The 144,179-nt window shown below is 41.6% G+C and overlaps 2 protein-coding genes, 1 long non-coding RNA gene and 1 pseudogene across 3 annotated transcripts in view; 1 reads left to right on the top strand and 3 right to left on the bottom strand.

Moving 5' to 3' along the window:
- The window catches only part of HSPA13 (heat shock protein family A (Hsp70) member 13), a 5,248-nt gene extending 3,022 nt beyond the window's left edge, over positions 1-2,226 (bottom strand). Inside the window, exons 1-2 of the mRNA XM_009899210.2 lie at positions 2,101-2,226; positions 658-998 (exon numbers count right to left, since the gene is read on the bottom strand). Coding sequence (XP_009897512.2) covers positions 658-998; positions 2,101-2,125 — 366 coding nt within the window. The 5' untranslated portion in view covers positions 2,126-2,226. The remainder of the gene's footprint in view (positions 1-657; positions 999-2,100) is intronic.
- Positions 2,227-39,902: 37,676 nt separating this feature from the next.
- SAMSN1 (SAM domain, SH3 domain and nuclear localization signals 1) lies at positions 39,903-106,054 on the bottom strand. Its single transcript, XM_054165886.1, has 11 exons — positions 106,031-106,054; positions 105,419-105,487; positions 99,223-99,346; positions 97,743-98,119; positions 60,758-60,829; positions 59,303-59,458; positions 56,150-56,270; positions 54,574-54,725; positions 52,530-52,736; positions 51,357-51,507; positions 39,903-40,256 (listed from the first exon to the last, which is right to left on the bottom strand). The coding sequence occupies exons 1-11, from the start codon at positions 106,052-106,054 to the stop codon at positions 40,051-40,053; spliced, it is 1,659 nt and encodes a 552-aa protein (XP_054021861.1). The 3' UTR covers positions 39,903-40,050.
- A 3,522-nt stretch (positions 106,055-109,576) lies between these two features.
- On the bottom strand, positions 109,577-117,986 carry LOC128897627 (uncharacterized). Its single transcript, XR_008462500.1, has 4 exons — positions 117,945-117,986; positions 115,448-115,485; positions 113,883-113,969; positions 109,577-109,685 (listed from the first exon to the last, which is right to left on the bottom strand). It is a non-coding gene; the product is annotated as an uncharacterized LOC128897627 (long non-coding RNA).
- Positions 117,987-118,462: 476 nt separating this feature from the next.
- On the top strand, positions 118,463-118,581 carry LOC128897635 (5S ribosomal RNA; annotated as a pseudogene).
- Positions 118,582-144,179: the final 25,598 nt, after the last annotated feature.

Here is a 144,179-nt window from a genome sequence, read left to right as displayed (position 1 = left end):
ATAAGATAGTGTTGGGTGACAGGTTGGACTCGATCTCAAAGGTCTTTTCCAACCACCATGCTGGGCAGCACATTCCAATGGCCAATCACTCTTTCTGTGAAGAACATCTTCCTTACATCCAGCCTAAGCCTCCCCTGGCACAGCTTGAGACTGTGTCCTCTTGTTCTTGTGCTAGTTGCCTGGGAGAAGAGACCAACCCCCAGCTAGCTACAACCTCCCTTCAGGTAGTTGTAGACAGCTATAAGGTGTCCTCTGAGCCTCCTCTTCTCCAGGCTAAACAACCCCAGCTCTCTCAGCCTCTCCTCACAGGGCTGCGCTCCAAACCCCTACCCAGCTTTGTTGCTCTTCTCTGGACACCTTCCAGCAACTCAGCATCTTTCTTAAACTCAGTGATTCAGAACTGGACACAGTACTCAAGGTGTGGCCTGACCAGTGTTGAGTACAGGGGCAGAATGGCTTCCCTGCTCCTGCTGGCCACACTATTCCTGATCCAGGCCAGGATGCCATTGGCCTTTTTGGCCACCTGGGCACACTGCTGGCTCTTGTTCAGCCTACTATCAACCAGTACCCCCCGGTCCCTTTCTGCCTGGTTGGCTACTCTGTTTCAAGCATCCCATAGCATACTGCTCAAAAAGAGCTCAGGAAGATGGCCCTTACCTTAAAGGGATACCTGCTACTTTCACTCTTGAGTTCTTCTGAAGAAAAGATTTTCCCAATAAATCTTTTTGCGTCATATATGGTGTTCTGCGGATTGGAATCAGCCAGTTCTAGGCCATCATAACCTACATACACATCTGTGTCTGTGAAAGAGACTATACTTGGAATGCTGTTGTGCCCATTTTCATCTGCAATAACCTTCACCTGCCCCGTTCCAGGAAGGAAGACGCCAACGGAGCAGTACGTTGTGCCAAGGTCAATCCCAATTACTTTTGGTGTAGGCATAGGTAAATATTGCTGTGCTAGATAGCCAGCTAACAAAAGAGCCAGAATAGCTGAACCTGAAACAAACATTTAAAGAAAAAAAAAGGTTAAATTATGCACTGCTACAAACCTAGAAGTCAATGCAAATTACACAGCATTATACATTACAACTCATGCAGTTTTATTTCATGCTCTGATGCCTGTTCAGCTACCAAATTCATTTTCAGTTTCTTCAAAGGCCACCACGAGCAAGTGTAGGTCTCTTAATTCAACAGAAAGCAGCTAGAAGATTTTTATCTTGGGCATTAAATCTGATTTTAAAAAAGGCCCAAGAGATACAGCAACCCCAAAACATCACCAACCTGTAATAATTCTTTTTCTCTCTACAAGGTATTTGAAATAAATGAAATGCAAAATCACACTTCCTGCCCCCATTTAAGCCATAGCTCCAGAACGAGCATCTTCCCACACCACTGAAGCTTTTCTATGCCTTGAAATCAAGGGATAGACTAGCTTAAGTGCAAAGTAGTTTGGGGGCAGGGGGGGAAAGGGGCTGAGTATTTTTTGTTGTTTTGGGTTTTTTTTATTTTCTATGTAGTTAACAGACATAGCGAGAATCCCAAAAAATCCAATTTCAGGCAATGCCTCTGAAAAGGGGAGAAAAGGAAGAAACAAGCAAGCAAACAACCCGAAACAAAAAGAACAACGATGCACCATAAATAAAACCTCAACAGATTTAACTTCAAGTAAGGGATAAGGTCTTTTTTCGCAGCAGGTAAGGCTAGTCAAGAGCGTGCTTCAAACGGAGTAGTGAGAAAAAAAACACCAGCTTTATTTTTCTGTCCGTGAATCTTCTCAGCAATATGCCAGCGCACAGCGCGACTTTCTAAAGACAGAAACACACCGAACCCATGACAGGAAGCTGTGACATCCTGAAAAGCCTCCCCGCGACGATAACGCTGGCGAAAGGCCCAGCAAACCTGGCCACTGTGGCCAGCGCCCATCGTCTGAAGCAGGGTAACAAGCCGCGCTTGGGCCCTACTAGACAGAAGCTGCCACAGGGGAGGCTGGGCAAGGGATCCTCAGCGCTCTGCCTGCCCCACCGCCTCCCGCTTAACCCCAGGGCACAGTCCCCTCGGCAGCCCGAGAGACGGCCTAGCTTCCTGTACCCCTGCTCACCCAGCACTGCCATTTGCCCGGCCATCGCTGCTCGCCGGCTCCCGCAGCGCCTGCCGCCACCGCCGACTGATGACGGCTCCTTCCGGGCCGCGGGGCACGCCGGGACGAGTGTTCGGCGCCGCGCAACCACCCCGTGCACATTGGCCTGCTGCAGGGGCGAGAAAACTACAGCGGCCGGAGGGGGCGAGGGTGGGAGCCGTTTCCGGCAGACACCAGCCAATGGGCTGAGAGTACCAGGGGCTAGGAGGAACAGGTAGCGAGGCAGGATGCGCACTGCCCGTCAAGGCGCACGCGTAGGCCGGGGCCGGCTGGGCCGCGGTGCCCACTGGAAGCGGTAGTTCGGGTCCTGCTGGCGCGGCGCCAGCTGAGCGCTGTGGCCGTCGCTGTGTGGGGAGCGCTGGGCGCCGATGGCAACGGCTTGGTACCTACGGCGGTAACTTGCCCAGCTTCTCGCCGGCTCCGAGCATCCTTCTTCCCTGGGGCCGGGGCAGGGTCGTGGCGCGGGGTCCCTGCTCGAGCTGCCGCCACCCCGCACCGTCCTGCCGGCGTGAGGCGTTAGCGACCGGGGATACGACGCTGGCAGTTTTACACCCGTTGAAACTGTTAGGCCTTGAAAAAATTAATTTTAAGAATTATTATATCGCTTAAGTTGTTATTGTTGGCATTCGGGTTTCACAGCCTTTCGCGAAGGGGAGGTGGGCAGCTGCCTTGTCAGCCCCGGGGCGGAATCTCCCGATGGGTAAAGCTGTGGGCCGGGTCATTGCACAACAAGGGCTTCTCTTTGGAGAAGCGCCGGGTTCTGTGGTGACATGACCTGGCTGTGGATCCGGAAGCCTGCTTAGTGCCTGTGCTGGAAGCAGACCAAGACCTGCAGTGTGAGTTTGAGCCAACACATGAAGCTGAAGCGGAGCATTTGTGTTTCATCTGCTCTCTCGTGCTGTATCTGGATAAAACACCAGGTTCTCCTGCACTGAGATTGTACTTTAGCTTTTAGAAACACTTAATTTTCTCATCCCTGAAGTGCTCTGATGCCTTTTTGCAACTTAACAATGCAGAAGTAGCAATTCGTGCAAGAAATACAATGTGAAATACAGTGTGGATTTGCTTCTTGTCATCTGTTCCTCTGATAAGGTCCTCTGTCATAAGGAGTAACAGACTTGCAGGTTCTTGCGAATCAGGTTTCTGCTTCAGGCAAAAACTGGTTGTGAGAATGCAAAGTTTCCTTAATGCAGTTTAAGTGAGCTGTTTTTGATATTCATAAACGAATAGCCAGTAGCAAATAGCATAGTGGAGGAAAACTTAGTAGGTTCAATTGCAGTTACCATCTCTAGCACCTCTATTGCTCATAAGTGATGGAAAGACACGTAACTGAAAAGTAATTCCCAGGAGCTTCTTCTATGCTGCTTTAGGCAAAAAGTAGAAGGCACCACTTTATCTTAACAGTAAAAAACATGCATCCTCCATTTACTGTTAATGTAGTGATGTGATTTATTCTCTGCACAAGAAGGTGGCAAGAAGATTAAAACATTTGCCTTTCTTAGTGACTCATGATCTGACTATTTTCTAATCACATATCTAAATAGTTTCTTTTCCATGCATCAGAGTTCAATAGATTAATTATGTTTCTGGACGTGGCACTGTTGTAATTGTTGTCACTCTTATTTAAGTTGGGGAAAACTTGTAATCATTGTTTACTGTATTCCTTCACTTGTGTAACTCAAGTGTAAACTGTTTTGTTCAAGTGCCAGTGGATAGTGAACAGAAGACATTTATTGAAAACCAGGCATAAAATTAGAGCTGGATCATAATTTTGATATTTGATAGCAACCAGATGCTTTAATACGTGGAGGAAATCCGTAATGTGGCACAGTGGGACATAGATATGGAAGGAAGTTTTAAAAAATACCGATACAAAACCTCATTTCAGAGATTTCCTCTTTATCTAAAGCATAGGCCAGGCTTAGCTTTTCATCTTACAGGTTAAAACTCTGAAAGACATCGGAATCACTTGATAACGTGCTTGCTGAAGGACAGAATCCAAGTGTGCTTTCCTATATAGTTTCCATTCTATTTCTTCAAAACAAAGCTGCATAATGAATTCAGCATATCAGTCAATGCCTCCCCACCTGACTGACTGCCCAGAACCCTGGCTGTTCCCTGTAGCATTACACAGCGCAGGTCACCTGCCTGGGAGTCAAATCAGGATCATCTCAGCAGGCTTTCTGTCCTGCAGCAAAGGCATATCATGCAAGAAGCTCTTTCAGAAGCTGTCTTGCTCCTTGTAACTGTTATTGGCTTTTGTGTATTTTGAAGGCTGGATGAACTCTTAAGTCCTCTGTAGTCCCTTGAAGGCAACATTTGGTCTTCAGCACCCATGCTCAGATGAAGTCCAAAATGCCTGTTTCCCCACACACACATATTTTCTTCATGACGTATTGGGACCTGCTTATGGATACTCCTGGATTTTGCACAGAGATGCCTGACTTTTCTTGGATCTGCAAAACTGACAGAGCTAAGGGTTGGTTACCCTTGACTGTCCTTGTTTTTCTGGCCATTACCAGGCTGTCTTCTGGATAAGCTTCTTTTACCTACCCTTGCAGATCTCTTGTTTAGGACAGTGAGACTTGTTTCCAGATAAGAAAATATATCTGAGAGGGTGCTACAACCAGGAGAGGGTAGTTCAGGAGCACCTGCTCACTGCAGTGGGGTTGGGCTAGATGACCTTTGGAGAGCTCTTCCAACCCAAACCATTCTATTTCTAGAGAAAATTCTTTGATTTTGCACAGAATAATTAAATATTCATCAGTCACTGGAGGGAGAGAGGCTTGTTTGGCTGAGAGGTCCTCATGTGAAAGGTTTGTCTGGAGCAGAGTGGTTGTCTCAGGAAGATTGTTGTCTGTTACCACACAAAATTCGCTCCTTATGTCCCTGAGAGGTCCTCACTTAGAAGGTTTGACTGGAGGTAACAGCACTCTCACCTTTGAGTGAATCCTGTCCATGATGGCAATATAAAATGTCCTGTTCCCATTGCTCAGAGGACCATTTGTGATTCACCCACAATGAGATCAAGACACAGACAAGTCGGACATTGCCCAGCAGTTTAGTGCTTTCATAGAAGTATCATAGGAGAAGCAAGAGCTAAGAAAGGAGGAGCAATAGAAAAGGTATCAAAATGTAGGCAGAGCTGTCTTATAGATTGCAAAGATAGTCACTACCGTGGATCCGGCAGTGTCCTGCTGGTCTGTTCTCAACGGTTCAGCAGGGAGGGTCCCCCCATGTCTTGAAAAGGCCCTGGTGCCCCTTTGTGGTTCTGTCTTTAGCCAGACTCGCTGCATGTGCTCCTGCCAGACTGTGCAAGACATGTAGCACTCACACAGCTGTCGTGTGGGCTCTGCCACATCATTGCACATGTGCCAACACACCTGGGCATCTGCCCTCTTAGAAGCTCTGACTGGTCCTTGCCAGCTGCCCAACCACTACACCCTCCGTTCCCCTTTGATAGCAAAGCTTAGGTGGGTTTTGTTGCTAAATGATAATGCAGCATTACAGTGTTTGAGACAAAGCACAAATGCTGTCTTCCACAGCAGGCAAGGCACATACCACTGTGTTGAGCAGCCCATCTGTGGGTGGGCTATGCAAGTTTGGACCCACAGAGCTGCTTTTAAGAAGCCCATCACTATAATAAGGTTGGATATAGCTGAATGAGGTTAAGTGAGGTGCTGTGGTGACATGGAATTCTAGGACTGAACAGCTTGCGGTATCTTTGCTGATTTGACAGCATCAGCCAGCCCCTGCAACAGCCCACTGGGCCCTCAGTAGTCACCTGCTGCTGACTCAAGTGGAAGGTGAGCACGCAGCTAAGTCTCTCTAAGGGTCTCAGCCAAGTGCTTGTTTATCCTTATTAGTGCATCTATTCACTCTGTTAGTAAGCTGTTTATAATATTTCAAAAGCTTTTCAGGGATTAATTTCCTTCAAGGGGCTGTTGTTTTCCCTAGGTGCTTTGATAGGTGGAAGTAAACAGGTTTTTGTCTGCAAGTAGCTTTAGGGGGAGAGTTGTTCTTACAATGTAAGAGCAGAGGTTGGTTTTAAAGTGGTCTCCCATCAGATGTGAACTGGCATCTTCAGGAAAAAAACTACTACACTAGGGAGTATTGCTCAAACCGCAGACCTGTGACGTGCTAAACACAGTTCAAACATTTGGTATGCATGGAATGAAATACAGCTCGTTTTCATTTGTAGGATGCTCTGCATCAGCTGTATCCCCACACTTGGAGAAAAGGGAACTGAATTTGCAAAGTATCCTCTTTTCTGCTGTTGTATAAAACAGAGCTTCCTCTTTCTAGGGTGGACTCAGTGAATGCTTTCTGTATTCTCTCAATCATTTTCAAGCCAGTATCCAAACCCAAAACACGGGATGCTAGGGTATAGTCAAAACACAGCGTGACCCTAGCAACACAGTATTATCAAACTGTGTTTTCCCACTCCGAAGGAGAAAGGAATTTGGATCTACTTTGTAGATGGCGAGTGTGTGAGAAGGAAGGCTGTTTAGATGTTAAAATATCAAACCTCAATTTCTGGTTTTAACCTAAGTAAAAGTAGGTTCTTAGAATACACAGAATACATAGAATAAACCAGGTTGGAAGAGACCTTCAAGGTCATCGCGTCCAACCCGTCAACCAATCCAACACCCCCTAAACAACTAACCCATGGCACGAAAACTAACCCAGCCTTAGTGTAATCACGCTGTCAAAACTGCAGAGAACTTTACTGACAGTTCCTTTCCCTGATTAAAATGTTGATCTCCTCCTGCAGCGTATGGTTGGGAAAGGGAAGCATTTCATCAGTGCTCAGTTTTCCTCTGACAGACAGTTCAATGTCAGGCAGCTGTAAGAGAAGTGTAATTTTAAATTTAGATGCACAAGTTTCCATTTAAATTCCAGCTTATAGCGTTAAGATTTCCAGCTCACGTTAGAGGTGGCTTCTGGCCACTGCCACTCAGGTATATGCTGAATTCTTCTTTAGCTAGAAACCTGCTCCCCAGCCAGAGGCAGCAAGAGCGGCTTGGGGCTGCTTGAAGGATTCCTAGCCCCAGAGGTGGGAGACAAGTGCGAGAAGCTTCCAGCAGATGTCTCTGTCATGCAGTGTTGCTTCTCTGGACCACTTTTGGTGTTTGACACATACGTGCAGATTCATATAAAGCATATTAACCTTTTGAAATTGTTATCCAAATTCTTATCAATGTCTAATTCATTAAAACAGTGCCTCAGTTTCCATTATGCTGTATTTAATTCCTAACAAAATTACAGTTTTCCCTTTCACAAATACAGATGCAGTGATAACAGTAGAACATAACCCTGTAGATGTCCAGGCAAAACATTCTGGAAGAGAAATGAGATTTTCACAGGTCTCTTCCACTTCTCCACTTGAATTTCAGTGGGTCTACATGCTGACAGGTCTTGCTGTCATGTGAAAGAAAACAAACAAACAAAAAAAGGCAGAAACTTTTTATGGAAGAGACAAAGCAGGTTTGATGCTTGCTGGTCTGGTAAGTGAGAGTTTGTCTTCCTGCCTCACCATAGTGCCATTTTGGGTTGGTGTTGCAAGGACAGCTGCTGTGTGGCAACTGTGAGACTGGCTGAATTATGCTCAGACATCAGCAGCCTGAGTTAGTGGGGCACAATTGTGTCTTGGCTTGGATTTGTGTTAAAGCCTGGAGGACATCATCCACCTTCTTCTTGGCTTGCATGTCCAGTGTGGAAGCAGGGAGGATGATACCCCAGAAACTCTGGGGATGACAGGAAAGCTGATGGCTTCTACAACTGTTTGATGAAAACGTGCTGCAGAGCACAACCTAGAGCACAAGGAGGAGGATATGGCTGCGAGTCTCATCATCTGCATGAATCATGATAGCGATAATGATAATGAACAAGAGTGCCAGCAGTCTCCCAGGAGGCCATTTTCTCATTCTCATTGTTGCAATGTGTATGAAATCCATACAGATGTCAGTCAGGCTTGTCAGTTTTGTCTGTTATAAATGGCAACAAAAGGATAAACAGAGGAATGCACTCAAATATAGTTTGTATGAATAAAGTTCTGCTTTTGTTCTTGTGGGGTGCTGAGGCTAAAGTCTCAGAGTGTCTATTTTGTGATTGTTCCTTTCCTGAAGGTACCACTTAGAGTACATCAGTGGGGTTGTACACTGAATAAGAACTTTGGGGCCTTTTACAGTGATTTTTTTCCACTGACACAGAAGGTCTGTTTCAATTATCCTTATAGATAGTGTTACATTACTCCATGAGTGACTATGCTGTGCCTGTTTTCATTGAAGTGCTAGTCCCTGATTCTAATTATTACCAGTCCAAATATATAGGAGAAATAACAGTTAAGACAATCTAATACTCCTCTTTACACAGTATTAAGCAGAGCAATACAGAAATTCAGTGACTCAATAGCAAGCAAGGAGGCCAAAACCTTTTAGAAGCAAGATTTCTCAAACACTGTTCCAGAAAGCTCACAACATCAGCTGCCTTTCATTCTTTCAAGGAAAGGAATCTGTGTAAAGGAGGGTCAGGAAAGTTTTGATGAGAGAGGATTGTCCTCATTTGTAATTGCTGTTTGGGCAGACTGGTCATGGCATTTTCCTTATAATCTTTATAGCATATACCTGTCCTGCAGGAACCAGAGTTGTCATTGTTGTATGAATATCCAATACATTTCAGATTAGTGGATGTGTAGTTCAAATATGACTAAGATGCGAGTACCTCATCTAGTGTTACACAAACTCAGTTTGGTTTTATATCTGAGTGCTATATGTGAAACCAATAGCACTTGACAGCATATCCCACAATGCTCTTATCTACTCTAGTTCATCTGAAACAGGGGAAGAAATGTTGAGAACACAGAAGAAAACTCAGGCTCATCAGCCTAAGTCAAGGTCCTTTGTGTTGCTTCGTACCTTCCTAGAACCTCTGGTCAGTTGGCATCCACTTTGCATTAGTTGTTGCTGTGCCAAGGCTTGCAACGTACCTGGAGGGCTCTTAAACCTATTTCTGCCAATATTGATGGAATCATTCCGACATTAGTCAGATCACTCCTACAAGACAAGCAAAGATGTCAGCCACAGCATGTCTTCTTTTCTCAGCATCACTCCCCCTTGCACTGTCATGTGAGTAGCAAGTGTCTGTTTAGCCTGGAGAGAAGTTTGTTGGAAGCAGATACTGTAAAGTTAGAGCCATTCTAGAAGTGCATGCTGCTACAGAAAATGATCCATCCACAGAAGCAGAAATTACTTTCTGTGCAATCTCAATAAAATAGAAGTCCTATGCCAGCTTCCTCTCTCTTTCTTGAATGATTGTGCTGTGTATAGGTCTGCTGGACTGCATCAATACCTTCTTGCACGCCAATAATTCCTTGCCACGCTTTTGGCTCAGTCCTGCTGCTCAGATATGCAAGTGCATGCTTTTGCCTATTTGAAAAATCAGCTACTGCATATGCACACTTTACAGTAGCAGACTTTACAAGATATGTGAAAGCTGTGTGCCAGCATTATTTGTGGGCACTGAGCCCTTAAGCTTCAGAATATTTTTATCAGATACAAAATACTGATAAAAATGCAGCAGTATGTTTCTGTCTTGGGTCTAAGAAACATTTGTGACTATGTGCAAACAGTCTCATTGGGCAGGACTGCCCTTTTTTTTTTTTTCCCTTCCCTCCTGTTCTTAGCACATAGCAGAAAGGGGGCTGGGGCCATCAGCATGCTGAGGTGCTCCCACATTACCAATAATTACCATTAAAGAGCTGTGAAAGGAATGGATTTTTTCATCTCAGAAAGATGTGCTAGAAGTATGTTAATTTCTGTTGAATTTTTGGGACAGTGAATGCATGTCTTCGTGTGTTTTGGAGAAGCCCCAGATGTTTCCAGTCTGAGTGTAATAGCTCTTTTTTTTGCTGTCAGTCAGTCCCAAAGTGAGCAGAGCTGACAGATGTCGATTCTTTCAGATTTTCCCTTTCCTAAGAACCTTGACAGCTTCAGCTGCAGGAACAACAAACTTGTTCCTTCCACCCCTCAAGCCCCCCTTACCTATTTACTCCCACTGTAGCTGCCTTCTCTCTCACAAGCAGAGAGATTCAGTCCATATCATGCAGCATCAATACTTTACCCTTGCTTGGCTGAAAAGGATCCAAGAAACAATACATGCTACCTGTCCTTCTCTGTCTGCCATATGCTGTGGTAACTATCTTTTATGCTTTCATTTCAGAAGCAGTTAAGTGTGACAGAAGAACTGTAGGATAGCTACAGCTATATAATGATGTGCTACTCAAAAAGAATATATTTAGGGAACTGCTATACATCTACAATACTTGCAATATGCTTATCAACAAAACAAATTGTGAAGAAATTGAGAAGAAAGGCTTTGCATTTTCAGTGGTAATGAATAATCCAAACTGCAAGATCTGTGGCAGTCTCCTTGTTGGTATTACCTTCATTTAAAGCAAAACAATAGTTGTATATCATGCTGTGTATATACACGGTTAGTAATAAGCAGCTGTTTGAAGCTGGATTACACATTTGGGCTCAATAGGGAAAATATGACATCTCTGAATAGTTCCAGAGGGTGTTTATGTGATTGAGAGTCAAATAGTTAAACCTCTTTGGTAATTTGGTTTTGTGCAGTAGATCTTCCATAAAATAACACTGAATTGACTGTTACCTGCAGTCACTGAGGGCTAGGAATTCATTGCCATTTTATTTCTTCGTTCAATTTCTGTGTGTGGGGGTGAGAACGCTATAGATAAACCTGCTTCTGTGTGACTGGTTTGTATATTTCTCTTTTGAACTGTGCAATCCTAAAATCTGATCAGGACAAGCAATTCATTATTTATTATTTTTTTTCTGGAAAGTTCATTAGCCAGAAAGCTTTACTAGCTGAAACCTTTCCCCAGTTCTCAGAACTCTTTACTTTTTTTAATGCAGATTACTAGGTTTCAGCTCAAGTGTGTAATAAAGAGGAGCAGGGCTCTTCTTGTAGCAGGCAGTCCTAGGAAAAATCAGTTTAGTTTGCAGCCTACAAAAAACTTAATGGGATAATTAATTGAGGGTGTGTCAGAAAATATCAGCTCACCATCTCTATACCATTTTTAATCACATATCTTTATCTTTCCTTTTTTCCTCTGTTGACAGGAACATGAAGCGCTCTCTCTCCTATACTGCTTGTCCTCTGGGACAGCAAAAGGAATTGAGGGACACACACACACACACACACACACACACACACACACAAGTATTCTTTTAAAGCACAAACATTTTAAATGACTTAGGAGAAGTGATTGCTGATGGGAAACTGATCCACCTCCCAGCGCCTTCTGCTGCTGATCTGTGTCCAGCTGGGTGCTTTGCAGTCCCCCTTGCATGGCACTGTGTGGCACCTGCTGGCTTTTTCCAGCCGATGGAGAATCAGGAGAGCCCTGCATGGAAATATGGTGAACCACAAGCTTGCCCCTCTTGAGGGACTGCACAGTCCAGTAATGCTGCCCAATCACATAGCCTTCCTGGCTCATTTTCAGCAGTTACTTAAAAAGTCCATTGCAAACCTATCTATGCAACAATATTTAGTGCTAAACAAAATTGAGGAAATCAGAACTGGGGAGAAAACTGTCCATGGTGAAAGAAAAAGATTGCATTTGTTGGATAGTGCTTTAACTAGACAAACAGCCTAGTTCAGCCTGCTCTCACCACTGTTGTGCCTTTCCATGCTTGTTATTCAGATGGTTTTTGGTTATTTTTATGTGTGCATGTATGCATGCATTTGTTTATCAATATAGAATAAATATTCTGTCATCACAGTTAAGTTATTCTATGTGACTATAACATTCTGCTTTTCTGTCTGAGCAGGATCTGCTCCATGTGAACAGCAAAATGGATATAGGTTGCAGTAGTTAGAGGAAGAAAAGTCATATTAGACTAGAGTCCATCATCCTGTAAGGTACAATACTGTGGCAGAAGCTGTATCAGGTATCAAAATCATGTAACACAGAAGTGTTTTAGACTATCTGAAGAGATGAGACTGAACAGCCTAGGAGTGGATTTCTTACTGATGCAATAGCTGGACTACCCTAGGAACAAAAGGCATGTACAGACTACTACAAGAAACAGACCATCGAGTTAGTTTGTGCATGATAAGTCTTCTCCAGCATCAGCCCTGTGCCTTTGGGACTATAAGGTCCTGAGTGACATGCTCTTGCACCACCGGGTGGCATGCGGTGATCCTGTTGGCTCTCACTAGCCAAGTGGCAAAGGGCTAACACAGTTCTTAGGGCTTGAAACAAGATCCGTCAAAGTTAAGGGGATATTTGTCTGTGGTTTCAAAGCAAACTGATTTCACGCTCTGCACAGCCCCGGAGGGAAGGACTGGGCTCGGTGCTGCGGTAGGTGGCACTCTGTCCCCAGTCAGCCCAGACTGTGTCCCTGCACCCTCCCAGGAGGCACTGTGCAGCTGGAGGTGGTAAATTTCTGCTTAGCATCTGAAGGCAAACCTCATGTCTTGCTGGGAGGATGAGAAATCTCATGTCATATTTGCAGAAGAAGGGGTATAAACCTTTTGTCATCCTGGCTCTACCCAAAATTAAACAGATCTATTTTGCTCAATTTCTCCTGCATTTCAACTGTGCTGCAGTAACTGATGCTTTACTTCTCCCAGAGTGAAGTAGGCTTTGAAGTAGCCTTTTAAATGTATATTCCTTCCCCCTGTCCCACCAAATGTCAGATGAAACAGTATTTAACAGTGCTTATTAACTGTGTACTTGCATATTAATACAGATGTGGAAACTGGCACTAGAAATGTCCTCTTTCATAACTGTTTTCTGTAGATTTTTTCATCAGAATATGAAACCATGGACTAGAAATGCTTTCACACTATTCTGCTGCTCGAGGTGTAATTGTGAGACAAGGAATATCTTTAGTGCAGTGCTTTAAACTCTCACAACAGTTTTGTCTCTCAAAATACTTTTTACATAAATACATTGCACCAGGTGCCCTGGTTTCATTTCTGCATGCTCTCTTCTCAGAGGTTTCACATAACTCAGAAATGGAAAGTCAAGCTACACAGCATGATTTTGCTGCTGCTGGCCAAGTACTCAGGAGCAGACTAATAAAAATACTGCATTTATTCTCTATACAGTGTGCATTTCCAGTGCTGAGTAAATACTAAACACAATGGCTGAAAGATCCTGTTACTAAGGCAACCAACTCCTGTGTTATCTTTAAATATATATACATACTCCCTATGCTACTTGACAAAAAAACCCTGAATTTTTGCTGAGATTTGTCTTATAAAAGGCTAAATGTTGTCTTTATCTCAGATTGGGTATTCAGGTCGACAAAAAGAGTAATAACAGAAGCTTACAGAAAAGATAATTGTTTTCAAGCTGCAGAGTTGTACAAAATAGGTGTTAGGACAAAACTTTTCTAAGGTTTATGTATGCAGTGAGTGCTGTCTCAGAATTAATGTATGTAAATATTTCATAGTGCCTCCTTCTGAGACAGCTCTTTTTGCTTGCTGTGTTAGGCAGACCACTGTATTTCTCTATCATAGTAACTCTAAGCCTCAGCAAAGGAATGGCCAGCAGCATGGAACATGGCATGTAGCCTCTCTACACCTTGCTCTTAGTATTTATTTCTATGTGCATATTTTCAATATTAGAACTCAGTGTTGCTCCAGAGGAGTGAAGAGTGTAGTCTGAGGCACTGCTTGCACGGTGGTTCTCATCCAGCTGTCACAGCCACAACTGACAGTTTGTTTTTCTGTAAACGTTTATTTTGAGGGCCACCCAGCTGTATTTATACCCAGTGAAAAAAGAATAGGTCTTTCAGAGGGAGTTTAATGCTCATGCTTATGCTTGTGCAGTGTCAGTTTAATTCAGGGCTGAAAACTCAGTAACAACACCCCAGCAGGAAGGGTGTCTGAAAGCCAAGAATTCCATGGGCTGACCTAAACCATCCTTGGAAGCAATCTTTGATTTTGTGACATGTGGCCTGGGGAGTACATGTACATGAGTAGACCTTGGACTGGACATGTTTGCAGCTTCTTACAACTCACTGTGCTTTCAGCAAAGTACTGCAAGTCTATACAGGTTTATTTTCAAGCTTTTAGGAGTGACTTTAAAAATCAATAAATATTAACAAACTCTTGGCTTAATTTTCTCACAAGTTGTGAAGGGCCACACCTAGCATAGCCAGCTGAACCAACCAGTGGGATATTCAATATCATGTGTCATCGAGTGAGTGGGCATGTTTTATATCACTCACTTTATATATTCATTAGTATTATTGTTATTCCTGTTGTTTCTTCATTCTTTGTAATGTTTTATTAACCTCTCCTTATGTCAGCCCATGGGGTTGTGCATTTTGTTCTTGATTTTCCTTCCCATCCCACTGCAGGGGGTGGGGGCACCATGTGAGCAGCTGAGTGGGGCTGAGCTGCCAGCTGGCCCTAAGCCACAACACTCCATCTTAATGCACTATCCCAGCAGCTTGGGACACTAAATAAAGTGGACTCTGAAGGCGTTATTCAGCTCCACGTATTCACTGACAGTGTCTGTGAAGAGTCCACTATAAGCAGGTATAAAAGGGGTCACAGAATAAGCTTGAGAATCAGTGAAATGGTATTAGATGAGACTTTTCCAAATGAAGTCTTAATCCCAGTCTGTCTCTCACAGATGTAAGTGTTGAGGCAATTTGCAAATGCTTTTGTCGTCTTCTCTGTTATGTCTAAAAAACTGTTGTCCAGAATTGGGGAAATTCACCTGTGGGGCACAGAGATCTCTCACTCTTTTGTTTGTATGTTTTTTCCTTTTTTGTGTTCTTTTGTAACCCCTTCTCTCAGATCATACAGTAAGGAGGTCCTTATCCATGTCCCTTGGTTTACTCGCTCTCCATGGCTTGAGTCCAAGCACTTTCAGCTCTTTTTGACATCTTAGAAGTGACATCATTCTGTTTGCATTTTAAGAAAATCTCAGTGATACACTGAGGCTGAGAAAAATCCTTGCTCCTAAATAAACTGCTCTAGAAGAAACTTTTGTCTCATTTCTTTCCAAGCCTTTTCAGAAGTTCCCCTTGTGTGGCCTTAAAGGCGATGCTTGCAATTAGAGAAATTCCTTGTTCCAAACACAACTGATAGAGTCCTTTTTGCCAATTATCCCCCAACAGGGATAACAGGATTTTATTATCCTTCAATCCAAAGGTCAAATATAGTTTAACTAAAGTGCCCAAATCCAATGCTTAAATGCAATGTAAATGAGGTCTGTCCCATACAGTTTTCCTGGCTCACTAGCAGATGCTGAAGAAACGTACCCTCCCCTTGGAGGCCTCTGTCCATCTGGAGTTCCCTAGAAGCCCTTAGGCTTCGCTTCTCCTTTTTCATCAACAATAAGCTTCTTGCTCTCAAAACCTTCAGGGAATATGGATTACAGATGCATGGAAACAGGATTTTTAGTAACAAGTGTCCAAATGTTCATCAGACTGTATGTCCTGTAAAGACATTTGTGCTCCTAGTGGAAAAAAGAGCCTGATCCTAATAAGGAATCTATTTCTAAATTAATAATGATTTCAAAAACTCCTCAGGTCTGAAATACACTAAAATACAAGGTGACATTTGAGTATGCACTGTGGGTCAGACTCTGGTGCTGTAAGGCACATTGAGTACAGTTTCACTTGGAAGTAGTTCCATTAATTTCAGTGACCCAGTTATGGAGTAAGACACCACGCAGCAAGAGAAAAGATGTTCAAAATCTGCCCACAGTATCTGATGATAATTTGATTTCTGTGCTGCTTCCCAGACCCAGTCACCCCGTTCTGCTTTCACCACAGTGGAGCATCGTTTCATAGATGCTGACATCTCTAGACGGCTGTCAGCCTTTGTGATGAAGACTCTTAGAGTAAGATTGTAGCTGTGTCAATAAAACAGATATGCATCTATTCATGAGGATGATGGATTATTTTTTTTTCAGTGATTCTTGTAAAATTATTTGGATTTCTTTTTTTTCCCCTTTGAATTTGATATTCAGGTTTCTGTGATTATGGTAGCTTCTGTGCATTTGCATATGGTAGGCTGTGCAGCTACGAAACGGCATTGGAGAGAATTGATTTTCTCCCTGAAGTAATTTGGTGCTCTTCACTTCAGAGATCATCCTTTGGATTATTGACACCTTATTATTAGTCATTTGCAAAATTATTGCTATGGCTATGAGGTTCACAGCCTGTCAGACTTTTGGCTTCTTTTCCTCAGGGTTTACTTCCCAACCAGGAAGATTTTAATCCTCTTCTACTTGGGGGAGGGGAAAAAAATAGAAAAGAAAAATAAGAGCTAATTCTGCTGGCACCTTTCTCCATAAGGCTGACATTTCAAATCAGTGCTTCTTGCTTGCCTTTATGATAGCCTTGAAAAATGTTACAAAGAGCTTGGTCAGTGCTGATAACCTCTGCAGAGCACTGACCTACAGCTAGGAGAGGAGTGTTTCCAGATGACTACAGTATATTAGCAAAGAAGAAGTCTGTCCTTGCACTTGACTATGCTCTCACAAGTGTTTCACAGCCGGACTAACACTTTATGATAGCTCCACCCCATTTCCTTCCCCCCCACCCCCGTTTCCAATGAAATTGTAACTTCAGCATAAAACTTTGCTCTACCCCAAAATGGTAATAAACTGTCTGCCTGCAATTATTTAGTCCAAATTTTTTTTGTCAATTATCAGAATAGCCTTTGAATCATAGAATCATAGAATCAGTCAGGGTTGGAAGGGACCACAAGGATCATCTAGTTCCAACCCCCCTGCCATGGGCAGGGACACCCCACACTAGATCAGGCTGGCCAGAGCCTCATCCAGCCTGGGCTTAAACACCTCCAGGGATGGGGCCTCAACCACCTCCCTGGACAACCCATTCCAGGGCTTCACCACTCTCATGGTGAAGAACTTCCTCCTCACCTCCAGCCTGAATCTCCCCACCTCCAGCTTCATTCCATTCCCCCTAGTCCTATCACTACCTGAGATCCTGAAAGATTCAGAGTGTGAGCCTTTTTGGTTTGGGTTAGTGAAAACCATGGTTTAGAAAAATGTCACCAAGTGTATTGATAGGCACAGTGGTTGGTTATGTTGATTTTCAAAGCATTTAGGACTTTATGGAAGTGACAGTGATAATCTAAATACAAGGGAATATTGAAGTCTCAGATACTGCTGTTTCTCAGTTTGCATTCTGTTTTCATAGGAAGAAAATGGTATTTACCAGGCCTTGCAGTGTTCAAATACTGCACATAGTAGGAAGAGTGACTCAGTTCTCCCATTACCATCTGTGGTTCCCTGCTTGCACCTTTGATGATTTCTGGCTTGCATTTAAGGTAATCACTGAGTAGGTAGGACCTAATTTTAGTTACATGCTTGTAGCTATAGCTGTAGGGGTGAAAATGATGGAGCTGTTGCAGCAGCATCCATGGTAGTAGCATGGTAACTTCTGCACTGTGTGTTCATTTCATTGTAAATCAAGCTTTGTAAGCTTCCTACCAAGATCATCATACTGTGGGGGAAAAAAAAATGCAGAATTGGGACCCATAAATTTGTATACATTTTTTCTGATGTCCCAGTCATAGTTTCCATAGTGCTGGAGGAAGACTGATGTAAAGGCTTGGTGTTGGTGGACAGAATATGAGATAACAATAAGGGCTGTGACTACTGATAACGTTCCTTCCATCGTGTTAATTTCAGCTGTGTTCAAATACATGCCTGTGCATGTGTATATACACAAACATCTCTTGTTCTCTGAATTGATGGCTTTCTTTTTCTTAGGAGCTCTTGTCATTTACCCATGAGGGCCTCAGGAATATTCCTGTGCACTGAAGAAGGATTCTGAGTTTCATTAATCTTACTCTAGCCCTGACAGATGAGCCTCTAATCTCAGACTCACATTTCCCTGGTAAGGGAGATTCTGCAACATGTTCTGTAAACTTGTTTCTTTGCCTGACTTTTCCCATAGTTATAACATTTACCTAATATTAAATCTAAATTCCCCCTTGCTCAATCTTAAACCCATTATTTCTTGTTCTGTCCTTGCTCTCTAATGAGAATAATTGGTCTACATCCTCTCTGTAACAGCCCTTTGCATTTCTGTAGACAGTAATGCTTCCCCTTAGTCCTCTTTCCTCCAAACCCAGCAAGGCCTGCTCTCGTAACCTTTTCTCAGAGGTCTTATTTACTAACTCTTTAATCATTTTTGTTGCTCTCATCTGAACTCTATCCAGTTTCTCTCTCTGTTTTAAAATGTGGTGCCCCAAACTGAATGCTGTTCTCTGAGCGAGGCCTAGCTGATGCTAAGTAGAGCAGAATAATTATCTTGCTTGTTTAACATGAGGTATTCCTCAGAGTAGCTTTTGCCTTGTCTGCCAGAGCTTGGTCCTCTGGCCTCTCCATCCATTTGTTATCCTTTATAACCCAATAGAAAACAGAAACTTTCTAATGCAACATTTTAGGGCAAAGACAAATAAATTAAGTTCTGATGCCTTAATTAGTCCCCTTTCCAAAGGACAGGTACTTCCTTCCCCATCTACTTATAAAATGGAGAAGCACCTAACAGCCAAGCTTTCCTGCCTTGGGGGGATCCAGGAGGCACCAAGGTCACTCACCCCACAGATGCTTCTTTCCACAAGCCATTGCACTTTGGTGTTGTGTTCCTCTTCCTCATGCCTGCTTCCCATGCCTTCCCCTTACCTGTGCTCCACATGTCAATCATACTGGCCCCTGCAGCTGGCACACTTTCCCTGTGTGCTGTTGATGGAGATGAGTGCTGCCATGACCAGGGACTGCCAGAGTGCCCAGTCTCCACATGCTGCTCAGTTTCAGCTTGTCTGTCCTCCTGAAGGTATGAGGCTGGCTCCACTGTCCCACCATGCCACCACACAGTTCAAAGTTACTTCTCAGGCAAACCCAAGTGCTGAGGCTTGGATGGTACAAGCCCTGAGTGGTGTGTGGGCAGCACTGCTGAGTGCCCAGCTTTGGGATGGATGCCCCACACTATTTTTAGTCAGGATTCCCCACTGCCCTTTTGGTCTGCCAGGAGGCAAGATTTGAGGTTTGGTCATTGAGTTTCCCAGTCCACTACACCCCTGGAGAGACCTGCAGTGGGAGCAGAATGAGCAGGATGGGTCTGGGGTGTTGTGTATGGCTGCCTGCAGTATGCTGGTGAAAGAAATAGTGGGGTCAGAGGAGGAAGAGCACATAAGTTTTTGCAGTCACACACTGCGAGCAGAGGATGTATTCATCGTAGTTCAGAAACAGTTATCAGGGCAAGGGGTTTTGTTTTATTTTCATGCTTATACCATGAATGGTTTGCTTGAGCATGATTCCAAATACTTGTCTGGGCACTTGGTGTGGGAGATTTGAGGGACGAGGCCACGCTGCACGGGCTGCCCGGCAGCATGGGAACTTCTTGGGCCGCATGGCCTCGCATGCACTCTTTCAAAGCTCTCTCACAAATGGCAGCTAAGAGGTTATTTCCAAGTTCTGTGCCAGCTCACACCTCAGAAGTACATGATCCAGGAAGAACACAAGAAACAGGATATCACTTGTAATAGCAGCCATCACTGCTTTGCATAGGAGCCTTTTGCAAAACTTGGACCTCTTTACATTACAGTTTTCATTCATAATACAGAGATAAATACACTTTCCAAGTGCCATGTGGTGGTTTGGCCCTGGCTAGGGGCCACATGCCAACCAAAGCCTCTTTATCACTCTGATTCTCAGATGGTCAGGGGGGAGGGAAAATATAACAAAAGTGCAGGAGTCCAGGTAGAAGCAATTTAATAGGATGCAAAAGCCAAAGCAAAGGCTAATGCAGAAGCAAAAGCAAACAAAGATGTTAACCTTCTACTTCCCATCAAGCAGATGATGTTTTGGTCACTCCTTGGGAAGTAAGGCTTCAATGCACATAGTGGTTGCTCCAGAGGACAGATGCCATCAATGAATGTCCCCACACTTCCTTCTTTCATGTAACTTTTGTATCTGAGCTGACATCATATGGCATGAAATACAACTTTGGTCAGTTTGGGTCAGCTGGCCTGGCTGTGTCCCCTCCCAAGATCCTGCCCATCCCTCAGCCTGCTGTTGGGGGGAAATGCTGGAAAAGCACAGCCTTGGTGCTTGGCCTAGCAGCAGCCACTGATGCATTACCAACACCCAGCTACATCACTGCAAAACACAGCACTAGAAAGATGCTCTGGGGAGAATTAACTCCAGCCTAGCCAAACCCAATACATATACTTAAAATGTCTGACAGGCTTTGAAGCTGAATCATCAGACCTCTCTGTGGCAGTTTAGGGTGGGTGCCTCCTGTTACTGCCATATAAGCTATACCTCCAGTGTCCCAAGGGTCCAGCCCAGTAGGTGGACACAGTAAACAGCCTATTTCACACCCATAAATCCTGCACCCTATAAATCCATCTGCAAAGTCATTCTCTTTATTTTTCTTCCCTCTGTTCTCATTGGAGATGCTCCCTGTTGGGTAATGGTGGGGGAGTATCTCATGGCCTCTTAGACCTGGCTAGGCCTAATGCCAGGAGCGGGGAGGGGCAGGGGGCAGTCTCAGATCCGGCCAGCCTGAGACCAGTCTAGCAGTGGGGGGGGTGGGGGGGGAGAGGGAGGGCAGGGAAAGAGCTCTGGGGGTTTGGGGTGTACCCTCAGGTTGGGAGATAGGAAGTGTTGGGGACCTTTGGGTGTACTGGAAGGGACTCTGTACACTTTGGGGTATCTTTGTCACCGTGCTTGTAGTTTCTGTAAAACACTAATTGCTTTTCCATTTAAACTTTCCATCACTTCTGCAATCCATTTGTGTTGAGTGTCATTCTTTTGCCCCTCTCAGGGGCAAGAGAGAGTATTTGCCTGGTCTCAAACCAGGACACTCTTTCAAGCATCCCCTTTGACCTGCAGAATTTGGCCTGTAGACCTTCTGACTGGAAGCGCTGCTGAAAATGATTACTTCTTTCAGAGATCAAGACAATAGCTGCTGACACACTATTTTACCTGAAAAAAAAAAACCCTAAAGGCTCAGTAAATGAATTCTGCATAAATGTTCCAGTCTCAGACTTTGAGGGAGAATGCAAGTGGTAAAAATACAATGACATCCCAGGCTCCACATTCAGCAAAGGCGCTGGGCCAAAGCTTCAGCTTTGCTGAATCCACATTTGTTGAAGCAGAGTGAGGAAATGGTTATGGCTTCCTAAATCCTTGCCTGGCTTCTGGCCCACAGCCAGACTGGGGGGGACCCAGGGGGCTAGCAACATCTCCAAAGCTTTAGTCACAATGAATACAGACAGACAGTGGTATAACCTGGGCAAATCCCCTGAGCCCTTCTTTCTCCTTCTCTTCTCGCTCCCCTGCTGGCATGCCCCTTGGAGCAAAGGTGGCAAAGGCGCATCAGCACACTCTGAGGGAAGGTTTCAGTGCTTGCAATCAATCATGCATGCAGGTAGCACAGCTTCTCTCTTTTATCTCAGCACTTCTTAAGCAATGCAGAGAACGTGCCCACAATTTACGAGGCTCACGCTGAATGCAGCCAGCATCATTGACTGCTACATTTTTCCAGATCAGTGCACCAGTATGCTGCTTAATAGACCCCTGGCATAATGTGCAACAGAACTGAGCTCCATGCTTTAGAGCTAAAAATGAGCAGACAGGAAGAGACGAGCAGCACAGTTGTTTTTCATGCTGCATGAAGTGAAATTACACAGGAAGCAAGTCACCTCGTGAAGACACAAGAGGAGTTACCTTTCTCAGTTAAATGAAGAAAAATGATTAAACACCAGATAGTTAGAGCACATATGGCAGATACTGCACAAGCACTTTTCTTGCTAAGAAAGTGACCACTTAAGTCACCAACTGACTTTAAAATGACTGAGAAAGTGTAGTTTTAAAATCACTATTGTTAATTTACCTTTTGGCAGAAAGAAGAAGCTAGCTTTTGCTGGGCATCTTACTTCACAGAATCACAGAACATTAGGAGTTGGAAGGAACCTCAAAAGATCATCTAGCCCAATCCCCTTGTCAGAGCAGGATCACCTAGAGTAGGTCATACAGGAATGTGTCCAGCTGGGTTTTGAATGTCTGCATAGAAGGACACTACACAACCTCTCTGGGCAGCCTGTTCCAGTGTTCTGCCGCCCTCACAGGGAAAAAGTTTTTCCTTATATTTAGGTGGAACGTCCCATGCTCCAGCTTGTCCTTGTCCTATCATTGGATATCACTAAGAAGAGCCTGGCTCTGTCCTCCCTACACTCACCCTTCTCAGTATTAAAATGCTACAGCATGTAACGAATGCCTGAACATGTGAAGCCATGATATCTGACTTGCTCCATGCTTTACTGATGAACTTTCACAGCCCTTGAAACAGCTTTCTGCGTTGATCAAAGACCTGTGAAACCCAAACCCAGCTGACTGCAGTCTACTGTCTCTTTCGGCTTTGCAAAGGTATGAGACACTGGAGTCACATAAGCTAACTGAAGATGGGGACACTGTAGCAAAGTCTCCTGAAATTTCTTCTCAAATCCAGCATCTCTGTGGTACTTCTTATTAGCCAGGGTCAATACACCTGTCAGAGTAAATTTTTTTCTCAGGGAATTTCTCTTGCTGTCCCATCACTAACCTTTTCTGCCTCAATCACAGTGGGTAAGCAGGACTAGAAATGTCCCTCCAAAGGTTTAGAGGGATTTAAGTACAGCCTACATAGCAAATATCTCTGTATCAGATCTTGTACCCAATGCAAGACATTTTTTTTTCACCTCTTTTAACCTTTCACTTCTCTCCAGCTAGCACATTACTCATTTTTAAAGGAAAGGCACAATCAATTTTAAAGTCTGTCCCACTCTGTATCAAATTTTTTCCATTCATCATAGGAAATCTCGGTGGTAAACCAAACTACTAAGGTACAGTTCTACAGGGAGAGCGACCTGTCCCTTCTCTAAACTCTGTGATTCTGGAGTTCAGCAATTTTATCTTTGTGAAGATTTAACTCTTTCAAGAACATATTCACGAATGTTGTAATAGTTTTGGACTTAATTGAAACTTATCTCATGTACAAAACCTTCCCCTACAAGCCTAGTTTCTTCATAAAGAGGAAAGGATTACAGGATCACACAGGGTCACAGGATGTTAGAGGTTGGAAGGGACCTCTGGAGATCTTCGAGTCCACCCCCCCTGCCAGAGCAGGGCCATAGAATCTAGAGCAGGTTGCACAGGAATGCATCCAGACAGAATTGCTGTATTACAGCAGAGTAACATTGTCTTCATGGAGACCTGGTGCAGTATTACTGCCCAACATGGACTATGCCATGCAATCAAGCATTATGTTAGATCCTAATGCCTATGGTCCTTTCACTTCCCCAGTGAGTGGAAAGTTTGGGGGAATTTCTTCATAGACTCCTACTCTTTCAAGCTCCCAACATTACCACAAATTCTCTGACTCAGTGGAATAGTAGTTAAAAATAAAGGAGAGTATGAACTCACCTCTCTTGTGTCCTAGGCCAGAGAGACAAAAGCAGAAAAACTTTATTATTCAGCTGAACAGTGTATAAACTCAGTTGTTCACTGCTTGTCTTCAGTTATTTCTGTCTGAGGGCAATAGGGGAAGGAGAACACAACAGCCTAACATTTCCACTTCACATAGCATCTTTTGCTACCACCCTTATGAAGGATTAGTGATAACTTGGATAGGGTAGTATAGGATAGGGTAGGATAGGGTAGGATAGGATAGGATAGGATAGGATAGGATAGGATAGGATAGGATAGGATAGGATAGGATAGGGTAGGGTGAGATCAAAATGTTGTTATTATTATTGCTTGCTCATTTGAAATATATAATTCCATTTGTCCATATCTACTTTGCTACTGAGCTCTTAGCAACATGATAGGCTGTCTATAATGTGGTTGTTTGGGGGTTTTCTGTAATGTTTAAGGGATGAGTAGGACATGAAGCACCTGTATCTTTTAGAGACCAACTCTAAAATAAAGTTGCCTTTTCGATCCAGCCATCTCAGTTAGTAGGGCTTGGCACAGCCACCATGTCTGCTATCCCAGACCTTAGAAGATAATTTATAACAGAACTTTGAATGTTTCCTGGCTCAATGCATTTTTTAATACACTGGATCATTTGCATCAGTGTCTCTGTTCACCTTATATTTCATGAGTAAGTAAGTTGTGGAAGGTTAACAGTTTCTATAAAAAAATAGGACTTTATGTGGAAGTCAATATTGGCACAATCTGTAGAAGTACTGTGGTCAGCTGTCTGGGTGAATGTTTTGTCTGCCCTCTCTTGCAGTTCTTTTGGGTTTGCTGTCCTTCTTTTCTTCTTCTTCTTTGTTTTTCTTCTTTTTTTTTTTCCCCCCTAAAGCTAAAAAAGAAAAAAAGACATTTAATAAGCTAACATTAGCATCAATTCCTTTAAACTGTCAAGTCATACTCTGGCTAGCTTTCCCCCCTGTATTGTGCTCTGTGCCATGGTGAACATTTATGCTTATGGCACATCCCTTCTTGCGTAATTTACAGCGTTTAAAAGCTTAGATGATCTTGTGGGCTTCTTGATTCCTTGGTGCTTAAGTGAACTCTTGGCTCTGTAGCAGCAATTCCAGATCTAGCAGGCAGCAGTGTACCGCCACAGTGCTTGATTGCTACCATACTCATCCAAGGACATAACCAGCAGTATGAAGAATTTCTCTGAAGAGTGATGCAAGCAATTAACTGAATTACTCCAACAGCATGTAGATAGGATGGATTTAAATTAGAACCCGTTACTGTGCCTGTGGCTGGATGAGGAGCCTGCTGTACCAGCCAAGGGGGAAGAAAATTCTTCTCTGCCAGTTCTCAATGAAGAAGTTCTTGCTGTGACAGCAGATCTAGCTTACACGCTTGATTTAATGCCCTCAATTACCATATCTTTGTAATTATCATCCATGTCTGATAAGTCTTGTGGAAACTATCAGGTCTTGAGTAGAGGATCTAGGAGTCTTGTAAGAATATAATGTCTTGAATTGATCTTTCTGTTTAATGTTTCATCACTCTGCTACCAATTGATCATTCTTTGAATAAAATGATTACATAGACGTATGCCAACACTTGTGATTCATTTTCACTTAGCTAATCAAAATGTTGTTTCACAAGACCCTGATGATGTTCAGGATACCTTTTAGGAGGTATTACCTTACTCCATGCTGGCTGACTCAGATGCTCTATTTCTTATAACATTACCAGACCAACCCCCATGCTTTATGAGGCACACTTTTGTCTAGCAAACACTTCTTATGGGGGTACAAAACTGTTTCATTGCAAAGTTTTCCAACTAGTGAGAAATAGTAGTTCTTTCTATCTATCTATCTATCTATCTATCTATCTATCTATCTATCTATCTATCTATCTATCTTACTCTTTTTGAAAGAGCTGCAGCCCTGAGGAGAGAGACTTGGGGATGCTGGTGGACGAGAAGCTCAACATGAGCTCTCAATGTGCACTTGCAGCCCAGAAAGCCAATCGGATCCTGAGCTGCATCAAGAGAAGTGTGGCCAGCAGGTCAAGGGAGGTGATTCTCCCCCTCTGCTCAGCTCTGGTGAGACCCCACCTGGAGTACTGCGTCCAGTTCTGGAGCCCCTATTGCAAGAGGGATAAGGACATGCTGGAAGGTGTCCAGAGAAGGGCCACAAGGATGATCAGAGGGCTGGAGCACCTCTCCTATGAGGACAGACTGAAAGAGTTGGGGCTGTTCAGTCTGGAGAAGAGAAGGCGCTGAGGTGACCTAATTGTGGCCTTCCAGGATCTGAAGGGGGCTACAAGAAAGCTGGGGAGGGACTTCTCAGGATCTCAGGTAGTGATAGGACTAGGGGGAATGGAATGAAGCTGGAGGTGGGGAGATTCAGGCTGGAGGTGAGGAAGAAGTTCTTCCCCATGAGAGTGGTGAAGCCCTGGAATGGGTTGTCCAGGGAGGTGGTTGAGGTCCCATCCCTGGAGGTGTTTAAGCCCAGGCTGGACGAGGCTCTGGCCAGCCTGATCTAGTGTGGGGTGTCCCTGCCCCATGGCAGGGGTGTTGGAACTAGATGATCCTTGTGGTCCCTTCCAACCCTGACTGATACTATGATCTCAGCATATCCTGCATCAATAACTACATGTTTTCTATTTTCACATGAAATGTAGGTTTTAGCAGAAGATTTCTATTGTGGTCCATACAGATCAACCCTGTTCATCCTTTGCTAGCCAGGTCAAGCATCTGGTTTCGCTCTATTTCATGCTGAAACTCTAATGTTTTTAGGAGTTGGTTTTGGTTTGTTTGGTTTGGATTTTTTTTGTTTTGTTTCTTTTTCAATATGAATAAATTAAAATAAAATTTTCTCCTTCTCCTGTATTCATGAACTCCGTCATTCCATCTTTGTAGCTGAATTTTGACAGTACATACCCATCAGTCAGGGATATTACTCTTATTTTTGATGAATTCTACTTGCTCTTTTTACTGTTGTAATCACAGAATCACAGAATTAACCAGGTTGGAAAAGACCTTCAGATCATCAAGTCCAACCTACCACCCAACACCATCTAAGCAACTAAACAATGGCACTAAGTGCTTCATCCAGTCTTATGTTAAACACTTCCAAGGATGGTGACTCCACCACCTCCCTGGGCATCACATTCCAATGGCCAAAAACTCTTTCTGTGAAGAATTTCTTCCTAACCTCCAGCCTAAACCTCCCCTGGCACAGCTTGAGACTGTGTCCTCTTGTTCTGTTGGTGGTTATGTGAGAGAAGAGACCAACCCCCATCTGGCTACAGGTAGTTGTAGAAGCAATAAGGACTCCCCTGAGCCTCCTCTTCTCCAGGCTAAGCAACCCCAGCTCCCTCAGTCTCTCCTCATAGGGCTTGTGCTCCAGATCCCTCACCAGCTTTGTTGCCCTAATAAGTTAAACAGTGTAATGGAGTTTGATGTTTGCTATAGCAATAAAGTGGTAAGTAAAGTTCACCTTTAGGAAGACTTAAGCAGCGAAGCAGGATGAGCCAGCAAGTCAGGATACTCTAATGTGGTTAAAAGACTTGAGTTTTCAGACTGCAATAGTAAATGAGTGTTTCATGGGCTTTAGGGACACAGGTGAACTTTACCCACAAAGCTAAGCAATTTTCTGTAGTTTTGTGTCTGGTATAATTATGTTCTCAATTTTAGTATACATTTTTATATTCCATGAGCCTCAGTAGCAGCTGCACTGGGAAAATTGAACTCTAGCACTGAACATTGCCTGCCTACAGCGAAGATGAAGATCAGAAAGGACACAGAAAGCACAGAACCTCTGTTAACCTTCTGTGAATGGTTTGTTAGTACACTCCAAGAAAGCAATCTTTTTCCCTCCCTAGGTCTGTGTACAGTCTTGTATGCATTCTAAAGAGAAAGGAAACCACTGTAGCCATTTTACAACTACTGTCAGCTTCAGAAAGACTCTAGAAGCACCTGGTTGGGCCAGAATTGTGATTCATGATGTCAGCCACTGCCTTTCATGTTATTCTTTTAAGAAGTGAGTTAAATGGCCTCTCAAACACTGACAGACTGGCTATAAACCTGACTCAAAGGTTGGTGTGGTTAGCAGCTGCAATGGCCACTGGATGGTGTCAAGCAAAGCCATCAATAACCCAGAGTGTCTTTTCTTTTGTTTGTTTTGTTTGTAATTAATATCTGAGAAAACAAATGTTGCTCTAAGCCCAGTGATTCACTTATATTTTCCTGAGTGTGATTAAAAGATTCTCACTTAGTGTCTTGCGTATGCCTCTTTCTGACCACTTGCCTTTGCTTTACACAACATTGATGGCCCTTTGAGTTAGTGATGCTTGTGCAATTCCAGATGAGAGCTCCCAGTGCCCACGTGGTACCATTTCTTCCTGATTAAGCAGAATAAGTGAGCACCTGATTGACTTTTACCATAAATGCTGACATTCTGCAGCCAAAGGGGAGGGTGTGTGTGTGTGTGTGTGTGTGGAAAATCTTTGATAGTGTTTAAAGGACAGAGGGTACTTTCAGCAAGGATTTCCATTTCAGGGGATTTGCGAGTGTAGCCTTGGATTAGTGTACATATTGGAAGCTTTTCTTAGGAAGATTTTCATCCTTTAAGGCACATACACAGAATCACGGAATCACCAAGGTTGGAAGAGACTTCAAAGCTCATCAAGTCCAACCTGTCACCCAACACCTCATGACTAAACCATGGCACCAAGTGCCACGTCCAGTCCTCTCTTGAACACCTCCAGGCATGGTGACTCCACCACCTCCCTGGGCAGCACATTCCAATGGCTAACAACTCTCTCTGAAGAACTTTCTCCTCATCTTGAACCTAAACTTCCCCTGGTGCAGTTTGAGACTGTGTCCTCTTGTTCTGGTGCTGCTTGCCTGGGAGAAGAGACCAACCCCCTCCTGGCTACAACCTCCCTTCAGGTAGTTGTAGAGAGCAATAAGGTCTCCCCTGAGCCTCCTCTTCTCCAGGCTAAACAATCCCAGCTCCCTCAGCCTCTCCTCATAGGGCTTGTGCTCAAGGCCTCTCCCCAGCCTCCTTGCCCTTCTGTGGACACTTCAAGTGTCTCAATGTCCTTCTTAAAGCTCTTTGTTGTTCCCAATCTGGGTGAATATATACTGAACAATGAGTTTGTTTTCCAAAGCTTTGTGCAGCCACACTGTGACACCTCACCAATTTCACCCAATCTCACTCTTCTTCTTTTTTTGTCAGTTTGATTTTCCTTTTCTGACATTTCCTAATGTAAAACTTTCAGCAAAGACTTTCAGCAATGCAGAAGCTCTTTGGTGCCAGGCAATTGAATTGCTGAGATGCTGATTTAAAAAAAAAAAAAAGTATCTTGTGCTGATTTTGTTTTAGAACAAGCTGACTAGCTGCAATTGAGGTTAATTGACCTTTATAATGGATACACAGGACAGTACTAAAGCTGTATACATAAACTGCAAGTTTATTTGAAAGCAAATTGTGTTAATTGACATTCATTGTGCAGCTTTCTGTTGTTTATTGCTAGCTGCTCATGTGAATAGTTTGTTGATATTATATATATAGGACGAGCATTTGTTTCAGATAAATAGGATTTTCACTTGAATAGGTTTTAATTAAATGATTCCCTGTACTTGATTTCGAAACTGTGAAGTACTACTGTACAGTAGAGAGCTAATCCTGTTATCTAGGCTCTCAAACTGTTGAATCACATCTCATGCAAATTTGTTTATTTTGGGCAAATAATGTCTAAATTCTCTGCAAGCTGTGCAAGATTTAGGTCCTTTTCTGGAGTGAAACATGAAATTATGGTGCTGTAGAGACTGATGCAGAATGCATGTGTAATAGGTGGTTGATCTGTCTTACAGGGCAAACCAATGTTATAGGAAACATATATTTGCTGCTATATTAAAAGTGAATAGAATAGAATAGAATAGAATAGAATAGAATAGAATAGGGTAGGGTAGGATAGGGTAGGATAGGGTAGGATAGGATAGGATAGGATAGGATAGGATAGGATAGGATAGGATAGGATAGGATAGGATAGGATAGAATTAACCAGGTTGGAAAAGACCTCCGAGATCATCCAGTCCAACCTGTCACCCAACACCATCTAATCAACTAAACCGTGGCACCAAGCACCCCATCCAGTCTCTTTCTAAACACCTCCAGGGATGGTGACTCCACCACCTCCCTGGGCAGCACATTCCAATGGCCAATCACTCTTTTTATGAAGAACTTCTTCCTAACATCCAGCCTAAACCTAAACTGAGGGGCCCAGGACTGGACACAGTACTCAAAGTGTGACCTAACCAATGCTGAGTACAGGGGCAGAATGACCTCCCTGCTCCTGCTGGCCACACTGTTCCTGATGCAGGCCGGGATGCCATTGGCCTTCTTGGCCACCTGGGCACACTGATGGCTCACATTCAGCCTACTGTCAACCAGTACCCCTAGGTCCCTTTCTGCCTGGCTGCTCTCCAGCCACTCTGACCCCAGCCTGTAGTGCTGCATGGAGTTGTTGTGCCCAATGTGTAGAACCCAGCACTGTGATGTGTTAAATCTCATGCCCTTGGACTCCACCCGAATGCAACGTTAGAGGATGTTAGAGTCCAGTGTTACAGGATGTACACAGTCCCTCTCTTTTTTTTTTTCATAGACCTCACCAGCCATCTGTAGGGCTTGGACAATGTAGCCACAGTCTTAATGCTTTTCACAACATACAGTATTTTGGGTTCCTTAGCTAAATTCTGCAATATATCCCCACATTTAGTACATGCCAGTATATTTCCCTGCTGGTTTTTGGTTTGGTTTGGTTTGGTTTGGTTTGTGGTTTGGTGGTGGTGGTTTTTGTTGTTGGTTGGTTGGTTTGTTTGCTTTAATGAAGGGAAACCATTGCTGACAAAGTCACTGGTCATACAAACATTTCAACTAATGATGGTTTTCCCTTCATTCTGACTAATCTGATAGCCTCCTGTGATGTTGTAACTAGCTGGGTAGATGAGGGAAGAGCTGCAGATGTTGTTTACCTTGATTTTAGCAAGGCTTTTGACACTTTCTCCCATAACATCCCCACCGGTAATCTTAGGATGTGTAGTTAGATGAGTGGACAGTGAAGTGGACTGAGAAAAGACTGAGTGACAGAGCTCAAAGGGACAGAGTTTAGTTGGAGATCTATAGCTAGCAGAATTCCATAAGAGTCAGTACTGGGTCCAGTCTTGTTCAATGTCTTTGCCAACAACCTGGATGAAGGGGCAGAGTGTACTCTCAGCAGGTTTGCTGATGGTACAAAACTGGAAGGAGTGGCTGACACACCAGATGGTTGTGCTGCCATTCAGCAAGACCTGAATAGACTGAAGAGCCAGGAAGATGGAAACTTATTGAAGTTCAACAACAGCAAGAGTAAAGTCCTGCCTCTGGAGAGGAATAACTCCACCAGTACAGGTTAGGGGTTGAAAAGCAGTTCTTTGGAGAAGGACCTGGGAGTCCTGGTGGACAAGAAGTTAACCATGAGTGAAAACTGTGCTTTTGTAGCCAAGAAGGCAAATGGTGTCATTAAGAAGAGTGTGACCAACAGGTTGAGGCAGGTTTTCCTCCTATACTCTGCCACATCTGAAGTACTGTGTCCAGTTCAGGACTCATTAATTCAAGAGAGACAGGGAACTACTAGAAAGAATTCAACAAACAGCTACAAATATGATTGCAGGACTGGAGCATCTCTCTGACAAGAGGCTGAGAGATCTAGGGCACTTTAGCCTGCAAAAGATTGGCAGGAGATCTTATCAATGCTTGTAAATATCTAAGGAGCAGATGGCAAGAGGATGGGGCCAGTCTCTTTTCACTAATAGGACAAGGGGCAACAGGCACATACTCTAACACAGGAAGTTCCACCTAAGCATAAGGAAAAACTTCTTTACTTTGAGGATGATGGAGCACTGTATCAGGCTGCCCAGAGAGGTTGTGGACTCTCCCCTGGAGATATTCAAAACCCATCCGGATGCATTCTTGTGCAGCCTGATCTAGGTGAATGTGCTCTAGCAGGAGGGTTGGACTAGATGATAGTTACGTCCCTTCCAACCCCTACCTTTTTGTGATTCTGTGAAAATGGGAAAGCAACTCCTCCAAAGCCCCTGATGGAAGCCTTTTCTAGGTTCCGAAGCACATTTTGCTTATCAAAAGTAAAATGACCAAAAATTGCCAATACATTTTGTCTACAAATAAAGCAGAACTAAGACATGTAGATGTCCCCTAAGCCTGTTCATAGCATTTATTGAGTGCTACAGAGCTATCAGTTATTCTAGTAATCTTCTAGTTCCTTCTGATACTTCATTGCTGTCATTAAGTAGCCATGCAGCTAGACAGATAAGCAAGGAAGTAAAGTAAGTATTTACTGTGTATTTTTAACACAAAGGTATTTAAAGAGAAATAGCTGTTCTTCTAGGAAGCTGCATTTCATTTTCATATGCTGGTGTAGAGAATGGTGTGTTATTTACCTCAATGTCAGAGATGAGAGCAAAGTTAGGAAGCAAAGTAGTTAGGCAATATGCAGAGATTTGTGTGAAAGCATGCAAGTTCCCCAGTTTTGCTGTATTCATTTTCCCCACATGAGTGGCCTTCTCTCTCCATTTCTTCTACATTTGCACTCTGCAAAGCATAAGGTTATTGCTGATACTATTTTAAGAAGTGCTTTTCCTGGAGGATGCTTTTATGATAGCCAGCAAGGGATTGCTCTCCAATGTGATGGTGAATATTTTAGAGAGATTTGTGATACAATGTTTGTCACAGGCCCAACTCAAAAGCACCCTGTTTCTTTTCACAGAAAAGTGGCAAAAAGCTGGGGCCTGATTTTCAGCTCTGTCTGAGCTAATGAGCTCCAGAAGCAGTGACTGAGACTTGCAGTGAATAGCAGGCATCCAAGCAAAGCAGAGCAGTAGTATCCAGGTGAAGGTGCTTTGAGAACTGAGAAAGTCGAAGCAGCAGAGGCTGTCTGCCACAATGGTGGGGTATATACTGCTCTATTCAAACTCAGTCCCAATTCACTGAGTAACTCTTAACACTTGTATGTTAGCTTGTAGTAAAGGTAGCTACAATTCACACAATTTAGCTCTGTCTGCAGGAAAGTTAAGACTTGAGAATGATTCAGATTGAAGTCCCTCCATGTCTTCCCTCAGCCATATGGCCATGACTGGTAGCCAAACAGTGTCAAGCAGCTTGCCCACAGTCTGTCAATACTACACTGCGGGCCCACACACTCTTGACCTGTTTCCATGGCCCAGTTCTGAGTCACACAACATGCCTATTTTACTGTTATTCCAGCCTAAAAAGCCCACATATGACACACAACAAGAGAGCTTTTCTGTATGTGGAGAACATCTCCAGCAACCATGACTGAGGAAGGGCAGACATGGAAAACCAAATCTGGGCTGCACAGCTTCTGTAATGGGAAAGTAATGGAACAGTAGTAAGGATGCATCTAACCCTCACTCACTGTGAGCACAGAGGAGCCATGAAGAATCAGACTTTGAAATCTGCTATCAACAAGAGTCATTTGAGAAAGCCCCACAACAGAGCACCAGTCAGGGGAACGTTAATGCAGTTGGTTGGCATGGGGAATAAGCCTTTGGAGGTGAGGACACATGGGCTCTGCCCAGGAAACACATGCATTGTGGGATGCTGGCCAAGTTTAAATTAAGCAACACCACTTCCCCTCCATCCTGCTTGACTCTTATTTGTGCATGACTTTTTGGCACAGGCAGATTTTCTGTCCTCTTGCTGTCAGCAGACAGAATGTCTAGCAGAGACTGCTGGGCATGTCAGAGCAAATTCTGCCTAGCCACAACAAATGAAATGACCACCTGAGATCCCCATAGCCTAACATGGACCTCCTCCCACCTCTTTCCTCCTTCTAGAGAATGTGTATTTTCCAAGAAATCCAGGTTCATTGCAATGACTGCAGTTTGTGTTTGTTATACATACATGGTGTGACTCTGTAGCTGTGTTTCCCTGGACTAATTACTATTCCCCAGTCCCTTTTGCCATGTGCTTGTAGTGTCATTTCTTGGCCTTTCCTAGCAGGAGGAAATAGAAGATTTGACACCACTTTTGTTGATCTTCCAATAAGCAGACAAGCCCTTCTTCTTGGGCCAGGTGAAATGCAGAGCCTGACAGAATCACTGGCTGGTTGTCAACCTGTGGCAAGGGTGCTAGCTAGTGCCAGCCCTCTGGCCAGCCCTTGGGGATTCAGAGGCAGATAAGGAGCTACAGACCAGTGTGTTCATCAGGTAAGACAAACACTGGAGACATGCAGACTGAATACACAGTCATAACATAGCCCCTTTCACATTCTCCCCTGAACTGTAAGGAAAAATCTGCTCATTGTCTGGCAAGATTAAAAGATCAGGGATGCAAGTGAACACCTCATACACAAGGTCTTGGACAAAAAAAAAAGATGTTTATACCATCCTATACACAAATCCCTGGAAGCAACCAAAGAGCATCATTGTACAAATCAGCAGTACAACACTGCACAGCCAGCAGACATCAGAGCATGATGCAAAGAACCTCTTCAATGGCTAACCTAACCCAGAACCTCAACTGCAAGCTGTGCAAAAGAGGCAGAGGGTTTGCCACACTGTTACAAGATGTGATGGAGCTCCTTCACTCAGACTTGAAGGAGGACTCAGCCATGTGACTTAGTTAACTGCAATTGAGGTTTTCTTAGGGCAGAAGAATGTGCTGCTAGTGTGGCTTAAAGCGCTGAAAGGGTCTGCAGCATGTCTTCCTTTAACTGTTGAGACACAGTGTGTGTAGACATGTTTGTATCTGTGGACAGAAAGAGTTGTACTGACCTTGGCTTGATCACAGAATCACACAGAATCACCAAGGTTGGAAGAGACCTCAAAGATCATCAAGTCCAACCTGTCACCACAGACCTCATGACTAAACCATGGCACCAAGTGCCACATCCAATTCCCTCTTGAACACCTCCAGGGACGGTGACTTCACCACCTCCCTGGGCAGCACATTCCAATGGCTAACAACTCTTTCAGTGAAGAACTTTCTCCTCACCTCAAGTCTAAACTTCCCCTGGCACAGCTTGAGACTGTGTCCTCTTGTTCTAATTTCCAGAGAAAGAGTCAGATTGTTCTCATTCTGTGAACCTAGTGACACCTAGGAACTGGCCTGTATGGTTCACAGCAAGGTATCCTTTTTTTTCTTTCTTGTGCTCTCTGCCTCAGCCTTCTTCTCTAATGGCTCCACCAGTGTGATGCAGATTCCCTGACAATGCCAGAAATAATTCTAATTGCCACTACCTGGGAGAAAAGGCTATGGTGTAAAGGCCCTTTTTATATCACAGCTTGTGAGCTGTAGGCTTTCTCACATGAGAGGAGTGTCTGGCCACTCAATAAGATTGGTGAAGTATGGGCTGGATATCCAGACAGTCAGATGGCAGGAAAATCATCTGGACCCCTGGGTTCAGAGGTTGGTGTGAGGGCTGCAATGTCCAGCTGGCAGTCAGTAGTTGAGTCCCTCAGAGATCAGCCTTCTCCAGAATTTTCACAGATATGTCCCTGTTTACCTTATACTTTTTGTGTTCATTCACACCTCAGCAAAATGAATGCAAAAGTGGCTTTGTTGCTAGCTTCTATACTGCTGCATTTATGCACATTGACTTCCAGAATTTTTGCTATAAAAGCTGGAGAGCAGAGTGCTGACTCTTGGGACCTGCAGGCCAGTCTTTAAGGATGGCAGGGTAGCTGTCTGACCCTCTTCTTTCTTGTTCTGTGGTACAGCAGCACTCTAACATGGTGCTAGATGTGAAAGGCAGTCAGACAGGGCTGAGCATGAGGCAACACTACCAAAGCAACATTAGCTTTGACCAAAGGGAGTTTTTCCCTGAGTATGAAGCTGCTCACTAGCACCTGAATTTTTCTTTAGGTCATCTAAGCCTTTGCATGTCACTGGTTTTCTCTCATGGGCAGGTGGCAGTGTACATGCCAGCAGCCAGTTTAGGGCTGCAGCCCTGGGAGGAAATCCGCTGCACCTGCACTGTGGAAGGGGAAATCCCCACTGGCTGAAGGCTAGTCGGTCTGACCTTGTTAGCTTCGCCTCTATTATTACAAACTGGTTTTGCATCTTTTTGCATGCTTTTGTAACCACAAGAAACAACAGGCTCTCAATTATCTTTGAATAAGGAATTTACCACCATTACAGTCCTCCTTAACTCTAGAGGAAGGTTAAGAAAAAAAAAAAGGGACACGACACCATCAAGCAAGTGACAGAGAGGAACAAAACCTCTGCTCCTTGCTTGTCTTTCATTTCTCAAAAAGGTATCTCAGATTCCTCAAAACTATCTCAGTTCTCCACTAGACTGTTCCCAGAGTTCATAAAATTATCACTTCTCTTTTTTAGAATAGAATAGAATAGAATAGAATAGAATAGAATAGAATAGAATAGAATAGAATAGAATTAACCAGGTGGGAAAAGGCCTTTGAGATCATCGAGTCCAATCTATCACCCAACACCATCCAATCAACTAAACCATGCAACCAAGCACCCCATATAGTATCTTCCTAAACACCTCCAGTGATGGTGACTCCACTACCTCCCTGGGCAGCACATTCCAATGGGCAATCACTCTTTCTAAAAATAACTTCTTCCTAACATCCATCCTAAACCTCCCCTGGCACAGCTTGAGACTGTGTCCTCTTGTTCTGGTGCTGGTTGCCTGGGAGAAGAGACCAACCCCCACCTGGCTACAACCTCCCTTCAGGGAGTTATAGACAGCAATAAGGTCTCCTCTGAGCCTCCTCTTCTCCAGGCTAAGCAACCCCAGCTCCCTCAGCCTCTCCTCCCAGGGCTGTGCTCCAAACCCCTCCCCAGCTTTGTTGCCCTTCTCTGGACACCTTCCAGTAACTCAACATCTTTCCTAAACTGAGTGGCCCCAAACTGGACACAGGACTCAAGGTGTGGCCCAACCAATGCTGAGCACAGGTCACAATGACTTCCCTTCTCCTGCTGGCCGCACTGTTCCTGATACAGGCCAGGATGCCATTGGCCTTCTTGGCCACCTGGGCACACTGCTGGCTCATGTTCAGCCTACTGTCAATCAGTACCCCCAGGTCCCTTTCTGCCTGGCTGCTCTCCAGCCACTCTGACCCCAGCCTGTAGCACTGCATGGAGTTGTTGTGGCCAATGTGTAGAACCTGGCACTTAGATGTGTTAAATTTCATGCCCTTGCACTCTGCCCATCTGTCCAGCCTGTCAAGGTCCGTCTGCAGAGCTCTCCTACCCTCTAACAGATCAACTCCGGCTCCCAGCTTGGTGTCATCTGCAAATTTACTGATGATGGACTCAATCCCCTCATCCAGATCATCAGTAAAAATATCAAAGAGCATGTGGCCAGCACTGATCCTTGGGGCACACCACTAGTGCCTGGCTGCCAGCTGGATGTGGCACCATTCACCATCACTCTCTGGGCTCAGCCCTCCAGCCAGTTCCTAACCCAGCTCAGAGAGCTGCTGTCCAAGCCATGGGCTGACAGCTTGGCCAGGAGTTTGCTATGGGGAACGGTGTCAAAGGCCTTGCTGAAGTCCAGGTAGACTACATCCACAGCCTGCCCCACAACCACCAGACTGCTGAGTGATAAAGCTGATGAGAGAATGGTTTGTGCTATTACAGAAAGTTCAATCGGTGATCAGTGTGATTAATGAGATCAGTGAAAAACAAAAGAAGGTTGGGTATACTTCTTGCAGGAGATATGTTGCTGGTTTTGCCTTTCTTTTTCTTTTTTCTTTTTTTTTTCATTTGTGGTACAAAATTTCCTCATTCTTTTTCTCAGAATAGCTGGAGATGACGGAACCATCTCAGTTTGAGATCTAATCTGCTCTGCCTCTGCAGGAAGTTACAAATGTCTTGAGCAAGCTTTCAGTTGACACATTTCTCTGAGCAAGAGGCCCCTTGGACAAAGCCCTGCTGATTAGAGCAGGAGTGTTTAAACCAAAGCTCATGCCCATAGTTGCCAGCTAGTTAACCCTTCACCTTTATCCCCTTGCCTTCAGCCCAAGTGAAGCAGGATTTCATTCCTGTAAAATAATAGGAGCTGTTGGGTATTTTGCTCTGTTGAAAGCCTTGCCTGTCTCACTGTAAGGGTGGCCTATTTATTTGCAAAGCTATGCAAGTAAATATTTCTCAGAGTATTTATGTCATGGTACAACTCTGGTCTCTATGGTTGTTAGTCCTTGACCCAGCTACCTTAGCTGTTTCTTGATAATGATATTTAAACTCACCTCAACATAGTTTTACAGGTTCAGCATTTTCACAGATGTTTAGACAGAAGCAGCCTGAAGACTAAGTGCCTCTGCCTCAAAAGCCTTTCTTAGAGGAAGTCAGACTGTCTTTAGTCCTTCTCTAAAAAGAGAAGATGGTAGAACCCAATCTGAATACATTATTTCAGAAGTAATTAAAGCCATGTTAAGTAAGATCAGTATTGCATGTGATGGCACACTGCTGGTTACAGAAATCTTCAAGAAACAAATATAGCTGTTTGATACAAGCTCTCACTCCATCTCACAAAGGGATTCTGCATTCTCACTATTCCTTACAGGGCCATTGCTGCTTAAGGATCATGATTGTTGCCAGCCTAAAAAGTAAGCTGAAACCAGAAACAAATCTTAGCATCTCCAATTCCTATTTAATTTTCTAACCAGAATTTGTTTGCTTAAAATCCTTGAAATCCTTCTAAAATTGCCATTTTTTCTACTATAGCCTTCAAAACAGATCTCTGTGTTAGGAGTCTGGCAGCAGTAACCATTTGAGGGGTCATAAAAGCTAAAGAAAGCATTTACATTGGAAAACAAACCAAAAGAAAGAGAAAAGATTTCCATTTCTTTGTAGCTTCTTCAGAACTCTCCGTGTTTTGTGGCTAATTATTGAGCCAAAGGTTTCCCTACTGATTGGATAAAAAGATTATAATGTATGATAAAAGTGCCCAGTGAAGTTGCCACCTTCTATGTTAATCTTAGAGCAGAGTTTGATGTGTAATGATGTGCAGTGATGTGGGATTGTTTAGCCTGCAGAAGAGGAGGCTCAGGGGAGACCTTATTGCTCTCTACAACTACCTGAAGGGAGGTTGTAGCCAGGTGGGGGTTGGTCTCTTCTCCCAGGCAACCAGCACCAGAACAAGAGGACACAATCTCAAGCTGCACCAGGGGAGGTTTAGGCTGGATGTTAGGAAGATGTACTTCACAGAAAGAGTGATTGGCCACTGGAATGTGTGCCCAGGGAGGTGATGGAGTCACTATCCCTGGAGGTGTTCAAAAAGGGATTGGATGGGGCACTTAAAGCCATGGTCTGTGGTGACAGGTTGGACTTGATGATCTTTGAGGTCTTTTCCAACCTTATTGATTCTATGATTCTATGACCACATTAAAAATCAAGTAGTTTGTAAAGGGCTCAATCACATGATTCTGTTTATTAATGAAGGAAGTACCCTAAAAGAGTTAAAATGTGTATTCCAGTGCAAACTATAGTGGGCACATGACAACAAAATCTCATGTGAAAGACACTAGTGCACAATGACCATGCTAGCTTCCGAGATTTGTATACAAACATAATTAACAAAGTTCACACCATACACAACAGGCAAGAGCTTCACAAAAAGAAATGATCATAAAAACATAGCTCTGGTAGTGATTTATTTTTTTTTTTCCCTCCAAGCTTGCATTCTTTGTATAATGCTTGGGAAGAATGAGAACAGGAGTGGAAACAGCACTAAAGAAATGCCAATACATAAGGCATTCAGACAGCTATGTTCTCTAAAAGACAATGAACAAAGAGAGATTGATTCAGATCCTTACATACCTCCACAACAAAGTGTGGGAGAGGATAGTCTACTTTAGAGCCCATTTTGGAGAAGAATGGTGTGAAACAGCTTTAATATTAATGAGCATTAGCTTGGTCCTTTTCCAAATAGGATGTGAATGTATTCACCTTTTTTCTTTTTAATGACAATATATCAATGAAAATGCATTCTGTATAAATATCAGCAAAACACATCTGAAAATAGAGAGAGTGTGATTAATCTGTGTATTTTCACAATAAATATGTACAGTATTTACATGTGGGACAGTTCAAGAATTGAACATGTCCAGAGTGTGTCCCACGACCTCGACCGATTTTCTGTTGCTATAGAAAATACATTTGCTGTACAAATATTCATAAATACATATGTGTCAACTTTTCCAGCATGAGATATCATCAGGTAATGTATAGCTATCAAGTCTCCATGTATTAAACAGTCCAGAGTGTCACACATCATCAGACAGAAGTAGGTTTCCGGTGTTGAGAATGCTTTGTGTACTGCTTCTGTGCTGTCACACCAGCAAGGCTGCAGAAAAGCAGCAGGACTCAGTTTGATTCAGTGATCGATACTGACTGTACCATGTCAGACAGTGTTTCTGGGTCTACTTCTTCTTTACCATTATCTGAATTTTCTGATGAGATGTAACAGCCAGAATCTCTTGGGCAGTCTTTTAACTGTGATTTGTCAAAGCCGTGGTGAGGACTTAAGTTCTGCATCTCCTGCCCGTCCTCACTTTGCTGCTGTTGTTCAACTGGAAGGATCAGAAAAAAAGAAAGACAAAAATTGTCAAAATAAGTATCCTGGCAAAGAGATTGAGATAACAACATGACTGATCTTGAAGAACTGTAGGAACAGATCTGGTAATATACACAAGGCCAGATCAGTATCTTTTGTCTATTAGAAACAGAAACCTCAGTATCAAAGAACGGAAAATATGATTACGTGAGTATCACAACATCTAAGCTAATGCTGAGGTTGGCCTTGATTCTGCAGGATGTTGCTCAGACATGAATGCCAGAGACTTTGGCTTCACCCTGTAGATGGAGATCCTGTAGGATGTTCCAACAGTCACTATGCATGGTCACCTTGCCCACACCAGAGATGACAGCATTCCCCTTCCCACATTCATGAATTTCAGAGCCTGGTCATTCAATTAATCATATAGCCTGCTCAAGTTGCACCAGGGGAGGTTTAGGCTGGATGTGAGGAAGAAGTTCTTCATAGAGAGAGTGACTGGCCATTGGAAAGGGCTGCCCAGGGAGGTGGTGGAGTCGCCATCATTGGAGGTGTTTAGAAGGAGACTTGATGGGGTGCTTGCTGCCATGGTTTAGTTGATTAGATGGTGTTGGATGATGGGTTGGAAGCGATGATCTTGAAGGTCTCTTCCAACCTGGTTAATTTTATCCTATCCTATTCTAAATTACAAAATTTCCACAAGGAGAGTCCATACTGATTTTTCTTTCAGCTGTTGGAAATGAGAGGCTTTGGCAGCATGGGAAAGATTTACAGTTTGGATTATTCTTTTAAAATACAAAAATATGATTCAGTTATAGTGTATAACAAAGAATAGATGAGAAGTTAAACATTGCAATACTCCACTCTGGAAATACTGAAATGGAACAGAAGGCACAGGAACTGTCTTCACTGTGACAGATTTCAACAAACTGATTTCACAAAGCATTTTGGTTTATTGACAAATATTTCTGGGTCCTGATGGAACCTTGTAGAGGTCTTTGGGTTGATTAATGCTGTTTAACATTTTATTTCAGTTGCCTGATAATCTGATTTTGAAGAAAAGAATCCAAACTCTTGATTTAGTAATTTTTGCACTCATAGGTTTTGGGCATAAGATTATGTATGAAAAATTAAGTAAATAGGTAATACATTTCTGATTACCTTAAATGCTTTCCAAAGAACAGAAATCCCACCTCGTTCCCAAATAAATGAATGGCTAATTGCACTTTTGTGAAAGAGTACACCTTTCATCAGATTTAATTGATAACTGCAACTGTTTGATCTCTTCCTCACCTTACAGAGCATAGTTTGGCATGTCAAGTGCTATCTCCCTTTCCAGAGGAAATATTTGATCTCATAGGGTCCAATTGATTTCTGATTTAAGGCAAGATGGAATTACAAAAGGCGTTACAGCAGGGAAGGTATTACTGCTGCTTTTAGCAACAGAAGCAGTTTAGCACAAATAACAGCAGATGCCCCAGTAAAGCCTCGTCTAACCTGTGTCATTAACTCCTTGCACCCATCCCACCATCACCAAGATGATCCAGGTCTTGGTCACTGTGGCTCAGCCCATCCCTGAGCGCAGTCCTCCTGTGCAGCTATAGGCAGGACTCCCCTGCCCTCCACCGTAATCCCCTCATCAGCCTAATGCTGCTTGCTGGTACTTCCATCAGCTTCTCTAGCATCATCTGCTGCCCTGGAAAGCAGTGACCTAAAAAGTGTTAATCCTGTTTACGTTTTCAAGGTCAGAGAGGAAACCTCGCTCCACTTTGTTTGTTTTACAATGTAAAGAAGACCAAGTAACTAGTGGATTAAAAAGAAAATGCAGGTCCAATCAGCGTATTAGTGCCATGTAACTAGTTGTGATAACCTGAGCACTTCCTAGGTGAAAAGCAGATCCTCAGTTCTTTTGTAGCAACGTCTTTCCCTTGTGTGTTTCAGGGGAAAAGACATAGGGAAGCCTGGAACTGAGTTTTGTTTTGTGGCTTTTCTTTTGTTTTGTTTTTGGGTTTGGGTTCTTGTTTATTTGTTTTAATTCAAATTCAGAGGAAGAAGAAATTTCTCTTCAAAGAACATACAGAAGAGTAAAAGTTCTATCTCTTCCAGTAACATTATATGTTTTCTTTTTATGTGAAAACCTGAAAACCAAAAGTGTTTGAGGCAGTGAAAATACTATTTCTATTTTTCATTCTGAGCAGAAAAAGGTAAGAACACTCTCCCTGCCCCCTGTTTGAGAAGAAAAGACTGAAAGCAAACTTGAGTGGGTGTTTTTCCTCTCCTTAAGGCAGCCTTAAATATCAAGCACTAGCTACTAAACCACTAGAACAGGATGCTGAGTACTATAAATATATGTAGCACGCAACATTAGATGCTGCTTCACAAGAAAAAGAAGCTATGCTTTTCTTTTAGGTTTTTTCCTTCTTAGCTTTTGGTCTTACATTCAGTTCTGCTTAATTCCTTCCTCTAACACCTCCATGCTGAAGTTCCACATTAGTAAAAGTAACTTTGCTGTCTTAATCTTTGGACATCAGAAGAAAGATACAATGCCCAGGAAATGGGAAATGATAAAATTAAACTGCTGATAGATGCTGCAGAGTCATCAGAAAGAACTGTCTTATCAACAAATGGAAGTCCTATCATTTTTCTTCAGTAAAGCAGTTTCATGTAAGATAAATAGTTTACAGTCATTGTTGTCTATGATATGGCCAGAGGAGTCCAAGATATGCATCATTTTGACACATATTCTAACACTACTTTAGACTGTAGGATTATATTCAGACTTCTGAACAAAATGTGAGGCTTTTAGCCTTAGTAATATATGTGTGATGCACACTTTTCTTCCTTGCTGTTTAGATCCTTGAAACGAACATTTGTTATTCAGTGACATAGATGTGCATGACACATGCAGAGATAGACTGCTTTTTTCCCTTCACCAGCTTTTTTCCCCTTTTTTAATGAGTTTAAAATCCTGATTAGGAAAGCACTTTAAGCTTAGGTTTAAGGCAATTCAGCTCAAGAGTGTACAGAGGTCACGCTGACTCCTGTGTGGTTATGGCAGTTTAAACCAGATGAATGGCAGGAGGCTTGGATTTTATCCTGGAAAAAAGGTCACAGAACAGCAAGCCACACTTCTTGAGTGTGCCTTCTGAGAGCTTGCCTTCATGAGTTTTGCCCAGAAGAAGAACTGGGCTAGGACCACAATGCATTAGGCTGAGTCACTTGTGTGCCTTCCTGCAAGGTGCAGCAGTGACATGCTGAGCAGCACCATACAACGACTGAATAAAACAACGTGTGTCTTCAAGGCTGATGTTAGACCTCCTAAGTACACTATGCAGACCGTGTATCAACCTGTAGTGCCTGCATGGGTTAGACCACCTAAGTGTTAAAGTGAAATGAAACTCATCAGACTCAGACAGGATCATTCAGAAGCAGCAAATGGCAATACTTATTGAAAAAGCAGCAGAGAAACCTCGAGTGGTTCTGGACTGGCAGTGTCTTGGGGACTCACAGGAGGAACTCTTTTGAGGATATTTACAAATACTGAAGTCAGTGGCATAGCTTTTCTGGGAAGGATGCTGAACTGGTGTGAGAGGAGAGTCTGTGGTGACATCAGAGATTAAAATCTTTTTTTCTTTAAAATTTGGAAGCAAACATGTGCCTGAAAAAAAAAGATGACTACTAATACTCATGCAAAGATTAAGTTCCTTGAGAAAGCTGGAAATATTATGCCCAGGTCAATAAGCTGTGCCAGAATACAGAAGGGGAGTTGAGCATTGTTTGGCTTTGACATGATACTGTGCAATCCCAGGTACTTAAAGGGACTGCAGAGGAGATTGGACGTGGCACTTGGTGCCATGGTCTAGTCGTGAGGTCTACCAAGACAGGTTGGACTTGATGATCCTTGGGGTCTCTTCCAACCTCAGTTATACTGTGATACTGTGTAAAATGTTACCCTTGGTGCTATGTTTTCATGTAAGAAATGCAACTAAGAACTGAAAGTCATGTCCTTAGCTATCTACTGTCTTGCTGTCAAGGTTCAATAAATAAGGAACAAGCCTTATCTGGTACAGACAGTGGAATTTAGACTATGAGCTGGCACTTAAATATGAAAAGTAAGCTAAGGAAGTGGATTTGGGGAGACAAGCATAAAATATTATCCCTCCCAAATTGCACATAGGCACCTTTTTTGGTTTTTTTTTTCCTTAGAAAATAAACTATATGCACACATTCAATGAAATCTAGTTCTTCTTTAACTCAGAACAGCTCCAGACTACTGCAACTGACTTTAGGACTTTAGGAATGGACCTCTTGATTTCCGTCACCTAAGGGAGAAGATGATCAAGGCTACTTTGCACACATGAAAACATGTGTCCTGGGATGCAGGCAGGGAAAAAAAGTTCCAAACTTCTTTTATTACTTTATTCATTAACCATCCAGCAACTGCCTCAGTTTAAAAATAGCATCCTACAAAAGCACATCCATCCATCTCCTGTCTAGGAGTCATCTGGGAGTAGAATGGGAAGCTATTAAGAAATACTTTATGAACAAGAACCCTTTTTTTTTTCCTCTGCAGCCATGAATTCATGAAAACCAATCACTTTGTCTCATATATATATAGGGCTGATCAACTTGTAGAAAATCTAAAAAGAGATCTAGGAAGGAGGAAAGGGTCACTTACAAGACTCTACAGTTCTAGGAGAGCCTTGCCACCTAAAGTTCTTGAAGATGATGAATTTGGAATAGAATGGAATAGAATGGAATAGAATAGAATAGAAGAATAGAATAGAATAGAATAGAATAGAATAGAATAGAATAGAATAGAATAGAATAGAATAGAATAGAATAGAATAGAACCAGACTTCAAGGAAAGATCAAAAGAAGATACTGCAGTATCAGGAAGCAAAATGTGCTTAAAAAAACCACTATGTGGCAGCTTCTGCTAAATAAAACCTACTTTTTAATTCCCAGTATAAGATGGGTAAGGTTTTTCTTTTCAAATTCATTCAAGTCTAAATCATATATAAGATGAAAAAAATTCTAGCTGCCAGAAGGTCCTGCATTTTGGACAGGTTTGAGAAGCATATAAAGTGGAAACTATTGCTGCAGGTCTTTTGGTTAGAAAACTCAATAACCCAATATTCTGCAGCATGAATTGTACAGTGACAAGTATGCAGCATGAAGAAATCGTTCAGTGTAGCATACAACAAATGTCAAGAAAAAGCAAGAAAAGAAAAAGAAATTAACCCCCCTGTAAAAACATCTGGTATCAGGTATCACATTTGTGAAGCAATAAAGCTAGGGTTACTATATTTTTATAGTAGAATCTAGGAACATGAGGCTCTGTCCTAGCATGCTTGGCTGTTCTAAATAATAGCAGAGTCACAAAAACTCAGAAATCCTTTAATTTCAACTCTGGACCATACCTAAGACTCCATCCATTAACCAAAGACTAACTTCATGAAAGCACAAATATAATACAAAGACCTGGAATTCTTTCAAGCTCTGTGAGACAGATGGGCTTAGAATAGTAAGATATCATCTATGGCCTTGGTATATTTTTTCACCAAGCTTATAAAAAGAGTGGACTTTTACCTGGAAAAATGCTGAACTTATCATAGAACCATAGAATCAATAAGGTTGGAAATTACCTCAAAGATCATCAAGTCCAACCTGTCACCCAACACCTCATGACTACTAGATCATGGCACCAAATGCCATGTCCAATCCCCTCTTGAACACCTCCAGGGACAGGGACTCCACCATCTCCATGGGCAGCACATTCCAATGGCCAATCACACTTTCTGTGAAGAACTTCTTCCTAACATCCAGCCCAAACTTCCCCTGGTGCAGCTTGAGACTGTGTCCTCTTGTTCTTGTGCTGCTTGCCTGGGAGAAGAGACCAGCCCCCACCTGGCTACAACCTCCCTTCAGGTAGTTGTAGAGAGCAATCAGGTCTCTCCTGAGCCTGCTCTTACATTTAGAATACTTTTGGCCAGTAAAAACAGATTACTTTGTAGCTGTGGGTAATTATGCTGCTCACTTCTAAGCAATGCAGAAAATCAATTTTAATTAAAAAATCATTTCTGCTGGACTGAGTTGTGCCCATTTAGGAAAAAAATAAAATATTGACCTATAAAAGTTCGGTTCAGATGCAGAATTCTCTTTCACAGTAGCACCCACTCCTTTCAACACAATTTTCCAATTGGATTGACAGAAGGACAAAGAGGTCAAATGATTCAGACGAAGTCAGACTCATGCTGAGCTTATCCCCAAGATCATCTTGACTCCTCATCTTTCATTATAACGACTTAACAGATAGCTTCTATCAATTTTAGTCTTGAGTATCATTCTTTTTAGAACAGTTGTTAAATTCTGTTCTGTCTCTAGCAGTCACATGACAAATGCTGTGAACTTTTGGCAACCAGACAAGGCAAGGATTTGATTCAGTCCTGATTCAAGACAGTGTTCCAAACCAGGAGAGTATATATACATGGCTTGACTTAAAATATACCTAAGTATATAAATAAATGTGCACAGACACTGTCTTGGTGAGTAGGGATGCAATCTGGAAGGCCAAGGTGCAGCAGGAGCTTGACTGGGCAAGGGATGCAAAGAATAACTAAAAGGGCTTCCACAGGTATGTCAACCAGAAAAGGAAAGCCAAAGGAAGTGTATCCCCTCAACAAGGAAGACTAATAAGCTGGTAACAGCAGACAAGGAGAAGGCTGACATGCTTAACAAGCTTTGTCTCAGTCTTCACCAGCAACATCTCTTCTTACACATCATGAGTTGATAGGCCACAACATGGAGACCAGGTCCTTCCCACTGTAAGAGATCAGGTTTGGGATCACCCAAGAAAACTGAACATGCATAACTTTATGCGACCTGATAAGATGCATCTGGACTGAAAGCAATTGGCTGAAGTGGTTGACAATCCATCCTTGTCATGGCAGTCAGCTGAAGCCCCTGGTGACTGAAAAAGGGAAATATTAGACCCATTTTTTAAAGGGTAGAAAGGAGGACCTCAGGAACTGCTGGCCTCTCAGCCTAACCACCATGCCTGGGAAGATGATGAAAGAGGTCCTTCATGAAGCTATGGTAAGGCGCATGAACAACAGGGAGATGATTTGAGACAGCCAGCATGGCAAGTCCTACTGACCAACCTAATGGCCTTCTATGAGGGAGTGAGTACATCAATGGACAAGAGAAGAGATGAGGTTGTTCTCTATCTGGATTTCTGCAGATGTCAGCCCCCTACAACATCCTTCTCTCCAAATTGGAGAGGTATGGATTTGATGGATGGACCACTTGGCAGATAAGGAATTAGTTGGATGGTCACATCCAGAGGGTAGTGGTCAAGAACTCGATGTCCAGATGGAGACTGGTAACAAGTGGGGGTCCTCAGGGGTCCATATTGGGACATAGTGGGATCAAGTGCACCCTCAGCAAGTCTGCAGATGACACCAAGCTGAGTGGTGCAGTTGACAAGCCAGAGGGATGGGATGCCAACCAGAGGGACCTGGGCAAGCTGGAGAAGTGGGTCTGTGTGAACCTCATGAGGTTCAACAAAGCCAAGTTCAAGGTCCTACACATGGGTCAGAGGAATTCTTGGTGTCAATACAGGCTAGGAGATGATGGGATTGCAAGCAGCCCTGCAGAGAAGGGCTTGGGGGTACTGGTGGATGAAAAGCTGGCAACATGCACTCACAGCCCAGAAGGCAAATCATATCCTGGACTGCACAAAAGAAGCGTGGCCAGTAGGTCAAAGGAGGTGATTCTATTGCCTCACTGCACTCTAGTGGGATCTCACCTGGAATACTGCTTTCAGTTCTGAAGTCCACAGCACAAGAATAATATGAACCTATTCGAACAGGTCTAAGGAAGGACCATAAAAATTATTATAGACCTGGAGAACTCTCTCCAGAATGAGAGAGTTGGGGTTGTTCAGTCTGGAGAAGACTCCAGGGAAAGCTTGTTTGTGACCTTTCAGTACTTAAAGGGAGACTATAAGAAAGATGGGGACAGGTGGTTTTAGAAGAGCCTGTTGTGGCAGGACAAAGGGCAATGGTTTTAAATTGAAAGAGGGTAGATCTAGTCTATACATATGGAAGAACAATGAGAATGGTGAAACACTCCACAAATGACTGCCCAGAGAGGTGATAAATGTCCCATCTCTGGAAACATTCAAGGTCAGGTTGGATGGGGCTCTGAGCAACCTGATCTAGCTAACAGCATCCCTACTCACTGCAGGGGGGGGTTGGGCTAGATGAACTTTCAAGGTCACTTCTAACTCAAACCATTCTATGATTCTATGAATGCTTATATCAGGCATGGTACATAAAGATGCCTTGCTTCTGGTCCCTGTTAGTATTCATAAATTCTGGCAATGTTAATATATTTATTTGAATACTAGGAAGATTGGCTATACCTATCTAAAGTGAATGTGAAACAAATATCCATTTCATCTCTTGTTCTAAGACTACAGTGTCATCTGATTTTGAAGCATGGGCCACTTTGTAAGATTTAATGTTATTATTTCCAGAAGCATTACAGGAATTTAAACTATTAGACTACCAAACAGATAACATCATGGGTATTGTTTTGCCTGGAGAAGTGACTTAATCCCATGCTGCCAGTTAGGAAGAACCTTATTTGGATAATTAAGGTAAATTTATTAATTCTCAGGGCATGGCTCATGTAAGGACATTGCTAGGTTTGCTCCTTGCACAGGAGAATATTAAGTGTTGCAGAATATTAAGTGTTAAGACACCTTCAAAAGAAAAGAAAAAGGTTTATGTCATCTCCTAGAAAGGTTAGAGGTCTAAGGCTGTTTCCTGTGCTTCCTATGCTTTTTGTTACACAGGGAGTAGAAATATAAACCATATCCTCACTACTCCAGGACAGTTTCCCATTCACATGGTCTGTTAAAAACCATTATGTTTGGGTTTTGTTTTTCACACTGATGCAAACCTGCAAAAATATAATCTAGCATTTTTCTTGCCTTTTGTGGTAGTGTGAAGGTTTAGTCCTCCCACCACATAAAGCACAGCTAAACTCAGTTGGGGAAGTGAACACAAAGCTGTATTTTACATACCAAATATACAGGATTTACAACATATACAAAATTCACAGGAAAAATTCACTGAAGACAGACTGCAAGTTCTTAAAGCTACATTCTGCTGATCTAGCAATGAAATTCGTTTAGAATGATCTTTGTTTTCCTTTTTACACCTAAACATTCAGCTAGAGAATTCTGTAGCTGTCCCATTCTTAAAGGCACAGCCTAAAACTGTCACACCTTTTGTGTGTGTGTCTGTGTTAAATGCTGATATAAAAACACCCCAACATACACAAGTAGGCTAGCTGCTGAGAAGCACACACAAATATATGTGTGCTCAGTTTAAGGGCAGGCAAGAGTAACAAATTTATTTCCAGCTAAATCCCTACAATACAATTACTGGAAAATGTAACCCTGTTTTTCCCTGGATTCACTCTTTCAATCACTGTTTCTACATAGACACTCCTTCAAGAGTCCTTTTCTAGCCTGTAATTTCATGAAGTCATAGACCAGAAAGAACTATTGAACCCGCTGAGAAAAAAATAAAACACAGCCTCTCCAGTGGATTTGCAAGAAAGTTACCTTCCTCTGGAAGCTGACTAAGAACAGGAAATGCCACATGTATAAAAGTCCAAATGTACAGCAAAAACAAGATCAGCAAAGACATGAAGACGGAGATTAGAGAACATCTCAGTGCCGGGTTCTGCACATTGGCCACAACAGCCCCATGCAGTGCTACAGGCTGGGGTCAGAGTGGCTGAGAGCAGCCAGGCAGAAAGGGACCTGGGGGTACTGGTCGATGGTAGGCTGAACATGAGCCTGCAGTGTGCCCAGGTGGCCAAGAAGTCCAATGGCATCCTGGCCTGTATCAGGAACAGTGTGGCCAGCAGGAACAGGGAAGTAATTGTGCCCTGTACTCAGCACTGGTTAGGCCACACCTTGAGTCCTGTGTCCAGTTCTGGGCCCCTCAGTTTAGGAAAGATGTTGAGTTACTGGAATGTGTCCAGAGAAGGGCAACAAAGCTGGAGAGGGGTCTGGAGCACAAGCACTATGAGGAGAGGCTGAGGGAGCTGGGGTTGCTTAGCCTGCAGAAGAGGAGGCTCAGGGGAGACCTTATTGCTCTCTACAACTACCTGAAAGGAGGTTGTAGCCAGGAGGGGGTTGGTCTCTTCTCCCAGGCAACCAGCACCAAAACAAGAGGACACAGTCTCAAGCTGTGCCAGGGGAGGTTTAGGCTGGATGTTAGGAAGAAGTTCTTCATAGAAAGATTTGCCATTAGAAAGTGCTGCCCAGGGAGGTGGTGGAGTCACTGTCCCTGGAGGTGTTCATAAAGGGATTGGACATGGCACTTGGTGCCATGGTTTAGTTAGTCATGAGGTGTTGGGTGACGGGTTGGACTTGATGATCTTTGAGGTCTTTTCCAACCTTATTTATTCTATGATTTTACATACACATACATACATATATGTTTTTGGTTTTGGTTTTTATTCCCTCCCCAGACTTTCCATCAGAAGACACTGATTTGGATAAAGATTTAAGTGTGAAATGAAGTGAGAGAAGGAAAACCGTATTCTTCTGCATGTTAAGAGGGGGGTGTTGGACTAGAAGACCTTTGGAGGTCCCTTTCAACCCAAATCATTCTATGATTCTATTTGAAATAAGCCCTGTTTTGGTTACGATGCCAGTGCACTAATTAGGGAGTTTTATTTTCTGCTCCTTCACAGACTTTGTGACTTTCAAGAAGTCACTTAACCTTTTGGTGTTTGGGTCTCCAAACATAAATAGAGCTGTTCTTAAGCATTAGTTGCTACCAATCACTATAAATCACCTATAAATAAATAAAAGTATTCATTTGTTGGCATGTCTAGATGGATAATCATGTACATAGCTAGAAGAGATGGAGAGTTTGCATCCTGGACAGATAAGAAAACCATCTGACTCCGTGTCATACCTAGAAGAAAATTCATTGAGCAGATCTTTGTGAGAATTGCTATTTCTTTAAATGTGTGGCTTTGGTTAAAACTTGCACATGATTCTTTACAAAGCTTAAACACTTACTCTCATAGTCCTGCAGATTTTCAATTGCTGATAAAAGTCTTGTCCTGTCTTCTGGATTTGAGATATTTAATTCGATCAGGTGGCTCTCCTGTAGATCCTTTAAGTCCTCTAAGGTTTCGTAGCCATTTAGCAAAAGGGTTGAGGCATATTCCTACAAAATGAAACGAGCAAATCCTGTCATGTAGCAAGCACTATGTTTAGTAGAGGACTAGACACAAGCTCTCTCTCTTCTTTTTTCTTTTTCTTTTTTTGTGAGGTTGAAACAGGCTCCATTCTCTAGTCTGACAGACCTGCCTTTGGCACAAAACCAAAAATGGAAAGGACAGAGGCAGAGATGCTAGGGGGTCCCCCTGGCCATCCAGGCATCTGAGCCTGGGTTGTCTTAACAGAGTCTGGCAGAAAATTGGACTAGGACAAAGCCCTGACAGAAAATATTTAATCTGCTGTCTGACGTTTTGGTGGGTCACCCCATGAATGCCTCTCCTGCTGGGTCCAGAAGGACCTCTGAGAAAAGGTGTGCTCTGCCTTTGAACAGAAGGAGCCCATTAATAGACATAAGGGATAGAAGCTGAGGGATCTCTCAGCTGTGCTGTGTCACACATTGTCCCCCTTTAGCTGTGTGTCGATGCAGTACGAAACTCTGCACACCCTCCAGGGGAAGGAGTGTTTGCATCAGCACCAAAGCAATACCATTATTGAAAATCCTACCTGTAAATCATGACCTAATTAGGCTTTGACACTCAGTGGAGAACTAGAGCTGCACAGAGGGAACTAGGCACAACATGAGCATAGTGCAAAAAGACCTTTGCTTCCTGAATTAGAAGGCTGAATTGTAAATGTTGGCACAGAAGTCAGACTGCAGTCCTGTCCCCGACGTGTTCACAGTCACCCACCTCCTTCGGTTAGGCACACAATGCAGTCAACTTACAGTGACTTGACAAGTCACCACTGCGTATCTTTGTGTGGAGTCTCTTAACTGAAACAAGTGATGTGCTAAAATGCAGGTCTACAAGCCACTCACATCAGATAAAAAAACAGACATGATGCTGCTTTGCTTCGCTGCCTTCAAAACTGCTGAAACCTGCCTTTTGGCTTTTGCCTGTAAGTGACATCCAAACCCAAGTGCACAGCAGTGAAATGTTTCAAATGCAGCTGGGAAACTCATTGGCTGACCTGCAGGTGGATGCAGTCCAGGAGCTCTTGCAACGTTTTAGGCTTGGTCCTTTTGCTTCCTCTGTGCGGCTTTATCTTTCTGGGTGCAGCTTCCTCTTCCAAGATAATATCCACATAAATGAACTTGAAGTTTCCTACTTTGTTGTTCAGCATGCCTGTCCATATGCCCATAGGGGTTTTACAGATGATATCTATAATGTCTCCTTTCTAGAGCAATCAAAAAAGAAGCACACCACTGCTTACACATCTTGTGTTACAGGTAGATTTTCCTGTATGGACCAAAGCCAGCAAAGGCAGTACAGATCTTAACTAAGTGCAAACTTAACATCTTAAAAATACCTAGATGTTTCACTTTTCTTTTGTAACATCCCAGCAAAATGGAAAATGGAATTAGTCCTTATCTCATAGAATCATGCAATCATAGAATCAACCACATTGGAAAAGACCTCAGAGATCATCAAGTCCAAACTATTACCTAATACCTAACATCTCCTGACAACTAAACCATGGCTCCAAGTGCCACATCCAATCCTTTTTTGAGCACCTCCAGGGTCAGTGACTCCACCACCTCCCTGGGCAGCACATTCCAATGGCAAATATCTCATTCTGTGAAGATTTTCTTCCTAACATCCAGCCCAAACCTGCCCTGGCACAGCTTGAGACAGTGTCCTCTTGTCCTGGTGCTGGTTGCCTGGGAGAAGAGATCAACCCCTACCTGGCTACAACCTCCCTTCAGGTAGCTGTAGAGAGCAAGAAGGTCTCCCCTGAGACCTGAAACAAGATGCAGATGCACTTTGAATTCAGGGATACTGAATTTTTGTGAGACAAATTTAGGGGGTTTCCATCCTGAGTATTAGTTTATAATTCTAAAATAAACCACCTTAATGCCTAAAAAATAAACCTGGGTGAACCAGTGGACATTTGCCATTTTGTGACTGGTTAAACTGTTTTGAAACCAATACCCTAGGTGTGGGTGGAAGTGGCAGGCAGCCGCCAACAGAACAAGAGGACAGTCTCAAGCTACACAAGGGGAGGTTTAGGCTGGATGTTAGGAAGACATTCTTCATAGAAAGAGAGATTGGCCATTGGAATGTGCTGCCCAGGGAGGTGGTGGAGTCACTATCAGTGGAGGTGTTTAGGAGGAGACTGGATGGGACGCTTAGTGCCATGGTTTAGTTGATAAGATGGTGCTGGGTGATAGGTTGGACTTGATGATCTCAAAGGTCTTTTCCAGCCTGGTTAATTCTATTCTAAGTGGAGGGCAAGGGCAGTGGTGAAGACTCCAAGTGTTAGCAGAGCGCTGGCTGTAATGCAGGTCAGAGAGGAGGAGTGGGAGACCCTAGTGAGAGATACAGATGAGGATTTTGACAAAAATAAAAGGTTGTGAAGAAGAAAGATGCTGCCATGTGAATGTAATCTAGATATGGAGGTATTTACAAAGAGGGAAAAGATATTAAATCTATCTGTGCATAGAAGGAAAAGAAAAGGGCTGGGCTTTTCCAGCAGTGTTAAACTAGACCCATGTCTGGAGCTCCTTTTTCTCACTTGCACACTCTGGACACCCCTGCCATGTTGGTAGGGCGAGAGGAAATTCATAGTTCAAAGGCATGTTTGAAGAATAGCTTAATGGGAAGGCAAACAGTTGTCATTAAAGACAACGGATGCCACTGAGCTTTTGAGATATCCTAGTTGTGACTGAAAAAGGTGGGGAGGCAACTTCGCATCCCATGAGACTCAAGTTTTTCTTACTCCACGTGAAGTATGTGGGAAGCAACACATATTTTGCTCTGAGGAAAGCTGTAGTATCCAGGTACATACTGAAGTGGGATACCTACTTGGAGTCTATGCCTTTAAAAGCCTTTAGCAGCAGTTGACTTTGAAACATAGTTTGAACTAAGTCCTTAAAGAAGCACTGCAAAACCAGGTCAGCCTCACTTCTAGGGTGCTGCATGTGCTTAACCTTTAAAAATGGACTAGGAAACATATTCTTAATGTCCCCCTGGCATTCTTACTGGGAAAGAAGAAATCCTGCCAGTTGTCTTACCTTGATTTTCAGGGAATCAGTGTCGTATGGACTTGGTGTGAAGTCAGTGTGAACTTTGGCTCGACCGCAGAAGGGCCCGCTGTAAGGGACTTCATCATCGAACCGCAGGCTGTCCCTGTTGCTTGTTCCATCTGAGCAGCTGGTTACCCCACCTGAAAGAGAGCCAAGCTGACATCTACACCAAATGCCCAGAGATGCAATTCTGCACAGCAGCCCAGAGGAAATTGTTCAAGAGCACAGATTAAGCAAGAGTGTGGTCTGTGTGGTTTTGACACATTGCAGGAAAAATACATTCAGTGAAAAGCATATTGCAAGAGACCCCCCCAAAAAAATAGTAGGAGATCTTTCATTTCCATCTTCCCTACAATAATCTTTTCTGGTGATGATACTTAATAGACTAAAAATTTTACTTACAGATTTTTGGAGATATTGCCCCTGTAAGATTAATAAAATGTACTTTAAAAGTGCAATTTAGGGAATTAATTCTGCTGAACCTCTCCTGTTTATTCAGAGAAATGAAAACAAGTGCTGTAGAAGTTATTTTATTTCATTACAGAGCTAGCTGAAACATCAAAGAAACCTGCATTGCAGAAGGAAATTTTAATCTTATCAACATTTCTGCCTGTCATTTTATCCAAGTTGAGCAATAAAATATCAGCAGAGTAATTCAAGCAAATTTGAGCAAGCTCTGCAATATCCCATCCAAATATGTTTTCAGATAAGAGCTGCAGTGTGTTGGAAGTAAGCTCCCATATACAATTTTCACAAATCACATCATAAGAAGTGATCATAAAAATGGTTTTGTTTGAGGTGATTGCTTAAGTGCACAGCTTCATCACAGGGCTAGATTAACTACTAAAAGCAAATGGTCTGAACGGCAGCTCGAATCCCCTCTTAGGGCTTACATGGTGCCTGCAGTGATGACACAACGCCATCATCATGGACATGATGCCTGGCGCCCAGCAAATGTCCATAGCAGGGCAACAAACTGAAGTTGAGGCAAAGTTCTCATCAGAAATTCATCTGCCCTCTGATTGAGACTACACTGTTGGGGGAGGGTTTTCAGTGGGTTTGTAAAGTAGACTGTGTCTCTCTGCATCATGATTTGAAGCTGTCAGGTCAGGCCCCCATTTCCCATCAACTCAGAGATACTCTCACTTTGTCTGCATCACTTCTTCAGGGTGAAGGACACACAGACATTATCACCAGAAAGGATGCTTGTGTGGCTGTCCCCAGTGATTGCAATCCTATGGATATCAGAACTGCAGCAGTGATAACCCCCCACCCCCAAATTTATGGCCTGTAGCCCAGCAACATCCCTTGTACTTCATGGGATTTTTTGGTTTTGTTTTTTACTTCAATTAGTATTTCCCACTCTTAAAAGCAGTCATCTTATTTCTGGAAAGAGGCATATCTACCCTAGCTGCCATCCATTTAATCGAATTGCACTTTTGTTTGCCAGACTGGAAAGCTCACTCCTATCACATTTTTGATCACCAGCTCTGATAATTCAGACTTAAACAATAACAGTGTTGATCCAGTGACTGAATAAGAAGTATGGACATGTTGTACTTACTAGATGAGCTCTGGCCACTGTTCAGACTGTAGAGACTTTCCATAGAGTCACTGGCTTTTAGAGAGACCTTCTCAGTGTGTATGCCACCACCAGGATCGGTGTCATCTTTTTCTTCTTCATTCTTTAACACAAAAATCAGATATTAACCACCAAGAGATGTATTTTAGATGAACTATTAACCACCAAGAGATGTATTTTAGATGAACTATTAACCACCAAGAGATGTATTTTAGATGAACTATTAACCACCAAGAGATGTATTTTAGATGAACATTTTATTTCTTTTCTTTTTTTTAACATGCTCATTGGTGATTAAGTCAGTACATTTTATAAAGAACCACTCTGTGGGAGAAATCATTTCAGAAGCTGACACCTGGTACTAAAGATGCTCAGAACCATCCTTAGTGTCTTAAAGAGATCCCCCGTTTCCACTATGCTCCACTCACTTCATACCACTCCTGCTCAAGCAGATAAATTGGTTCTCCACCTCAGAAGACTGCAATATACCAGAGCAACAACAAAGACTTGCAATGGGAAATTTGCAGGTAGACAGACAAGATAGGGTAGAATAGATTGGAATGGAATGGAATGGAATGGAATGGAATGGAATGGAATGGAATGGAATGGAATGGAATGGAATGGAATGGAATGGAATGGAATGGAATGGAATGGAATGGAGTGGAGTGGAATGGAGTGGAATAGAATAGAATAGAATAGAATAGAATAGAATAGAATAGAATAGAATAGAATAGAATAGAATAGAATAGAATAGAATTAACCTGGTTGGAAAAATCCATTGAGATCATCAAGTCCAACCTATCACCCAACAGCATCTAATCAGCTAAACCATGGCACCAAGTGCCTCATCCAGTCTCTTCTTAAACACCTCCATTGATGGTGACTCCACCACCTCCCTGGGCAGCCCATTCCCTGACTGTCCCACAGGAGAACATAAAAGTTGAATTCTGAAAGCACACTGTGAAGGTCTAGTTGATGCAGTTTTGCTTTGTGCTGAACTGCTGAAAATTATAGGTGCTTGGTGGCAGGCTGGCACCCAAGCCAGGGTGTTCTGGAGACAGCTTGCACATATGCATGTCTTTGGTGTGTTCTAGCACCATGCTCACCACATTACTCAAACTTTGGCCTCAAAATGCAGTTCATTTCACAATTAACAGATGTGTGTTTCTTTCACAAAATCCAACAGTGTAAGAAATTGGCCTCTTGAGTTTATGACATTAAATCACACCTCAGGAATCACAGCCCATTCAAAGCAATAAGATTCATATTACAATCACAGGGAAGCTAGGAATTAGGTAATAATAAGTGAATGAAATATTTATGAGCTTTCAAAGGAAGGAGTTTCTTCAGCAGATTTCATTGCTTTCACAGCAATTTATGTGATACTCTGACATAATTATAACATCCTGCTGTACTTGGGATGCTATGTTATATTTGGGGAAATATTAACTAATGAATCAACTGGCTGATGAAGTCAAGCAAAGATGGCAATGCATCTATGAAGCAGAGACCCACACAGGTATGTACAAGGCATAGAGCTGAAATTAAAGACTATCTTGGTTTTCAACAAGGACAGCACTTGGTACATCAGTCAGCAGCACAACCCATGGATTAATCAGTAGGCTGGAATTGATTGCCATCATCTCCTGCAGGAACGAAGATTATGCCACATGTGTGTCCAGTCAGATAATTCATTGAATTTCTGTCATGTGAATCTCACTTGTAAGTGTGCAGAAGGTAAAGGTTGAAAGTCTGAATTGCAGTCAAAAGTGAAAACTAAACTAATGAATTAGGAATCCTGCTCTGTCACCTCCAAAAACTACCTAAGCTGTGAAATATTGTTTTCTACTTGTGAAGTTTCTCATTTATTTTCCCTACATGTGTGAGAGAATAGGATAGGATAGGATAGGATAGGATAGGATAGGATAGGATAGGATAGGATAGGATAGGATAGGATAGGATAGGATAGAATTAACCAGGTTGGAAGAGACCTTTGAGATCATCAAGTCCAACCTATCATCCAACACCATCTAATCAACTAAATCACTCTTTCTATTAAGAACTTCTTCCTAACACCCAGCCTAAACCTCCCCTGGCACAGCTTGAGACTGTGTCCTCTTGTTCTGGTGCTGGCTGCCTGGGAGAAGAGACCTTCCAGCAACTCAACATCTTTCCTAAACTGAGAGCCCCAGAACTGGACACAGGACTCAAGGTGTGCCAGTGCTGAGTACAGGGGGACAGAATGACTTACTGATGATGGACTCAATGCCCTCATCCAGATCATCAATAAAGATATCAAAGAGCATGGGGCTCATCACTGATCCCTGGGGGACACCACTAGTGCCTGGCTGCCAGTTGGATGTGGCACCATTCACCACCGCTCTCTGGGCTCAGCTCTCCAGCCAGTTCTGCAGACTAGGTAGATTTTTTAGGATGATTAAATGTGGCAAAACCTTTTTCCTAATGTTTTGGGTTATGTGTTTGGTTTTGGGTGGTTGGGTTTTTTTTTGGTGGGTTTGTTTGTTTTGGGTTGGTTTTTAATTTGGAACTCACTGGTACAACATATACTGAGAAAAAAGGGGGTGCAGTGTGTGGAACATGTGTTTTTATGTTTAATAAAGATAGGTCCTCTAAGATTAGATAAGGTAAAAGCAGTCAATGCACACAACTTGTCAAACTCTAGGATTCAAAATGGACTTTGCAAATAACTTTTATATTGAAAGACAAATACTTCTAATGCAGTGTGTTGTGCAGGTTGAATATCAGGCTGCTAATGGGGTTCATCCAATGTTCCCTTGTGTCCATGTTAGGAGATTCTTTGGTGATGTTTATACAAATGCTCCTTGATGCCAAAGCAAAATTCAGCAATGTAAAACTCAACAATATAAAACCCCTGTGTCTATATTGGGCCCTCCCTTACTGTGTGATGCTTTCATTTAATATGTGTGTGTGTGTAAGCTGACATGCTCATGAAAGAAAGGGCACATACTAAAAGCTGTTGTAGTTCAGTATGTTACCTTGTCTGTATGGATTGTCATAACTGATAACAGCTGAAACATGGACAGGAAAAATGTACATAACAATTTTACTTCACATGCATTCTCATCAGACACAAGATTCTTAAGGTGTATTTACCATCTCCTCAGAGAGTGCTTTGATGTACTTTTTACCCATCTTTTTCTTCATGGTAAGGGAAATGGCTCTCATCTTCTTACCCAAACTTCCTCCATTATTTGCTGCTTTAGTTTGCACTGCGTCTCCAGTGTCACTTATTGTCTCCAATTCAGAGACCTAATTCAAAATCAAAAAAGGGAAGTAACAAGTTAGTGTGAAAATCGAATTCAGTGTAGAACAGAACAGAACAGAACAGAAGAGAATAGAATAGAATAGAATAGAATAGAATAGACTAGACCAGGTTGGAAAAGACCTTTGAGATCGAGTCCAACCTATCATCCAAACCATCTAATCAACTAAACCATGGCACCAAGCACCCCATCCAGTCTCTTCCTAAACTCCTCCAGTGATGGTGACTCCACCACCTCTCTGGGCAGCACATTCCAATGGCCTATCACTCTTTCTGTGAAGAACTTCCTCCTAACATCCAGTCTAAACCTCCCCTGGTGCAGCTTGAGACTGTGTCCTCTTGTTCTGGTCCTGGTTGCCTGGGAGAAGAGACCAACCCCCTCCTGGCTACAACCTCCCTTCAGGTAGTTGTAGAGAGCAAGAAGGTCTCCCCTGAGCCTCCTCCTCTCCAGGCTAAGCAACACCAGCTCCCTCAGCCTCTCCTCACAGTGCTCTAAACCCCTCCCCAGCTTTGTTGTCCTTCTCTGGACACCTTCCAGCAACTCAACATCTTTCCTAAACTGAGGGGCCCAGAACTGAACACAGAACTCAAGCAATAGGAATTAGAGGAAAACATTGAGGACACCAATACAGATAGGATGACTAAATTCAGTTGTAGCTTTTTTTTCTGGGGAGTGGTGTACCTAAGCAGGTTTGTAGCAAACCACTATATGTGCAAATGACATAAAAGAAAATATATTTTATGCTAGAAATGTTGTTTTCCTTATTTTCTTTATGTTTTCCTTGATCCAGTCAGGAATTGAGGGGATTTATGCAGGGTCATGAAAAGAAAAAAGACACATCTGTGGCTTGCACACGTGTGCCTATGACTTTGGACATGCACCAACCTGAAGTGTACTTTCATATTAGATGGTGTTGGGTGATAGGGTGGACTTCATGATCTTGAAGGTCTTTTCCAACCTGCTCTATTCTATTCTATTCTATTCTATGCTATGCTATGCTATGCTATGCTATGCTATGCTATGCTATGCTATGGTATTCTATTCTATGCTATTCTATTCTATTCTATTCATCTTTTGAAAAATAGTTTCTAATCCTCCCACAAAGAACCAAAGTTTAGGTGTGCTTTTTGTGTTCACCTTGGCAAAAGCTCAAACACCTGGGCAGATCCAGGTCCACAAGCAAAGTTCTTACCAGGGTAAAATTTACACAATAGCTTCTCAACCTTTTTGCATAACCATCACAGGAAAGGAAACTGAAGACAGCAAAAGTTTGTGATATACAAACCTCAGCTGAATCATCTGTCTTTGATATGGAGTGATGTCTGAAACGGTCAAAGCTTCCAAAGCTGCTTGTGCGCTGTTAAAAAATAACAGAAGACAAACCTTGACTCACTGATAGTGTTTTGACTTAAGTACAACTGTCAAGTCACCCATTTGGGTTAAAAATTCCTCCTAAATCAGTGGACCATGAGCTGCTGCATCCAGCTAGAAATAAACTAGGGTGTCTATAGGGAAAAGAGAAATTGTGACTGTACAGCCAGAAGCAGAAAAATTAATGATAGAAGTAATGCTGATTCAAATGCTAACAAGATGAGGGTGTGACTGGCTTCTTTTACATCAGTTTCACATTTATTGTAGACAGGTATCTAGGAACTACTTCTAGATAAGATTGAGCTTAGAAAAAAGGCATTTCCATACATGGTATACAAGCTACAGCATTGTTTATGGTGGTGCCACCTGTGGAAAGTCGTACAGTTTACTTTCTCAGCTGGGAAGACTGCGTACAGTCCTTTACGAATAGGAATCAGCAAGCACCACTGAGAATCTCAAATATCTTTTTGCTTTTTCCCCCAAATGCATATGCTGTTGAGGGAGCAAGTAACAGAATAACCAGGCAGGCCCTGTCTTCTACTCCCCAGTACCCCAGTTATAAAACCTGTTTTCCTTTCCTCGTGCCACAGTGTGTAAGAATGGCTGCAACACCTGAGCTGTGCAGTAAGAGACCATCAAGGGATTGCTTTTACTTCTAATTTCCACCCTTTCTGTGTGTGGATAATTGACATGGTAAGGAGGGATATGTCACAGCAGATTTTTTGCAAGAGAGGTCGCAGAGAAACGCCTGCCAGCCATGCCCAGGCAAAATTGTCTGACACTGCACTGCCCACAGTGGCAAACTGCATGAAACAGGCATTGATGGCCGAGTCAGAAGTCCCTTTAAGTGTGGCTCTAATATCAGCAAGAACTTGGACATTCATCAGCTCTACAGTGTATTTAAGAGCTTGTTTTATATCTTCACCAATACTCAAAGCTAAATGAAGAATGAGCCCTCTTTTAAAAGTGCTTTTCTCTGCCACACTAAATGAATGTCTTTTAATGCAGCATCAGATTTCTTGAAGCAGGGTTTACTATTGTAGATTATGCAATCAGCTCCCTGTATCTCAGAGTATTCATTAAGTGATTTCAGACTACCAGTTCTTTGCTCCATTTCTTTCTTCCCTTCGAGGCACATAAGCTATCTTTTCACCTCCCCCCAGGCTTCTAGCACACCCATCCTGCCCCCTTACTCTGGCATCTCTAGCTGCCTCCTTTCACTCTCCCTCTGGGAATGTCAGAAGCTGCAAAAGGACCTGCAAACTCCTGGCTTTGCCCTACCATTACAACTTTCCAATCTTCTCTACCAGGTAAGAATTTTCACAGGGTGGCATCTGAGGTAGACTATCTTTGGGTCAATAAAAGAGGAGGAGAAAAGGCCTGGTTTAACCAACTATCCTGCTGCCTGTCTTCACATCACAGACACGCTTAATGCTGGCATGAACCAGCTTCTGGAGAAGTTAAGGAGAAATCTCTCAATAATGGTAAGATGAGCAGAACTGCCCAAACACTGAGCTCTGCAGGGAGCATCACCCATGCTGTGCCTGTCCTCCAGTTCCCTACCCAGGTGGCATGGCAAGTAGCACTGGGCCAAGTCCTGTGTAACAATTTCAGCTGCTGGCAAGTTTCTGAGCGCCGGTATGGCATACATGTTCTGCCCATAACTAACAAGCTGCTGTTTACTGCTCTGTCTCCTGATGCTCTCAATTCTTGGTAGCAGTTAGTCCTCTGAGGGACTCATCACAAACAGTGTCAGGTTCTTGATGCTGCACAGGGTGGCAAGGTGGTATTCAGGCTTCACAGCTGTGATGCCAAGGAGGGAGTTCATCAAAATGATACCAGCTACATGGAGCACACACATACCTCCCCTGGGTGTTCTCATCCAGGAAGGATCCCATCTTATTTTGTCTCTGCTCATAAATCACAGGGTTACTAAACATATTAGCTCCTTTATCTCTTACATACAGTCACTTATAAACCAAAAATAGCTTGCAAAGAAGAAAAAAAAAGATAGGACAAAGAAAAGGTTCAGGAAACCATGTGGAAAAAATCTTTGTCTTGAAATCTCATTTGAGTAGAAGAAAATCATCATCCCTTGGAACATGACTGAAACTAAAAGCTCCTTGTTCTTTTATTTCCCTGTTTTCCCACACTTTTTTATTAGCCAGCTCTTCCCACCTCCCCTCCCCCCAAAAAAAAGTAATAGGGGCTTAGTAGTGAGGGAGTCCAGAGCACAGCCAGATGGAAGACATTTTACCCACATTTTGGATCCATGTTCTGAGTACTGTGGCTTAAGAGAAAAAGAAATAAAACAATTGTTTTTACCCACAGCATTTCTGGACACATCTAGCCTGAAAAATATTTCCAGCCAAAGGTTATTTGAAGAAGATGACACAGATCTGTGAATGTTTATAGACAAGTAAAGTGACAGGTACTATTCACTGGGGAAAAAAAACACAACCAAAACAATAAAAACCAACCAAAAAAGCACCAGTAACACAGGTCTCCTCTTAATTGATTGTAACCTCCTAGAAAATCTCTGTTGGCTAAACATTGTGGTTCATATGTTTGTGAAACTGAAAGGGACAATTTGGATGGTACACTTGAATTTTATCTAAAATTACCCTAAAGAAGTTTGCTGTTAAGTGGATGAACAATAGCCTGTGACAAGGGGGGGGGTAGCTCAATACATGATGGAAAAACACAGCCCCAAGGATTATTGTTCTATTAGACAAGATTAACACCTTTCACTGTCTTGTCAACCCAGCCAAATGTGCCCTGCAGCATGGAGCAGGAGGGATATAAAGGAGGAGGCTGGGAATCACAGCAATATTGGGAAAGTATGAAATAGTCTCACACAGCGATCTCTAAACAGATGCTGACCTTTCTGTTGCATTCAATCAATTCAAGATGTCTGGTAGGAATAACTGCGTATTAAAGTGCAGATGTGCTGCAAATACTTTAAAAGGAACATGAGGAAAAACATTGTCTATTGTTGGTCTTACCTATAAACAGCTTGAGCACAGGGAAATCAGTTATTCTTCTTTGACCCTTCAAACAATCTTATATCCTACATGTGCAGAAGCCTTGGGCTATTTTGTAGTGTGCTTCGATGTTGCTTCAGCCCTATTAAATATTCATAAGGGTTACAGGATGATTTCCACTATTCTAGATAATGGTCTTGTTGCACTGGAGAGCACTAAATAGGGCTGCTTCAGCAATTCTCTGTACTAACTTTTTTCCATTAAGTAATCAATAGCTACCACCTTTTAAAAATGTATTCAACCCCATTACACTGATAACAAAAAGCAGATTTGGGAGCTCTGGGCTGCAATGGGAACAGGACTATTGCTTTCACCCGTGTCAGTCCACTGCATTAGTGTCAAGGAACACCTACTTGGTGAAGATACAGCCAGGCCTTATTTCCAGAAGAAGGGGTGCTTTTAGAGTAAATGCAAAGCTACAGGAAGAAAATACGCTATTGACTTTTGATACCAGGATTCAGCATCCTATAAAGTGAAGTGATTTTTCTGTCTGGATTCATGCAATGGATAAGTTCAGCATATGTGAATTGCACAGTAAAACCTAATGGAGGCATGGGCAGATGGAAGAACGCTTATTTTCTCACACAAGGACTGCTGAAATAATTTCTACAAATCAATGAATTAACTTTCATCCCTTCCCCTCTGTAATACTAAATTAACATGGATTTAGGAAGGGCAGGTCCTGCCTGACCAACTTGATCTCCTTCTGTGATCAGGCAACTGCCTGGTGGATGTGGGACAGGCTATGGATGTAGTCTGCCTGGGCTTCAGCAAGGCCTTTGACACTGTCCCCCACAGCAAACTCCTGGCCAAGCTGTCAGCCGGTGGCTTGGACAGCAGCACTCTGAGCTGGGTTAGGAATTGGCTGGAGGGCTGTGCCCAGAGAGTGGTGGTGAATGGTGCCACAGCCAGCTGGCAGCCAGTCACTAGTGGTGTCCCCCAGGGATCAGTTTTGGGCCCCATCCTGTTCAATATCTTTATTGATGATCTGGATGAGGGGATTGAGTCAGTCATCAGCAAAGTTGCAGATGACACCAAGTTGGGAGCAGGTGTTGATCTGTTAGAGGGTAGGAGGGCTCTCCAGAGGGACCTTGACTGACTGGACAGATGGGCAGAGTCCAATATGATGACATTCAACAAGTCCAAGTGCTGGGTGCTGCACTTTGGCCACAACAACCCCATGCAGAGCTACAGGCTGGGGTCAGAGTGGCTGGAGAGCAGCCAGACAGAAAGGGACCTGGGGGTACTGATTGACAGCTGGCTGAACATGAGACAGCACTGTGCCCAGGTGGCCAAGAAGGCAAATGGCATCCTGGCCTGCATCAAGAATAATGTGGCCAGTTGGAGCAGGGACAGTCTGTGCTTGTTGCTTTGATCAGTGGAGATAGGTGGAACTCTGGATTTGATTCATTTTTTCTATTCTCTGATAATCCTTGTCCTTTCAGGCAGAGACTGCTCTGAGAGTGAAATTAAGAGGTAGCAATGTAGAGATGAATATTGTCACTCTGCTAACTTATCTTCTTGCACTGACAATCAAAGAAATGGTCTCCTGCTTTCTCAGAAGGTGAGGTAGCAATGTTTATATTTTGGGACGTTCTGTGGGGGGAAGAAAAACCCTGCAACAACAAAACCCCCCTCACTTCTGCATCAAGACTGAGAATTTGCATACAAGATTCGGTAATTCTCCAAAGAGTAATACAGAAGTAAACAAAGAAAGGAAAACATCGTGACCTCCCTACCTCAGGGTTTTTTTTTCCCTGTTTACACATATAGACATTCTGGCCACTAACCAGGCTATTAATATAACTTACAGCACCCTCAAAACATGGCCCAAACCTTGTACTTCACCAGCCAAAAGCAATAAAAAAGATACAGCTTGTTCTTGCTAACTCAAATAGGGCAATCTACTGAAATGGCATTTTTAACTGGCTTAAAAATGACTCTATAAAAGGCTGGTTGTTACTGTGGCCTGGTATTCAGTCTGCATGGAAGTGGGAAGAGAGGAGAGCAAAGTGGTCTTTGAACAAAAGTGCTGCAGAGCAAGCACTCTAATTTTAATGGCAGAAAATGAGTGGGAAAGAAAAGCTGTATAAAATAACGAGTTAATCGTACTTAACACGGGTCAACAAACTTTACTCTCCAAAGCAAACACTGAGCACCTGCTTTATCAGTACTTCTGTCTGGTACCAGCCTGGGTCTCTCAAGCCTGAACCAGTGCTGACACAAAGCACGTAGTTCACAATAACCAGGGCTACACATCAGAGTTTCCACTAGAAGCTCAGTTCTTGAGCTCTTTCGAAGGGCAGCTCACGCAAGGCAGGCACCAATGCAGCTGAGAGCGAGTGGGAAGCGACTGTTAATGAAGTTCACAGAATCACCAAGGTTGGAAGAGACCTCAAAGATCATCAAGTCCAACCTGTCACCCAACACCTCATGACTAGACCATGGCACCAAGTGCCATGTCCAATCCCCTCTTGAACAGCTAATTTAAATGAGGGTGAGAGAGTTTGCAAAGTCTGTAAGTCTTTCTCAGGAAGAGACAAGCCGTGTAGGAAGTCTGAGAGGAAAAAGGCAATTTGATCTGTCAAAAAATGTTCAGTGTTGATTAAACAAGTTTGTGAGGAACTAAAGAAAGCAAAGAACCACTGACACCAGGAAAGTCTCTTGCAAATGAATGCTGCAAAATGTGCAAGGCAGGAGGGACCTCCTCTTCCTTTAAACACACATTGACCCTGAGTTCTGAGCACCAGTGTTTCTAGCCAGTGGCTGCACAGAACTCTTAGTTCCCAGTGAGAAAAGTCACTCCAAGTGCTTCTCTAGCAGTCTCTCCAATTCTGGGAGTGTGCACACAGGTATTTGCAATAATTATGTAATTAAGACTTTATTATTTATATGACATTTAATTAAAAGTGACTTTCAGTGGCACACAAAACCATGAAAAGAAAATGACTTTAAAAGAAGGTTAAGGATGTGTGACAAACTCAGAGGAGCTATGAAAATGACAGTTAAGGACTTGGCGTGATGTGCACTTCTACCTCCCTGCTATCCTTTTTTACCCTTCATTTACACAGAGGCAGAAGCATTGATGGACAAGCCTGGAAATTCACTCTCCACAGAACCAGGATTGCAGTAAAGGGGAGTAGAGTCTGAGTAAAGACTGGTTAAACACTGCATAAGAATTGCAGGCTTTATCTTTAATCCCTTAAGTACCAACATCTTTGCTCTCCTGAAATTTCCTCCTCTCCAAACCAGATGAATTCACAAATTCTCATATTTAAAAAGTGAATCACCTTGCTTCAATTAAAGTCCATTCCCAGATTACTTATACAGCAGAATTTTATTAATGCTCTGTGTTACCTAGGTCCTGACCTTGCAGGATTCAGCTGAATTTCTTGTGGGAGAGAAATTACTCACAAGCATGTTTGCAGAGTGGGCTTTGAGTGAAAAGGAAAATATGTATGCTCAGAGATGAGCCAAGGAGTATGCAGCCCCCAAGGGCTTGGGTTTAAATAGAGCCCTATGTCTGCCTAACACACATGGAGTGGGTCAGCTAACATACTCCCTCAGAGGATGTAGGAATGTGACTAGAATGAATTCTCCCACACCAGAGCAGAAGAGGTGATGAGGAACCTACCACCTCACTGTGCCACACATAGACAACACATGGAATAGCACAGGGAGACACAGCATAGTGGAGGGCTTTCCTGTTCCTTTCAGCAATCCTAAGAGATGGTCGGAGATGCCAGCTGCAGCACACTCACCTGCCAATCCCAAAGAATAGAATAGAATAGAATAGAATAGAATAGAATAGAATAGAATAGAATAGAATAGAATAGATCAGAATAGAATAGACCAGAATAGAACAGACCAGACCAGGTTGGAAGAGACCTTTGAGATCATTGTGTCCAACCCATCATCCAACACCATCCAATCAACTAAACCATGGCACCAAGAACTCCATCAAGTCCCCTCCTAAACACCTCCAGTGATGGCGACTCCACAAGGTTGGAAAAGACCTCAAAGATCATCAAGTCCAACTTGTCACCCAACACCTCATGATTCCTAAGCCATGGCTTCAAGTGCCACGTCCAATCCCTTCTCAAACACCTCCAAGGATGGTGACTCCACCACCTCCCTGGGCAGCCCATTCCAATGGGCAATCACTCTATGAAGAATTTCTTCCCAACATCAAGGGATTGGCAGAAAATACTCCTGCCCGCAGTGGCAGTGTTTTAGTCAGAGCATTTGGTCATACAGCAGCTAAACTGCTGTACCCCTGGCATACAGCAATTATTTCGATGGCAGTGAGAGCCTCCTTTCCTATCTTAGGTTTCATTCATGCGTGAAGTGGGAGCTGGTCCTGCTCCCAGGGAGTCACTGAGACTGAAAGGCAGCTTCTGCATTCCTTGCTAGGGAGAGGCTTGTTTTCAGGGGAAGGTGTTCCTTCAAATGACCTTCCTGAGGGAAACAAGATTAAAAACTAACCTCTAAGTCACCGTTAAATCTGACCATCCCAAAGGCTCATTTGTTTTTTCTGAAGAGTAAGCAAACTTAACCCCACCCCCACCATACAAGTTTTACTGCCATCCTGCAGTCTTACCCTTGAAAATGGGTAATGACCAACAATAAGCTAATTCTAAGAAACTTGGGGGAAGGGGGGGTGAGGGGAATAGAGAGTTAGTTTTTATTACTTTTAAATGAGTGTTTGATACATCATGTTGGTTGCCCTGATTAATGTTCATAGCAAACTCAGCCATTGGAGTTGTAATGTTTCTGCAAGCTTCCCCACAGCAAAGCTCAGCCATTAATTCAGTGGCATATGTCAGCTCAGCAGAGCAAGGTCACTCTTCTCTTTCAAGGGGAACCTTTTTAGAAATAATAAAACTGACAGAAAGTTCTTTTTTGCATGCTTTATGTCACCTGAGGTTGAGTGCTGCAGTTAATATCGCAGAGCTTATAAACATTCTCATCTGCAGCAGTCTCCAACACCACCGGGCTATTGGAACCCCAAAAGTTGGGGTTTGGGGTTTTAGTTGTTTATTTTTGGGGGTGGGGAGTGGTTTTTTTGGGGGGGGTTGTTTTATTTCTTAACAAAGTAATACAGTGACAGCTTTATGTGGTGCAGCTATACAGGATGTAAGCCTAAATAAGTTACAGAAAGAGTAAAAAAATGAAGAAACCATTTCTTACAGACTTTAGAGGATAAATTTTGGAAGGCATTAAGAGACTGCTGATACTGCAGTATGCATTTAGGATGTTAGGGCTTCAGGAAAAAGATGTAGGATTGAGGACTTCCTGGATGTTTGCACTATTGGCTTAAAGGAAGAAAATATTTAAATTCCACTGGTCCACCTCATTTCCATTTCATTGTTAACTGGAGACATGTGATGCAAAGAGAACACAAAGTTAATTGATCTATTTATGGAATCATTTTGAACTTGTAAGTAGATGAAGATATCTTAGTCATCTGTTATGGTAACTAATTGTGACTGGAACTTATTTATGGGGATACAAATATTATGGGGCATTACAAACAAACTAATTAGCTGAAGACTAAGATCCAAACAATAGGCCAAGTTTTCCCCCTTCATTGTCTTCTCTCAGACATCCTGACTACACTTGATTAATGAATCCATAGTGAGATTAGCTGAAATTGCCTTAATGGAGATGCACTACAGTAGAGAACTCAAATTCAGTGCAGTATCCATCATCAGTCACTGTGAGTTTTAGTGTTTCATCAGATCTATATGTCCATTTATTTACACTATTTTTATCCTAGGGAAAAAGAAAAAAATATTCATTACAGTGGGTTAACTTTTGACTCCTTTAAAAGTATGATTGAGGCCATCATTTTTTTCCCCTTCACATATCCTCTCTTTTCAGAAGGCTGAGTTTCTGTATTGGCATGTGGCCATCAATGGGCCAAAGTTACCCTTAATGTCCAGCTGAAGAAGGCATATATGGCACTTTATTGCAACCTCATAAGTGTTAAGAACTGTATGTGCTTGCAAAGCAGAAGTCTTGGAATCTAAAACCTGCTCCTTGGAGATTTGCACTTAGAAAATAAATTGAGTAAACTTTTGGTTTTGGACCAGTGTGGAAGCTGAAAGAAGGTTTCCTAGTGATTTAGCACTGCGTTAAGAACATTTAGTGCAGAAGTTAAGATGTGCTAAATTCTTGGTATTTCCTGTAGCATAAGTTGTATTACTGCAATCCCAGGGGGGAAAAATGTAGTCATCTGAAGACAAGATAGCATCCTGATTGGGTCACTCTTATAGCAGAAAGGAATGAACACAATCAACAGCTGCCTGTGAGTACCAAGTACAGAAAATAGTGCTAGTCTAGTCTGGGCAGATCAGTTTCTCTCTCTTAGATTATCTATGTGGCATCAAGTTACTATGATCAGTGCAAAACTAGAGTTTCATCTCATGAAAAACAAATATACCATATGTTTGAAGTGTGCTTTCAGTCTGACACACAACAAAATTGAGACTAAGCTTTTTCACCCCTACCCTGCTCCTGCAACCTCCCTGACAACCATGCCAGGTTGAAAGACACTAAATGATGAGATGATGCTATCAAGACAAAGACAACAGGGAGGGCTTTGAGGTGAAGCTCAGATTCAAGGGCACACTCCAAACTCTACTCAAATTTGGCCTTTCATTGTGACAGCTATGAGGTTTTGATCTTTGATGAAGGGGTAGGAACACATGTGCTGCTCCCATTTCCTCAGATAATAACCAGAATCCCAAGCCCAGAGTTTTCCAAAAAATCTACACATGTAGACACAATTACCAAGAGAGTGAAAAAAGAGAAAGAAAACTGTGGAAACACCTGAACAGGTGAGTTTTGCCATATACTTGTGATTAGACTCAACTGCCTGCTCTAGCATCATCAGTCATTTCATGCTCCTTCTACACACTACTCATACATCAGTGAACTATGTCCCCTTTACAGCTCTGGAAGGGGCTTGTGGACTTAACATCTGACCTTATAAAGGAAATAGATGAACAGCAGTATAGGAGAAAAAGAGTACAGTTTGGGGAGTGAAAGCAATTTGTGCGTGGTCAAGCTCAGCATCCACTTTGCACAGGTGAAGGCAGCAGAGAGTCATGCTGTGTGAGCTCGTTCCGCTGTCTCACTTTGTCAGCTCATCTTCATGCATCTCCTTTTGGCTGTGCTATTTCTAAGGGAAGCTTTTTTGCTTTTTCTTTTTTAATCTCTAGGCTCCAGGCTGCCAGTGACAAAGCTCCATCTCTATTTCAAACATAATGGTAAAGGGAAGACACAAAACAGCACTTCTCCATGCTTTCTGGTTGAACAGCACCCCTATAATGCTCCTATGCTCTTCTTCCTGACGAAGCCAAGAGAAACCCTGCAGAAAGTCCTTAACCCAGGTACTCAAGTATTCCAGTGGCCCCATATCTCACTTGCTTTTCAACACGCCTGAAAGAACAGTAAACCTCCTGAATGAGGTCAGAATGACCAAGTAGCATGACCTTACAACTTCCTGTGGTTCTCGGGGAAATTCAGCATCCCAGGGAAATCACGACAGGAGTGGGAGGTACTTGGTTGTTCTTGTGAAGATTATAAAAGAGATGAAAACATAAATGGGTATGAAAGGGATTAAAACTCCATCCAGAATGGTGCAAAAATCTTAAATAGGTCACTAGATCTTTTGAATAGAATAGAATAGAATAGAATAGAATAGAATAGAATAGAATAGAATAGAATAGCATTGCATTGCATTGCATTGCATTGAATTGAATTGAATTGAATTGAATTGAATTGAATTGACCAGGTTGGAAAAGACCTTTGAGATCATCGAGTCCAACCTATCATCCAACACTATCTAATTAACTAAACCATGGCACCAGGCACCCCATCCAGTCTCTTCCTAAACACCTCCAGTGATGGTGACTCCACCACCTCCCTGGGCAGCCCATTCCAAAGGCCAATCACTCTTTCTGTGAAGAACTTCTTCCTAACATCCAGCCTAAACCTCCCCTGGTACAGCTTGAGACTGTGTCCTCTAGTTCTGGTGACGAAGAAGCCTGAAGACTGTGTACAGGTGAAGTCATTATCTGGCTTTTTGCTTTAATCCATGGATACAGGAAGATGGATAATGAGGTAAGGGGAACCAGTGGTAATATGATATATAATAAGCACAATCAAAGAAGCAGCTTCTCTGAAGAAGTTAAAAATCTCCAGACATTTTTTCTATGATAGCCTTTCAGTCTGGGAAAAACAAAGTAAGTAAAGATAGGCTCTTGGGTACACTGTAAGTGGAATAAGATATTAAAATCTAGAAAGATAAGAGCAAGCAGGTATGCAGGAGAGCTTTCTCTTGAGGAAAAAGGTACACGGTCATTCATCTTCCCGTGGAATATGACCATGTGTACACTGAAGCCTTCATCTGAGGTACAAAACAGACTTTTCCATTAAGATGGATTAAAGCACATGTGACTTGTTAAATATTCAGAGCATACACAATCTGTAGCCTTGTGCCAAGAAGCAAAATGTCTAGAGTAAAAATATTAATATTGCTAATGTGTAGAAGAGAGTATAAGTAATTCTCAGAATTGCAGAAACTCTGCAGTCTCTATTGCAAACTTCAGGAAGATGAAGATATTGTGGTTACAAAGGCCCAGTGGGTATTGGACTTCTATCCACACATCAAGGGGTTGATTCTTCTGGCCACGCACAAACTGCTTATACCAGTTGGCCAGCAATGGCTTTATAGTGACTTCAGTATGGATTTGTGCTATGACACAGATTACTAGAAGTGTTGAAACCTACAGAAAACTGCAGACTGCATTGTCTGCCTCTCCTGCCCAGACACAATTACTGCTTTTATCCAGCCAGGGAGGTGGTGGAGTCATCATTACTGGAGGTGTTTAAGAAGAGACTTGATGGGGTGCTTGGTGCCATGGTTTAGTTGATTAGATAGTGTTGGATGATAGGTTGGACTCGATGATCTCAAAGGTCTCTTCCAACCTGGTTAATTCTATTCTATTCTATTCTATTCTAATCTATTCTATTCTATTCTATTCTACTCTACTCTACTCTACTCTACTCTACTCTACTCTACTCTATGTTTAATTTGGGGTAGTTTGGGTTTCCTAGAAACACAATATTGGAGTAAGGCAACTGCTCTCTAAAGCTAAAGAATTAGCAACTAATTATGATTTATGCCACCTCAATAGGTGTCCTACAGTGTTTATCAGATGCTAGTTATAAATGATATGGTTGATAGTCTGGTTTGTCAAAATGGCTAGATAAGGTGGAGTGTGGACATTATAACAGCCTCCTGGCAAGGGGCAGGACAGAGAGGGCTGTTCTCTCCCCACTGGACCCTTACTTTCTGGTGAGAAACCAAAATTCCTCAAATGTCAAGAACTTATTAGAGGAGATATGCTAACATACATGTTAAGATACAAACAACTTTCTGAAACTGATGTTGAAAAAAAAAAAGCAAGCAATAATCAGGGAGCAAGATAATAACATAAATGAAGAAGGAAAAAATACCAGAAGTAAGAGGAGTGGTAGCATGGCTGCAGAACTTTACGTACCCACACACATGAGAAATAACCCAAGGTTCATTCTAACCTTGTTCTAGTTTTTTTTCATCCAAGCCTGAGGGAGACAAGGAACACCTTCTGAAGTGACATCTGCAACCCTTTTCCCCCCATCTACACATATATGCTTATTACAAGCATTGTTTTTCCTTTCTCTGAACCCTCCCTGATAAAGACCCACAGGTATTTCCACTCCCAACCATGCTCTTAAAGCTACTTCCCTGGAGTTGTTATGTGTTTCTGATTATTTAACCGAGTACAAATGGATCTTGACAAACAGTCTTTCTTCAAGAGGCAAGGCAGTAAAGACCTTTAATGACAGAACTATGTGTCATCTTTGCCTATAAGCATAAATTTGCACAGCGGGCAGTACGGTGAAAACAGCTTATCATCAACTCATCACCTCTCATCATTGTTAGAATGAAATGCAAATGGAAAGGAGCATCACTTCACTCGTGGTTGTGAAAATTAGCATCTGCGACATTAGCGGTGGCTCATGTATTATGCACGCAAAATTTCAGGGGGAAAGGGAAGAACATAAAACTTGCTATTTTCAGAAGTCTACCAGTCCTCTACCTTTGAAATAAATTAAACCCCTCAGCTTTCCCCACTCAAGTATAAATCCTAGTTAATATTCATTAACACTGCGCAATCTCTCCACTGCAGATCTTGTCCTACAGAAGATTTAATTATGCCCTGAATTAGTTTTGGTGTACCTATTTCCTATTTTCTTCTCTTTAATAAGTATTTCCCATTAGAGTCACAAGCCACCACCTACTAAAAAAACAGTAACAACAAAACCCTTGCTTGCAGCATCTGTCTGCACTACAGGCAGCAAACACTCGAGCAATAAACTTTACTCGGATGACAAATCCCATTGAAATCAATGGGATCGCAGCTAATTTATTCGTTTGTTATCAGAACCAGGATTGTGCCTTCTGTGAAGAACATATATATATATATATATAAAGGGGAAAGCCTGTCCTCAAGTCTATGGCAAAAATGTGCATTGATTTCCATGGAGGCAGGATTTCATTTAAAGCTTCTAAAAGGGAAAAATTATTGGTAGGAAGTAGTGCCAAAGTTGCACGTTAAAATATCTCCTCCCATTGGATTTGCCACTATTTTCTCATAACCCTGAAAATAAATAATAGTTTATCACCTAAGAGAATATTGATTTAATTAAAAACTTGGACATATTTTTCCTAAACAAAATGCACAGTCGTTGACCCTGAATTGTCTTACACACCAGAAACAATCTGAGTTTCAAGCACCAAGCACATTTCGAAGCGGAATAAGGAAACAAAAACGTCTCAAACCTTTAGCATAAACATAGATCAACTGTCACGTAGAATAATGACACAAGACTTCCTTCAGTCAAGCCAGGAAAACGGCACAAAGTTGTCTTTGCTTCAGCTTGAAGTAAAGCCAAGAATCATCAGGCAGTTCTCAAGTTTGCTGTGTCCGTGGGAATTTGAGAGAGAGGGAGAGAGAGAAAGGAACAGGCTCTGCCTAGCACATTACATCCTGTGAAGTGGGCAAGACAATGCCCACTTTTTACAGATTATTAGCACCTTCCATTGTCATTTGCACCTGGTCAAATGTGTAAAACTTTGCAAAGTGGAATTCCAAATAGCTGTGAAATGCTTTAGAAGTGTTTCATTTGTTTCATGACAGAAAAAGGCGCTGCCTGAAGCATATGCAAAAGAGAATACTGGATACTGCGTAATTTCTTAGCATGGTTTAGAAAAATGGCAAGCTTTCCAAATCTGCTTCATGCCACTCCCCAGATGCACTGACATCGCTAAGTCAAAAGGGGCAAAGAGGAGAGAATAAAAGACGATTTTAAGGGTCCTTCTTTCATCCTCCAAGCCAACTGCTCTTCTCTTCCCTAGCTTTTCAAGGGATGCTCTGACAAACTGCACAAACTCTTAGCTGAAACACATCTAATAAAAATAGCCTTCCTCCCACTTGCTGCAGTGCTTTTCTGCTTTGCAACTAAAAGCTCCAGTAATGCAGGGAACATGCTCTCCCTGAAGTGAGCTGACACAGCACCTGAGTCTGACTCCAGCCATAAGCATGACCACAAACCTCAGGGCTAAGGTGCAAGACTTTGTTTGTTTGACCTCACCTGCCCACAAATAATACTGCATCTCAAAACAGCTATGGCACATAAATCAAACTATGCCCTGTTTCACAGAAGAAAAAAAAAACCAGGGAGACAGGTGAGTACTGAAAGAAAGCACTGAGAGAGCTGCCTCTTGGTGAATGCACATCCTCTGCCCTGAAAGAAAGTCATTTAAGGTCCTGGATAGACAGATAGGTTAGATTAGACAGGCTTGAAATAGAGAGCTTCGATTTGTTGCATTTCTTCAATATTAAGCAAGGCATTTTTAAGCCTTAGGACTTTTCCTTTATAGTTCAACTACCTTGGTCCTCAGCTGAAGTGCAAGACATAAATGTATAGTTCCATGGCAGCATGTGCAGCTACAATGATAAATATTGGCAAGGGATCAGAATCCTTCCAGTATGAGTTTTGTAAACATTTCTCTTGCATTTCTCTCCTGATCTCTGAGATGACACCAAGTGGAGATTTGTTTTTGCCAAGCAATTACTGTTTATTTGTTTAGTTTTCATACAGAGCATACTGCTGTTACATGTATATCAATGCACATGCAAAAACTGCCAGATATGCAACAAAATGATGAACATGACTGCAGCACTATGGGAAATCCTGCAGTATAATGAAACAGGCTGCAACTCTACTAGTTTTGAAGCTTGAACTGGATGACCTTTAAAGGTCCTTTCCAACCTAAGGCAGTCTATGATTCTATTTCATGGCAATGGACAAGTATCAACCCTTTCATAGCAGACACTGAGAGTTCTGAGATGCTGCTTTTCATCTGTGTAGCACCTAATGCATCTGCAGAAGTCTTCAGCACCACAGTAATCTATAAAGTAAATGCATTGTACACAGAGAACTGGCAGTCAGACACTGAAAATACGCATTAGTCCTGCATTGCTTATTGACTTGCCAGCCACTGCTAGAGGATTTATACAGGAAAAGCAAATTGCCTTGAGAAGGTTTTTAACACCAGCTTTGCACAGTGTTCCTTCATCTTTATCAAAAGGTGCAACTAGATGCTGATATTTTTCAAATTAGGAATAAAAACAAAAGGATTAAAAAGAAAGTCCTGGAGAAACACTTGAAATTCATTCAATTGTGATAAAGACAACTGATCACTATAGGTAAGATTCAATCACCTAAAAATATCTCCTTGGTGTCATCTTTGAGGGCCTAAGGTAGCAAATGTGATTTTTTTGCTTAACATGCAATACCTTTTGTCTGTCCCATAGGTCTTGTGTAATCCCCATGTGGATATTAGAGACACTGGGACATTATAAGTCTCCTAAAGGCAAGGGTCCCTGGAGGTACTTAAGAAAAGACTGGATGAGGCAATTAGTACAATGGTCTAGTTGATTATTTAGGGTTGGGTGATCAGTTGGACTTGATAATCTTGGAGGTCTCTTCCAAACTGGTCGATTCTGTGATTCTAAGACCTTCACAGTGACAACCGCATCCTGCCTGCATGCAGAGTATGTGGAGGTACCAAACGATGTCCATGCTGAGCATGGCAGCCAGGAAGTGACCTCGGGAAGTCACTTTTGAAATCTTAAAACTTCTGTTAGGAGGTAAGGACCTGTGCCTCACATTACCCAATTCATTATTAAGCAACTTCAGTATTTTCTTGGCTCCTATGGGGAATGTTTCGAAACATGATACAACAAGCTGAGACTCCTGCTCTGTGTCACGTGGGACTGCACCATCTCATGCCCTTTTCCTAAGCAGCACATTCAACAAAAGCTTTCTCTTTGTGGAATGTTTACATATTCCTGTGCAAAAGACTACAGTAGGTGAAATGTTTCACAGCACACTTTGCTTTACATGTATGGTGAAACAACCCCATGAGCACAAATTTTTATTTATTTATTTACTTATTTATGGTGGATGTCATAGTGCCAGCAATTTAACAGCATGGACTGCGTGCAGTGCATTCTCAGACTGTTGTTCTGTTGTTCAGGAATGCATTATTCTGACAGGACAGTGACCAAAATTTGCTCTTCAAATTATTTAACAGGCAGGAAAACGAAGCCCACCCAAAGAGTCTCTCACAGTCCTTTCTTTCTTAACCTATGGTGTAATTAGATATTAATTACACTGTGGCCTGGTTTTTTTAAAGCAGTATAATGATTGAATCAAAGAAAATACCTGCCATTGCAAATGCTTTAAAAACATTCAGCCCCATGGGAAAACAGATTTAGAATGTTTCAAATCCATGGGTAGAACAAGCAAATAAACAAACAAGCAACCCACATTAATTTTAACTGTTAGTAAGTCACAGCTGAAAACTGCAATACACAAAAGCTAATGACAAGTAAAACCAGAAGACTGAAATAGTGTCTGCAGTATTATTCAGGACCCAGAAATCACAGTGAGGTGTATTCCCAAACAAGGAGAAGATGAGTCTGTAAACTAGGAGAAAATGAGTTACTAAGATCAGACATAGACTAGAAGGCACTGGCAAACTGTAATACAAATGGATACTGATGTGCTCACGTCTAGCAGTAGCCATTTCTCTTCAGGCTTACGATACACTTGCAGAGGTCATTCTGTACCCATTGCAGGGACTGAAAATAAACTTCTAGTGCAGGATACATCCCTATGCATTTTGGAAAGCTCTCACTTCCTTTCTTGCAATTCCAGCGTAGCAGGTTATCAATGTATTCTGAGTATTTTTTTTTTTCCAGCATGAAAATGTAATAACTCCCAGAAAAGTTAAGATGGCAAACACTAATTGCTAAGTGCCCTCTCCTCCTTTGGCTATGATGATGTGGAAGGAAATTTATTAAAATAAGGAACAAATGTAATAGCTTTCCTAATTCTTCATTTATTCTCACAGTCCTTTGTGGGACACCATCAGTTTATCACAGATGAAAGGGACAGAGGGGGATTCTTGTAAGCCCCTCTGTTAAAAGACTGATACAGAGCATATAAGAACAGGCAAAGTCCAGTACTGGGTCACTTTAGCACAGGCTCACAATGAGGATTCCTCGAAGCACATCATTACTTTTATGAAGTGGGTAGATACAAATAGATTCCTGAGATTATACCACTGAGGCACTTGCTAGCACACCAAGGAACCCTGAAGCTAGGATTTAAAAGGAAATCTTCCTTCTGAAAATTGTTAGGAATTCCTGCTCTTATTTATCAACAATAACAATTAAACACTCTTACCTTTGGCTTTTGACTCTTCCCTTTATCAGACACGTTAGACGGTTTTCTCTTCAGCATTTTTAGTTCAGATTTATCCAGTTGTAACTGCCACTAGCTTGTAACTGCACTAAGTACAATGAAGCGTAACTTCAAAGAGTACATCATTTGCGCACTTCCTTAGTCTTTCAGGATGTGACTTCACAGCTGCTTTGTGGCATGATTGAGTGATCTGAAATCGTTTGAGGAGTGTGTGAGGAAGGAGGGGAGGAAGTGATAGGAGAAAGAGATTGCTGAACTAAGGAGACAGCTGAAAATGAGGCTTAGAGTGAGAAAAGTTTTAAGACACATCTCCTTCTATGTCACTATTAGTAAGACTTTGGACAACCTCAAGAAAATTGTCCTCTTTTCCTCTCTCATTTTTCCCCACTCAACCTTGTAGTAGTAACTATACCCTTCATTCTAACTTCTGCTGGGACTCGAATGTGAAGGTCTGCTGCTGTCCAGAGGACCTGGCAGACTCTCACTGTTCTGTTACATGGTATAGTTGGTCCCTAATACTTCCCTTTCTCACTAAACTCTACAGTAATGCAGTAAAAGCAGTGAGAGCAAAGGTCACTGTCTGGACAAGAACAGGAACAGGGAGGTCATTCTGCCCTTGTACTCAGTACTGGTTAGGCCACACCTTGAGTACTGTGTCCACTTCTGGGTCCCTCAATGTAAGAAGAATATTGAGACACCTGAATGTGTCCAGAGAAGGGCAACGTGGCTGGGGAGAGGTCTCAAGCACAACCTTATGAGGAGAGGCTGAGGGAGCTGGGATTCTTTAGCCTGGAGAAGAGGAAGCTCAGGGGGGACCTTATTGCTCTCTATAACTACCTGAAGGGAGGTTGTAGCCAGGTGGGGGTTGGTCTCTTCTCCCAGGCAACCAGGACCAGAACAAGAGGACACTGTCCCAAGCTGTGCCAGGAGAAGTTTAGGCTGGAGGTGAGGAGAAAGTTCTTCACAGAGAGAGTTGCTAGCCATTGGAATGGACTGGCCAGGGAGGTGGTGGAGTCACTGTCCCTGGAGGTGTTCAACAGGGGACTGGATGTAGCACTTGGTGCCATGGTCTAGTAGTCATGAGGTGTTGGGTGACAGGTTGGACTTGATGATCTTTGAGGTCTTTTCCAACCATGTTGATTCTATGATTCTATGATTTGGACTTCTGTTTATATATTTAAGAAATGTTTTGGAGTCCTCCTTGGATTGTCATGGATGGGCAACTGAATGAACTAAGGCTGCGTGATGAAAGAATAATCGTTGTATGCTAATGGTATAACAAGGCTTTCCTTTCCAGACTTTCTAAAATCTGGCTTGTTGAGGAGAAGGAAGAAGGGTTCAGGTGCTGAAATTCTGCCAAATACAATGCAAGACCATTCTCCAGTTTGTTGGATTGCAGCAGAGTACGTGTTGAACCTCAATCCATTAACCAAGATGTTTCACGCCACATTTTAGTATAGAATAAAATAGAACAGAATTGACCAGGTTGGAAAAGACTTTTGAGATCATTGAGTCCAACCATTGAGTTCAACACCATCTAATCAACTAAATCATGGCATCAAGTGCTACATCCAGTTTCTTCCTAAATACCTCCAGTGATGGTGACTCCACCACCTCCCTGGGCAGCACATTCCAATGGGCAATCACTCTTTCTGTGAAGAACTACTTCCTAACACCCAGCCTAAACCTCCCCTGGTGCAGCTTGAGACTGTGTCCTCTTGTTCTGATGCTGGCTGTCCAGGAGACCAACCCCCACCTGACTACAACCTCCCTTCAGGTAGTTGTAGAGAGCAATAAGGTCTCCCCTGAGCCTCCTCTTCTGCAGGCTAAGCAACCCCAGCTCCCTCAGCCTCTCCTCATAGGGCTTGTGCTCCTATCAGAACTACATTAGTCTAGAACAGAGATGGATTTTTTAATTGCTATTATTAATAATTACATCTCAGAGTTCATAATAACTGTTATTATTAACAATCAATGATTAATTAGTAATAATGATGAACTCTAAGAGGTATGTTTCTTTCAGATATGTGATAAGAAGTCCTGAAAAGCCCATTTAAGTTTTTAGCCATAAGGAAATTTTACCATGGATATTTAATCAGCCTTAGCAATCGAGTAGGGCCACATATTGTTATAAAAGCTGTATGTATAACAACAATTAAACCTGATTATTCATCTACATAGATGCACATTGCAGTATATTGGTTTTTCTTTTTAATCTAATCCAAATGTGAGGATTAAATCAGACTCTGCTGCACATTAGCCTGTGATTTCCTGTCTCAGGCCACCGTTAAAACCTTCATGATTAATAAAATGGGAACTCATCTGAGGAGTAATATATGAGCTTCCTTTCTGCAGAATATTTATTGTTAAACAGGAAGAAAGAGGCCATTTCAAGAGATATAGTACCCACCCATATCTATTTCCTTTCCTCATCCACATATCAGAAAAATTATAGCAGCTTGAAAGCTGACCTGATTATGTTCTTGCCCTTGGAAGGTTGACCCACAATAGTTTCAGAAAGTAACAAAGTGAAGAAAATCAAACATACACAACATTAAGCTAGCTTCATTTAATTAACCAATGCATTTAAAAATGAGCCTTTTTTTGAATTACAAATTAATAATAATCTTAGGGCCTACATATTCTGTATTTGAATCTAATTTTTCACAGGGGAATGAATATCCATGTAAAAGAACAAGACAAATTCTCATACCTAGCTTTCCCTTGGTCATAACTGCAGGTAACTTATTCCATTTCCTTGGCGATCTTTGAACCTGATCCAAACCCCACTAAAATCAATACAAGTTTTTCAAGTGACTTTTATGGGGCTTGGATTGATTTCTCCATCCTGAAATACCCAGGAAATGTCACTCTGGTATCTGTGAGGTCCCATGGGGGACAAGGGCTGCCCACTTCAAAATAGTTAAGATGATCTCATGAGAATGATTCCCACTGTCGTTATATTTATAAAAGACAACATGCCTTTAGATTGTTATTATCATCATCCAGTTTTAATGAATGGACCATGATGAATTGTTCTGGATATTCAAATGCTTTATGTGCTTCTCTCCCACACAATACCAAGGGATGCAACAGATCTGTATCCCCTCAGTGGCCATCAAAAAAACAAATGAAATTTGACTTTCTTCTGTTTTTTTTTTTCATGTTAAGCAACCTGTTTCTCATTGCCCATTGAATAAATCTAGTCCAAGTTTAACCAGAGACTCAGAGATTCCTTGGGTCTGTACCATGCTTTCCCTAATGCTAAGCAATCCTAGAGTGTGTTAATTTGTTTCCTTTAATTAAAATAAGACTTTGTGTGTGTGTGGGTGTGCAAGAAAGGAATTGTGCCTTCACCCTCTGTTTTTAGGGCAATGTCTCTCCCTGTATGATTTAACTCCCATAGGTGTTGCAGAAATCTCAAAATAGTAAGTGGAACTGAGTGAATAATTTGTGGTGAATAATTTACTTAACAAATTCAATCTTTATTTCCTCAAGGAATGTTCATGAGCAGAACACAATTTCCTCATATGTATTAATTATGGGCCAGAGCGTAGCTAGATATTTCCCTCTCCTGGTCTAATCTGAGCAAGGGCCAGTTGTAATTATAGTCACTGGTACTCCTTGGTAGAGCTCTCTTCATGGACTATCATGGCAAAAACTCTATGGAAACTTAAAGAAACACACAGGAAAAGATGAAGCTAAGCCCCCTCTGCCCTGCCAACAAACCATGAAAGATAGTATCACAGTATCACTAAGGTTGGAAGAGACCTTGAGGATCATTGAGTCCAACCTGTCACCACAGACCTCATGACTAGACCATGGCACCAAGTGCCACATCCAATCTCCTCTTGAACACCTCCAGGGATGGTGACTCCACCACCTCCCTGGGCAGCACATTCCAATGATGAACGACTCTCTTGGTGAAGAACTTTCTCCTCACCTCCAGCTTAAACTTCCCCTGGTGCAGCTTAAGACTGTGTCCCCTGAAGATGCCAGATGTTGCAGGCTGGGCTGTCATTATAACTGTTTAAACTAAACCTTTGTTTTTTATTTTAACTACATAGATTGAGGAAGTGATTTCCCCTTAGGATATTGGGGAATGGAGCTGGATGCTTAAGGTCCCCTCTTTGAAATGCCCACACTCACTGCAAATTCAACACTGGAAGCATCCAGAAGTTAGTTCTCTAAATTTGTCTGAAATGTTTAGGGGCTTCATGGAACAAGGTGCATAAATTCCTGTTGAGTAAGCTCCTATGTGAACTTCATCAGCAATAAAAAATGAAGAAGCTTCTGAAACTGAGAGTCATTGAGACACAAAACAGGATTAAAGAATATTTGAAGCTTGCACCCTTCATTTGGCAAAGGGTTGACACTATAATGAGACACCTATCCTGTACAAAGCATAACCACAGAATCACCAAGGTTGGAAGAGACCTCAAAGATCATCAAGTCTAATCTGTCACCACAGACCTCATGACTAAACCATGGCACCAAGTGGCACATCAAATCCCCTCTTGAACACCTCCAGTCTTATGAAGCCTGCAGAAGCTGGCTATTCAGCAAAGCTATATAACTAGTATCTGAAGTGAACTTCAAAAATTTAATCTGTGGTAAATAGTTCATGCCAGCAGAATTTTTATGCCATACATCCACTGGAACAGTGTGCAGGACCAACAGCAGAGTGGACTCTGTTTGTTTAAGCAACTGTCATGGTGCAGAGCTGCAGGAATACCCATGCCAAACCCCAGGAATTCTGAATTTGGCCCCTTTCAGACTATTGCATTTTATTCCCCTCACTGCGGGGGGGGATGAAGGAAGGGGGGGAAAGTGATTTTTCCTTCTGTTATGTTAATCCTTTGCCACTAAAGTCAATGGAGTCACAAAGAAGTATGGCAGGGACAACCTATAGAGCATCACTACCCGAGCTCCTACTAAATTTAAAGATGTGTCTGGTACAAAAGTGGTTGCTGCTCTGTGAACAAGAAAAAGTGTCTCATTGCCAGGCCCTCCAACCACGTCCTTGGCATGCTCCCAGCACTACCTGGCCTAAAGGGAAAATGAAGTACCAAGAACTTGTCTCAAACTTTGATCCCAACACATTCTCTTGCATTAGCAGCAGATGAACAGATCAGTCATAGCTACACTATGTCAGGTTAGCACCAACACTAATAAAAATCTATGCTATTGTGACAGAAGGATTCTCAAGGAGATTGTCTTTCACCTGTGGAACAAATTCCTTTCTTATTACCTTGAAGAGTAAGACCCCAAGTTGTACCTGTATCTTCTATCTATTCTTGTTGGAAAAATTCTTAGTCAGCAAGGTTGGTGTCCTGTAAAACACAGCCCCAGGCTTATCCAGCATCCATGTAATAATTTCCAACAGAAATGTGTGTCACTGGTGGTTTTCCTGCACAATTTATTGCAAGCAGAATACACTTTTGCTATCTCTGATGAATAACAGAAAGCAACTGGCAGAACAATGCTGCTGTGGGCTCAGGCATGTAAGCTTACAGCATGCTGTTTCTCAGAGTAAATGTTAAAATATAGCTCAAAGCTTGTGGTAGTTTTAGGCTGTAACTTTAAAATTTTCACAGATCTTGAACAGAAAGTAATAAAATGTAAATAAATCACTAGTGGGTGTACAAAGGAAAATAATGATAAGCTCTAAACAATCCATTGGGGAGATAACAGACTTAAACTAGTTCTACAAAACCAATCTTTCTCTCTCTTTTTGCTTCTTCAGCTCTGGCTGATGCTTCTCCTGGCTTTACTGACCTTGACTGCTCTGTTGTGACTGGTATTAACAACAACTTCTCTCTGCTCTTTTCTCTTGTCTCTTTGTGTACAGGGGGATAAGGAGGGGGCAGGGAGCAGAGAAGCTGTTGCAGCTTCCCTGGTCTTTGGCCAGGGGGGTTCTTGTGCTGCTTATAAATTGTAAATACCTGTAAATATTTGTAAATACTGTATATTTTGTACATATTCATTGTACTTCATGTAGATTGTAGTTTTGCTTTGTTTCCTTCCAGTAGAGCTGGTCTGGCAAATTTAATGTTGGGGAGGAATTTTCAACCCACCACAAAGCTACACCACAATGTTCATGACTAGAACATCTCAATGGATTCCATTAGTGAACACTGTGATTACCAATCAGCTACAAGAGAATTTTGTCCTATGTAATTTTCAGGTTTATATGTCCCATAGTTATCCAGCTGAAACTCCCCCTCCCTGAAATGAAATGTATTTGCAGGTACAGAGTAGCAGTCACCTTGCATGTCCATTCAGAAAGCTCAGATATGAGATTTTTTGATAGAGGGAACTGATGCAAAAATAAATGTAGGTTCTCTGTTTTAATCTCATACACACAAAAAAAGACATGGCTTCATCTGGCATTTAGAAGAGCAGCTTAATGCACAAGCTCTTGGCCGTGCAGCAGGGGATTTTTTCAAGGTATGTACGTGATGCCTCCCAGCCTATCTCTGATTAGAATCGAGATCAACAGAAGTAAATTCTGATTAATTCTAATGCACAGCTTGCGGTCAGGAAACTCTTTGTAGTTTGAACCATCTTTTACCAGTAAACACCTCCTGCTGAAGTCAGTCACTGATGTCAGAGTGTCAAATTGTGTGGCTATCATGGCATTAGGACTGCTGTGCAAATGCTAACATGAAAGGGAATAAAGTGCGGCACACTGTTTATCCACTTGCAGGGCTTCGATTTCATTTCGCTTCTAGAGGAAAAAGCTATTCTTCCTTGCTCCTTGACTGTAGTTTCTAGTATGTGAAAATCATAACTTGGAAGTGAACAGAGGAGGGACATGATAGAATAAAATAGAGTAGAATTAACCAGGTTGGAAAAAACCCTTGAGATCATCAGTCCAACCTATCACCCAACACCATCTTATCAACTAAACCGTGGCACCAAGCACCCCATCCAGTCTCTTCCTAAACACCTCCAGTGATGCTGACTCCACCACCTCCCTGGGCAGGACATTCCAATGGCAAATCACTCTTTCTGTGAAGAACTTCTTCCTAACACCCAGCCCAAACCTCCCCTGGTGCACTTTGAGACTTGAGATAGCTTTATTCATAGTTGGCTTTAAAACTTTCTATTAATCTAACTGATGTGATACCTGATTGATAGCCAGCAGAAATACCAGAACGATTCATCATCAAGAACAGGTGATCAGTTTGAAGCTTACATTTTATTTTCTTAGAACATTCTGTACCAGACCCATGGGTCTATCTGTTGCCATGCTTGATTCAGATGACAACATTAGTGGAGATACCTTCCAAATTGAGCCATATGTGGGTCAAGCTAGCTCATTCAGCAGACCTGCAAATCATAATCCTGGGAATGACACTTGGGCAGTTGATTTGTTCTCATTCTCCCTTCCAGGCCTGAACTTCAATGCAGAGAGGTCTGGCTCCTGCTCTGCATGTCTATCTGGCAGAGGTAGATAGTGACCTCAATCCATCAGCCACTAGCTCCAGGGCAAAAATGACAGGGGTTGGGCAAGTTGCAGCCACACTGAGCTCCCCCATAAAGAAGAGGAAGCACTTTTTCTGCTGGACTTCAGCACCTTGTGCCTCACTAATGAGAACTGACAAGATGATTGCTGTACCCTGTTCTGTTCATGGTTCGTGCCCTGCTTGTCTGGCTTGGGATGCTTTGGGCTGTGGTCATAATAAGTAAGTTGCCTGAGGTCAGCTGAGCCTCTCTGATGAGGTGGGAACTTGCTCTCAGTCTACCAACAAGATGAAGTGAAGCACAGTCAGGTAAATTTAATTCATTAAGGATTTAAGATAGCAAACTTTATTTCAGGCTGTGGGCAAAAAGCACTTACATGGGGAGTCAGTGTCAGTAACTCTTTGGGAAAAGAAGGCAATGGAAAGAAGAGGCTGTCTCTGAAACTGTGCTCTGTGGAAAGAGAAATGGATGCTCTGTCTCTTCACAAACTCTGCACTTTCCCTTTGTATTTGCTCTACTGATATTGATCTTTTTTCACTGTATTCACTGACTTGCCCACAGAGTGTATGATCTTTTGACTCACCTTGCATACCTCTAAATAATCTTTTGATGCATGCCACTCTCAGCTTTTTACTTGTTTCACACATATTATCTTGTGTTCTTTCTGTTTCCTTTGCCTTGCTGCTGCCACAGAAAGCAGAGGTTGATGAAAAGGCAGCAAAAGTTTTCCCTCCAACAGCTCCATAATCTGCAAAAGTTCTACTGAGATACAGACAGCAAACTGGAGAGGAGTCTCACTCCAGGATCAGCAAAACTCTGAAGCTATATATGTTAGTTTACAGCAAATAGTTATTTATTTATTTATTTAAATACATGTAGAAACTCATGAAGAAAAATATTAAGATTATGGTCCTCTAGTTTGAAACAGTTTTCTGTTTGAACATCCCTGTAAACCTAAATGATAATAGCCCTAGAAAATGACACCCTCGGATACCATACACACATAAACCCGTTAGATTAAGATAACAAGGTTTTAAAGCCAAGGGAAGGCAGAATTAATGCTATCTGTGATAACTCAATCTCGCCTGTATGCCTCCGTGGTTTATGGTGCAGTTTTAATGATGCAGCTTTAATATTTACCACATTTTCTCTGTTGAATGTCTCAGGGCAAAGGATGAATCTGAATGGAGGCATTAGAGCCTGCAAATAAACAGTCTGAATTCCTGCTCTTCTGGTGCACAAGTTGGTATGTGTATTCTTGCTCATGCAACAACTGTATCAGGTGTAAAATAATATACTATTCCCATTTTGCAAATGAAGCCCGAGGCAGACAAGTTAAATGATTTGTCTAATATCACACAAGAGGTCTATAGAAGTGCAGGGAATTGAGTCTGCATTATCTACATCCTTAATCACTAGATTAGGATTCACAGAGTTAAGGAATGTATGCTGCCACAAAGAACTGGAACAAGGAATAATTTTGTTGTTATAATTCAGTGAAACACTAAGAAGTTGTCTTAAAGCTTACTTTGCAGCCCATCACCGACTGCACATAATGCTCAGTGTTTGACTCTGTGGTTAGGTGTGCAGAAAATTTGAGCAAATCTAGAGGCAAGTGAAGTTTGGGGAGTTCAGCATCAAGGCTTTCACACTAAGAGCTTTGAATAATGTCCTGCCCATCTTAAAATGGCCACCAGAATTAACTAATTTTGGCCTTTCTGACCTGTACACATCTTGCTGTAGGACGTGAGCTGTCATCTGCCTTTATTTGAGAACAAGAACTGGACTGGGAGCTAGCTGGCAGCTAACACACCATCCTGCTGTCAGAACCGAGGCCACACATATTGCTGTGTTGCCACAACAATTAAGTTGTAGGGGAGTTACATGGAATTAAGGGTGAACTGTGAGGAAGAAAATCTAGGTATAACAACACCTACACAGTCCAGAACTAAATATAGAAACCCTTAAAATAGCTGCAAAATTTTCTGTCTCATGACCTTAAACTATCTGAACTCCTGATTTTTCCACTTCCCACTCAGTGTTTGTCATCATTTCTTGCGGTATGCTGTCAAAGTTGTTAGTAAAAGCAAGCAAGAAGTTTTGTGTCATTTAACCTAATTAATATGGTCCTTTCATGAAAAATATTCAGCCATATTTCTTCAAGTGTATTGGAATGTAAGCACTTCCAGCAAGAATTATGCTGTGTTCAAGTTTCCAATTTGCTTTTCTTATGTATTAGGGAAGGTGACCTGCAATCAATTAAATGTCTTTAGAAAGTCAGTCCAGAAATGTCATTACCATAGGTAAATCCCTTTAAAAATAAATGAGAACAGTCAGATAAAAGTCATTGTCTGTTTCTTTCTGAAAAACCCTGGTCTTGGTCTTCCAGTAGAATGGAATGGAATGGAATGGAATGGAATGGAATAGAATAGAATAGAATAGAATAGAATAGAATAGAATAGAATAGAATAGAATAGACCAGGTTGGAAGAGACCTTCAAGATCATCGCATCCAACCCATCATCCAACACCATCTAATCAACCATGGCACCAAGCACCCCATCCAGTCTCCTCCTAAACACTTCCAATGATGGCAACTCCACCACCTCCCCAGGCAGCCTATTCCAATGGGCAACCACTCTCTCTATAAAGAGTTTCTTCCTAACATCCAGCCTAAACCTCCCCTGGTGCAGCTTGAGACTGTGTCTTCTTGTTCTGGTGCTGGTTGCCTGGGAGAAGAGACCAACCCACACCTGGTTACAACCTCCCTTCAGGTAGTTGCAGACATCAATAAAGTCTCCCCTGAGCCTCCTCTTCTCCAGGCTAAGCAACCCCAGCTCCCTCAGCCTCTCCTCACAGGGCTTGTGTTCCAAACCCCTCACCAACTTTGTCGCCCTTCTCTGGACACGTTCCAGCAAGTCAACATCTTTCCTAAACTGAGGGGCCCAGAACTGGACACAGTACTCAAGGTGTGGCCTAACCAGTGCAGTGTACAGGGGCAGAATGATCTGTTCATTATCTGAATGTATTTAAACGGCAACATTAGAGCTGTGTCCACCGTGTGTCCGTTGTCTCACTTCCTATCTTATTTTTGGAGTTCCATTCCTGTTAATTTTGCCCACAATTTATTTTTTTTCAAAGCTAGATGAAAACACAGCATTGAAATGAAATGTTCAGTTTCTGGAAACAAGTTTGAAGTAATTCAACACATACATTGGTTTTGGAAAATGTCACAGCAGAAGAAGTGTTTTTTTTACTGGACTTTGAAACACATTCATTACAATAATGCTGCAGCCCTTAATGCCTTTCTGTCACTGAAAATCCTCACTCTTCCATCTATGCCTTTGCTGAGCATTGATATCATGTGACTTTTCCTGCATTTCTCTGTGAGGAAGATGAAAACAGAACAAATTTCTTCTGATTTATGGAAGGCTTATTTCACAAACAGGCTTTACACTCTAAAGCATACCAAAACGGTTCACCAAAGAGAATCACAGTATCACAGTATCACAGTATAACTAAGGTTGGAAGAGACCCCAAGGATCATCAAGTCCAACCTGTCTCAACAAACCTCATGACTAGACCATGGCACCAAGTGCCACGTCCAATCTCCTCTTGAACACCTCCAGGGACGGTGACTCCACCACCTCCCTGGGCAGCACATTCCAGTGACGAACGACTCACTAGCACGAACGAATCACTAGCTCAATCTATGTACACTCATAAAACAAGCAAGAAAACATGATCATCTCCTAAGCCAACTCAAGAATTCCAGAAAATTAGTGTTCCCTGAAGAAAAAAAAGTCATTTGAATTAGCTAGGGAAGAAGACAAGGAATATCAGGCATCGTTGTATGCCCTGCTACCCACCACCTACATATTCTTGTAACTTAAGGTCAATACGGATCCTTGAGTCATCTTAGGTTGTGGCTTCCTTACTGAAGCCTTATCTTCGTAATCCTTACTCAATTAGTCATGTGGGTAGCACTTTAATTTTGGCTTCATCAGGGAGACAGAAGAAATCTGAAGCAAAGCTTGCTTGTTCTGAATAAAGGTGAGCACACATAAAAGGTATACTGAGCTAATGCGAGCAGAGTGAAGATTAACATTTTGACTACAGACAGGAAGCTTGTCTCCAGTTCAAGATCAGGCCAAAGTGTAGGTTTCAAAAGTGAGTCTGTGCAGGACTAAAACTGGGTTGCTTTGTCTAAGGAGGTAAGTTGTATTTTTAAAGTTGAATAGGCATATCTCAAGGCACCTAATTCCTTCAACACATTTCTCCCAGTGTCAGGAGTTAATGCATTAGCACAACATAGAATGGAAATGCAGGTTGTATTAGCTAATGCATTTGGCAAGAGCACTGCTCAAGTAGAGTAATATATACTGTTTTGTTTTGTTTTGTTTTTGCTTTGCATGGTGTATGGGTATAAAGGTGGGGGTGTGTATATATATATGAAGAAGAAGTGAGGAAGAAGTTCTTCACCATGAGAGTGGTAAAACCCTGGAATGGGTTGTCCAGGGAGGTGGTTGATGCCCCATCCCTGGAGGTGTTTAAGACCAGGCTGGATGAGGCTCTGGCCAGCCTGATCTAGCGTGAGGTGTCCCTGCCCATGGCAGGAGGGTTGGAACTAGATGATCCTTGTGGTCCCTCCCAACCCTGACTGATTCTATGATTCTATGATATATATATATATAAAGACAAGAAGAAAAATCTCAATTACAAAATATCAGACTGACAGTAGATCCACAGAAGGATGCCATTGTCACAGTATAGGTATATAAAACAGCAGACAGACAGTACAATCTATTTCTTGCAGTATGCAAAAATGCATCATTCTGACAATTCTAAAAGATGCTAAGAAGAAGTCATCCTTTCATCAGACAGCTTGTTATCAACGACTGCACTTAGTTTAATCATCTTTTGACTCAGTCATGTTTCACGAAGTAGCATTCCTTTTTTCTATTAAGAATTCATATGCCTTTTACAAAGAATATGAAATGCACATTTTTTGCCTGCACTTTCAACAATTATATTGCCCTTCATACTACATTCATGACAGTAATCCAAAATAACCTTTCATTTCTCTCTCTAGCTATAACTCCACCGCATCTCAACGCTGTGTCAGAGGCAAACCCATGAAATCTGCTGAGGTGAACTGAAATGCTCTTCTTCAGTTATCTGTAACCATCTTAAAGATGTTGTGGCATTTTAAAATAAATGTTACTGCAAATAGATTAACCTAATGACTGTTCTGCCTTATGCATGCTAACAAGTACTAGCAATCCAACCACACAGAACAATCCAGCAGTGTTCCGAGTGAAAAGTTTGGTACAGTAAAGCGTTTTAGTAGCTCTTAGTGCCACTAAGATTACTGGTAAATGTAATGGAATTCCCTACAGGGCTATAAAGATTCTAGTAGAGTATTAAAAATATAAAATAGAACAATGAAGAGCAGTGGCATCAGATTTTTCATATTTTTTAAAACTTGCACTGAGACTGCACAGTCAAAGTCTGTTGAGTTGCTGGAACATGTCCAGAGAAGGGCAACAAAACTGGGGAGGGGTTTGGAGCACAAAACCTATGAGGAGAGGCTGAGGGAGCTGGGGTTGCTTAGCCTGGACAAGAGGAGGCTCAGGGGAGACCTTATTGCTGTCTGCAACTACCTGAAGGGAGGTTGTAGCTAGGTGTGGGCTGGTCTCTTCTCCCAGGCAAGCAGCACCAGAACAAGAGGACAGTTTCAAGCTGCACCAGGGGAAATTTAGGCTGGATGTTAGGAAGAAGTTCTTCACAAAGAGAGTGATTGGCCATTGGAATGGGCTGCCCAGGGAGGTGGTGGAGTCACCATCACTGGAGGTGTTAAGGAAGAGACTGGATGGGGCGCTTGGTGCCATGGTTTAGTTGATTAGATGGTGTCGGATGATAGGTTGGACTTGATCTCAAAGGTCTCTTCCAACCTGGTTAATTCTATTCTATTCTATTCTATTCTATTCTATTCTATTCTATTCTATTCTATTCTATTCTATTCTATTCTAAAAAAGTCACCACAAATGATGACACTAGATGTCTGAATTTTTCACATTGTTATGCAGGGAGCAGCAAAAGTCACTGTAGGCTGTGGAATGCCAGTGGCAGATATTGCAGATATGCAATAGTGCAGCTAGAGTGAGGCTCTCTTCCAAGCATAGATTGAGAGGTGAAGCCTCAAGCTTTGAGAGGTGACTTTCTCTTACTTTTTGTTTTTAACTGAATCAATCCATACAATATTTGCCAACTTCCTGATGGAATAGTTTCCTAAATAAAGTTACCTGTGACAGGAGACAAAGAGTCTCCAGACACTGAAGCATCAGACAAATGAGTGGTTTTAAGGTCACTTGTATTTGTATTTTTTTGTGTGTGAGTCCATAGTTTGCTTGATATTTCCAGGAAAAGTAAACATTGACATTTCTGTCAGGGATCTTGACATTTTCTGGGCTTTAAAATTGTCAGAATTTGACTATAAAATACATGCAAAAATATAAGTGCTTACAAGTATCTAAGGGGCAGATGTCAAGAGATGGGGACAGTCTCTTTTCAGTGGTGCCCAATGATAAGGAGAAGGGGCAATGAGCACAAACCAGTACACAGGAAGTTCTACCTAAAGAAGGAAAAACTTTACTTTGAGTGTGATGGAGCAATGGAATAGATTGCTGAGAGAGGCTGTGGAGTCTCCTTTTCTGGATCTTCAAAACCCTCCTGGATGCATTCTTGTGCAACCTGATTTAGGCAAACCCATTTTAGCAGTAGGGTTAGACTGGAATGATTCCCAGAGGTCCCTTTCAACCCCTAACATTCTGTGATTCTGTGAAATATATCACAATCCCCAGCCCCTCAACTTCAAAATAAGCTTCCACAAGGTTCAAGGACACAGTTTGAATTGAGAAACAGTGAGTGCCTTTGAATTTAACTCTGTGCTAGACTTAGCTGCAGTTTTTGTCTGTTGTTTTGTTTCTGTTGGTTCCTGTATCTTCAATGGCTCTGCATTCTGTTGTGCATCCTGGTGTGTAGTTTCTATTTATCTCTTTACCCTGCAAGAGAGTGCACAGGGTGCAGGGCTGAGTTGTTGGGCTGACATGGGGAGAAGTGTAATAGGTCAAATTATGTTATATAAAGCAACAGGAAATCTGTCAGTGGGCTTGTAAATGAAGATAGGTTAAGATGGAAGAGAAGCAGATGGGGACAGTTTCATATCTTTGAAAATAAATCCTGTTTTCATCACCTGAACACCCATCACCATGGTCTTGACTGCTTTATTTACTGCCACCTTTTCAGCTGCTCTTCATCCCTTCCCTGGGCAAAGACTTTGGGCATCAGCTTGCATACAGCTAAGCAGGACTTCCTAACACCACTAGAAAACAGATTCATGCTTAGTGAGGATCTGGCTTCCTACCTTGCCACTGAAATAGGAACCAGTAAGAGCTACAGCTTTTAAATGATCAGTTATTACTGCCACAGAAGCAGCTGGAGTGACTGGAGCAGTTGAAAACTGGTGCCTGAGAAAAGCTATTTGGCGACTTCCAGGCACTCTTTTTAGTGCTATATTTGTGCCAAACAAGAACTCAAAATGGAATTAAGAAAGGTCTTCTAAGGCATGATCAGGTGTCTTTAGCAAAGACATTAGCTGAAGGCAGAAAAAAAAAAGCAGAAAACAGTTAAATGGCTTAAGAAAACCTAGCAGCCAGAAAGTCCATTAAAATCCACAGCATTCTAGTATGCAGGAGAAATTGCTGGCTACAATGAAGTTGAAATCCTCCTGCAGCCCTTCTCTGGGCTACACAAATGGTCAAATAAAGCTTTTGGCTTTCAGCATATTTTGCTAAAGAGCATTCTCCATTGTGTTCTTTCATTATTGACTGTCCATATTTTTCCTCCCCACTCCACTAAGCTAACCTAGAGAACAAGAATAGTCACTGGTATCACAAGAGATCCAATAACCTGTGTAAACCTCAAGTCCCTACAGTGCCTTTGTGAGAACTAAGATGATGTGAAGCAGCAGAGGCAGTACAAAGCACAGGGTAAGAGCAATCATACCAAGCAAGCAGGGCTGGTAGGGGACAACCAGGAACCAGAAACCAGAGCCTATTAAACAGAATATGTCAGGAAAATTTAGAACAAGAAATGTCTAAAAACAGACCTAAGAAGAGTGTTTCTGCAGTGAACAAAGGAGTGTCAAAATAGACATATCTACTGAGGGTCAAAGGGAAAGGCTGAGAAACGCATTGTCTGGCAAGAAAACAAGTCAGACCAGGAAGAAAGCAAAGAGACACAAGATCACTGAAATGTCAGAGAGCTATGACCAGAATGGCAGGGCTAAGGTAACCACAGTAAGACCATAAAACACAATGAACTTGGGCACTGGCATAAACTCACTTGCAATTTCCCCAAACTTATTTTTCCTTCCATCACAAGGTAATGCATTCAAATCAGATAGAAACCCATCTTTGGAAGCTTTCTGTCATCCTCTTAATCTGAACATGGGGGAGAAAAGCACCCTTAGAATTTTTCTTTCTGCTCACCAAAATTCCAGGTCTTCTCTTCAGAAATGACTTACCTTTTCATTCTCACTGAATACCAAACACAGGTGGCAACAGATACATTTTCTTACGTTATCAGTGACTAAATCCTAAACTTAACCACACTTCTAAGATACTGCAAGAAAAGAAACCCACTTCCAGTACCTCTCTGCTGACTTGTCTCTAATAGATGTTTCCTCCTCTCTCTTTCCTGTAAAGGATGCTTGTATCATCCTACAGGCATGGCTTCCATACTACACAGCTATTGGGAGAGTGGGTAAGTCAGCCAGTGAACTAGCATGTTCAAGCATTGAAGGAGAGAAGAAAACAACTCATTAGATTTTTCTCTCTGTCTTAGGCAGTTCAAGACAGTCTCAGAACTCTTTTGTGAAGAGGACCCCCCAGTTGTGACAGTTCTTCATTCTCTGCCTGTTTCAGGGGTATCTAAGTCCAGCAAGCTTCTGAGCCTAGATATTCTATGCCTCAAATGAGCTACATAAACACTTTCTTAAGGAAGTGAAGAACTTAGCTCACAAATAGCAGTAGGGCAGCTTCTGGAAACCACAATAAAGAAAAAAAGAGGCAATAGGAAAAAAAGTCTGAGACAGACAGCTGAGCTGCATTCTGTGGGGCTAAGCTTGAGGAATAAAAAGAAGTGTAAAACCCAATAACCTTTGGCATTAAGGTCAAATGGATATTAAAGTGGTGTCTGGGCAATCTTTTCTTCTGTCCTCTGCTTCATTTTCAGCTGACTTGTAACATTCCAAACACCAGCCTGGCTCACTCATTTCTGCCCCAGTATACTTTATGGTAATACAAAAATATGCAGCATAGTAATTTCTTTATCCAGGGATATATTTATTTTTTTCTTTCCTGCTGAAGTATTCAGTATTTGCTGAAATATATTTCTAAGGAAGAACTATTTACCATTTGCATCTCCTTAGGAAGAATATCAGTAACAATAATTTCACATGGCAATTTTGACACACCAAGAAAATGAAATGCTTTCTGTTGCCTCTAGCAAAATTTTGACCAGCTGCTAATTATATTGTAAACAGCTGAACAATGCAGGAAAAATGACCTATGCCTAAGTTAACTTTGCAAAAAGTTGCTAAGGGTGGCACTGTGGCTATAAAATGGTAATACAGCATGTTCAATTCTGTATATGATTGAAGGACAGAAACACAGACTTCCAATTTTTTTTTCACAATACATGAAGGGGGACAAGCTGGGTGAGATTTTAGCTGTCTCCAGTGTCTGGAGAAGAGGAGGCTCTGGGGAGGCCTTATTGCTCTCTACAACTACCTGAAAGGAGGCTGTAGCCAGGAAGGGGTTAGTCTCTTCTCCCAGACAACCAGCACTAGAAGGAGAGAACAGAGCTTCAAGCTGCTGTAATGGTCTAAAGCGAACCAGCAGGCTAACCTGTCTGCCTCCCCCAACACAGAAGTGAGGGAACAAACCACGAAAAAGCTCTGGGTTGAAACAAAAAGAGTGAGATAAGAGTTTACTCAGCAAATCAGATACTCACAATACAAATGCACATTTACCTTAGCCTTTCTGCAGCAAAAGCACAGCAGAAAGCAGTAGCGAGCGAGCTGAAAACTCAAGCCAGGGAGCTACTCTCCCACCCCTTCCTGTCCTGCTGCCACCTCAGTGGATGAGCGCCAACACCCGAACCCCAGAACCCAAATGCAGCAAGGGGAACAGGAAGCCTCTCATGTTACAGTCTGATCTTCAAGCACTGCAATATTTAACTCCAGCCAGCACTTTCATTTTGAAGCTGGAAGAAGGCAGGATGGTTTTGCATAACTGCAGCACATTAAAATCCAACCTATGACAATGTCTGTTATTACTATTTTACCCTGGGACTTAAGCCTGAGCTTGGGATGCTGAAAGTTGCTTCCATTAGAAGCAGACATGTGATGGAGCCTGGCATCCCTCACACAATTTGGTTTCTAGTAAGGAAAGGTCCTATTTACTGGCAGACAGGAGGACTCACCTCTCACAGCATAATATTTTTTCACAGTTCCTGACCTATTTCTGATACCACTTTGTCCCAAAGTTCTGTTGTCAAGGACTCTCCCTGTGAGTTTTCAGTGCTGAGTTTGTTCAGTCTGCTGCACCTTTGTCAGCTTGGTTTTAGGGATACTTGGCTTTCTCTCTCTTCTAATTACAGTTCTATCAATCAAAGCTTTTGCCTCTCTGTTTTCTATGTCAAATCCCAGGAAAATCCTCTGGGCTACATTCAGCTAGATAAATTCCATGTTTCAGGTACTGCCTGTTGTTGTGTCAGTTACTGTGTCATTAAAAAGGATTGAATGACTGCCTCTGTGCATCAGAAATGTGGTTGCTATATTGACCTATGCAGTTGTGTCTGTACCTTCCCTAATGATTTATGAGCACACATTAAAGAAAATGCTGTTTTCTTCAGGAGATTCTCTTATGTAAGGTTATGGTTGCTCAGGTCTTCATTTGCACACTCAGCTGGCAGGTTTCAACAGGTAGATGTCCTGTGTCACTAAACTATAGTGCCTCCTGTGGTTTAGATTTTAGGGTGAGAACCAACTCTGTTGCTGAAGCACTGTAGAGGGAATGGGCACAAAGGTAAAAGTGGTCACTCTTTCCTTCTTCTCTGATGTATTTCAATCAACCAGTCATCTTCAATGTGCTTACCACTACACAGAGTGACAGAATACCCACTATCCTCAGTAAGGGGAGGGAGAAATCCTTCATTGCAGCGTCTATATTTTGTATACCTCAGCAACTAAAGTTTTCTTGGGTTTGCCAGCCTGAAAAAGCATTCCCATCCATTTACCTGAAATCTAAACTTGGTTTATTGCATTTCATAACCACATGGAAGAAGACAGCACCTGTTTAATGCTGAATCAGAGCAAAAAGTTTCCACTTCTTACGCATATCAGCACAAAAGAAACCACTTGACTTACCCAGGAGTACTGTAGATCCATATCAGTTAGAGAATATGTAAGATGTGGCTCATGAGATGAGCAAGTACAGTTTTCCCATTCTTCTATTTTTGAAATCAAGAAGTCACAAGGACAGAGCTGATTATCAGGGAATGGTTTCCAGTCACTCCACAGGTGAAATTCGGTTTCTGAATAGATTGAAATAGTTCCTAAGTTACTAAGTCTGGAAGTGTATGAGCGGCCCAGAGACGCAGAAACAAACTCTGCCCTAGTCTCAGTCACTTCTTTTCTTCTTGCATTATCTTTCCAGGTCTTCTTTTCCTGAGGTTTTGTCAGTTTCATGCAAGAAGTCAGTGCTTCCTCATCCTCCTCAGAAAGAGAAGCATCTTCTAATGTATCTTGAAAAATGCAAAATCTTCTATTATGTTGCAATTCACAGAGAAAATAGCACACTTCTTCCCCCCCCCCCCCCCCCAAATCTGTCTGTTGCATTGTATATAAAGAAAAAGCCAAGAACTCAATGAAAAACAAATAATAATGATAATTAAGGAGATGGAAAGGATCTTTTACTGGGTCAGACAGCTGAGCCAAAAGCAAGATTTATTCTCACTTTAGTAAATTTGTCTTGTTTGCTCAAAAGCCTGGAAAATTGTATTGGTTCTGCAATGAACACGAAAATTTGCTAATTGAATGTTATATTGGTGCATAGTTGCAGGGAGCAGGAGTTCAGTTTAAATACTGGAAAATTTCTGAAAGCTTTTCCATATAATTCCTCCCCTGCCCCTTCCCAGTATGGATATTGCGGTTACAAACTAGTTGCTGAAACCCAAATCTCCTCATGTATTTCAGGCCAGACAATGATTTGCTTGGAGTTTAAACTCATTTTGCTAGGATTGGTTTAAAATTAATCCTATGGACAAATGCATTGTACAGTAAATGCGTGCACTGTGAAGGTGGCAAAACAAGTTCAGGTGAAGAGCTGGTGCAGATCATTGGCCTATGGGAGACTCAAGAAAATAACCTGAGCTCAACATCAGGTTAGAATTCCTGTGTCTTATGACCCTAGGCAATCAGGGATGATGAGAGGTCAACTTGCTTCCAACACTACAGACCTTCTTGTGCCCCAGGTGTCTTGTGACACTTAAGGCTATCTTTGCATTTGTGAGTTTTGCCTCTCAGCTCTGAAACATGTTACAAAACCAGGAACTACTCTCATAACAAGTTGTCCTCAGCACGGAAGTCCCACTGTTATACAATTCTATTTATCTAAAAGCCCCACTTGCAAGATAGGCTGTTACAAAACTCCAGCTAGCGTGACAGGAAACAGGTTTGTACACTATGAGGAAGCCAGCACGAAAGTGGTATCACAGAAACATCTCAGCTGGCACTTGAAAATCATGGGTGGTGAAGGACAAACCAGGACAGGATTGTTTATGGCTGTGTTCAATACAGTGTCATTTGCCAAATGTTGGAAAGAGTGATGACATGATGTTTTACTTACTGAGAGGGAGCATAACATGTTTGACATCCTCCAAGCTTTGTGTACTTGTTCTTTTGGTTCGGACTAATTTCTGCAATCTCTTTAGTGTCCCCATGGACTCTGCTTTGTTATCTGGTTCTGTACCCTGGCAAAAAAACCCAAAGATGTTAAAAGTATAATGTTCTGGGTTCCAATGGGACACAGATAATTTTCTCACAAGGACTTGGGAGGTACCACAACCAGAACAGCAAACTGAAACAACCAGTGGGGTATTTGTTACCCTACTGACAGTCATGCCTGCCACATAATGTGAGGGCTAGCCCAGACAGGCACAAGAGTTTTTTTTGCAGTGGTGCTGGGGTCTATATCACTTGCTTTATATATTACTTCATTAGTATTATTGTTATGTCTGTTGGTCCTTTGTTCTTTGCATTGTTCTGTTGAGCTCTCCTTATTTTAACCTGTGAGGTTTGGCATTTTTCCTTCCTATCACACCGTAGGGGTTGGGGATGTCGTGCAAGTGTCTGTAGGGCTTGTCTGATGGCTGGATCTAAATCACAACATATTCAAACACTAAAAAGAAGAATCTAAGGGTAACATGGCGTTTAATCTGAGCATGACAAAGCCTCTGATTCAAAGAATTAGTAATCTACACTTTTCATGCTTTAAAAGTTAGGCACTTCCTTGATTGTGACCAATTGAAGCAAAAAAAGGAAAAACACAAGTCACACAAGGCATCACAATCAGATCAGTGATCATATGGCTGTTTACATATTACTTTCCTTGAATATCCCTGGATTAATTAATTACACATTAGTTCCACAAAACATTTTAGTATATGCACCCAGTACACTATCCAGGAGCATTTTAGGTAATGCACAGAAATCCCAGAAGTGGTGAGCTACTGCATTTAAATGTGTATGGGAGCGTGTTCTGAAACACCAATGTTTTCCTTTCTTCTAGGTCTTGTTTCCTTCCTTAGATGAAATGGCAATAACTGAAATCACACTTCCAATCTGTTCTTGAAGATTCCAACGATGTCCTACTAGAGAAACTCAAGGTTTGAGTACTACAGGCTTCTGGAGCAAGAACTCTGTGAACATGAAGCTGTCCCATGTGCTTTCACTTGAGTTAACCCAGCTACTATCTTGCAAATCAGTCCAGAAACACTTCAGTTATCTTCCAATCTGACTCTGAACTTCTCTGTGAGCTTGTGAAAGAAATTTCAAACTCTGACAGCAAGTAACCTCTCTTCCATAGTCACATTGGAACAATACTCTCTGGCTTCTACGGATGTTCATCCATTTACACCTATAATGAATTTTCCTTATCATGGGAATGCATCTTTGGCAATGTTACAAGTGATTAAGTGCTAGTGCTGATGTTATCAGAAGGTAGAAATGCAGAGACCTTTATTGCACTCTCCCCAACAATTAGGTCACACATCATAGATCCTTTCTGCTTCCTTCTATGCATAATCCTTTGAGATAAAGTCATTATGGAGTTTGCAAGCACAGCCTAAGTGTGCAGGCTGCCTGGGGATGTGTCTCAAGAAATTCTGAACTCCTCAACTATCATTTGGTTTAAAAGCTTTTTGCAAAGTCTTAGCATGAAGCCTATCTGAGAGGCCAGCACTCACATGTTACAAGACAAATCCATCCCCTGTAGTAATGATAGCAGAGAGGGTGTATGTTAGTTTCAGATTTAAAAAATAAGTAAACCACAGTTCACTTGACAGATAATGCTTCTAAAGATGGCTGTGCTTCAAGTGCCAAAGGCACTTCTACCATGACATGAAGCTCTCTAAGAAGAAATAGAAATCCAAGACTTCTCCGGCCAGGTAAAGGACATTTTAATACATATTTACTGAGTTTTATGACACTAGACAATTGTTCTGACATTGTAATAAGTTGAAGCAGAAAGTTAGTGAAAGCTAAGAACAGGTGAGATATTGCCCTGCATATTCAGGTGCTTGACAGAATGATAGAATTGTTTGAGTTGGAAAAGACCTCCAGCTGTCAACCCAAGATGACCATGGCCATTAAAGATTTCCAACCTTGAAAGGGTTTGTTCCAAACAGCTTGCACTACCACTTCCTCTTGGGACAGCTGTAAACTGACATGGTGATTTTATGGCCTACAGGATTTGCTGTATCCTCCTCATGTAAATATTGGAATGTTTTCTTGAATATCATAATATTATGATAGTCTGACTTTGGTTATTAGCATTAGAATGCTGCGATATTAAAAGCTGTCTTGAACCCAGCATGACTTAGTGAAACAAATACATACCTGCATTTGTAAAATTGCACATACAGAAATGTGGAGCTATTTTATTCTTTCCATCACTGTTCTTATTTATTTATTATTATTATTAATAATAACCATCCTTATTTATCTCGAGTTACCCCTTCCATCATGGCTGATATTAATTTAGCATGATTCCACTCATGCTAAAGGAGCTATGCTGACTTCTTCACTCAAGGATAGGACCTAAGGAGTCCTCCTCTTGATAAGCACAGTGAATAATATAGAAGTTCCCATGGTGGACAGCAATTGGATTTAGACTCCCTTCTTCTCAGCAGCATGTTGCATTCCTTGAAGTCTGCAGACTCCTGGGAACTGGGACTCAACCACAGGAACACAGCAGGAAGCCAGAGAGTTGAACATCAACACCTGTTCGTGTTTCCAGTGTATGTTGTTAAGAGATGGCTACATTACTCTGTTTGTTTTGATCAGAGGCACATATTTAAAATCAGTTTCACAGTTATACCTGTAAGCTCAGTTTTGGTCTCAAACTGCCACAAGTGAATTCATTGCAAATGAAAATATGATGAAAGATACTTTCAAGAGGTTTGACTGACAATCTCCAGCTATTACTGGATGTCCAACAGACAGGATCTGAATACAAGTAGATCTCCCATAAATCATGTAGTGTAGACATCAGTTCGTCAGCACCAGCTGTTCTGCTGTGTTGATTATACACATACTACCCTTTGCTAGTTACTAATATGGACAAAATCTAGCTGCTTTCAATGTTATTTTGAAGACTAATAAAACCTAGCATTTTGGTCTCAGCTCTAGTCACCCTAAGGTCTTTTTACATCTTGTATGTGAGTATTCATAGTCCACTGTGGGCCAAACCCAAGCATTCTTATATTAGTCATGTTCTGATTTGCATTTTGAGCCCTCTTTCCCCTTTCCAAATTCAAAACAGTAGGACTGCAGTTTTAGCTTAGCTGAGGAGAGAAACTGAGGTGCAATTTTTCAGTCTCTCATGGTGAAATGTCTTTACAAAATAGATCACAATGGGTTTAAAATGCTAATATTGCTCTAATATAAGATCTCTTGTAGTCATAATCTTTTGTTCACTTATAAATAACAATACCAAAGCAATGACTTTGAGTTGTGAGCTGGGATTTCCATCATGGAGACATCAAGATAAACTGAAGATAATCTGTTCAGATAATTTTATTAATGGCAAACTCTAATCCTCTTTACCTTAAAGCACTCATTCGGTAGAATCTATTGCTAGTGAAATGTCACAAGTGCTTAAAAGATTCCTCTAGTTTATAGAGAGAAATAACTAGAATAACCTCTTTTTATAGAGGAGAGAAAAATGTTCATACAATATTAGTTAGTGATGGGACAGATTTTAAATGTACAGAGGTAAAACATTCTTTAATGTAGAAACCAGACAATCAGCTGAACGGAATATGGCACCCTGGTGCCATAATTTTGGTGTATTGTCCTGGCAACCCTTAGTCACATCTTAGTAAAAGTATGGAAAAAAGAAAAACTAATGAGAAAGCTTTGTTAAATGTTCCCTGGTTTCAGGTGATTTTCTTCCTGCTGCCTGTGTTATCTGGATATCTATCTGATATCTAACATTCTGTGATTCTGTGCTCTTCAGTTGCTGCTGTCAAAGGTATAAAAGAAGGTGGTGAAGTGACAGAACGTGCAGCACTACTGGTTGGACAAATAACATAACACTAATTTGGAGTATACTACTTTCCAAGGCCTTCCTTCCCTGTGGAAGAGGAAGGATGTTCCAAAAGGTGCTATGGAAAAAATGTTGAACAGTAAACCTCTACTCATAAAAATCTGTCCATTTAAAAGAAATGTAAAGACTTACATTTCCCACCCCCACCATCTTCTAGGTTGAGAATTTGCTCACTTGAATATTATAGTCACACTTGTGTTTTGCCCAACCTATAAGTGCAGCTATCTTTAAGGAAAAAAAAAATCCCTCATAATCCCTCTTTTTCCTCATATTGTTCATTTTCCTGCTTAATGGGGTTTTAGTTATGAAAAACAATCACACCACACCATAAAGGAATTGTGTAAATCACAGGCTACCCTTTAGTTGCACATAATTTCCACGGTGTGCATGAATATTTACAGGCAAACCCCAGACATTTTATAAATGCACTTGTAAAAATGCATTACAGTAAAAAAAAATAAGAGCTACATTTTTGTCTGATAAACTGCTTCGGGTTTACCCTAAGAGATTCTAAACACCTTAGAAATCTTTGCTCACCGAGATGTTATGAGGATTAACCTGGTGACAGAAATACAGCAATTTGGAAGCTAAATGTAAAATACTGCTGGTCAGATTCCAGCAATCTCAGCCCCATTGAGCACCCTTTCCTGGGTGTAACTGCATTAATTTCAATAAAAGCACTTGCACAGCATGTCACTTCTCAGCATGAAGAATTTAGTCGTGGCAGAGTCTAATCTCTGATTTTTTCCTCAACAGGCTTGCCTTCCCCAAAGAACTGCAATGATTTAATCATCATCTTAAACTCAGAGTACAGTGTAATTGTGAGAAGACAAAAATTACTGTTTACTGTGTCAGTGGTGTTGCCATTATTGTAGCATAGTCATTTCTGGAAAGTTTCAGTGATACCCTTGGTGTACATAGTGAATAGTAAAATGGTACGTGATGATAGAGGACTTTCTGCCCTCTTTATACAAAGAGTTAGTTCTGTCTAAGTCACTGAATTTGGACAAAGTTTGTGTTTAAAAATGTTAGTAAAGCCACTGCCAACCGATACATAGATGAGCATTGGACAAAGTGATTTTATATGCTCCTGCTTATACATATCTGACCTTTAAATTTACCCATTGTTTTAGTCTGATACTTCAACTACTCAAAAATTAACTCAGAGTCAAACTAAATAGCCTAGGAATATAGCCAGATTTTGTCCTGGGAATCACCGAGCAATAATAAGGTATTCTCAAAAAGATAAAGAGCTGCCATGATTAATACCATGGATATGAATAACTATCTTTCCACTTTGGGGGAAGCAACATACAATAAAGGAAATTCTGCAAAAGTGCCAAGCTCTTCCAGGCTGCTAATGAAAAAAGAAAAGAAGGAAAGAAGGAAAGAAGGAAAGACAGAAAGAAAGGAAGAAAGGAAGAAAGGAAGAAAGGAAGAAAGGAAGAAAGAAAGAAAGAAAGAAAGAAAGAAAGAAAGAAAGAAAGAAAGAAAGAAAGAAAGAAAGAAAGAAAGAAAGAAAGAAAGAAAGAAAGAAAGAAAGGAAGGAAGGGAAGGAAGAAAGAAAGGAAGGAAGGAAGGAAGGAAGGAAGGAAGAAAGAAAGGAAGAAAGGAAGAAAGGAAGAAAGGAAGAGAGAAAGAAAGGAAGAAAGAGAGAAAGAAAGAAAGAAAGAAAGAAAGAAAGAAAGAAAGAAAGAAAGAAAGAAAGAAAGAAAGAAAGAAAGAAAGAAAGAAAGAAAGAAAGAAAGAAAGAAAGAAAGAAAGGAAGAAAGGAAGAAAAAGAGAGAAAGAAAGAGAGAAAGAAAGAAAGAAAGAAAGAAAAAGAAAGAAAGAAAGAAAGAGAAAGAAAGAAAGAGAAAGAAAGAGAAAGAGAGAGAGAAAAAAAAGAAAAGAAAGAAAAGAAAAGAAAGAAAGAAAGAAAGAAAGAAAGAAAGAAAGAAAGAAAGAAAGAAAAAGAAAGAAAGAAAGAAAGAAAGAAAGAAAGAAAGAAAGAAAGAAAGAAAGAAAGAAAGAAAGAAAGAAAGAAAGAAAGAAAGAAAGAAAGAAAGAAAGAAAGAAAGAAAGAAAGAAAGAAAGAAAGAAAGAAAGAAAGAAAGAAAGAAAGAAAGAAAGAAAGAAAGAAAGAAAGAAAGAAAGAAAGAAAGAAAGAAAGAAAGAAAGAAAGAAAAAGAAAGAAAAGCAAGAAAGAAAAAAGGCTATTTTTATGGCAACTCACCATTTCACTGTTACCAGTAACACTTGCATGGTGAACTCGTGGTGGAATCCACTGCTCATAGTTTATCACCTTGACAGCAAGAAAAGTAAAATTAAAGAAAACCAACAACATAAATAAGACTAATAAAAATCTTTTGTGTCATAGATTTGAACATAGATTGAGAGCTCAGCAGTCTTTTAATGCAGTACTGTGTGCATATAAAAACAATGGCTGACATACACTGGCTGACAAACACCAGCTGACACCCTATGAAATCAGATTGATATTGAACTCTCTTAATTTCCTAAGTTATCTAGGATTTAGTAATACTTTGGAGACATCACAGGGTCTGTGGTCAAGCAGAAGAGCAGTGCTTTACACCACAGGATGCTCGAATCTCACCCTAGGTCTTGGCTCTCCTTTCTCAGTGAGCAGGAAAGCCACAGAACACTTTCCTCGGCAGCAGCCCCTCAGCTGAGGAGCAAGTGTCACTGCTGCATTTCTACAAAGTGCCTTGCTCAGTTCTTCCTCATTTTGTCTTTGCTGTTGAGCCCCAAGGGTGCAAGCTTGAATTGGATTAACAACGCAGAGAAAATGGGAGGCTCCTCAGAACTAAGCAAAGACTAAACATACTTTCATCATCTGCCCATAATCCATTTCTTGGTCACAATGTCCTCGTGACAAGAACACCATGAAAATACACTTTCCCATGGGTACCGACGCAGTCCCGAGTGGGCAAGCCTGAGAGTGCTTATAGCTTATCAGTGCAAGTAATGAACACTAGCCTTTTTCTTCATGAATATGAATGACACTTTGAAGGCTAAATGCAACCTAGGAATTTACGTGAGAAATGAGGCATGAAACATTCTGGAAAATGTATTAGCCCAAAGACTGTATTGCTTCATATTTTATGTTCTTCCCAATATGCCACAATGGGTTTGAGCCGTCAGGGAAGCCCTGCTAGACACGAGCAAACGAGAACAAAGATATGAAAAATACCTGCAGAAAGTAAAGCTGGTTTTAATGGTAAGGTGCAAATATTACAGTGTTGCTCATGTTGTGTCTCCCCACTGTGCTTTTAATGGTAAGGTGCAAATATGACAGTGTTGCTCATGTTGTGTCTCTCCACTGTGCTTTTAATGGTAAGGTGCAAATATTACAGTGTTGCTCATGTTGTGTCTCCCCACTGTGCTTCTGTTCCAAGCCCCTGTTTTCCAGCACTATGAAATGAGCAACTATTTAGCATATTTAGAATCATAGAATCAATAAGGTTGGAAAAGACCTCAAAGATCATCAAGTCCAACCTGTCACCCAACACCTCATGACTACTAAACCATGGCACCAAGTGCCACATCCAATCCCCTCTTGAGCAGAGCACCTCTAGGGATGGTGACTCCACCACATCCCTGGGCAGCACATTCCAATGGCTAATAACTCTCTCTGGGAAGCCTAAACTTCCCCTGGCACAGCTTGAGACAGTATCCTCTTGTTCTGGTGCTGGTTACCTGGGAGAAGAGACCAACCCCCTCCTGGCTACAACCTCCCTTCAGGTAGTTTTAAAGAGCAATAAGGTCTCTCCTGAGCCTCCTCTTCTCCAGGCTAAACAACCCCAGTTCCCTCAGCCTCTCCTCATAGGGCTTGTGCTCCAGGCAGCTCCCCAGTCTCAATGTCCTTAAATTGAGGGGCCCAGAACTGGACACAGGACACAAGGTGTGGCCTAACCAGTGCAGAGTACAGGGGCAGAATGACTTTCCTGCTCCTGCTGGCCACACTATTTCTGATACAAGCCAGGATGCCATTGGCCTTCTTGGCCATCAGGGCACACTGCTGGCTCATGTTTGGAGATTACAGTTTTTGTGAAGTTCTCAGGGAAGCCTATTTGGGGTTTTGGGGGATTTTGGGTTTGGGTTTTTTTTGAGTGAGAGGGAAAAAAACCAAAAATGTTCATTTACACTCTTGCTTCTAAATTTAGCTTATAAAATCACAGACATACAGACCAGTTAGGGTAGGAATGCACCTCTAGGGATTGTCTAGTCTAACTCCTTGGTCAGAGCAGGTCACCAGAGCAAGGTGGATAGGTCTGTGTCCTGACAGATTTGAATACCTGCAAAGATGGAATTTACAAAGCCTCCCCAGGAAGCCTCTTCCATGAAAACAGATGTAACCAGACTGTTCTGAGAGGCTAAAATAATATTATATCAATGTTATCCTGATGATACTGAAGGCCAGAGATAGTAATCACTAAAATTCAAAATCATGTCATAAAGAAAAGGAAAATTTTACATAGCAAGTTCAATAGGTCTTAGATTGGTACCAAAGCTTGGAGGTGTACAAGCCTCTACAGTTCATTAGCCATGTGCCCAAACCAGCAACTTAAAAGCAAAAATAAATCAGAGAAGTCGAAAATAGAACTTTGCTTTTAAAATGGGGTGAATTGTTCATGGGAAGATGCTGTAGAGAATTCTAAGGAAGCTCATGCATAAGGCAAACATGGGCCTTGTTCCCTATTATTCCTCCTTTCCTTTTTCTGATCATATTCTATCGTGTCTGGGGAATGGCCTCCAGGATATTGACAAAGAATCACCCGTGATTAGCCAGAAGCTGTCATAGTAGGACAGGAGAAGAGTCAGAGATCCCTCACACTAGAAGAACTGTTGTGGGAAACCAACTAGTAACCTGCCTTTTTGAAACTTTGAGGATGAGAGGAAGAAAACAGAGAAAGAGTATGAGAGATGCAAAAAAGAAAGAAGCTCTTTCCTCCTTTCCTTCTTTCTCACCCACTTTTTGTCAGAGGGGAGAGGAGGTGATCTTGGGAACAAGCTAACAATACAGAGACAGACAAAACCCTGAGGGAAAGCAAGAGAAACCTGGAATGTGCTGGCTTTCAAGTCCCAGGTTTCCAATACAGTCATCTGCCCCTGCTACACAGACCATTTGATTTTTCTTTTTAAGCCAGGTTGTGTCCGTGGCCTGCACCGGGGCTGAGCATTGCCTAAAACTGAGGTTTCCACAGCTCTCTGTCTTATCTCAGATGCCTTCAGGGTGATGCATGTACAGTTTTTTCTTGCTTTTAACCTAAGCATCCAAAAGGACTCCTGACATTGTATAGAAACAGCAAAGGAAACTCAGCTTGAAGCCTTTTATAAAGTTCAATGTTCACCTTGAATATAATGCTCTTCTGTAAAGGAAAATGTACCAGATTTCCAGTTTTTAAATAATTTATTGCTTTAATTCCTTGTTTAGACACACACATAGGTGTGTGTGTTACACACTTTTAGTCAGATGCCCAAACTGGGTAACCTGTTCTGTCGTGTGAAATCAGCAGAGTTAAGCTGATTTGCAGCTGGCCCTGAAAGTAACAGGGCAAAACCTGGGCTGGAAGTGAAATAAAAAGCAAATGCCAGTTTATGCTAATTCCAGAGCTACAAGTCTTTCTCCTCACCTCTCTGCTGCTCCCCAGATGATCTTTTGTGTTTTTTTAACCTACTTGCATGTTATTGTCATTGTCATTGTCATTATTCAAATCCAAGGATCAGAATTCCTTAATTGTTCATGCCAGTGGGATGGTTGTGGTATGAAGAGGATATATATACCAATAAGGATCATGCAAGACTGATCTAAACACTTAGTATAGATCTTGGTAGACACAATTACAGCAGATCAACTTGACAGAAATGTATTTGTTTATGGAAAGAAATAATCTAAATATTAACAACATATGGTCTGCATAAGGAGGAGTGGAGAGGAGAGGAAAGGTTCAGAAAGGAGAGATTCAGAGAGAAGAGAAGAGAAGAGAAGAGAAGAGAAGAGAAGAGAAGAGAAGAGAAGAGAAGAGAAGAGAAGAGAAGAGAAGAGAAGAGAAGAGAAGAGAAGAGAAGAGAAGAGAAGAGAAGAGAAGAGAAGAGAAGAGAAGAGAAGAGAAGAGAAGAGAAGAGAAGAGAAGAGAAGAGAAGAGAAGAGAAGAGAAGAGAAGAGAAGAGAAGAGAAGAGAAGAGAAGAGAAGAGAAGAGAAGAGAGAAGAGAAGAGAAGATTAACCAGGTTGGAAGAGACCTTTGTATAACTTATATAGTCATCAGTTCTTCTTATAAACTCATCTTCTAAACCACAAAGGCATACTGACAATAAAATTTAGGCTAGGAAAATACTGAATGGAAGAAAGAAGTATGCATTTTATATGAACAAAATTTCAGATGCTGGAAAAAAAGAAAAGTTCTTTCACCTGGCATGCTGTTTCCTCTGTCTTCTTTCCTTGCAGCAAATGCATGCCTTCACCAACAGTATTATCTTCTGTGAATTGTGAAAAAATAAAAGAAAACATGCATTAAAATGTCCTGGTTTAATTTTTTTTCTGAAGAATATAATTGAAATTCCACTTAATATTTTGAGCTGGCATCAGACAAAACAATACCAAGTATTTTCATATCCTAGTTCCACCTTACAGCCATAGGTCATGTGTAGAGAAGACGCCTTTGAACAACTTCCTTTATTTGCCATGTGCATCAACAGGAGGAGGAAAAATGAGTCGCAAAAAATTTTATTGAATGAATTTGCCTTTAGAGGCTTCTGTAAGAGCTTCTGTTACAACACAAAGTTTTTTTCTCCTAGTGACATGGTAGTTGCAGTAAAACCAGAAGCTTTTCCACATGCATGTTGCATTCCAAAATCTAACATGACTGAGCAGCTTTTAAGTTGTCTCTTCAAGCCACTGAGGGCCAAGTGTCTAATAATGCAGTTATTTAAATATAGAGGTAGCTAGACTCCAGAAACAGCATAACTCCTGTCAAGCAGTGCTTATACAACACCATATTAACATAACTGGGTTGTTTCTGGTCCTCAGGCTAATTCGTTTTTAACTTCTGCAGGCAACTCTGCACACTGTAGCCTTGTACTCTCTAAGCTTACTCTAAAAGTCAAGCCTTGCATTGTTCAACCCTGTGCCCACAAGTCCTCTTACAGTCTAGTCCAAAATAGTATTGTTTGGTAGCTGCTTGCATTTGAATCACAAAGAACCATGTGACAACCTTAGCCTGAGAGAATACATACAGTAATACTGCTTTTAAGGTAATTTTGTTCAAAACCAAATGAACAACGGCAAACCTTCATGGTCCCCTTCAGTCATGATCCTTTTTGTTAACCCTAATAACATACAGCCACAGTACTCTTAAATCTTGCTTAAATCAGATCACCAATCGCCTTAAATATGGAATAGGGTATTTGGGTTAAAAAACCCAAAACAAACCAACCAAACCAACAAAACATCAACAAAACTCCACTAACCCTCTCCCCCAAAAAAAACCAAACCCAAAAGCAAGCATGCAAAAGATGCATGTAAGCTGCAGTGTTCTTTTCTTCCTAACCTGGAAATGGCTACTTACTGTACTGTGGAGTGAAGAGAGAGCAGTGGAGAAGTACCTCTGCTGCCTCTGAGAGATATCAGCTATTTTTGGTTTGTCTCATCCACCCCAGTGACTAACTTGCATAAGTCAACTTTTTCAATAATAATGCTTTTAGGCTGGCAAATCTAATACTGATGGTTTGTTTGGGGATTTGTGAGCCAAGACAGGTGCTCCCACTATTGTGTCTGCAGGATGTATATGCTTTTAGAAGAGAAGAGAAGAGAAAGAAGAGAAGAGAAGAGAAAAGAAGAGAAGAGAAGAGAAGAGAAGAGAAGAGAAGAGAAGAGAAGAGAAGAGAAGAGAAGAGAAGAGAAGAGAAGAGAAGAGAAGAGAAGAGAAGAGAAGAGAAGAGAAGAGAAGAGAGAGAAGAGAAGAGAAGAGAAGAGAAGAGAAGAGAAGAGAAGAGAAGAGAAGAGAAGAGAAGAGAAGAGAAGAGAAGAGAAGAGAAGAGAAGAGAAGAGAAGAGAAGAGAAGAGAAGAGAAGAGAAGAGAAGAGAAGAGAAGAGAAGAGAAGAGAAAAGAGAAGAGAAGAGAAGAGAAGAGAAGAGAAGAGAAGAGAAGAGAAGAGAAGAGAAAAGTCCAACCTATCACCCAACAGAATCTAATCAACTAAACCATGGCACCAAGCACCCCATCAAGTCTCTCCCTAAACACCTCCAGTGATGGTGACTCCACCACCTCCCTGGGCAGCACATTCCAGTGGCCAATCTCTCTTTCTGTGAAGAACTTCTTCCTAACATCCAGCCTAAACCTCCCCTGGTGCAGCTTGAGACTGTGTCCTCTTGTTTTGGTGCTGGTTGCCTGGGAGAAGAGACCAACCCCCACCTAGCTACAACCTCCCTTCAGGTAGTTGTAGACAGCAATAAGGTCTCCCCTGAGCCTCTTCTTCTCCAGGCTAAGCAACCCCAGCTCCCTCTGCCTCTCCTCACAGGGCTGTGCTCCAAACCCCTCCCCAGCTGGACACCTTCCAGCAACTCAACATCATTCCTAAACTGAGTGGCCCCAAACTGGACACAGGACTCAAGGTGTGGCCTAACCAGTTATCAGTCTGAAAAACTGGGCTTTAGTCTGTTTTTTTTTTTTTTATGTTGGTTTTTTGTTTTGTTTTACAAGTAATATACACAGTAGCATTAAGGACTTCATCCAAGGGCTACCAGTGTCAGTGGGCATCTTTTAATTGATTTCAGTGAGCTTTGGGTCAGGTCTGTGAATACAGCTCTGAAATAAGCAGAGAAGACTATGCTGGTCACCACGCATGGCTGATTACATCTAACAGGAATTTATATTATGCAACAGACTTGCAGACCTTGAAGGATTATCTCTGTTAATAGAAAGGTTTGATCAATAGTGACAAATAATCTTGATCAATAGTGATACACTGTAAATCTCCTTGCCATGGTCTTCATCACGGTGTGAAGGGGACTTCCCTTGAAATAATTTTACTGCAGTAGGGAAAAGGGAGATTTTTATTTAGCTGCCAGCTTTGCTTCCTTTTCCCTCTGGGCCCCTGCCCTTCAATTACAACACTTGTCAGCTTTTTAAAATGTGCACTGCTTCTTTTGCATGGTTTGGATATTTAAAAGGGTAAAAATAAAGTATTGAGTGGAAAAGATTGTGAAAGAAGGTCAAAAAGTTCTGCTGTCTCCCTCAGCTTTTTCCCACCTCCAAGCGAACAATCTCTGAAGTAGCTGGACAAATCATTACAAATCATTTATTTATTTTTTTAAATGCAAGACTTGTATGGAAAGAAATGCTTAATATTGCTTTCACCTGTCACTGCAACTGCTTCCCTTGCAAACCAATGAGACTCACTGAATGTTCCTTTTCCTCTCATCAGCTATTCACAAGAGCAGAGCTCTTCTAAATTTTCCTGTCAGCTCTTCTTCCTGGTTCTGGTTCCAAGAGGCCAAATTTGCCCATATGTGGGCAAATGCCTCAGATATTGCAAATTCAGATCTTTTTTTCCAGGCATTTAAGTGTTTATCTTCAAGCTGTGAAGCAAATGATATGCAGCTGGAAAGCCGATGCCCTGTCCTCTGCTTTCTTCTGCATATTCAGGTAACGGTAGGATCTCGCACCAGTGGATAATACCTAGACCATTTGTACAGTAGGATCTCTCACCAATGGATAGCATCTAGACCATGTGTACAGTAGGATCTCTCACCAATGGATAGTACCTAGACCATTTGTACAGTAGGATCTCTCACCAATGGATAATACCTAGACCATTTGTACAGTAGGATCTCTCACCAATGGATAGTCCCTAGACCATTTGTACAGCATACACTAAAATAAAGGAAATGGCCATCTTTCCAGTTTGCTGGCTTAAGCAGAGAATAAAACACACATCCACTTTAATCTCACATGTATTGGTTTCTCTTTCTGCTGAACCTGTCTGATTCGGTCTGATTAGGCAACTACACTGGATATGCCTTTACTTTAAAAAGTACAAATAGGAATTTCTTTCCTAGAAGCAACATTAATCAGGTTAAAGCATTGTCATTTAAATCACCTAAATAGATCTAAATGATTGCTCACTTGTTATTTCTCATAGTTATTTTTGTGACTTTATAGTGCTCAGCTCTTAAACAGTGTAACTTAGCAACTTCCCATACATTAGATGTAAGGTTGCTTTGACAAAGTTGGTCAAAACAGCACTAGAAATAAAACTGGACAAAACAGTTGCCTACAAAATTTTGCAAGCTCCATTTTGCACCTGTCATAAGAGGCTTTTTTTATGGCTACCTGGAGCAGTCTAAAGTATACAGGGGACAGGGATTCCTGCTATAGACGCTAATTATAGTTGGCAAGCCCTGTACAAACGACTATGGCAATTTACTGTAGTGGAAGTCTTTGGCCCATGGACTACAGAGTGAATTAATCACAGAGTGTCTTCTAAGCTTCCCAGTTTTAAGGCAAGCTTTATATTTAGCTATTTTTCTCTCCCCACTGAGGACAAGATAAATTTCAAAAAGACTTGACAAATTATTTAGCTAGATCACTGGTGAAAAATGATAATTTTTCCTAGGTGCCCTTTTAAATACTTTGTGGAAAATGCAAATTCAGCTGAAATATGTTTAGCAATTACCTTCAAGCTGACAGTGCCTTCTGATGTACGAATCGTTCTCTGGCTTCCTGGAACCCTGCCAAAGTGTGCCATTCACATTTTTCCTTTCTAAAGTAAAAACACAGTGAACAGTCACCTAAATTCATGGAAATCCTGTGAAATAACAGGTGAGTCTATAGAAATAGCATCAGAATAGAACTCAAACAAGCCTGCAGAACACTGCAGCATCTGCTTAAACATGGAAAAGAATTGATGACTTCATGATACAGGGAATTTGACAGACAGATGGTATTTGTTGTGGGCATACTTCAAGTGTTGTCATCTATTTTTGCCATCTTATACCTCACTTAACACTACTAACACATGATCAGAATGATTGCTATCTTTACCATTGGTTTTAAGACCTGGGCACCCACAGAACATCTGTGCCTTTATTTTCCTTCCAGGATTTTGTATAAATATTATTTAATTTTATAGTTAGTGAGCTAGTGTGTTAGCAAGAAATGGTATCAAAGCTGCCCACATCTCTGTCATGTGCTTCAAGATCAGTACTCTCTCAGCCTGAATGGGAGAAACTAGGTTGGCTGTGAGGACAAGATGACCATTCTCCTGTTCCCTTTGTGAACTTCAAAGTGCAGCTTGTAGATAACTACTACTATTTTGTGCTTTCTGGTTGTGTTTTTCATTTTGGTATACAAGTTTGGTTGGTTGGTTTTCTTTTGTTTTGTTTTAATATTGGCTTTCACTCTGACTACGTCAGAAGATTTTCCTTATGAAAGCATTTAGCAATTCTGTCAAGTGCTGGGAATTCAGCACAGCCTGGATGCTGGAGACCAAATGATACAAGTGATCAAATGATGCATAAATGATGAATAAAAGTCTTCCAGTTCAGGGCTACACTGCTGTGAAATACAGAAGCGTTGTTACAGGCAGATGTAACAGCCCTTTATCAATAAGGACTAGATACAACAATTAGACCTAAACTCTGAAGGAAAAAATAGTAAGATGTTAACAGGAAGCTCTCATTGGGGAAAAAAATATGGGAATTTTTACTTTTTAAGAAAATTATGATTTGTTTTTACAATGAATTTACAAAATGGAACCAATTGAATCACAAGTGTGGATATGCATATGCAGCGTCAGGACAAGCGGGAATGAACCCCTGAATTGCCTCTTTGGTGAACTTGTTTGTGAAAGCTGAAGCAAAGCAGTTTAACAGTGGAAGGGGCAGTGGCCTGAATTTGATTAGACCAGAAGATTTTCAAATGTATTTATTTTAATGATTGAAAGAAACTGGACTTGGTGAGAATTTCTCATGCCGTCCCATAACAGGTTCCTTAAATCCCAGCCTGGTTTCCGTGTTTAACTAGTTTGTTTTCAATACCTACAAATGTGTCCCTGGAAAGCAGAAAGGGAAGGGGATACGTTGATAGCTTAACTGGGGTTTCTTGTTTGTTTGTGTGTGTTTGTTTGTTTTCCTTTCCTTTGCATTTGATCCAAGAGCTGAAAAGCAAATTAGGCCTTTAATTAAAGTTGGCTCTTCGAGACTACGAAGGGTACAGTAAATTATTTAAGCAGTTACTAACCAAATGCTTCATTTTCAGACATGGACTTCTGGATGGATCTAAAAGAATTAAAAGAGTTTACCATTAGCTGAAAGTCAGAATGAAAAACGAAAGCAATTTAATCAAATATGGATATTTTCAAACTCATTTTCTTCAAAGCAGGGCATAGGGATTTAGCTGGGCAATTCCCACTGGCTTTAATTGGAGTTACTTGGCTTTTCTCATTCAATCCATCATCTACTCCCCCATGCCACACAAAGCTCTGAAAGCCTCTGAGTTTTCGTTCTGCAAAAATATGTTATTTAAGCTTCTCTGTTATCCATGAGTCTTCAAGACATGAAGATTTCATGATTGAACCAGGAAGCCCATCAGAAAAAATAAAAGAAGAAAAAAAGATAGTAAGAGGTACTTTTCTTTAGCCTGCTTACAACTTTTAGAAAGTAGTGTCTGAAGTTTGGCAACATACTAATAGATTGAGCCAAAGACCTCCCTATGATTATACCATCCCTACCGTCTCTAGTTACATTTTGTTGGCCAAAAAGACTTTGAGCCTTTTGCACATTATATCAGGGAATAGTCCTAGCTCACACTTCCATCTGTGGTCAGTGATTTAAAGAATATGCTGAATTAACAGAAGCAAAAGAAAGATTTGAATTAACAAAGATTTACCCTGTGAATTAATTTGTTTCATGTTATTCATTAAAAAAACACACAAAAAACCAAACAGAATTATTTCTCAGCTGGAGGATGAAGTCAGAGGATTATACTCGATGAGATTGGAGATCCTCTAATCTGTGACAATGATTAGGAGAGGAGAAGGAGCACAAAAATTGAGATCCATCTCCCAACTTCAGATGTGGGAGTGTCTCCTGAGCAAGGGCATAAAACTGAACTACTGCTTGTAAAGGAAGTGGTCCATAAAAAGTTCTTTTTGAAAACACTTGCATTATTTTTTTTCTTCCAGAGTTCCACAATTTAATTCTTAGAGTCTAAGCAAGGCATACTTCTGTTCTATTTAATTTGATGCTGCTTTGTTGCCCCATTGTAAGGAAAAACCCACCACCACCACCAAAGATAATTTGTCACTTTTCCCATATTTACAGAAAACACTGATGTGAAAACTTCTGCATTATCAGAGGGGTATCATGCCAGAATAGCACTGGATGGATGCTCACAAAGAAATCATTGTCAGTACAAAATCTCTTCATGTGGAGTGGTTTTCATCCATCTTACCTATGGTTTGCATCAATTAGTCAAATTACCTAGAGAACCCCCCTAAATTCTGATCATCTGCAATAGGATGAGTTTTACAATAGAACTGATTTATTTGCATTGTAATATTTGACACTGTATCTGCTGGCTACTATTTCTACATCTGGAGCAGACTTAGTTCTTATCTAAGCAGGACATTCTTAGGCAGGGAGATGATTGCTTCATATCTTGTGAAACCTGATGGGATAAACCTTGGGTAAGGCCAACACAATTTGACTTCTGTAAGAGTGTTAAAGAATGATGAGAAAACTATGAATGAGAGAGTTATGTCCACACATTAATTACTGCAGTTTTGGGAGCACTTTCACAGGGCTGTGACTGGTCACAGATAACTGAAGTACATCTCTGGGTTTGGAATTGAGAAGCTACCAGCGTTTCTATCAAATGACCAGAATTACATTACTAAGACAAAGGAGCTCTGGGGTTTCTTTCAAATCTTTATCTATTTTGAGATTTCTCAGCAATAGGTGTAGGTAATATTTGTGTTCTGAATTTAGTAGAGCTCCACCTAAAAAAAAAAAAAAAAAGAAAACAAAACATATTTTTTTAAAAAAATTCCATGGATTTTGCTGTCTGTCACAGCCAGACAGATAAAATCTGTCCCTATCATTCCATTAGGCAGGATTTCAGATTTAGTCTGGAGGGGGACCACTTCAATAATGCAATAGCCTTCAACTTGAAGCCAAAAAAAGAATTAAAAACCCCTATTTCCTCTGCTTACTAATATGTGTTAATCATTAGCCCAAACCACAGCATTTTGTCTTAATGCATGAGTGCAAATCGTGATGCTGCCACAAATACACTTGGCAAAGTAAGGTTTGGCTTCTTGCTTTATCTGAATCATTTTGCAACTGCTTTTTTTTTCACGTGGATTAAAAACCCAAACAAAAAAACACTCTTCAGGAGATTAACAGGTCAGTGGTGCAAATATGCTATAAAATAGGTTACCACTTCAATCTTTCAGAAAAGCAGACATATGGTTAAAGCAAGATCAGATTAACTGCATTTGTTTTTAGCTGTCCTGGTTCTGATATTTTGGAAGAAAGCTTTATGTATATAAAAAAATCATGACAAAAGAGCTTTACTAATGCATTACATGCCTGTTACTTGCTTTCCCACTGCAACATTAATATATGTACTCGATGAGAATTAAAGCAACATTGGTGAACATTAATAAAACAGGAAGGATGAAAGGTACAAACAAACATAGTGACACTATGTAAACCTTGAACTGGTCTCAACTTACTTTCTTTTTTTGGTCACTGTGTTCTCAATGTCAGGAAATTCCTTTTAAAAAGACAGAGAAAAGAAGTCTATGAAAATCAAAGTACAATGTTTTCCTCACTGGAAAGTCACTGAATGATGTAGTTTTGATGCAGGCTTTTAATATCCACTAACATTTCCAATATTTCCTTTTTTCCAGCAGCAGAAGCTGTGAAGGACACGGCACACCAGTGAATATATGTAGTTATGTGTCCTGATTTTAGGAGGTTTCAATATCCATGGCTCCCAAGAAGCTGACAATTGTAATACCCCTGAGAAAACAGAGAATAAAACTCCTACCTCAAGAATGGATATAGTATTTCTTCCACAGTATGATTCTTTTTAATTTTATGAGGATAAAATACCCACATGTTACAATGGGATGTGGCTTTCTAAGAGGCACAGGAGGAGACAGCGTCTGTAATCCCATTACATGTAAAGCAATGTGTTAAGAGAGCAGGAAACTCTTAAGTAAAATTGAAAACTGGCAAGCAAAACAGTGCCTATGGCCACACCACCCTGAGAATGCCTGATCTCATCTGATCTCAGAAGCTAACCAGGGTTGGGCCCAGTTAGTGCTTGGATGGAAGAATGCCTGGGAATACTGGGTGCTGTAGGCTTCTGTCCTTTAGCTGGGATGGTTGGTGAGACAGCCACCTTTTAATTTTGGGCAGGTTGCAGGTTGGGCATCATGGAGGGGCAGCTGCAGAAGGAGGGGCAGCTGCAGAAGGGGGGGGCTTGGGCTTGTGGCTGCTGGTGATAGATGTTGGGTGGCTGTTCGTTGCACCTGCACAGCACTCCTTCGGGTGGGTCAGTGGGGTGGGAGCATGGTGGTAGTTCAATGAGTGCAAAAGTCAATAACTACCTGAATAAAAGATATTATCATTAATCTGCCTTTGTAATAATAGTATAGAAACTAACAACTAGCAGTTTTCCATGTCATTTTTCCAGGGAGAGTCAGGACTGTACAATTCCTTCTTCTAAGGGATAGAAAAGTTTACTGAGAAAAGTTTTTCAAAGCTTCTAAATGAGTCACTGCATTCAAGTGCAACTGCAAAGCATCACTAATAACTGAGGGCAAGTCCTTGAGAGAATTCACTTTTAATAGGCTGACTGATACAGCTGGCAAAACAGAGATGCACTTCATGTGGAATTTGGGCAACTGCATATTGGTCTGGGTTAGTTTTGGCTTGGGCTAGAGTTTTGTTATGCCAGATACTGCACAAAAGCTTTCTGCTGAACACCAGGAAATTCTGTTTTGACTCCTTCTTTCAAACATTTGCAAATCATCAGTAAGTTCCTGGGTTATATGTACCCACTGGGACAACTTGTTCCTTAAAAATGAAGTGGAGGAGCACTTGTTCAGACACCTAAAATCCCACGTTAAGTATAATAAACAATGCTGTATCTAAGACTCTGACTTGAAATTGTTAAGTAATGACTTTCTCCAATCTATAATCATTCATTTCCCTTGGAAATTTGGTCAAGGGGGTTCTAATTTCAGCTTTTTAGTTCAGACACAAACTGCCTTAAACTATCTGCAAAGAAAAAAAATGCAGATACATTGAAAGAGTAAATTTTCACCCAGATACATTGAAAGAGAAAACTTTCACCCTGTTTACATTCAGGTACATTACTGCCAGTCATATTTCTTCCATCTGTGCTATTATCATACATCTGTGGCTTACTGTTTGTTTCTGGAAAACTCTTGCCTTGAGGGACAAAATGCAGTAGGAAGGGAGGATAATTCACTTCAAACATTTCTTTCTAGGTTGTGTTTCATTGCATCTGTATACATAACTGCTTGCTTGCCTAGGATGGTGAACCACTGAACCATAATTTCATTCCATTGGACATACAACTGGATAACTGGGAGGATTTACCAGAGACCTTCCAGCATAAATGAAACTGAACACTGGTAAGAGTAAACTCTACTGGCACACTGATATAGAGGAAGCTGAGAGGATACCTCATCACTCTCTACAACTACCTGAAGGGAGGCTGGAGTGAAGAGGAGGCCAACCTCTTTTCCTTGGTGGCAAGTGTCAGGACTAGAGGAAATGGTTTCGATTGCACCAGAGGAGGTTCAGGCTGGATGTAAGGAAATATTCTTCACTAAAAGGGTTATCAAACATTGGGATGTCAGCCCACGGCTGTGGTGGAGTCACTGTCCCTGGAAGCATTTAAGCAGTGTGTAGACCTGGTGCTTAAGTTTAGTGTTGAGCCTTCAGTGCTGGGTCAGGCATTACACTTAATGATCTTTGAGGTCTCACCCAGCCAGATGTATTCTCTGTGATTCTCTGTGAAAGTTGTGCAAGTTGACACAGCCCTGAGGGGCATCAAATCAGAATCAAGCACTGGCCTGGTGGCAAGATGACATAGACCCCAGAGCCCAGATGATATATACCCTGACAAGATGTGGGAAGAAAGAGAAGAGTTATGTGGGTGTTGAAAGAGCGAACAAAAGGGTTCCTCACTCCGCAAGTGATGCCAGCCAAAACATCTTATTGCATCTTTGCCATTGCAGTTATCTTGGGACTTGAAGTTAATTTTAACTTTAAGAAAACCTCAGGATGCCATGCTAGGGCAGAAAAAAGTCTCTGATCCCTATACTTTTTTGATATCTCCTGAGACAGAATATGAAAGCACTGTATCACTTTCATATCTATTTCTTCCAGCCTAGAAAGCAGAAACTGGGATAAAAATGTCCATGATGAATGTCACTTCAATCTGCTGTGCAACAAGAGACATAAAAAAAGCCTCAAACCATTCATTATTTTATAAATATGAAAACCTCTGTGTATGGAGCTATTCCTCATATTCTTATGTTTAATTTATTTCCTTCCTGTAATACTATCTACATCTGCATGGCTCTGACCACAGTGATTTAAAAATGTCACCCACGCTGCATGACAAAAAGCCAAAATATGAACTACATAAAACAATTTAAGTGCATAATTAAGCATTTTATATTTTCCCTCTCTCCTCAGTAAAATCCATCATAGATTTTTTATTTTTTTTTTTAATTTAAATCTTCTTTGAGAGAGTGCATCAAGAAAAAGCTGTTGGGATGCACTGAGGTCATTTTAGCTGAGTGTGGGAAGTTCTGTTAGCACCTAGACATTTGTGAATGACAATAATTGTATGCAGTTTCCAGAGCATTATTTTATTGCATTCGTAGAATTGTTCACAGATGCTGTGGACAGATCAAAAAACTATTCAGAATTTCCTATCTACTTTGAAATAACAGAAAAGGGACCTGGGGGTGCTGATTGACAGCCGTCTAAACATGAGCCAGCAGTGTGCCCAGTGGCCAAGAAGGCAAATGGCATCCTGGCATGCATCAAGAATAGTGTTGCCAGAAGGAGCAGGGAAGTCATTGTGCCCCTGGACTCTGCACTGGTTAGGCTACACCTTGAGGACTGTGTCCAGTTCTGGGCCTCTCAGTTTAAGAAGGACATTGAGACTCTTGAACATATCCAGAGAAGGGCAACGAGGCTGGGGAGAGGCCTTGAGCACAAGCCCTACGAGGAGAGGCTGAGGGAGCTGGGATTGTTTAGCCTGGAGAAGAGGAGGCTCAGGGGAGACCTTATTGCTCACTACAACTACCTGAAGGGAGGTTGTAGCCAGGAGGGGGTTGGTCTCTTCTCCCAGGCAACCAGCACCAGAACAAGAGGACACAGTCTCAAGCTGTGCCAGGGGAGGCGTAGGCTTGAGGTGAGGAGAAAGTTCTTCACAGAAAGTGTTGTTAGCCAATGGAATGTGCTGCCCAGGGAGGTGGAGGAGTCACCATCCCTGGAGGTGTTCAAGAGGGGATTGGACGTGGCACTTGGTGCCATGGTTTAGTAGTCAAGAGGTTTTGGGTGACAGGTTGGACTTGATGATCTTGGAGGTCTTTTTCCAACCTTATTGATTCTGTGATTGTATGACCATACACTGATGCTGGTTTGTGTTCACTGGATGTCATGGGATGCAGTGCTCCAATGAAATGTGAAGCGGCCATTTAAAATAGCACCTTTTATTTGACACATCTCTTCCTGCTGTGTCTGCACCAGCTGGTCAGATTGGGGTACAAGAATAAATGCCTGCTGTTTGTGCAGGTTTTTTTAAAGTACTTTTTTTCAGTAACTGATTATGCTTAAAATCATATGTAGCTTTAATCTGAAGCTTGAAATTAAGCAGTTTTAAAACTAGGTTTTCTCTTAGAACATAAATTAAGGTTCATCTAGACTCTACACATTCACCAAAATGCATAATTATATTGTTTGGGGGGTATAATTCTTCCCTTCCCTGTGCCAAATAGGAATGATCTGTTTCCTAGAAACCAACTGCACATGTGGAAACTCAGCATTATGAAATTATTAATGAAGTCCTTTCCTCCTTGCTTTTATCAAACAAGTGTGAATTAAATAATTGAATGTGTCCCTCTGGTGTTTACAAGGTAGCTGAGAAAGCTAGAGCTCCTCTGTCTGTTAAGACTTGCAAACAGGGAAATGATCATTTCAGATAACTGTCCCTCTGCTTTCCCTCACTGGAATCAAATATCAATTATAACACTGCAGATTAAAGCAGGTATCATGACTGATTGTGATTTTCCTGGGAGTAACTCAGAAAGACTAGTAAATTATTTGGCACTTTTCTGATATATGGGGTAGTCAATCATATCACAGACAGCAGCTGAAAAATATGTGGATCTCATGACATTTGGTGATTGCAATCTGACAGGAAATATGTGAAAGCAGTTTTTGTAGTGAAGACTCTTTTCCTGAGAAGCTGAAGGCAGTTCAGAGATAGAAGACTGTAACACAAGAAGTAGAAGTTACACAGCACAGTTACAGGCCAAGAGTATCCATATGGTTTATTATATACTGTTGGCTACCAACTGTTACTGAGAATAGTCCAGCTCAGCTTTGCTGTGCAGAATGTTCAAAACCAACTCCATAAATCTATTGTTTTGTTCTGTCTGAGATTACTGAATCATAGAATCAATAAGGTTGGAAAAGACCTCAAAGATCATTAAGTCCAACCTGTCACCCAAGACCTCATGACTAGTAAACCATGGGACCAAGTGCCACATCCAATCCCCTCTTGAACACCTCCAGGGACAGTGACTCCACCACCTTCCTGCGGGGAGCAACAGGCACAGTAACCAAAAAGTTAACAGTCCAGCTCCCTGAGAGTGTTAAAATTAAAAGACAAATGTGTGTAACAGGCACAAGACTGTACCAGAGGAACCTGGGGTGGGAACATCCCAGACAAAAATATTCTGTATACTGAACAAGTCTTCTAAGTTAAGGAGAAGAGTGTTATACATGAAAAAGATTATTCTTCATCCAGGATGTGTCATTTGGACAGAAGCAAAAATAATCATGCTTTAAAAAGGTACCCATAGAGTATGTTCACTGAATGATGTCCTCCACAGCTTCAGTGACCACAGTACCCTAATATTTCCCAACTCTCCAGAAGAATGTCACAACCTAGCTCTGATTAGGATAAATCACAATGTACAAGATAACTGTGAGAAAACAACTATGTTTTACACTATAAAGGAAAATTTCCTCTAGCCCTGGCCTCCTTTTTCAAAAGTTGAGGGGAGCAGGTCTTGAATGCCCACTCTGTTGATTTCTGAAGTTGTATGAAAAAATGGAAGAGGGCAAATCCTCCTAATGAGGAATGTGCCATGCTAGGCTGCTCCACCCTCAGGAGGTTTAATAGCTCTGTGGAATCCACATGGCCATGGTTCAGCCAACCATTTAAATACACACTCAAGCCCATACCTACTTAGCAGTGCACTTAAGTATGTGCATTAGTGAATAATGATAGATGGCTAAATGAGGGCCTGAGGGAGCCAATAATGCTCTGAATTTATCATGCTGTGGGGGCCACCCTGCAGCCTGGAAGCAAGTGACGGAATTAAAAATGGGAGAGAAGTACAAATGGGCCCAGTTAATAAGCTTAACGGCTTCATCCAAGGTGTAGGTCTAATAACTCACATGCTAGAAATAGCAGATAAGATTACACATAGTCCTTTGGCCTAGGCAGCATTTTTTTTCCATGGGCCTTACTGCTGACACATCATCACTAATCTTGTTTTCCATTTCTCGAGAGTATTTTATAAATAATGTTGATTCTACAGCCAGCACAGTGACACAGCAGCCAGACGGTATTTTTAGTCAAGTGCTGAGCTGAATAGTCCCTTCAAACAAAACAGAATAAAGCCCACAGTCAGCCTTAGGAAGCTTTTTGGTGATATCTAGTGAGCCAACGGTTTGCTTACACATTTTAGCATTGCTTCTACTGGCAATGAAATCCAGCGATGAATAAATGTGCCACCACTAAAATATGTCCTTTGTTAGCTGTTGGAATGGGCTGCCCAGGGAGGTGGTGGAGTCACCACCCCTGGAGGTGTTCAAGAGGGGACTGGATGTACCACTTAGTGCCATGGTTTAGAAGTCAGGAGGTGTTGGGTGACAGGTTGGACTTGATGATCTTTCAGGTCTTTTTGAACCCTATTGATTCTATGATTCTACGAAAACAGAAATGTATTATAAGAGTTAGTGGAAACCAAAGTCCTGGATTCTTCTACTCAGAGGTTGTAGACAGGCAGGGGCTGCTCTCTTCTCCCAGGCAACCAGCACCAGAACAAGAGGACACAGTCTCAAACTGCACCAGGGGAGGTTTAGGCTGGATGTTAGGAAGAAATTCTTCATAGAAAGAGTGATTGCCCATTGGAATGGGCTGCCCAGGGAAGTGGTGGAGTCATCATCATTGGAGGTGTTTAGTAGGAGACTTGAAGGGGTGCTTGGTTGCATTGTTTAGTTGACTAGATAGTGTTGGATGATAGGTTGGACGCAATGATTTTGAAGGTCTCTTCCAACCTGGTCTATTCTATTCTATTCTATTCTATTCTATTCTATTCTATTCTATTCTATTCCACTCTACTCTACTCTACTCTACTCTACTCTACTCTACTCTACTCTACTCTATTCTACACGTGTGTTCACAGACCATGCAGTGGCATCCCACAAAACCAGCACTGAAAAATGTGAAAGATGTTTTGCTACAATTTGTTCAGGATTTTCTAATCCTACGCAAGCAGCAAAACTGCTTCTCTAGGCTAACTCAATGAACATAAAATCTGTGCTGGATTGGTCAATTACTTTTATCTAGCCCCCCAAAATTTATGAAGCCTAAGTTCATACTAATATAATGAAGTTTGAAGAAATTCTGCCAAATCAGAGAACACAATAAATGAAGAAAAAAGCAAGAAACAAAAAGTCTGATATAAATTATCACTGCAGTTTTAATACTTAGTCTTAGACACTGTGAAAACCTTAACAGAACACAGTGCTATGAATGTGTCTTGACCATACCTTGGCAAGATAGAGGATAATTTCTAGCACGCAGCTGTTGCAAAATATGTGTCATGTGTCATGTGTTGTATGCTGGGTGTAAACCAAAAAGAAAATCTGGTTTTAATTTTCATTTGTCTAAATACCATTTCTAGGAGGTAAACATCTGTTGGACAAGGAAAGTGTAGTTGTAATTAACTATTAAGTTGGTTTATAGTCACAGCAAAGTGGGGAAAGACTGAATGGATATAGGAGCTGTAGCATAATGTCCACCTTTGTTAGCAGAATGGCATGTTTCAATCCAGGTCTGTAACAGAGCCCTAGCCCAATAGCTAGAGCTGCACACAAGTGAAATACTACAGGCATACTAGGATCAAGTTATAGCCATATTTCACAAGCATGATTAAATACACTTAGCTGGAATAGTACAGAGGTGGCTTGCTGTTATAGTGACAAGGTCAAGACCTAATAATGAGGAGAAGGCTGTCACGCAGGAGAGCATCTCCCACCTACTGCACTAAAATGATAATGTAGGCACCTTGCATAGATCTGTACTGATGCTGGGAGGAATCAGTGTGAGATCTGTGCACTGCTGCACTCTCAAAACAAAGACCATTATATAAAACACCAAGGTGGTTATCTGCAGGATATTTCTATTCTTTTAGGAATTCAAGTGCATTCAAGTGCACACTACAGTTTTCTCTTTGTTCTTTCACTAGCCTGCATCATATGTTGCTCTAGACTGAGATAGTAATTATAAATGGGTGAGCACTATAGTGTAGAGAATGGAGATTATGAAATGAAAAAGACTATGAAACTTAATATACTAGGGTAAAATACTCATTAAAGTGTAAATGATATATTATACCAATAACATACCAATAACAAAGGATTAAGTAGGGTAATATTATTTAGGAAGGGAAAATGCTTAAGTCAACCTGCTTTACATATTTACCTAATGAGGTCTTGTAAAATGTAAAGGTTACTCCAGAGGCAATCAGTGACAAAATTCATGCAACTCACACTTTAGAAAGGCAATTTTTAAGATAAAAACAATAACTAAAGACACCTATAGTATAGCCCACAGAGACAAATTCTACTAATAGTTGTACCCAGTATTTTCATATGCTTGCAAAGAGAAATTCCCTTGTACAGTGAAGCTGCACTAATCTCACTTTGCTGCCAGCTGTATGGAAACTCGTGACCTGTTTTTCAAGTGTTAAGACTGGACATAATTTAGGTCATTGGCTACGGAGATGAGGTTTGAACAGCAGCTCTAAAGAGCCTAAATAGTTCAAACTGGCATCTGAACACACCTGCCCATATACAGAGCAACAGTTTTTTACTAAGTGCATGACATACTTACCAATTTACTTACCAAAGACATAGACCTATCAGATGGTCCAGAGTTTGCTTGCATGCTCAGTGGAGTGCCAGCCCGGCTCTCAATAGTAGCTGTATCCTTGGGTTCTTGATGTTGTGGGACAGGCTCATACAAGCTGTCCATTGAGCCCTCCTAAAACATATTTAAACAGGTTTTCAAAGATGAACCCTTGTAAACACAATAAAATACTAGCCATTTTAAAAGCAAGCAGTTTAACTGTGATTTACAAAACAGAGAGTGATCCCCCTCCCATCTTTTGGAATCCTTTATTTACTCCTTTCTCTAAAAAAGCATATGGGAATTGATTATAAATGCTGGAGTTCACAGTATCATGGCTTAGATTCCACATATTGGCAGCAGTAAAGCTGAGAGTATGGCAAAATGAACATTATCTGCTCAGAATGAGTAAAATAATGTGTATATCTTCACCTGAATACTACATCAAAATTTCTGTGAAAACTATGAAAACTATAAAATGTGAATATGAAAATGTCTGTATACACTACAGAAATGTTTTATAGTTACTACCTCTTCATTATGGGGGAAAACAAAGCAAAGCAAAGCAAAGCAAAGCAAACCAGGATAATTTGATGCAGAAAGGTAACTATTCCTTAGAAATAAATGAAAACAATCCTGTCATCTCCCAGAATTTGAGAGACATGATTTAGGCTCAAAAAAGAATAGAATAGAAATTAGAATAGAATAGAATAGAATAGACCAGGTTGGAAAAGACCTCAAAGATCATTGAGTACAACCTATCATCTAACACTAAACCCTGGCACCAAGCACCCCATCCAGTCTCTCCCTAAACACCTCCAGTGATGGTGACTCCACCACCTCCCTGGGCAGCACATTCCAATGGCCAATCACTCTTTCTATGAAGAACTTCTTCCTAACATCCAGCCTAAACCTCCCCTGGTGCAGCTTGAGACTGTGTCCCCTTGTTCTGGTCCTGGTTGCCTGGGAGAAGAGACCAACCCCCACCTGGCTACAACCTCCCTTCAGGTAATGAGAATAGCTAGAATAAAAATAAATGAAAGAAAAAACCACAACCAAACCAACCAAACAAAACCCCCAACCCAAAAACCCACAACAAACAACCCAAAAACCAAAGCTACAAAAAACCAAGCAAACACACACCCAACCCCCAAAAAGTTTCAATTTGCATTCCAATGTTTGAACTCGAAGTTCATGTAAGAATTCCTTCCCTCCAACCCCCAAGAGCATAAACATTCTAACAGGAGCTAAGATTTTCACATTAATCTCACAATTCCAAGAGCCACGTACATTGCCACCATTCCATAATTCAAGAGTTAAATAAAAGCAGATGGTAAAATTCATGACTTTCTGACTAATGACCCAAGATTTTAGATGCTGCCACTTTGCTCTGCACTGAATATTTTGCCAGTGAATTTTGATTGCTGAGCTTAACTGTGCTAATTAAGGGATAGATGGAATTTATAGCAGTGTGACTTACAGTAGAGCAACACCATTGAAATTAGCATGGCATGTTATTATGTGAAAGCATTCATTCTTCCAGTACAAGAGATAAACACAGATGTATATCTGAAATTATATTGTAAATATGTAAAGCTTTGCAGCCAACATTAGTGACTGGTGAAACAGCAGTTCAAAGATGTGACTACATTTTGCAACCGTGATGCTTATCTATGGATCTTTCTTTGCTTCAGTCTCCTAGAGTCTTGACAAGCCAAGATGTACATTGTGGGAGAATTATTATGTGTTGAACCTCTTGAAAGCACTCAAGTTATACACTGGAATATTTTTTAAAATTATTTTTATTAAGTTAGGTCTACTTTTATGAAATGTCAGCAAAGTTTTGCTTATCAACGCCTTTAGTAGTCCTCAGCACAATAAACAGACTGAGTATGAGATAGCAGCAGAAAACACTAAATTAACGCCAGTGTAGTTAGTACTTTTCCTTCTCCTACTTGGGAAGAGAAAGCCTTTTAGAGCCCTTGGCCTCAGGAGTTTTATGGAAGAAAAGGTCTTAGTTCAGATGAAGAAGAAAATGATTATCTGTAGCTCTTTCTTTGCCTGATATTATTATCACACCATGTAGAGACTAGGTCAACCATAAGGCAGAGAGAGGTGCATTTAGGAACGCAGTCAGGTCATTCTTCAGCACAGTGTTTAAATGTGAACTACTGTGTACTCAAATTAACAAGAAGTATATAAAGATGATTACATGGGAAAATAGAATAGAATAAACCAGATTGGAAGAGACCTTCAAGATTGTCGTGTCCAACCCATCAACCAATCCAACACCACCTAAACAACTAACCCATGGCACCAAGAACCCCATCAAGTCTCCTCCTGAACACCTCCAGTGATGGTGACTCCACCACCTCCCCAGGCAGCCCATTCCAATGAGCAATCACTCTCTCTGTATAGAACTTCTACCTAACATCCTGCCTAAACCTCTCCTGGCACAGGCTGAGACTGTGTCCTCTTGTTCTGGTACTGGTTGCCTGGGAGAAGAGACCAACATCCGTCTGTCTACAACCTCCCTTCAGGTAGTTGTAGAGAGTAATAAGGTCACCCCTGAGTCTCCTCTTCTCCAGGCTAAGCAACCCCAGCTCCCTCAGCCTCTCCTCATAGGGCTTGTGTTCCAAGCTCCTCACCAACTTTATTGCCCTTCTCTGGACACCTTCCAGCAAGTCAACCTCCTTCCTAAACTGAGGGGTCCAGAACTGGACACAGGACTCAAGGTGTGGCCTAACCAGTGCAGCGTATAGGGGCAGAATGACCTCCCTGCTCCTGCTGGCCACACTGTTCTTGATGCAGGCCAGGATGCCATTGGCCCTCTTGGCATCCTGGGCACACTGCAGGCTCATGTTCAGCCTACCATTGACCAGTACCCCCAGGTCCCTTTCTGCCTGGCTGCTCTCCAGCCACTCTGACCCCAGCCTGTAGCACTGCATGGGGTTGCTGTGGCCAATGTGCAGAACCCGGCACTTGGATGTGTTCAATCTCCTGCCCTTGGACTCTGCCCATCTGTCCAGCCTGTCGAGGTCCCTCTGCAGAGCTTCTCTACCCTCCAGCAGATCAACTCCTGCCCCCAGCTTGGTGTCATCTGCAAATTTACTGGTGAAAAAGCTACAAAGCTCAACTGCCCATATCTCCTCTACTCACACTACAGTTTAGAGGATACTCTTTGAACATTCAGGTAACCAACCTTTTTTTGTTAAACCAGAATGTTTAAGTCAAATATATTTTCAAGTGACATCACACCACAACAGTCACAGCAGCCTGAGCTGCTTACTATTTACTCTAACATATGGAGGCTCCACCTAATTAATGATACATCTAATACATCACTTTCATTAATACTTCTCTGCATCTTTCACCATAAGAGCATTCATTACTAGCAAGGGTTGCTGTGTGTTCTAACACAAATGTAATATAGTTTACATTGTGCTGTCAGCACATATTGAAACCAGCTATCATAATAAAATACATAACTAGTTCAGTGCTACTGAAAATCACCAGGACTTTCACTCAGTACTTAACTTTATGTTTTACTAGCAAACATGGTGCTTAGAAAGCTGCCATATGGAACAGAAATAGCCAAAAGCAAGGGATCTTATTCAGCTTAAACCCCAAGACAAGTGCTCAACTTGAATAACTGATCTGAGCAATTCTGTGACCAGGGTTGTTGTATCCTTTCCCTACTGCTCTTCTTGCACAGTTTTCTGATTTATGAAATTTCAGCACCTTTTAAGTATCTGAAATTTTCCCCTGTCCTCATTAGTTTCATTATTAATGCCATTTTTCACTGCCAAAGAAGGTAGGATCTAGCCTATAAGCATTGCCTTGTGTAAGGAAGTCCTTTATGCCTCTCACAGCCATCTTCTCAAGGAAACATTCCTGAGATTAAAACAGAAATTAAAACAGCAATGTATCTGCCTGTGCCTCTCTTAGTAAGGGAAGTGATGGACAAGTATGAACCAGAGTATTAGAACTGCACTGATGTTCCCTGCCCAAACAGTCCATGGCCCACACTTGTCTTATGTCAACAAACAAACATCCAAATGACTCCTCAGCCAAGTTGTTAAAACACCATCAGCCTCATAGGTGACAGGCAGGTTGTGTGCAGCCCCTTGTTTTGGAGGGCTTGCTAGAACAGACACAGGTTCTTGCATGCCAAGGAAGCTCAGTGTCTGGACATGTTCCCAGATGCGTGTTCTTCTCCAACAGAGTTGAAGCCTCTGTCTTCCTTGGGAGTTCAAAAGTAGAGAAATATCTGAAAAACTTATTATTTGTGCTAAATGTACAACTGTGGTCAAAGATAGCTTCATCTAAGGAGACACATCTGCTCCTTCCAGGAGTAAATATAACAAAACCACTAAAAGTACACCCTGTCAGACAAGAGATTAGAATAGAATCAACCAGGTTGGAAAAGACCAAATACAACCTATCATCCAACACTATCTACTCAACTAAACCATGGCACCAAGTGCCCCATCCAGTCTCTCCCTAAACACCTCCAGTGATGGTGACTCCACCACCTCCCTGGGCAGCACCTTCCAATGGTTAATCACTCTTTCTATGAAGAACTTCTTCCTAACATCCAGCCTGGTGCAGCTTGAGACTGTGTCCTTTTGTTCTCGTGCTAGTTGCCTGGGAGAAGAGACCAACCCCCACCTGGCTACAACCGCTCTTAAGGTAGTTGGTGACAGCAACAAGGTCTCCCCTGAGCCTCCTCTTCTCCAGGCTAAGCAACCCCAGCTCCCTCAGCCTCTCCTCATAGGACTTGTGCTCCAAACCCCTCCCCAGCTTTGTTGAGGGGTTTGGAACCAGGACATGCTTAACTGGTAGTACTCCAGATGAACTGGTGCAAGCTCCAGTGTGTACATCCTCAGTATTGGCAAGCTGATTCAGGAAAAGAATGTAAAAAAATTAATTCTACCTGAACCAAAGGACTTGATGATTCAATAACCTATTTTATTTCTCTGATTTATGGGATGCTGTAATGTGTTAGGCAGAGTATCAAAATAGATGGTTTAGCAACATAATTTCTTGCAATTTGTACAGAATTAGTGCTTGATTTGAACACATCTCTGTATATTGTCCATTATAAAACCTGTGTTGTTCTGATTTAATTGTCTGGCATGGTAAGCCAGATAAGAAAAGATACTGGAAATTCATGGTCTGAGGTTAACCTTTTAACATGATATGCCTACAAAAGAAGGGACATTTATGTTTTTGATCACTTTGACAATGGAAAAGGGACATAAGGGTTTGAAGGCAAATCTACTTTGTCTTCAAATCCCTTGAAACCAAGGGAATGAGTCTGATGCAAAATTAATCTCAGTTGACAAACCAAATCATTCTGAAGTTAGCTCAGGACACAACGTACTGGTAGGGAAACATCCCATGATGGATGCTAGGAGATCAAAGGGCTCACAGGGGCAACACATTGAAGTAATTTCTGTCTGCCTGTTTGTGGAGGGCAGAGTCCAGTCCAGGCTCCAAAGCCCTTACAATCACCTTGCGACTCTTGACTATCCTGAAAGGATGTTGTAAAGAGGTGGTGCTGGTCTCTTCTCACAGTTAATTAGTGATGGAACAAGAGGGAAAGGCCTCAAACAGCAACATGGTAGGCTTAGACTAGACATTGGGAATATTTTTGTTTCACAGAAAGAGTGGTCAGACATTGGAATAGGCTGCTCAAGGAGGTGGTTGAGTCACCACCCCTAGATGTGTTTAAAGGTCCTTTAGATGTGGTGCTTGGGGATACAGTTTAGGGGTGAACTTTGCAGAGTTGGGTCAATGGCTGGATTTCATGATCCCATGGGTCTTTTCCAAACTGAATGGTTCTATGACTCAGCCTCCATGTCATCACTTGCTAGGCTGGCCCATAACACTGTGTCTCACATGCTACAAATATGTTTGTTTTATGGACAGATATGAAAGTAAACTCCCAGAGAGTGAAATCTGACAGTGTAAACTGATGTTCCTTTAACCAGTGTAGCATTCTACCATGATGTATCAGCCCTAATATTGGTTTAATGTCATTTTATAACAGAGTATTCTTGGGTCATATTTTACTTCAACCACTATACTCCACAGGGTAGACATCTGTTGTCTGAGCTACAGTACAATGTATTTTGAATATATATGCTTGTGCACACACACATGCATATAAGTACACATTGGCTGCAGTCTGAAATCTTCTTAGTCTATGTGAGGAAAATACTTCCATCATTTTTTTTCCTTTTCTTTTCTTTTGACAGTTCTTTTTGTTCTGTCTGCTGATAGTCTAAACATCTCTTCCACAATGTCAGGTTTAGCAGTTACTCCAGATGTTCACCTAATACAAATCAGCAGTCATTTATATTTGTCATTGGCTGTTTGCATGTACTAAGAAACTGGCTTCTCTAGTGCCTTTGAAAGTTGTCTTTAAAGTCTTCATTATTTTGTTGTTGTGTATTATTTCTGACTTGACTCTCTTGCAGAAGAGTCAAGTAGCCCTTTCACAGTCACAGACAGACAAAGTATTTAGTGTACGTACTTGAATCGCTAGCTCATTTGCAAGCTAGACAATCTGATTATAGAAAATATCTGCACTGTGTCACATGCTTAGAGAGGACAGCACAGGGCTCTGAGGTTTATGAAATACAGTAGTGGCTTATGAATTATCTTTAGATCTTGATGACTTGTGAGGTATTTTGCTTGGGTGCTCAGATTACCAAAGTGAACGGAATGGCTCCCATGGAAAGCTTGTAAAGAATGAAGGTTATCTTCTTAACAGCAATCTTTAAACAGAACTAATTATTTCATTACAGAAACTATCATGGCACTAGCTTTCACTTGTCTGAACCATCCATTATTACTGCAGTCATTATCTCTTTCACAGAAACTCCAATATCTGCATACCCACTTTAAGAGAGAAACTGCAACTTGACCTACTCTCACCCACACAATCTACCTCACATTTTGTCTAAGTGCCGATCTCTCGACTGATACAAGGCTTAACACCTTTTTAAAAAGCACACTGCAGAGAAAGCAAGAAGCTGTCCCAAAGGAACAATAAAATATTGATTGAACAGTTCTCTCCCGATGAAGTTCAGAAATGAGTATTTTCTGGGTGTTACAGACTGCACCACAAAGCCATCGTTAACGCTCAACAAATACACAGCCATTCACATTAAACTACGATCAAAAGTGCCTTGAATTCCCAGGGAATTATTTCTCATGAGTGGCTCTTGTCACAGAATCCTAAAGTACAGCTACATTTTACTTTATGTACTCCAAAACAGCTTTTAATCCTTATGATCTGGAGAACACCAGTACTCTGCAGTAAGACAGCGTTACCAGTCAGGAACAGCAGTTTACATAAAGCAGCTTCCCTATCTGAATTCGTGTCAGGGCAGCCTGAATATTGATTTTTATTGTTCTTTCTAAACATGAGGAAGCTATACCGAACACGTGGACAAAAGATGAAAAAGGGGCAGATGTACTGTGCTGTGTAAACACAGCAAATGTACTATCTAATTGCAATTACTGATACTGAACATTGGTATTGACAGATGGTTAAGCTTTGAAAACAGAAAGAGTTTCTCTGGATTTACCTCTCCTGATTTACCTGTTCATTCATTTATTAATTTAACTGACCAGCTGGCTTGGAGAAAGGGAAAAAAAGAAAGAAAATGAAACAAAAAATAACCCCAAACCCAAAGGAGGTCTTAGATCTGCTCCTCTGCCTGTGAGTAAATATTACCATATGACTGGATTAGCCCTGATGACTGTGTATTCATGCTTGGATAACAGAAAACTAATGCTTGAAAAGTTCTAGCAGTTCTCCCAAATCACTTAAGAAAACTAGATGCTATTAGCTCAAAACACTCCCAAACCACCACAGCTTAAAGCAAATAATAGCATACATATATTTAGTAATTTTAGCATGCATTTGAGGTGTTTTACAGTTTTGAGGTCAAATGCCTGATGTTTAAATCCTCTTGTTTCTATAACAGTCACAGTACATTCATTATATGCTTGTTTACTTCACCTTATTTTTACTGAATGAAATTTTACTATGTACAGATACTTAGGCATTAAGTCTTCCATCTATGCTAGAGAGTCACTGTTATCACACAGTCCTTGCACAGTTTGTGATATAAGACCTCGATTTTTTTTCAATCCAAACACACCACCAGCTCAGTTTATCAAGTCAGCAACACACCAAATACAAACACGTGTCTGTACACTTACCAGAGAAAAACAGAAAAGATTCATGTTGATACTGAGATCCACTCCAGCACCCCAAAATTCTGCTCCACAAAGTCACGCTGCACAATGCAGCTCCTCCTTGCTCTCCCAGCTGTTTGTACATCTCTCCCTGGAGATTACTGCAAGATAAAATCCCTGCAATAATCCACTGGATTCAGAGCCCATTATCAAATGAGACAGGCTTCCCCAGGCTAGTACAAACTGTTTTCTGAATTAGAGAACAATGTTTACCAACAAAACAATACCATGGTCTGAATGATTATGATGGACTCAGGCAATGCTCTCTTGCAGGCATTTAGTTTATAATCTAACAGAAATAAAACTCTTTCTGCCTAAGACAACTGGAATATACAGCTAACTTCAAGGCAAATCTCATTTTACTCAGACTGTCAGAAGACACACAGGAATTTAAGGGAAGCATCTTATTTAGGAAACTTGGAAAAGAAACCTGTGGGACACATCTGAACTATTAAAACAAAACAAAAAGGCAGCATGGCCAGGAGATTCAGAGAGGTGATTCTGCACTGTGTGTCCATCTTTGCGGCACTCAGCACAAGAAGGACATGGACCTGATGGAGAAGGTCCAGATAAAGGACCTCTCCTGTGAAGAATCATAGAATCATAGAATCAATAAGGCTGGAAAAGACCTCAAAGATCATCAAGTCCAATCTGTCACCCAAGAACCTCATGAGGAATAAATCATGGCACTAAGTGCCACATCCAATCCCCTCTTGAACACCTCCAGGGACAGTGACTCCACCACCTCCCTGGGCAGCCCATTCCAATGGCTAACAACTCTCACTGAGAAGAACTTTCTCCTCACCTCGAGCCTAAACTCCTAAACTCCCCCTGGTGCAGCTTGAGACTGTGTCCTCTTGTTCTGGTGCTGCCAACCCCCTCCTGGCTACAACCACCCTTCAGGTAGTTGTAGACAGCAATAAGGTCTCCCCTGAGCCTCCTTCTCTCCAGGCTAAACAACCCCAGCTCCCTCAGCCTCTCCTCACAGGGCTTATGCTCAAGGGCTCTCACCAGCCTGTGGACATGTTCAAGAGTCTCAATATCCTTAAATTCAGGGTCCCAGAACTGGACACAGTACTCAAGATCTCAGTCTCAGAGAGCTGGGGTTGTTAGCCTGGAGAAGAGAGGACTTCAGGAAGAAGTTTCTAGTCTTCCAGTACTAGAAAGGAGCCTACAAAAAAACTGGAGAGGGATTGTTTACAAGGCTGTGTAGCAATAGCACAAGAGCCAATGGTTTTAAACTAGAGATGAGCAGATGTAGATTGTATGTTAAGAAGAAACTCTTTATGATGAGGATGGTGGAACATGTTGCCCAGGGAGGTTGCCGGGGAGCAACCTGATCTAGTTGGGGATGTCCCTCCTTACTGCAGGGAGGTTGGACAATATGACTTTTAAAGCTCCCTTCCAACACAGCGCATTCTATGATTCCTTGAAGCAAACAACTCTCTCCAACAATAAAACCAAATGAAAATTTCACATTCTGGGCCTGTACACTAAAGAATAATTGCCAAATTGGTGTGTGACATGTTGACTGCTTGATGATGCAGATTAGGACTAAACCAATTTTGTTATTAGAAAACACAGGAAATCTGTAAATGACAAAATGAAGAGTGTTTAAATCTGATCCATGGGTTAGAATGAGAGTTACTATGGTGTACAGACAGGCAGATGAGGGATAAGCAATTGTAAATGAAAACAGTAGTCTATGTCGCTGTTATAAATCAACATAATTCCATCATCACCCGCAGTGGAATCAAACAGTCAGAGGAAGAAGTAGGACCAAAAGCACTGTGAATCTCAAATTGTTTCAGATTATCAATTATTTGAAATGAGATTATTTGCCTCCCAACCTGCCATTAACTTCCTGTAGCTCCTATGTGAATGCTGGTTTTGGTTATATCAACAGATAGCAGTTGCCACCAGAGAGATAAACTGCAATTCACCAGAGATGGGGAGGGAGCGTCTTTCTGTGACCGAGATCTTGATGTCCTTTCTTCAGTCCCAGAACTTGATGTTCACAAATGTCAAGCTTATTCTAGTAATTTTTGTAGGTTGATTCTGCACCTCTGTAAATAAGAAATGTCCATATTTTGGCAGGATAAAGAAATATCAACATGAATTGGTTCCTACCCCAAACAAAACCCAAGTACAGCTCACACAAATTTATACTAACAAACAGGAGAGGACAGATAGGACTCAAGCTTTTAAAAGAAGATCTTGGGTTTGCTGTTTTCCTCTTTACACTGACATGCATAAAAGTACTTTTGGAAGGCTTTTCCCAAGCCCCCTTTTCAGTTGGTTTAAGAGTGGCTGCACATACTAGAAAAGAAGAGTTTGTTATGAAGATCTTAACGAAAAAGATTACAGTTTAGAAGCAAATTAATGAGACTTCTCATTTACTCCTCCCACAGACTTGAGGAACATTAACAGATTTTGTAATGACACTTTCCTAATGTGATTATACAAAACCAGACATTTGAGAGGCCAGCTCACATTTGCTTTGTGGCTTACTTTAGCTAGTTGCCTTGTGAGGTGTCACAGCTTTAAGGCTATGTCTGGTTGGTTGGTTGGTTCTTTTTCAGAGAATTTGAGTCTAGGGATGAGCAGCCTTTAGAGGCTGGACAGAACAATAAAAGATCATTTTATCTCACTCAATTGGTCTGCAGAATTTCTCATATTTGAAGTAAAAACTTGGTTTTCTTCTTCTTCTCTGTGGCTGCCTCCTGCTTTGCTTCTGTCTGCTCTATCTCTCCCTTCTGACCTTGCATGCGGGCTGGACTGTCTTATTGTTTTGGCTTGTGAGGTACAGGGGGTTAGGGAGGGTAGAGAAAGCAGGCTGGCTATAACACAGCCCTCTTTGGGTCTTTTTTGTCTAGGGGGGGAAGAGGAAGGGCTGTGGTTTTGTGCTGTTGTTGAGAGCCATAAATACATGTAAATATATTTTGCATATGTTTATTGCCTTTTACACTTTATATTTAGTCTGCTTTTGTAAATATAATTTCATTTTGCTTCCAAATACTGAGTAAGTGTGGTAAATTTCCTCTGGGGGAAAATTTCTCATTTGTGGGGTGGCAAAGCCAAAGCACAACATGAGGGAACAAGATCCTGTCTTCCCTATGTCTAAGGTTCTTCAGCTGGAAAAACTGAAATAACAGCACAAAGCCCATGTGCCAAGTACTATGAAAGCAATGATCAAAAGCACTCTGTCACAGCTATGCAGAATTTTTTTCCCCATAATGTCTATTTACAGTAATAGCTATCTGAAAAACTCCAGAAAGACTGAAGATCTAGTAAAATGACAAGATATAATAATGAACCAGCAGCTAAGTAACTCAAGAAGATGTGTTTTTTCATTCAGATTGATTTACTGTCTTCATTTCTGGCTGAGGCTTTTGAGGGGGTTTTGCTATTCATTTTGCTTTGGAACCTTTAGGAGGAAGTTTGTATCATGGATTCTCAAGGTAAGAGTAGTTAAGAAAGCGTAGATCTTATACTGAGACACTCAGTTTTCATTTTGCCCATACATGTAGACATGCAGAAAAGACAACAATTTAAGGAGAAAAACAAATTAAAAGATAAAAAGCAGCCTGTGTCTACAGTCACAGACATACACATTCTATGCAGGAAGGCAAAAAGGCAGAGCTGTACAAGACAACCTTTTGTGAAGAGAGATAAACGCTCATCTGGAAACTTTCTAGGGCACTGGGCCAACTCTTGTTTCAGTTGTTCTTACTTCACTGTTTGGACAGGCACAATTCATCACATCAGGCTTGAAATCTAATGAGCTAGGTGCTATTCCATTGAAGTAAAACTGGGAATATCAGGGGTAGGCTTTTTGAAAATACCAAGCTAGAGACTGAATCTGGGAGTCCTATCACTCTCTGGACATGCTTACCAAGTGCATGTCCCAGATGCCTGAATTTCTTCAGTCTGAAAGACAGACCTTCAATATTCAATTGCTGTTGTTTCTTATCCTGGTGCATTCATCTTCTTGTTGCAGGGTGTATCAGCTCTCTGGGTATATCTATACCAAAGGCATTACAGTGGGAACACAGTTGTTCAAGTTAAGGTTTAAAATATTCAGTTCAAACAGCCTTCCTGAGAAACAAAACCATAACCCACCCTGATTTCCATTCTGCTGGGCTAATAGCTTTACAGGGAATAGCCTTCGGTGAAGACTTCCAGTGGGATCCCCAATCACTGATGCAGACATTCTGGGTACAAGCCACTAAGACCCTAAGATGAAAGACTGAAAATTTGTCATTACATGTTTTTGAGGTACTTTCAGCGTTGAGACCCCTCTCATGAAAATGTAACATACTGGACATACTAATTCACTGATGCAGGCATCTGTAAGGGTCAGGTTTCTTGACGGGCCTAAACTATAGATGATACTACCCATCTGTCCTGGTTTGAGGTCAGACAGATCCTCTATTGCCCCTGAAAGGGGCAAAAGAATGATGTTCACACAAATGGATTGCAAAGTGAAGGAAAGTTTAAATGGAACAGCCTGTGTGCCTACTTTCAGCAAGTGCCTACTTGATACAGCACATATTCTCTAACATGTGAAGGCAACCGTGTAGGTAGTACACTGGATAAAACTCCTGCCTTATTTCACCTCTTTCTGTTCACTTAGAAAGGCAGATGACAAAGGAGTGCTGTGCAGAATTCTCTCTGAATTGACCCACAACCCATGACCCAGAACTCTATGTGAAGCCAGTGCTTGATTCCAGGAAACTGCTTTGAAAAAACAAATTTAGCATGTTCTCTCATGAACATCCCCTAAAGATATCTATTCTAAACACTAGAAAGCTTCTTTTCAAGATCACAAACACAACAGTGCCTGTAAGATAGAGCTACTAACATTTGATATTCCTGAATCAAACGTTCCAATCACCGGTTCTAAATTACATCTACTTAATAGTTTGGAAAGAACCCATGAGGTACTAACTAAAAATCTGATTCTTTAAATGTTATTGATTTTTTTTTCCCTTTTAGAATTGCCTTCAATTTAGACACAGCTCCTTCATTTCCTCCTTTAACATTCAGCAGCTAATTAAAAATTGTAAGGAGAAAGCTTTGCAACCCCCCTCACCCCTGCCAAATTGCAGTATTCTGTTCCTCCTTCAAGAAGACAATTTTACAGATGCAATGATCAATTCAACTTAGCAGCTTTTACACCTCTGCAGGCAAGAATTTGCAACAGAGTTTAGCTTAGTTAAAGACCATTTCAAGCTCACTCAGCATAAATAGCCACAGCATTTATTCAGCCCAGAAAAATCAAACAAATAAAGACACAAAGAGCCAATGTAATGGAATGAAGCTGGAGGTGGGGAGATTCAGACTGGGTGTGAGGAAGAAGTGCTTCACCAGGAGAGTGGTGAAGCCCTGGAATGGGTTGTCCAGGGAGGTGGTTGAGGCCCCATCCCTGGAGGTGTTTAAGAGCAGGGTGGATGAGGCTCTGGCCAGCCTGATCTAGTGTGAGATCTCCCTGCCCATAGCAGGGGGGTTGGAACTAAATGATCCTTGTGGTGCCTTCCAACCCTGACTGATTCTATGATTCTATGTTTTGCAACTAAAATAACACAGGCAAGGGAAGTGCTTTCACAGTTTCCAATATCCCAGGGAAGGTCTGTGCCTCTTAAAGTCACTGACAAAATTCAGCACAATCAGAATTTCCTGCACCTTCTCCTGCTATCACAGCATGATAAAGCACATTGTGTTTCCCCATACAGTTCATTATAACATTCAACCACACCTTGAAGCTAAGATTCCTTCCAGGATAAATAATCACATTGGTCTTTCCCTTGTCCCAGAAGATTCACACTTTTTATTCAGAGCTGTTATATTTTAATCAGAGGAGAAACTGCATGTGTGTTGCAGAGAGGAAATATGTGTTTCCTAAATGGGAGGGCCAAATCCTCAGCTCCATAATTTTATGAAACTCAGTAAACTTGGCCTACATATTCTTTATTTCTACCTAGCACCATACCACAATTTAGAAGCTGCTAACTTCAATCGTCAGGCCAATTTATGTATTATCAGGCAAAACTGATGTCTACAGTGAATCATGGGTGTAGGAGTCATTATCTTCCAGGAGCACCTTGAAAACGAGATGTCTAATCTCAATAATGTAAGTTTCCTGGTTAGATAAATCCCCTGTGCTTAGCAATTCTATGCATTTATAGAAAATATGTCACCCCCCCACACACACCTCCTGAGACTTTAAAAAACATTTTAAAGCCTCAAGGGGATTTGAATCCTCACTAAACAGAATTGATTTCTGCACTTACTGCTTAGTATTCTTAACCACACAGTTCATGCATTTTTGTTATGTAATGGATTGGGAAATTCAAAGGACCAGCCTGTTTTGCAAACATTTAGCTCCCCATCACCCCACTTCCCTTTTACTTTGATGGCTTTTTTTTTTCTTTTTTAATATCAAGATGACAGTCTTATTAAGCACACCCAGCTTGAAACAACTCCAAACAATCAATGCCGCACTCTTAAGTTTGTGGCCACCCAGGCTTTGCATGAGTATTTAAGAACAGAACTTTGAAAGGCCATCAGAGGTTTTCCAATCCACTCTGCAGAAAAGATTACCTCTTCACTTTCACCTATGAGAACTCGGGTTAAGGACTTTAGTCATCTATTTATTCCTTGAGCAGCCTGATCCAACACTAAATGAAGCCAAAAGGAATCCATCTATTGATCTGAGCGCTTCTGGCAACTTAATCCAGAGCTCCTCTACCAGTTTATACACTAAGTTGCATACAGCCTGAGGACAGTCATTCTAACCTAACTTGCACCTGCTGCCTCGCCCACTCTTGTTCCCCCACGCTGCCTTTCCTCTGGGAGACACCCACAGATGGCGGATGACAGCAGCAAGCTCCAAGTGAAACAGAACGGAGCCAGCTGGCTCACACAGCCTAGATGAGTAGCCTCTGAGCAGAACGTATTATTTTGTCCATACCACCATCTTATCTGCACTTTTGGGGCTGAAGCTGCTTCCCAGCCAGCCGGTTCAGACTGCATCTGCCTGTATTTGTAGATACTACATCAGATTAAAAATATTCTTCAGTCCTTCAGGAGTCTACACTGAGATTCTTGGGTCCTGGCTCTGCCCCCACTCTCATACAAATCAGGAGTAACTCACTAGAAGACAGTGAAGCCACAGTGGCATCTAGAATAGAAGAACTGAAGCCTACCTATTTCATTGGTGTGATCTTGGCTCATATTTTCATTTTCTTATCAGATTTGTGTGAGGCTCATTGTTTTGGAAAGCAAAATTAGGTACTCAGAAATTCCCCATTCCAGTTGTGTCTATCACAGATCCTTAGCTGATTTAGATACGTGCCTTCTGTCCATAGTCTGTTCTTTTACAAATCATTCCAAATGAATTCTGCTGCACAAGTGTCACATTTTGACCACACTAATTCTAAGTTAGACTCAGTGGCTTTTGAAAACCATCTTCCTGCCCAAAAAAAGCAATTATTTATACAACCAGAGAAGAGCAGCAATCCGTATCAGTTACACATGAAAGGCTACACGGTTGCTATTGTGTCAGATAAAGCTTTTCTTTAACATTGTGAAACTTAAGGTTTCAATCAATACTTAATAAAATACAGTGATAAACCCTGATGTTCTAGACCTGGTCTGAGGCATGCAGGAAGTACAAGACTTGCTTGAAAGACAGCGGTCTAAACACTTTAGGGCTGCAAACACAGCCATGAGCTGGAATCAACCACATAAAATAGTTCATGTTACAGCAAGAAATACATGCTGCTGCACAGAGACCTCTTTCCCACCTTACTGTTTTCTGGACCCTTTATATTCTTTGGAAGTTACTCTAGATAGGCCCTTAGCAAAACCTTGTGGTTTTCATCTGAGTAATGCCAGGCATCCAACCTCACCAAACAGTTACACCCAGGCAGGGTTTTTTTCTTTTCTCTTTTTTTTTAAGGCTAGGATATGTATCAAATGCTGCAGTGGAAACTTGAGCTGTTTACATCCCTGGGCATGTGATTGCAGAGCCTCCAGCCTGGAGTGCCCTCATTTTTGAGTATCTATGACCCTGCTACGCTGTCTTACAGCCTCTCCATGTGTTATAGCACTTTTCTTCCCTGCAAACATACTATGCCATGTGAGAGACAAACTGTATTTGCATCTTAGGGACCCTTGAAAGATAGTGGCACTCTTCATGCCCTATTGCAACTCATGTTTTTATGCACCTGAAAAATATGCCTCATCTATGCCTGCTGCTACTGGTTTTTATTACAGTAAGCAAACATGCAGAAGAGGTTGGTGTTAAGGGGAAGAAGTCTGCGCACTGATGTCAGGACATGTCGTAGGAACAACATGTAGTATATCAGTGTGCTCTGAAATATTCAGGGAAAACAGAATTTAAATTCGACTATCACATGTCAGTAAAACATTGCATCAGCTACACACTGTCTGCCCCAGTTGCATTAAACCCAGGCTTATACAGTGGGAACTGTACATGCAATCTGCAGCCCTAGAATAACCTTGGCAGCATACCAGCACATATTCTTGTCTGTGGGGATCAGCCTTGCTTGCTGTAGCTGAGTCCTCGTGGTAACTCTGACTGCCAAATTGTCTCAGAGCTAGTAACTGGATATTATCACTCATTCTAGTTAAAGAGGATGCTTGGAGTTGGCAGTTCCTGAAACTTTGCTAAAGGCTGAGTAGGCAACATTTCACAGAATCAGCATCACCAAGGTTGGAAGAGACCCCTGCTCCCCTTTCCCAATTTAGCACTCACCAAAAGCCTATGGTGGATAACTTGAAAACTGGAACATGCATGAAAAAAACCCCAACAATAGAGTCAAAACCCCAAACTGCTGCTGAGGAAATTTCATTGTTGTGCTTTAGGTAGAAGAGGATGATTAATATGAACTTAATGAATTATAGACAGATTGGAAGGGGAGACAGAGGGGAAACTGCACAGCAGTATTTCAGTATTTGCATAGGAACTTCTACCTGGATAGCCTAACTTCTTTTAACTTATGAGGAAAAGGCATAATCAGAACAATTCTTGAAGAAGACTAGCCTCCAGAGATCTGGGGGAGGGGGGAATGGTATAGACAACAGATAAAGTTATAGTTCAAAGACTTGCACATCAAAGAGTAACCTATCCCCCTGTGACTCCCCCTGCTCTTATTTCACTCAAATTCTTCAAAGTAGGATT

The sequence above is a fragment of the Dryobates pubescens genome, chromosome 12 (genome assembly GCF_014839835.1).
Source record: "Dryobates pubescens isolate bDryPub1 chromosome 12, bDryPub1.pri, whole genome shotgun sequence".
NCBI lineage: Eukaryota > Metazoa > Chordata > Aves > Piciformes > Picidae > Dryobates > Dryobates pubescens.
This window is presented reverse-complemented; position numbering and strand designations above follow the sequence as displayed.

Excerpts from the sequence above, each read along its gene's own strand:
- SAMSN1 (XM_054165886.1), bottom strand. The coding sequence starts at position 106,054 with ATGGATTATGGGCAGATGATGAAA. Across the intron at positions 105,488-106,030 it reads ATTATGGGCAGATGATGAAA|GTGATAAACTATGAGCAGTG; the intron begins GTATGTTTAGTC and ends CTTGCTGTCAAG. Across the intron at positions 99,347-105,418 it reads TTACTGGTAACAGTGAAATG|GGTACAGAACCAGATAACAA; the intron begins GTGAGTTGCCAT and ends TTTTTTTGCCAG.